Source organism: Halichoerus grypus, chromosome 14, assembly GCF_964656455.1.
Source record: "Halichoerus grypus chromosome 14, mHalGry1.hap1.1, whole genome shotgun sequence".
Classification (NCBI taxonomy): domain Eukaryota; kingdom Metazoa; phylum Chordata; class Mammalia; order Carnivora; family Phocidae; genus Halichoerus; species Halichoerus grypus.
In genome coordinates, this window is record NC_135725.1 from 29,996,883 (window position 1) to 30,141,061 (window position 144,179).

General features: G+C 37.3%; 1 protein-coding gene and 1 pseudogene across 1 annotated transcript; one reads left to right on the forward strand and one right to left on the reverse strand.

The window, feature by feature from the left end:
• Positions 1–27,680: 27,680 nt before the first annotated feature.
• On the reverse strand, positions 27,681–91,255 carry ZNF782 (zinc finger protein 782). The gene is made up of 5 exons (XM_036115815.2): positions 91,144–91,255; positions 88,903–88,958; positions 84,185–84,311; positions 37,438–37,533; positions 27,681–31,444 (listed from the first exon to the last, which is right to left on the reverse strand). Exons 1-5 carry the CDS (start codon positions 91,154–91,156, stop codon positions 29,571–29,573), a joined length of 2,166 nt encoding a protein of 721 aa, XP_035971708.1. The 5' UTR covers positions 91,157–91,255; the 3' UTR covers positions 27,681–29,570.
• Positions 91,256–95,395: 4,140 nt separating this feature from the next.
• LOC118550608 (large ribosomal subunit protein eL32 pseudogene) lies at positions 95,396–95,867 on the forward strand (annotated as a pseudogene).
• The last annotated feature ends 48,312 nt before the right edge of the window (positions 95,868–144,179 follow it).

The following is a 144,179-nucleotide window of genomic DNA, read 5'->3' on the forward strand; positions in this document are numbered from 1 at the left end:
GCAGTTGGAAGTTTTGTAATATGAAGTTTATAAAGGGGAAATTTTGAACTGTTTTTTCAAAAAGTGTGCCTTTTAACTCAGAGCTGCCAAAAGAAGATAAAATATGTGTCAAATAAAACTAAAACAGTAACAAGTTTGATGGCCTTTACTCAAGGGAAAACAAATCATAGAGCACTCTTCTGAGGGATTTTGGACAAGAGCATATTTTATTACTAGAGATTTCCTTATAAGGCAAAGTAAAAGTTTCCTTATAAAGGTAAAGTCAGCTAGCTAAAGCTGAATTGTGATTGGCATATGTTAGGTGTCTTTGACAATGAGAAGGGTACCATTAGATCAGGCTGACTTAGATTTGTGACTTGGGCCCCCATTTTGTGGGTACCAATATACAATTAACTTTAACCACATGTAAACAGCTTTTGTGAATAAAACTGTAAAATATAACAAATAACAGGAAATGGAGCCTATCATTAACATAAAAGAGTAATATCTGTGATCCTCAGAGTTTATCTTTAGGAAAAAAAGAAAAAGTAAGTTGTTGAATCTTCCATAAGTAATACCTGAAAGTACACACCACTCAATAAAAAAACAATTATCATGCAAATTATGCATCTCCTAAGGACAAACTTATATTTGCACACTTCTGAAATTAGGAACCTCCACACATTTTGACTGTCTTTGTGTATATGTGTTTATACATACAAAACGTACATACACTTATATATAAATACACTTTTCTTGGTTGTTATTTTGTAACATAGATTATTTTATATGGCAGTGATAAAAAGAGAGTTTTGACTAGCAAGTAAAAAGAAAGATTAACGTTTCCAGTAAGTTATTGCAGCTTATGTGAATCAAGGTATAAACTTTATTCTGTTGACACTTAAGAAACTTCAATAAATACCAGTTTTCTAGATGGAAAGAATAATTAATTAAAGTTCCAATCAGAGTTCTAAAAAAGTTTTCTATGTGTGTTTTTTCTCTTTGATATTTATATATTTTGTTTTTTAAACATTAAGGAACCATTCCAACTTTTATGCTAATAAAAACTTTTAGTAATGATCAAAAGAAAACTGAAAATGCATAGCAATGTATCTCTATTAACATGTATGCTGTTGCTAAAATATTTAAAAACTGATCCTGGTGCAAGAAAAGTTCAAGTCCAAGAAGAAAAGAAAGTAAGAAGGTAGTATGTATTAGAGATGTGGTTTAAAGCAGTGGAAAGAGAACATTCAATAATTTTGTTAGAACAATGAGGTAGGTGCTGGAACATAGCAAGGCCATATCCATGGAATTCATATTACAATAAATAACTTTCATAGTGATTCAAGTATAAGCAATTAAAAGACAATTTCTAGAGTTTTAAAAGTTAAATTTCTAAAGTTCCTAAGTTCTTTTTTTCTTTTTAAAGATTTTATTTATTTATTTGACAGAGAGAGACAAAGCGAGAGAAGGAACACAAGCAGGGGAAGTGGGAGAGGGAGAAGCAGGCCTCCCACTGAGCAGGGAGCCCAATGCGGGGCTCGATGCGGGGCTCGATGTGGGGCTTGATCCCAGGACCCCGGGATCATGACCTGAGCCGAAGGCAGACGCTTAACAACTGAGCCACCCAGGCACCCCAAAAGTTCCTAAGTTCTTAAAGAATACAAATGTTTTAAAAATATAAGGCCTCTCAGCTCCTTTCTAGGAAGCCCTACCTCTTCACTCCTATCCCATGCCTGAGACCCTGCTCCACACCTGAGAAAACCTGGCCTGGGTGTGCTGAGATGGGCCACAGACCCATCCTCCCCTACCCCGCCCTGAATCCAGTGCTGTCAATGTAGATGCAGCACCAGGACAGTTACTAATAAATATTTGCAGAGGGATACTTTGAAGCTATAAAACATACTGTTTCTCCTTAAAGTATCATTCACCAGTTTAGCATTCATTTGTGGATCTTGTCTGATTCAGTTATTACTCTGGTGTTCTAATGGTGATTTTTAATTTCCCTCGTTAGTCTAAGAAAGCATAAAGCAGCCTGTGATGTCTGGGAGCTGGTCTGACACTTAGAGAGAGCCTGGCTGTAAGTAAAACTGTCTGGGACTCATAGCTAAACAGTGGTGTTTTCTTGCTGGACCTAAACAGTCTCACTGAACACAAGCAGATGAGGTCATTTTGTGACCATTGTGATGTAACACAAACAAGATCACTGTTTTGCAAGAGTAAAGACAAAAACAAGGCTGCTCTGCCACTCTCAAAATACCAAGCATCCCCCTGTCAGCTGTTACAAGTGACTGTTGCTTTTTTTTTTTTTTAAACAACACCCAATGCTGAACAAACTCAGTGGCTTTGGAACCAATGCAAAATGAACGAACTAAAGCTCAAATCCTATAACTTCTTTCTAACACTCTCTTACTGAAACCCTTTATCATTCCCATGTAATGTGTGCTCTATCTCATTTCACTGACTATTAAAATCTAAATTGTTCAATTTGCATGTGTGTTCTGATGGTATTTGGCTAAATTACATTGACATCTTCTATAGTTATTGATTGGAATTCTGCAAGGAAGATTTGTCCCTTCTCCCCTATGTACTTATTTATTCAATCACTTGTTTTTATCCGTATGGACACATGGAGATTTATTTCACTCTTTGGGCTACAATCCATTACTATATTTTTTATTTTGCTGAATATGTGCCATCTTTGGCCATTGGGAGCTCTTTCAGGCTGGTTCTGTGTCTTTTTTTTTTTTTTTTCTTTAAATAGGCATTACTTTGTACAACAGTTTTAGGTTCACAGCAAAATTCTGCAGAAAATACAGAGTTCCTGTATACTTCCTGCCTCCATATATGTACGGCCTTCCCCACTATAAACATCCTGCACCAGAGTGTGGTTCATTTATTACACTTGATGAACCTACATTGATATATCATTATCATCCCAAATCCACAGTTGACATTAGGATTCACTCTTGATATTATACATTCTATAAGTTTTGACAAATGTATCCACCATTAAAGCATCATACAGAATAGTTTCATTGCTTTAGAATCCTCTGTGCTCTTCCTGTTCATCCTTGCCTCCCCTCCAACTCTTGCTAACCACTGATTTTTTCCTGTCTCCATAGTTTTCCTTTCTCAGAATGTCATTATATTTGAAATCATATGGTATAAAGCCTTTTCAGATTGGCTTCTTTGACTTAGTAAGGTGCATTTAAAGTTCCTCCATGTCTTTCCATGGTTTGACAGCTCCTTTCTCTTTAGCACTGAATAATCTATTATTGTCTAGATGTACCACAGTTTATTTATTCATTCACCTACTGAAGGACATCTTGCTTATTTCCAAGTATTAAAAATTATGAATAAAGCAGTTCTAAATATCCATGTGCAAGCTTCTGCATGGATTTAAGTTTTCAACTCATTTGGGTGAACACCAAGGAGCATGAATGCTGGATCAGATGGAATGAGTGTGCATAGTTTGTAAGAAATTGCCAAATTGTCTCCCAAAATGGCTGAACCATTTCGCATTCTCACCAGCAATAAATGAGAGTTCCTGTTGCTACTCATCCTCACCAGCATTTGGTGTTGTCAGTGTTTTGGATTTGGTCATTCTAATAGTTATGTAGTGGTGTTTATTGTTGTTTTAATTTGCAACTGCCTAATAACATAGGATGTTGAGCATCTTTCTTTTTTTAAGATTTATTTATTTATTTGAGAGAAAGAGAGAGAGCACGAGCCTGTGAGCAGGGGGAAGGGCAGAGGAACAGGGAGAGAGAATCTCAAGAAGACTCCCCGCTGAGCGTTGAGTCCCACACGGGGCACAATCCCAGGATGAGATCATGACCTGAGCCCAAATCAAGAGCTTAACTGACTGAGCCACCCTGGTGTCCCTTGAATACCTTTTCTTATACTTGTCATCTCTATATTTTCTTTGGTGAGGTGTCTATTCAGATATTTTGCCCATTGTTTCATCAAGTTGTTGGTTTTCTTATTGTTGAGTTTTAACAATTTTTTCTATATTTTATTTTTTTCCATATTTATTTATTTTATTTTTTTATTATGTTCAATTAGCCAACATATAGTACATCATTAGATTTTGATGTAGTGTTCAATGATTAATTAGCTGAATATAACACCCAGTGCTCATCACCACACATGCCCTCCTTAATATCCATCACCCGGTTACCCCCTCCCCCTAACCCCCTCCCTTCTGTAACCCTCAGTTTGGTTCCTGGAGTCCTGAGACTCTCATGGTTTGTCTCCCTCTCTGATTTTTTCCCATTCAGTTTTCCCTCCTTCCCCTGTGATCCTCCACATTATTCCTTGTGTTCCACATATGAGTGAAACCATATGATAATTGTCTTTCTCTGATTGACTTATTTCACTTAGCATAATACCTTCAGTTCCATCCATGTCGATGCAAATGGTGGGTCTTCATCCTTTCTGATGGCTGAATAATATTCCATTGCATATATATTTTTTATTTTTATTTTTTTATTATGTTATGTTAATCACGATACATTATATCATTAGTTTTTGATGTAGTGTTCCATGATTCATTGTTTGCGAATAACACCCAGTGCTCCATTCAGTATGTGCCCTCTTTAATACCCATCACCAGGCTACCCCTTTCCCCCACCCCCCTCCCCTCTAGAACCCTCAGTTTGTTTCTCAGAGTCCATAGTCTCTCATGGTTCATCTCCCCCTCCGATTTCCCCCCCTTCATTTTTCCCTTCCTGCTATCTTCTTCTTCTTCTTCTTTTTTTTTTTTTTTTTAACATATAATGTATTATTTGTTTCAGAGGTACAGGTCTGTAATGCAATAGTCTTGCACATTCACAGCGCTCACCATAGCACATACCCTACCCAGTGTCTATCACCCAGCCACCCCATCCCTCCCACCCCCCACCACTCCAGCAACCCTCAGTTTCTTTCCTGAGATTAAGAATTCCTCATATCAGTGAGGTCATATGATACAAGTCTTTTTCTGATTGACTTATTTTGCTCAGCATAATACCCCCCAGTTCCATCCACGTCGTTGCAAATTACAAGATTTCATTCCTTTTGATGGCTGTAGAATATTCCATTGTATATATAGACCACATCATCCTTTTTTTTATTATTATGTTGTGTTAATCACCATATATAACATCATTAGTTTTTGATGTAGTGTTCCATGATTCATTGTTTGCGTATAACACCCAGTGCTCCATGCAGAATGTGCCCTCTTTAATACCCATCACCAGGCTAACCCATTTTCCCACCCCCCTCCCCTCTAGAACCCTCAGTTTGTTTTTCAGAGTCCATCATCTCTCATGGTTCATCTCCCCCTCCGATTTCCGCCCCTTCATTCTTCCCCTCCTGCTATCTTCTTCTTCTTCTTTTTTTTTAAACATATAATGTATTATTTCTTTCAGAGGTACAGATCTGTGATTCAACAGTCTTGCACAATTCACAGCACTCACCATAGCACAGAGCCTCCCCAATGTCTATAACCCAGCCACCCCATCCCTCCCACCCCCCACCACTCCAGCAACCCTCAGTTTCTTTCCTGAGATTAAGAATTCCTCATATCAGTGAGGTCATATGATACATATCTTTCTCTGATTGACTTATTTCGCTCAGCATAATAACCTCCAGTTCAATCCATGTCGTTGCAAATGGCAAGATTTCATTCTTTTTGATGGCTGTATAATATTCCATTGTACATATATACCACGTCTTCTTTATCCATTCATCTGTCAATGGACATCTTGGCTCTTTCCACAGTTTGGCTATTGTGGACATTGCCGCTATAAACATCGGGGTGCACGTACCCCTTCGGATCCCCACATTTGTATCTCTGGGGTAAATACCCAGTAGAGCATTGCTGGGTCGCCTGGTAGCTCTATTTTAAACGTTTTGAGGAACGTCCGTACTGTTTTCCAGAGTGGTGGCTGCACCAGCTTGCATTCCCACCAACATTGTAGGAGGGTTCCTCTTTCTCACATCCCCGCCAACATCTGTCATTTCCTGACTTGTTAATTTTAACCATTCTGACTGGTGTGAGGGGGTATCTCACTGAGGTTTTGATTTGGATTGCCCTGATGCCGAGTGATGTTGAACACTTTTTCATGTGTCTGTTGGCCATTTGGATGTCTTCTTTGGAAAAATGTCTGTTCATGTCTTCTGCCCATTTCTTGATTGGATCATTTGATCTTTGGGTGTTGAGTTTAAGGAGTTCTTTATAGATTTTGGATACTAGCCCTTTATCTGATATGTCATTTGCAAATATTTTCTCCCATTCTGTCGGTTGTCTTTTGGTTTTGTTGACTGTTTCTTTTGCTGTGCAAAAGCTTTTTATCTGATGAAGTCCCAATAGTTCACTTTTGCCCTTGCTTCCCTTGCCTTTGGCGATGTTTCTAGGAAGAAGTTGCTGTGGCTGAGGTCGAAGAGGTTGCTGCCTGTGTTCTCCTTTAGGACTTTGATGGACTCCTGTCTCACATTGAGGTCTTTCAACCATTTGGAGTCTATTTTTGTGTGTGGTGTAAGGAAATGGTCCAGTTTCATTCTTCTGCATGTGGCTGTCCAATTTTCCCAACACCATTTGTTGAAGAGACTGTCTTTTTTCCATTGGACATTCTTTCCTGATTTGATAAAGATTGCTCGAGTTGAGGGTCCATTTCTCCGCTCTCTATTCTGTTCCATTGATCTATGTGTCTGTTTTTGTGCCAGTACCATACTGTCTTGATGATGACAGCTTTGTAATAGAGCTTGAAGTCCGGAATTGTGATGCCACCGGCTTTGCTTTTCTTTTTCAACACTCCTCTGGCTATTCGGGGTCTTTTTTAGTTCCATACAAATTTTAGGATTATTTGTTCCACTTCTTTGAAAAACGTGGACGGTATTTTGACAGGAATTGCAATGAATGTGTAGATTGCTCTAGGCAGCATTTACATCTTCACAATATTTGTTCTTCCAATCCATGAGCATGGAATATTTTTCCATTTCTTTGTGTCTTCCTCAATTTCTTTCATGAGTATTTTATAGTTTTCTGAGTACAGATCCTAGCCTCTTTGGTTAGATTTATTCCTAGGTATCTTCGGTTTTGGGTGCAATTGTAAATGGGATTCACTCCTTAATTTCTCTTTCTTCTGTCTTGTTGTTGGTGTATAGGAATGCCACTGATTTCTGTGCATTGATTTTATATCCTGCCACTTTACTGAATTCCTGTATGAGTTCTAGCAGTTTTGGGGTGGAGTCTTTTGGGTTTTCCACATGAAGTATCATATCATCTGCAAAGAGTGAGAGTTTGACTTCTTTGCTGATTCGGATGCCTTTTATTTCTTTTTGTTGTCTGTTTGCTGTGGCTAGGACTTCTAATACTATGTTGAATAGCAGTGTTGATAGTGGACATCCCTGCTGTGTTCCTGACCTTAGGGGTAAAGCTCTCAGTTTTTCCCCATTGAGAATGATATTTGGTGTGGGTTTTTCATAGACAGCTTTTATGATATTGATGTATGTACCCTCTATTGCTATACTCTGAAAAGATTTGATCAAGAAAGGATGCTGTACTTTGTGAAATGCTTTTTCTGCATCTATTGAGAGGATCATATGATTCTTGTTCTTTCTTTTGTTAATGTATTGTATCACATTGATTGATTTGCAGATGTTGAACCAACCTTGCAGCCCAGGGATAAATCCCACTTGGTCCTGGTCCTTTTTATGTACTGTTGGATCCTATTGGGTAGTATTTTGGTGAGAATTTGGGCATCCATGTTCATCAAGGATATTGGTCTGTAATTCTCCTTTTTGATGGGGTCTTTGTCTGGTTTGACGATCAAGAGAATGGTGGCCTCATAAAACGAGTTTGCAAGTTTTCCTTCCATTTCTATTTTTTGGAACAGTTTCAGAAGAATAGGTATTAATTCTTCTTTAAACGTTTGGTAGAATTCCCCTGGGAAGCCATCTGGCCCTAGGGTTTTGTTTGTTGGGAGATTTTTGATGACTGCTTCAATCCTTAGTGGTTATGGGTCTGTTCAGGTTTTCTGTTTCTTCCTGGTTCAGTTTTGGTAGTTGATACATCTCTAGGAATGCATCCATTTCTTCCAGATTATCTAACTTCCTGGCATAGAGTTGCTCATAATATGTTCTTATAATTGTATTTCTTTGGTGTTGGTTGTGATCTCTCCTCTTTCATTCATGATTTTATTTATTTGGGTCATTTCTCTTTTCTTTTTGATAAGTCTGGCCAGGGGTTTATCAATCTTGTTAATTCTTTCAAAGAACCAGCTCTGTTCTACTGTTCTTTTGGTTTCCATTTCATGGATTTCTGCTCTGTTCTTTATTATTTCTCTTCTCCTGCTGGGTTTAGTCTTTATTTGCTGTTCTTTCTCCAGCTCCTTTAGGTGTAGGGTTAGGTTGTGTATTTGAGACCTTTCTTGTGTCTTGAGAAAGGCTTGTATTGCTATATACTTTCCTCTTAGGACTGCCTTTGCTGCATCCCAAAGATTTTGAGCAGTTGTGTTTTCATTTTCATTTGTTTCCATGAATTTTTTAAATTCTTCTTTAATTTCCTGGTTAACCCGTTCATTCTTTAGTAGGATGCTCTTTAGCCTCCATGTGCTTGAGTTCTTTCCGACTTTCCTCTTGTGATTGAGTTCTAGTTTCAAAGCATTGTGGTCTGAAAATATGCAGGGAATGATCCCAATCTTTTGGTACAGGTTGAGACCTGATTTGTGACCTAGGATGTGATCTATTCTGGAAAATGTTCCATGTGCACTAGAGAAGAATGTGTATTCTGTTGCTTTGAGATGGAATGTTCTGAATATATCTGTGAAGTCCATTTGGTCCAGTGTGTCATTCAAAGTCTTTATTTCTTTGTTGATCTTTTGCTTAGATGATCTGTCCATTTCGGTGAGAGGGGTGTTAAAGTCTCCTACTATTATTGTGTTGTTGTCGATGTGTTTCTTTGCTTTTGTTATTAATTGGCTTATATGATTGGCTGCTCCCATGTTAGAGGCATAGATATTTACAATTGTTAGATCTTCTTGTTGGATAGACCCTTTAAGTAGGATATAGTGTCCTTCCTCATCTCTTATTACAGTCTTTGGTTTAAAATCTAATTTGTCTGATATAAGGATTGCCACCCCAGCTTTCTTTTGGTGTCCATTAGCATGGTAAATGGTTTTCCACCCCCTCACTTTCAATTTGGGGGTGTCTTTGGGTCTAAAATGAGTCTCTTGCAGACAGCATATCGATGGGTCTTCTGTTTTTATCCAATCTGATAGCCTGTATCTTTTGATTGGGGCATTTAGTCCATTTACATTCAGAGTAACTATTGAAAGATAGGAATTTAGTGCCATTGTATTGCCTGTAAGGTGACCATTACTGTATATTGTCTGTGTTCCTTTCTGGTCTATGTTGCTTTTAGGCTCTCTCTTTGCTTAGAGGACCCCTTTCAATATTTCTTGTAGGGCTGGTTTCGTGTTTGCAAAGTCCTTTAGTTTTTGTTTGTCCTGGAAGCTTTTTATCTCTTCTTCTACTTTCAATGATAGCCTAGCTGGGTATAAAATTCTTGGCTGCATATTTTTGTCATGTAGTGCTCTGAATATATCATGCCAGTCCTTCCTGGCCTGCCAGGTCTCTGTGGATATGTCTGTTGCCAATCTAATGTTTCTACCATTGTAGGTTACATATCTCTTCTCCCGAGCTGCTTTCAGGATTTTCTCTTTGTCTCTGAGACTCGTAAGTTTTACTATTAGATGTCAGGGTGTTGACCTATTTTTATTGATTTTGAGAGGGGTTCTCTGTGCCTCCTGGATTTTGATGCCTGTTTCCTTCCCCAGATTAGGGAAGTTCTCTGCTATAATTTGCTCCAATATACCTTCTGCCCCTCTCTCTCTTTCTTCTTCTTCTGGGATCCCAATTATTCTAATATTGTTTCATCTTATGGTATCACTTATCTCTTGAATTCTGGCCTCGTGATCCAGTAGTTGTTTCTCTCTCTTTTTCTCAGCTTCTTTATTTTCCATCATTTGGTCTTCTATATCACTAATTCTCTCTTCTGCCTCATTTATCCAAGCAGTTAGAGCCTCCATTTTTGATTGCACCTCATTAATAGCCTTTTTGATTTCGACTTGGTTAGATTTTAGTTCTTTTATATCTCCAGAAAAAGTTTCTCTAATATCTCCCATGCTTTTTTCCATCCCAGCTAGTATCTTTAAAATCGTCATTCTGAGCTCTAGTTCTGACATCTTACTAATGTCTGTATTGATTAGGTCCCTGGCAGTCGGTACTACCTCTTGTTCCTTTTTTTGAGGTGATTTTTCTGTCTTGTCTATTTGTCCAGAGGAGAATAGATGATTGAGAGAACAAATGCTAACAGGCTAACAATGATCCCAGAAAAATATACACTAAACAAATTAGATGAGACCTGAAACCAGGGGAAAAGAAAGGGAATGAAAAAAAAAAGAAGACAAAAGAAAAAGAAGACAAAAACAAACAAACAAACCCAGAATATGATCAAATATGATCAGGCTGGTGCATAGATCAGTGCCACACACTAGATTTTGGGCGTATTTTGGTCCCTTAGAAGAACATGCCTCCCAAAATTTTAAGGAAAGAAAAACTTATATATGTACAACAATAAGGGTTAATACGATGAAGGGGTGCAATATGAATGTAAAGATGATAATTATAAAAGATTTTATAATAGGAATTGACAAGATAAGAAGTTGGTTGAAAGAAGAAAGAAGAGGATTTAAAAAAAAAGAGGGAGAGAATGTGATCAGGCAGGAGATTAGAACAAAGCCATACACCCGAGATTTAGGGTATATTTTGGTCTGTTAGAAGAAACTATATCCCAAAATTTTAAAGAGAGAACAACTTATATATATGTACCAAAAATAGGGTTAACTACTATGAAGGGATAGAATACGACTCTAAAAATGAAAACTAAAAAAGGTATTTTAAAAAAGGGATTGATAAGATATTGGTTGAGAAAGGGAAAAAGAAAAATTCAAAAAAGAAAAAAGAAAAAGACCGTTTAAAAACATTAACTTTGGGGGCGCCTGGGTGGCTCAGTCGTTAAGCGTCTGCCTTCGGCTCAGGTCATGATCCAGGGTCCTGGGATCGAGCCCCGCATCGGGCTCCCTGCTCAGCGGGAAGCCTGCTTCTCCCTCTCCCGCTCCCCCTGCTTCTGTTCCCTCTCTCGCTGTGTCTCTCTCTGTCAAATAAATAAATAAAATCTTTAAAAAAAATAAAAAATAAAAAAAAAATAAAATAAAAACATTAACTTTGAAAGACTAAAGAATCATGGGAAAAAAGCCATGAATTCTATGTGCAGTATTCCCCTAGCGCTGGAGTTCTGCCATTCTCATTGATCGGTGAACTTGATCTCGGCTGGTGGTTCTTGCTGATCTTCTGGGGGAGGGGCCTGTTGCTGTGGCTCCCAAATGTCTTTGCCGGAGGTGACATTGCCCCGCCCTTGCCCGGTCCAGGCTAAGTAATCTGCTAGCGTTTGCTCTCTGGAGCTTTTGTTCCCTGCAAGCTTTACGTTTGGCCTTGGATGATGAGAGTGAGAATGGCGGCCTCCCAATCTCTGCCTCGGAGGAGCAGAGAACTCGGGGTCCCACTCCTCAGTGCGCCCCCAGAGAAAAGCAGTCAATCACGCCCATTTCCCCGGTCTCCGGCCGCACTCCGTGCTCACCCGGCCTGTGACCGAGCATTTCTATCTCTGGCACACGACCCCGTGTGGAGTCTCCAAACCCAGCAGATCCCTGCAGTGCGCTCCCGCGCCACTCCTCCCGGTGGAGGAAGAGGAGTCTCCCCGGATCTGCCACTTGTTGGGTCCCTGCTGGAGGAGCAGTGGCCCGACTGTGCCACGGATCATGGTTTATGGCAACCCCGAGCTGAGAGCCTGCGCCTCGGCTCTGTCTCTGTAGCCAGCTTCCCCGCTCTGATACCTGGGAGTTCTGCCACACTCAGGCAACACTGGTCTTTCTCTGACCCCGATGGTCCTGAGACCACACTGTCCCAGTGAGGGTTCCACACCCCCCCCCCCGCTTTAGCCACTGGAGCGACGTCCCTCAGCGGAGCCGACTTCTAAAATTTCCAATTTTGTGCTCTGCTGCTCTATCACTTGCCAGTAGTGGCTGATGGAGGCCCCCTCCCCCGCCTTCTATCCTCCCAAATATCGCCTAGGATTCACTTCTCCGCATGTCCTACCTTCCAGAAAGTGGTCGCTTTTCTGTTCAGAGAGTTGCTGCTATTCTTTTCTTCGATCTCCTGTTGAATTCATAGGTGTTCAGAATGGTTTGATCCATATCTAGCTGAATTCCTCGGACCAGAAAAAATTTAGGTCTCCTACTCTTCCGCCATCTTGCTCCTCCACCTCCATTGTATATATGAACCACATCATCTTTATCCATTCATCTGTTGAAGGACAATTTGGCTCCTTCCACAGTTTGGCTATTGTGGACATTGCTGCTATAAACATTGGGGTGCAGGTACCCCTTCTTTTCACTACATCTGTAACTTTGGGGTAAATACCTAGTGGTGCAATGGCTGGGTCATAGGGTAGCTCTATTTTTAACGTCTTGAGGCTCCTCCATACTGTTTTCCAGAATGGCTATACCAGCATGCATTCTCACTAGCAGTGTAAGAGGGTTTCCCTTTCTCTACATCCTCACCGAATATTTGGTGTTTCCTCTCTTGTTAATTTTTGCCATTGTAACTGGTGTAAGGTGGTATCTCATTGTGGTTTTGATTTGTATTTCCCTGATGCAAAGTGATGTTGAACATTTATTCGTGTGTCTGTTAGACATTTTTTAAAAAAATTTTATTATGTTATGTTACTCACCATACATCATTAGTTTTTGATGTGGTGATCCACCGTCCATTGTTTTCGTATAACACCCAGCGCTCCATGCAGTATGTGCCCTCCTTTATACCCATCACTGGGCTAACCAATCCCCCCTCCCCATTCCCCTCTAAAACCCTGTTTGTTTCTCAGAGTCCATGGTCTCTCATGGTTCATCTCTCCCTCCAATTCCACCCCTTCATTTTTCCCTTCCTTCTCCTAGTGTCCTCCATGCTATTCCTTATGTTCCACAAATAAGTAAAACCATATGATAATTGACTTTCTCTGCTTGACTTATTTCACTTAGCATAATCTCCTCCAGTCCCATCCATGTTGATGTAAAAGTTGGGTATTCATCTTTTCTGATGGCTGAGTAATATTCCATTGTAGATATGGACCACATCTTCTTTATCCATTCATCTGTTGAATGGCATCTCGGCTCTTTCCAAGTTTGGCTATTGCAGACATTGCTGCTATGAACATTGGGGTGCATATGGCCCTTCTTTTCACTACATCTGTGTCTTTGGGGTAAATACCCAGGAGTACAATTGCTGGGTCATAGGGTAGCTCTATTTTTAAATTTTTGAGGCACCTCCACACTGTTTTCCAAAGTGGCTGTACCAATTTGCATTCCCACCAACAGTGTAAGAGGGTTCCCCTTTCTCCACAACCTCTCTAACATTTGTTGTTCCTTTCCCTGTCCATTTTTGCCATTCTAACTGGTGTAAGGTGGTATCTCAATGTGGTTTTGATTTGGATTTCCCTGATGCTAATGATGATGAACATTTTTTCATGTGTCTGTTAGCCATTTGTATGTCTTCTTCAGAGAAGTGTCTTTTCATCTCTTCTGCCCACTTTTTGACTTGATTATTTGTTTTTTGGGTGTTGAGTTTGAGAAGTTCTTTATAGATCTTGGATACCAGCCCTTTATCTGTAGTGTCATTTGCAAATCTCTTCTCCCATTCTGTGGGTTGCCTCTTTGTTTTGTTGACTGTTTCCTTTGCTGTGCAGAAGCTTTTTATCTTGATGAAGTCCCAAAAGTTCATTTTTGCTTTTGTTTCACTAGCTTTTGGAGATGTATCTTGAAAGAAGTTGCCGTGGCCGATGTCAAAGAGGTTACTGCCTATGTTCTCCTCTAGGATTTTGATGGATTCCTGTCTCACATTGAGGTCTTTCATCCATTTTGAGTTTATCTTTGTGAATGGTGTTAGACAATGGTCAAGTTTCATTCTTCTGCATGTGGCTGTCCAATTTTCCCAGCACCATTTATTGAAGAGACTGTCTTTTTTCCATTGTATATTTTTTCCTGCTTTGTCAAAGATTATTTGACCATAGAGTTGAGGGTCCATATTCTGTTCCATTGATCTATATGTCTGTTTTTGTGCCAGTACCATGCTGTCTTGGTGATCACAGCTTTGTAATATAGCTTGAAATCGGGCAACGTGATGCCTCCAGCTTTGTTTTTCTTTTTCAACATTTCCTTAGCGATTCGGGGCCTTTTCTGGTTCCATACATTTTTAGGATTGTTTGTTCCAGCACTTTGAAAAATGTCATTGGAATTTTGATCGGGATGACATTGAAGGTATAGATTGCTTGCAGCATAGACATTTTAACAATGTTTACTCCTCTGATCCATGAGCATGGAATGTTTTTCCATCTTTTTGTGTGTTGTAGTTCCTAGAGTATAGATCCTGTACCTCTTTGGTTAGGTTTATTCCGAGGTATCTTATGGTTTTTTGTGCTATTGTAAATGGAATTGTTTCTCTAATTTCTCTTTCTACAGTTGCATTGTTAGTGTATAAGAAAGCAACTAATTTCTGTACATTGATTTTGTATCCTGCCACATTACTGAATTGCTGTATGAGGTCTAGTAATTTGGGGGTGGAGTATTTTGTGTTTTCCGCATAAAGTATCATGTCATCTGCGAAAAGAGAGAGTTTGACTTCTTCTTTGCCAATTTGAATACCTTTTATTTCTTTTTGTTGTCTGATTGCGGTTGCTAGGACTTCTAGTACTATGTTGAACAATAGTGACGAGAGTGGGCATCCTTGACATGTTCCTGATCTTAAGGGAAAGGCTCTCAGCTTTTCCCCATTGAGGATGATATTCGCTGTGGGTTTTTCATAGATGGATTTTATGAACTTGAGGAATGTTCCCTCTATCCCTATACTCTGAAGAGTTTTAATCAGGAAAGGATGCTGTAATTTGTCAAATGCTTTTTCTGCATCAATTGAGAGGACCCTATGGTTCTTCTCTCTCCTCTTATTAATGTGTTCTATCACATTGATTGATTTGCGAATGTTGAACCACCCTTGCATCCTGGGGATAAATCCCACTTGGTCAAGGTGGATGATCCTTTTAATGTATTGTTGGATCCTATTAGCTAGGATTTTGTTGAGGATTTTGGAATCCATATTCATCAGGGATATTGGTCTGAAATTCTCCTTTTTGATGGGGTCTTTGCCTGGTTTGGGGATTAAGGTAATGCTGGCCTCACAGAATGAGTTTGGAAGTTTTCCTTCTCTTTCTATTTTTTGAAACAGCTTCAGTAGAATAGGTATTATTTCTTCTTTGAATGTTTTGGTAGAATTCCCCAGGGTATCCAAAAGGCCCTGGACTCTTGTTTTTTGGGAGGTTTTTGATCACTGCTTCAATCTCGTTCCTGGTTATTGGCCTATTCAGGTTGTCAATTTCTTCCTGTTTCAGTCTTGGCAGCTTATAGGTTTCCAGGAAGGCCTCCATTTCATCCAGATTGCTCAGTTTATTGGCATATAGTTGTTGATAATAATTTCTAATAATTGTTTCTATTTCCTTGGTGTTAGTCGTGATCTCTCCTCTTTCATTCATAATTTTATTAATTTGGGTCCTTTCTCTTTTCTTTTGGATAAGTCTGGCCAGTGGTTTATCGATCTTATTAATTCTTTCAAAGAACCAGCTTCTAGTTTCATTGATCTGATCTACTGTGTTTCTGGTTTCTAATTCATTGATTTCTGCTCTAATTTTAATTATTTCTCTTCTAATGCATGGCTTAGGCATTGTTTGTTGCTTTTTCTCTAGTTCTTTAAGGTGTAGAGTTAGTTGGTGAGTTCGGGATTTTTCTATTTTTTTGAGTGAGACTTGGATGGCTATGTATTTTCCCCTTAGGACCACCTTTGCAGTATCCCATAGGTTTTGGACTGATGTGTTTTCATTCTCATTCATTTCCATGAATTGTTTAAGTTCTTCTTTGATTTCCTGGTTGACCCAAACATTCTTCAGCAGAGTGGTCTTTAGCTTCCAAGTGTTTGAATTTCTGCCAAATTTTTTCTTGTGATTGAGTTCCAGTTTTAAAGCATTATGGTCTGAGAATATGCAGGGAATAATCTCAAACTTTTGGTATCAGTTGAGACCTGATTTGTGACCCAGTATGTGGTCTATTCTGGAGAAAGTTGCAGAAGTGTGTGCTCGAGAAGACTGAGTATTCTGTTGTTTTAGGGTGGAATGTTCTGTCAATATCTATGAGGTCCATCTGGTCCAATGTATCATTCAAAGCTCTTGTTTCCTTGTTGATTTTCTGCTTAGATGATCTGTCCATTGCTGAGAGTGGAGCATTGAGGTCTCCTACAATTAACGTATTGTTATCAATATGACTCTTTATTTTGGTTAACAGTTGGCTTATGTAGATGGCTGCTCCCATGTTGGGGACATAGATATTTACAATTGTTAGATCTTCTTGTTGGATTGACCCTTTAAGAATTATATAGTGTCCTTCTGTGTCTCTTATTACAGACTTTAGTTTAAAATCTAATTTGTCTGATATAAGAATTGCTACCCCAGCTTTCTTTTGAGGTCCGCTGGCATGGAAGATGGATCTCCATCCCTTCACTTGCAGTCTGGATGTATCTTTAGGTTCAAAATGAGTCTCTTGTAGACAGCATATGGATGGGTCCTGTCTTTTTATCCAATCTGCAACCCTGTGCCGTTTTATGGGAGCCTTTAGGCCATTCACGTTGAGAGTGATTATTGAAAGATATGAATTAATTGTCATCATGTTGCCTGTGAAGACGTTGTTTTTATAGATTGTCCCTGTAAATTTCTGTTGTAGATCACTGTTGGGGTCTTTCTCCTTTTATAGGACCCCCCTTAATATTTCTGGCAGGACCAGCTTAGTGGTCACATATTCTTTCAGTTTCTGCTGGTCATGGAAGCTCTCCATCTCTCCATCCATTCTAAATGAAAGCCTTGCCGGATAAAGTATTCTTGGCTGCATGTTCTTCTCGTTTAGTACCCTGAATATGTCTTGCCAGGCTTTTCTGGCTTGCCAGGTCTCTGTGGATAGGTCTGACGTTATTCTGATGTTCCTCCCTCTGTACATAAGGAGTCTCTTCTCCCTAACTGCCCTTAAGATGGTTTCCTTGGTTGTAAGATTTGCAAGTTTTACTATTACATGCTGGGGTGTTGGCCTGTTTTCCTTGATCTTAGGAGGGGTCCTCTCTGCCTCTAGGACGCAAATGCTTGTTTCATTCCCCAGATTAGGGAAGTTCTCAGCTACGATTTGCTCAAATACATCTTCTAGTCCTCTCTCTCTCTCCACTCCCTCCGGCATTCCAATAATTCTGACAGTGGAACGCTTCATGGTGTCACTTATTTCTCTGATTCTATTTTCATGGATTCTGAGTTGTTTTTCCCTGGCCTCCTCTTTTCCCTTTTTTATCTATTATATTGTCTTCCAGGTCGCTTATTTGTTCTTCTGCTCACTTACCCTAGCTGTTAGATTATCTAGATTGGATTGGATCTCATTGATAGCATTTTTAAGTTCTGCCAATTCAGCTTTCATTTCTGCCCTTAGAGACTCCATGTTGCCATTAATTGATTTCTCCATTCTAGCCATTGTCTTCACAATTGCTAGCCTGAATTCCATCTCCAACATCTTGGTTATATCTGCATCCATTTGTAAATCTGCAGCATAAGTCATAATCTCTGAGTCTTTTCTATTTTGGGGGTTCCTCCTCCTAGTCATTCTGTTGATGGGTGTTTGAGGGAATGTATAGAGTCCAAATTATTGACCAGAACCCAAGTAAGATGCACCTGTTTTCTTGGGACTTTAGAGTTGCTGGCCTCTTGTTTTCCCAGCCTGTCTTCTGGGGGAGGGGCCTGCCACGCTGTTACTCAGGCAACCCTGTTTGGGCGGAGTTGCCCTGCCCCCCTGTGGTGAGGATGGGCTCAGTGGGAATCAGTTTTCCGGGCTTTTGTTCTCTGGCAGCTTTCCCTGGAGGCTTTCCGCGTCTCTTCCGCGAGTCAGAGCAGAAGAGACCATTTCCAACCCTCTGCCTCAGAGCAGAGAGACCGCAGTCTGTTCTTCAGTGAGCTCTCCAGGCCACACCATCTCCGTTTTTGTCCGTGCTGCTATAAACTGCAGCATCCTGAGTTGTGTGCCCTTCCGCAGTGCTCCCAGTCCTGCCTCCAGGTTGGGGCACGTCTCTGCCCTTTGTGCTTCTAAAACCGCCAGCTGCTCCCAGTTCACGCGCGCGACCCTGCCACTCCCAGTTTCCACCCCAGGGGCTGCCCTAAAGTCCTTTCCCCACCGCTACTGGTCTGTGAGTCTGTGCCCCATCTCCAGCGCGCGAGGCTGTCGCTCACCAGCGGTGTAGGATCCCCACGGCCAGGCACCCTCCCGCTGCCATTTATCCTCCGATATCTGCCGGTGGAATCACGGCTCCCCGCTTCGTACATCAAAACCAACCGCCTGCGATATTCTGTTTGTAGAGATCCAGATCTTCTTACATCTCAGGCTGGTTTCGTGGGTGGTCAGAGTGGTCTGGTAGATATCCAGCTGAATTCCAGGGGTCAGTTGAAATAGGGTCCCCTACTCCTCCGCCATCTTTACCCCCTCCCTCTGTTACATTTGTATGTCTTCTTTGGAGAAGTGTCTGTTTATGTCTTCTGCCCATTTCTTGACTTGATTATTTGTTTTTTGGGTGTTGAGTTTGAGAAGTTCTTTATAGATCTTGGATATCAGCCTTTTATCTGTAAGTCATTTGCAAATATCTTTTCCCATTCTGTGGGTTGCCTCTTAGTTTTGTTGACTATTTCCTTTGCTGTGCAAAAGCTTCTTATCTTGATAAACTTCCAAAAGTTCATTTTAGCTTTTGTTTCCCTTGCCTTTAGAGACATGTCTTGAAAGAAGTCCCTGTGGCCGAAGTCAAAGAGGTTACAGCCTATGTTCTCCTCTAGGATTTTGGTGGATTCCTGTCTCACATTTAGGTCTTTCATCCATTTTGAGTTTATCTTTGTGTATGGTGTAAGAGAATGGGCCAGTCTCATTCTTCTGCATGTGGTTGTCCAATTTTCCCAGCACCATTTATTGAAGAGACTGTCTTTTTTCCATTGGATATTCTTTCCTGATTTGTCAAAGATTAGTTGACCATAGAGTTGAGGGTCCATTTCCGAGGTGTCTATTCTGTTCCATTGATCTATATGTCTGTTTTTGTGCCAGTACCATGCTGTCTTGATGATCACAGCTTTGTAATATAGCTTGAAGTCAGGCATTGTGATGCCCCCAGTGTTGGTTTTCTTTTTCAAATTCCCCTGGTTATTTGGGGTCTTTTCTGGTTCCATACAAATTTTAGGATTGTTTGTTCCAGCTCTGTGAAAAATGTTGATGGTATTTTGATAGTGATTGCATTGAAAGTGTAGATTGCTCTGGGCAACATAGATATTTTCACAATGTTTATTCTTTCAATCCTAGAGGATGGAATGTTTTTCCATCTCTTTGTGTCTTCCTCAATTTCTTTCATAAGTGTTTTGTAGTTTCTAGAAAATAGGTCCTTTACCTCTTTGGTTAGGTTTATTCCTAGGTATCTTAGGATTTTTGGTGCTATTTTAAATGGAATTGATTCCTTAATTTCTCTTTTTTCAGTCACATTGTTAGTGTATAGAAATGCAACTGATATCTGTTCACTGATTTTGTATCCTGCCACGTTGCCGAATTGCTGTATGAGTTCTAGTACTTTGGGGGTGCTTTGTATATTTTAGATAGCAGTCCTTTATCAGATATGTCTCTTGTAAATTTTTTCTCTCAGTGTGACTTGTCTCCTCATCCTGTTGACAGTGTCTTTTGCAAAGCAGAAAATTTTAATTTTAATGAAGTTCAGTTTATCAATTCTTTCTTTTATGAATCATGATGTCTTTGGTGTTATACCCAAAAAGTCATTGCCAAACCCAAGATCATCTAGATTTTCTCTTATGTTATCTTTGCACTTTACATTTAGGTTTATGATCCATTTCAAGTTAATATTTGTAAAGGATGTAAAGTCCTGGTACTTCTTTTTGATGTGGGCATTCAGTTGTTTCAACACCATTTTTTGAAAAATCTGTCATTCTCCATTGTGTTACTTTGTTCTTTTTTCAAATATCATTTGACTATATTTGTGTGGGTCTATTTCTGGGCTTTCTATTCTGTTCCATTGATCTATTAGTCTTTTCTTTCACCATTCTTTCTGCCCCATTGTCTTGATTACTTTAGCTCTATAGTAAGTCTTGAAGTTGATAGTGTCAGTCCTCTGACTTTGGTTTTCTCTTTCAATATTATGTTGGCTAGTCTGGGTCTTTTGCCTCTCTATATTACATTTAGAATCAGTTTGTATCCATAAAAATGGGATTACATTTAATCCATTGAATCTATACATCAAATTGGGAAGAACTGACATCCTGGCAATACTGAGTTTTCCTATTCATAAACATGGAATGCCTCTCCATTTGTCTAGTTATTCTTTTATTTCTTTCATCTGAGTTTTGTAGTTTTCCTCATATAGATCTTGTACATTTTTTGTTAGAATTATATTTAAGTTTTTCATTTTGGGGCAGTGCTAATGTAAATAGTATTGTTTTTAATTTCAAATTCCACTTGTTTATTGCTGGCATATAGGAAAATGATTGGCATTTGTATATATCCTGTAGCCTGCAACCTTGTTATAATTGCTTATTAGTTCCAGTTTTCTTGTTCATTCTTTCAGATTTTCTACATAGGCAATCACATCATCTGCGAACAAAGATGGCTTTCTTTCTTTTTTCCCAATCAGTAAGTTTTATTTCCTTTTCTTGTCTTAATGTAAGACTTCCAGTATTGTTGATTTAATTTCTTTGTTTTTTTTATTTTTTTAAAGATTTTATTTATTTATTTGAGAGAGAGAGCGAGAGAGAGAAAGAGCACAAGAGGGGGGAGCGGGAGAGGGAGAAGCAGACTCCCCGCTGAGCAGGTAGCCCGATGCGGGACTCGATCCCGGGACTCCAGGATCATGACCTGAGCCGAAGGCAGTCGCTTAACCAACTGAGCCACCCAGGCGCCCGATTTAATTTCTTTGTTGATTTAATTTCTTTAATAGATATAGTCCTATTCAGATTGTCTATTTTTTCTTTTCTGTTTAAGATTTTATTTATTTGAGATAGAGAAAGAGAATGAGCAGGGACGAGGGGCAGAGGGAGAAGCACACTCCCTGCTGAGCAGGGAGCCCAATGTGGGGTTCAATTCCCAGACCCTGGGCTCATGACCTAAGCTGAGGCAGACACTTAACTGACTGAGCCACCCAGGTGCCCCTAGATTGTCTATTTTTTCTTGTGTGGGTTTTGGTACATTCTGTCTTTTGAGGAATTGGTTCATTTCATCTAGGTTATCACATTTGTGGCCATAGAGTTATTTATAGTATTCCTTTATCATCTTTTTAATGTCCACAGCATCTGTAGTGATGTCCTTTCATTTCTGATATTAGTTACTTGTGTCTTTTTTTCTTTGGACTGGGTAGAGGTTAATCAGTTTTATTTTTAAAAGAATCAGCTTTTGGTTTCATTGTTTTTCTCTATTGGCTTCTGTTTTCAATTTCATTGATTTCTGCCCTAGTTAACACTTTTCTTTTGTTTACTTTGGATTTGTTCTTTCTTTTCTGGTTTTCTAAGGTGGAATCTTAGACGATTGATTTTAGAGCTTTCTTCTACAAGGCTACAGAGTTCCCTCAAAACAGTGTTTTCACTGCACCCCCCAAAATTTGATAAGTTGTATTTTCATTTAGTTCAAAATATTTTAAATTTTCTATTGAGAGTTCTTTGACTCACATGTAATTTAGAAATGTATTGCTTAATCTCCAAATATTTGGGCATTTCCTAGCCTTCTTTCTATATTGATTTCTAGTTTAATTCCATTGTGGTCTTAGAGCATAGATTGTGTAATTTTTGTTCTTTTAAATTTATTAATGTGTGTTTTAGATGTAGAATGTGGTCTATCTTACTGAATGTTCCATGTGAGCTTGAGAAGAATGTGTATTCTGCTATCGTTAGATGAAAGAGTCTGTAGGTGTTAATTATATCAGTTAATTTATGGTGCTGTTGAGTTCAACTATGTCTTCACTTGTTTAATGCCTGCTGGATCTGTCTATTTCTGATAGAGGGTTGTTGAAGTCTCCAACTGTAATAGTGGATTCATGTATTTCTTCTAGCAGTCCTATCAGTTTTTGCCTCATGTATTTTAATTCCATGTTGTTAGGCACATAGACATTAAAGATTGTTGTGATTTTTAGGAGCAGAGAGTCTCTCCTGTGCTCGCTGACCACAACCAATTTCCCCGCTCCACTGCTTGGGCACTCTATTGGTTCAGGCACCCCCGTTGGTTCTGTGTCTCCTGGGATTCTAAGACCACAATGACCCACCTAGAATTCTGCCCTTTTCATCCCCTGAGTCCTTTTCAGAAAGGGATGTCTCCCACTGGAGCAGATTTCTAAGGGTTCCGATTTTGCACTCTGGTGTTATATTACTTTCCAGTAGCCAGTTTGTGGAGGCCCCCTCCCCCCTCTATTTTCTTCTGACATTTCCTCTCAGATTCATTTCTCCACACCTCCTACCTTGCAAAAAGCAGTCGCTTTTCTGCTTGTAGAGTTCCAGATATATTTTCTTACATCTCAGGCTGATTTTGTGGGTGTTCAGAATGGTTTGGTAGATATCCAGCTAAATTCAAGGGACCAGATGAAACAAGGTCCCCTACTCTTCTGCCATGAGACTTACTTTAGATCCAAAGACAAATTGGTTGATATTGAAAGGATAGAAAAGATATTCTATGCAAACAGTAACCAAAAGAGTGCAGGGATACCTGTATTATCAGACAATATAGTCTTTAAATAAATAAAGGTTATTATGCTAAGTGAAATAAGTCAATCAGAGAAAGACAATTATCCTATGAGTTCACTCATGTGGAATTGAAGAAACAAAACAGAGGATCATGGGGGAGGGAGGGAAAAATAAAATAAGATGAAATCAGAGATGGAGACAAACCGTAAAAGGCTCTGAACTATAGGAAACTGAGGGTTGCTGGAGGGGAGGTGGGTGGGGTGATGGGGTAACTGAGTGATGGGCATTAAGGAAGGCACAAGATGTAATGAGCACTGGGTGTTATATGCAAATGATGAATAACCGAACTCTACCTCTGAAACTAATGATACACTATATGTTAATTAATTGAATTTAAATAAAATTTTTAAAAGGTTATTAAAAATTATATGTTAATAAAAGGTTCAATACAGCAAGCTATAACAACTATAAATAATTACACATATAATAAGATCAAAATAAGAAGCAAAAATAGGCAGAATCAAGGGAGAAACAGATATTTCTATAATAACAAGGAGATTTCAATCTCACTATCAATAATGATTGTACAACCAGACAGAAGATAAGGAAACAGAAGACTTGTGCAACGAAATAAAAAAACTAGATCTAACAAACATTTATAGAACACCGTACTAAACAACAGAATACACATTTGTGTCAAGTGCACATGGGGCATTCTTCAGGAGAGACCAAACATTAGGGCACAAATTAAGTCTCAATAGATTGCAAAAGAAAGGTATTATACAAAATCTCTTCTATGACCATAGCAGGATGAAGTTAAAAATCAGTAACAGAAGGAAAACTGGAAAATTCAAATTTGTGGAAATTATAAACAACACTCTTAAACAAACAATAGACCAAATTAGAAATCACAAGGGAAATGAGAAAATACTTAGAGACAATGAAAAGGAAAAGACAATATATCAAAATCACTGGATTCAATAAAAACAGTGTTGGGGGTGAAATGCATAGCTAAATAATATAAAAACATTGGAAAAATATGCCAAAGAGCAGGCTAAGCCACACTTACTTTAAAACATTGCATTTTCTTCCACAAAAATATAGAATAATATGAAAACAAATTACTAGTGTGTTTGATTGTTAGAAGCATCATTCAAGCACTCCTTTCTTTGGTAAACCTCTATTAAGCAGGGTGCTGTGCCCAGGCTTAACAAAGTGTACACTTAAATGTGGTCCAGAGCTAAAGTCATACCAAATGTTATCTGTAGCTGCTTTGCCCTCCTTCAGGTGCAGAGGCCACTCTTGCTCTCAAAGACCACACAGAAAAGAAGGCAAATGTGTGGGAAGTGTTGCTCAGCAGTCTCAGTGGTGCAACACGCCAACCATTACAGCTGTTATGATCCCCAGGACCCTGAAAGTGCCCAGCACTATAGCAGGCATCAAGAGCAGGCATCAATCTCTGCTGGTGTCACATGGTTACCAACCCAGACTTTCCCCTTCCATGAAATCAGGCAGTACCAGAAATCGCAGACATATGGATCCTCAACAGTCTTTTACAAACAGTCTGAGAAGTTGCTCAAACCTTGCAGCCTGACCTGTACTTCCAGAGTAGGTCCATTAGGGCTTTATAGGAAGCCCCCAAAGCCCACATGGTTGGCCTGTTTGAAGACACCAAGCTCTATAGCTATCTATTCCAGAAGGCATAGGTCTTGTCAGGTCCTACAGTTGCAGTGGGGCTTCTATGGGACAAGCACCTGGTCTGTGGGCCCATGATAAGAGGTTTATCCTCTTATGGGGATACAGATGTTGGATTTTGCTTTTCCCAAGGATGTTACTAAAACAAATAATGCAAATGAAAAAATTAAGGACTGAAACACTGGCCCTCATAATATTTGGATATAAGGCATTTATGCAAGGAATAAGGTTTAGCAATTAAAACTGATGTCAACTTAATGATTTCTGTTGCAGACTTATGTTCAGTGGACACCATCCTTTCACTATAATCTTGTATGCTGTTTTCCTATATCTTGTGAATACTGTCTTCTGCTCTGTTCCAATAATTTTGACATAAAATAAATTATGCTATCAAGCAAAAGACTGCTTTTGGGCTCATCATGCCATTTGATTTCGCCTCCTCTGGCTGCTAAAACATTTACAGGTAGGGTCATGCCCACACCACTGATGAGAATAACTTTTTCTTAGGAATATGGAAGGGCCTCTGAAAATTGAGCTCAATGTCTCCTCAAGTCCTTGTTAAAATTTTCCTTCAACCCAGAAGATGAGTTCTCAAACTGTGGCCCAAGTCATGCCCCCATGAACTCCATACACTGGCAGGGGATCTTCTACTACTTGAAATGGTGTTTTTTTCAGGTCCTGACACACCTGTGATGAAGAATGTGAAACCTCATGGCTTTTGCCCGTGATTAGAGCCAAGTCAGGGGCAGATCTCTGAGTCCTTTTTTTTTTTTATGGCAGTCACCATGTGATTCCATTATGCAAAAGAACTCAGGATGTAGTTCCTGTGTTAAAAGGCATTATTGGTCACACATGAAATCACTTTCAATACAACAGGGAAACAACTTAGGGCAGTGGTGGTATCATATGCTGAAAGCATTTAGAATGTGTGTATGTGTGTGTTTGTGTTATTAGTACTATCCTCAAGTGTGGCTTCTTTCTAGAATGTTTATACATCTTGTGTATATGCCTGCTACCCTGGACTGTAGCACAGAACCCAAGTGACAATACTTCTTAGTTCTGGCTTCTAAAAACTTCTATCAGAGAGAATCTTAGGGGGAAAGGGGGAGATGTAGACTCATTGGGGGTAGGGGCTTTTTATGTCTTTGTTCAAAAACAATTTCCTGGGAACTAGACACTTAATGTTTTGGGCTTAGTCATGTCAGCAAGTTAGCAGAGCCCAAGGTTTCAAGCACTTTAGGGATGGTGTCACCAAATAGAGTTAGAAAAATTGATGCCACCATAATGTGAGGAACTCCCATCCAATCAAGGCTAAGTCTCCTTTAGGTCTAATTTATCCTTTTGTTTTACTATGAACTATAATCTTGCTTTAAGCTTTTTTAAAGAACACATTCACTTTGATTTTTAGCATTAGTAAAATAATGATGAGAGTTATTATTTATTGCCCATTTACTCTGTGCCAGGTTTGGTTTTAAGTGATTGACACAGATGAATTCAGAAAATGCTCCCAAAATGGATTGTAGGTAATTACTATCATTACGCACCTTTCACAAATGAGGAAACTGAGGAACATAAAGAACTGACTTGTCCCAGGTCACAAAGCCAAACAGGAGGGGGAAGGGAATAAATACCCAAGTAGTAAAGTCAATAAGCCCCTTGGCACATGCTGGGTCTCATAATATACATAATAAAGTTCACTTTTATGATTTTTAAAATCAACTGTACTAACACATAATTTATGTAAAATAAAGTGTATGCATTTTTTGTACATTTTGATGAGTGGCACTTATTCAGCTTTGTAAACACTATCATAACCTAAATATAGAACATTCCATCACACTAAAACATTCCCTTGTTCCTCTATCCAGTGAATCCCAAACCCCACTCCTAGGCAACCAATGATGTGCTTCCTATCCCTCTATATTAGATGTCTTTTCTAGAATTTCATAGAAATGGGATCATACAGGTTCTTGTGCTTGGCTTCTTTTCCCAGACTAACCTTATTGAGATTTATCAATGTTGATACATCCATTAGTAGTACTTTCTATGCTGAGTGTTATTCCATTGTAAGGTAATATCACTATTTACACAATTTATCTGTTGATGGACATTTTGGCTCTAATTTGGCGCTACTGTGAATAAAAACTCTTTGAACATCTTAATAAAATTCTTTAAAAAAACTTAAAAAAAATTTTTGGTACAGTTTATGTTTCTTTGGGGGCAAATATCTAGAACTAAAATTGTTGTTTGTAGGTATGATACCGTTAACTTTATAAGGAACTATCAAAGGGATTTGTAATACTATCACATTACAATTTTAATTTGCATTCCTCGATGACTAAAGCTTTGGACATCTTTTCTAGTATTTATTGGCTATCTATATATCTTCTTTTCTGAAATGCCTGTTTTAATCTTCTGTTTTGCCCATTTTAACTAGGTTGTTTGTATTACTATTGCATTATAATTTTTAAATCTGTATTAGTCTCAGAGGAAGAACTTAGTGATTCATCAGTTGCATACAATACCCAGTGCACAGTACTTCAAGTACCCTCCTTAATGCCCATCATCCAGTTGCTCCATCCCCCCACCCACTTCCCTTCCAGCAACTCTGTTTGTTCCCTATATAGGGTTAAGAGTCCCTTATGGTTTGCCTCCCTCTTTGTTTTCTTATTTTACCTTACCTTCTGCTATGTTCATTTCTTAAATTCCACATGCGTGAAATCATACAGTATTTGGCTTTCTCTGACTGATTTATTTAGCTTAGTATAATATCCTCTGGTTCCATCCACATTGCCACAAATGGCAAGATTTCATTCTTTTTGATGGCCGAGTAATATTCCATTGGGTATGTATGTGTATGTGTGTCTGTGTGTGAATACCACATCTTTATCCATTCATCTGTTGATAGACATCTAGGCTCTTTCCATATTTTGGCATATGTTTTAAATGTATTGGTGACCCTGAGATAATATAAAAGTACACACAAAACATTGTTTGGCTTCTTTGAAAAGAAACTGTTTAGTAACAATAGTCTTTCCTATACGCACATGTCAGAAAGAAAGAAGGAGAAATGGAATGTAGTATGGGATTCTGACTTTTCAGCTATTTCCTGTAAAAGGTTTATTTGTTATTAATCTACATGTGGTAAAATGTAGCTGATGTCAGAACAGTTACTGAGCAAGGGGTACATAATTCTATTATAATGATGTTGAGTTCCAGTACACACATAAATACCTGGTAAGTGGCAGGCATGTATACAAACTCACATAGATAAAAAATAGAGAACTCAGAAAATATTCACATACATTCCATGCTGTTCAGTTTATGCAATTTATTTCTTATTCTTCTAAAGCATCTTATTCTAGTGAATGTCTAGGTTATCAATATTGTTATGTTTGTTTTCATAATGAATATGAAACAATAGTCTTATGGAACAATTTCTAAGCAGACGCTATTACTTACCTTTCTCAAATTGATAGATTCTCCCCGTAACACATTCTGAGAAAGATTAAAGTTTGATAACTTGCTGAAAACTTTCATACATTTACAATTCAATTATCAGATATTTAATGAAATATTATTTTTTTGGTAAAATATTTCCTACGTATGTTGAAATGTTGAATTTCTTCCACTGATATTTACCTGACCGATGAGGAGTTGTTGTGGATAAAAACTATGGTCATTCAGGATATTGTCAGGGGTTTCTCCTGTGTCAGGTTTCTGATATATGCTGAGTTCAGATATCCACAGAAATCATATTCATAGGCTTTATTAGTTGAGGGTTGGTGAGTATATGTTAGTATAAAGTATACCCAAGCCTGTAGAAACTCAGTAGAGAACAAGTTTATTTCCTCGCTGCAAAAAGGCGGTGTACATGGAGGAGAAAACTCCATTCCAGTCACTCTTTACCCTGTTTCCTTGCATCTTGTATTCTCCCATCTTCAGTGCATGAGCCCCATGGTTTCACTGGGAGTAATCTCCACTCCATTCTGATAAGGGACAGGAGAAAAACTGAGAATTTGAGGAATGTATTAAATGAGACTGGTCATTGACACCCACATCCACATCCTACTAGCCAGAGGTTATTAATATGACCCCATTCAGATGATACTGGTTGAGAAATTTGGACTAGGTGTGGCATGAGGGAAAAGAGTAAATGGTTATTGGTGAACAATTAATAGTCATTATATGGGGCACCTGGGTGGCTCAGTTGGTTAAGCGACTGCCTTCGGCTCAGGTCATGATCCTGGAGTCCTGGGATCGAGCCCCGCATCGGGCTCCCTGCTCAGCAGGGAGTTTGCTTCTCCCTCTGACCCTCCCCCTCACATGCTCTCTCTCTCTCAAATAAATAAATAAAATCTTTAAAAAAAAAAAAAAGTCATTATATGGCATATGGGGATTACTTCTATGTAAGTCAAATTGAGGGTTGATTTGTAATAGAAGAATTCCCCACATCCATTATTTCATTTTTTTGTCTGTGTTGAAATACTGTGAGTTCTCTAACCTTTATGTATTTTCTGTTGTACTGAGAAAGCTGGCTTTTGGCTAAAGGTTATCAAACACTTATTACATTCTCAGTTTTCTCATTGTATCATTTCTCTGATGATGAGTAAATTTTGATAACTGACACAAAGTTTTCACATTTTTATTACATTCCCAGACCTTTTCTGCAGTGTGAGTTTTCTGAGGATTGAGTACAGAGTATTTCTCACATTATCTTTGTAATTTCTTTGCTGGGTGAGTTCTCTGATCCATAATGAGGACTGCACTCTGGATGCAAGACTGCCCATATAAAATATATTCCAAGAATTTCTCTCCTGTGTAAGTTCTCTGATGTTTGTGAAGGTATGTATCTTGCAGAGGAACTTGCACTTGTTTATTCTATCCATAGGGTTCTCTTTCTTTTTTATATTGTGAGATTTGATTTCTGGCTCAAAGTTTTTCCATATTCTTTACATTCATATAGTTAACTCCCTGTGTGAGCTTTCTGATGTTCTCTAAGGCTTGATTTCTGGCTGAAAGTTTTCTCACATTTATCACATTTATAGGGTTTCTCCCCTGTGTGAGTTCTCTGATGTACTCTGAGGTTTGACTTCTGGCTGAAAGCTTCTCCACAGTGATTACAATTATAGGGCTTCTCTCCTGTGTGAGTTCTCTGATGTTTTCTTAAGACTGACTTTTCACTGAAAGCTTTTCCACATTCATTACATTCATAGGGTTTCTCCCCTGTGTGAGTTCTCTGATGTCCTCTGAGATTTGATTTCTGCCTGAAAGTTTTTCCACACTCATCACATTTATAGGGCTTCTCCCCAGTGTGGGTTCTGTGATGCACTCTGAGGTTTGATTTCTGGCTAAAAGCTTCCCCACAATGATTACATTTATAGGGTTTCTCCCCTGTGTGAATTCTATGATGTCCTCTAAGTTGTGATTTCTGACCAAAAGCTTTCCCACATTGATTGCATTTATAGGGCTTCTCCCCTGTGTGAGTTCTATGATGTTTTCTTAGACCCGACTTCAGTTTGAAAGCTTTCCCACATTCATCACATTTATATGGTCTTTCCCCTGTGTGAGTCCTCCGATGATTTCTTAGGCCTGACATGTGGCTGAAAGATTTTCCACATTCATTACATTCAAAGGGTTTCTCCCCTGTGTGAGTTCTCTGATGTACTATGAGGATTGACTTATAGTTGAAAGATTTCCCACATTCATTACATTCATAGGGTTTCTCCCCTGTGTGAGTTCTCTGATGTATTCTTAGACCTGACTTTGCACTGAAAGCCTTCTCACAACCATCACATTTATAGGGTTTCTCTCCTGTGTGAGTTCTCTGATGTTTTCTTAGGCGTGACTTCTCACTGAAAGCTTTCCCACATGCATGACATTTGTAGGTTTTCTCCCCTGTGTGACTTTCCAGAGGCTGAATCAGGAATGAATTCATAGTACAGGATTTTCCACATTCATTACATTCATAGGGTTTCACTGTTATGTGAGTTCTCTGATGTATGTTGAAAGCTGACTGGCAACCTAATGTCTCTGTACATGTGTCATAGTCAGAGGATCTGTCTGTTGTGTGAGTTCTCTGATGCACTGGGAGGGCTGGATTATGGCTGAAATTCTTTCCATATTCAAAGGGTTTCACTCTTACATGAATTTTCTGATGTTCTCTAATGTGTGATTTTTGGCTGAAAGGTTTCCCTTCTGTGTCAGTTCTTTGAGTGATCCTACTGAAATTATTTCTGTTTTCAGTACATTGATATTCATTAAATTCATAATGACTCTTCTCCTCTGGATTACTGCTATGAGAGACTATAAGAGTTGATTTATCACATTGTTTTCCCCCAAATTTACTGAATTTATAAGATTTCACTTTGGGGTGGGTACTCCCAGATGTAATGAGGGCAGTCTTTTCAAGGAAAGCTTTTCCACATTCATTGTACTCAGAAGCTTGCTGCAAAGTCTGAATTGCCTGATGCTGAATGACTTTCTCTTTATGACTGAATGATTTCACATTTTTACTATAGACAAATGATTTCTCTCCAGTATTAGTTCTGCCCTCCTTAATACTGAGGAGCCATTTCTCACATACAGTAAGCTCATGAGCCTTCTTTCTTGAATACTGACAGTGTGGAGTCAATGAGCTGAGACGCAGGTAAGTAGGCTCTGTAGTGTCAAATTTATAGGGCATTGTTCTTGCAGGTAAAATGTTTATGTCCAGATTACATGGTTTTTCTGAAATCTCTTCTGCTGTAGTCAATGATTTGTTGGTGAATAAAACTTGCCACAAATATTTGCCTTGGTTTTCTAGGCTCTTCTCTGAGAGTTGATTAGGTTGGGAGTCTTCTAGAAATGAGAAAATTAAAAATACTTTAAGATATTTAACACACTTCTCATGGAATGGGACTTATAGATATATGCCCTATTATGTATTTGATGCCTCAGTTTCCCAACAATAAATTAATTCCAAGTATATAGACTCTTTTTGTTAAAAAAAAAAAAAAAAAGCTTTTTGTAGTAGCAAGAGAAGAAACTAGAAAAAAATATACATACATATTTGGCATCTTAAAGTATAGTTTTCAGAATTGGTTAAAGAAGAAGATATAAAGGAAAGGAACAATTGAGAATGGAGAATATATTCAAGAGAGTTAGATCTTGGGAACAGAAAAGACAGGAAAAAAGTAGTGAATGGGATGAATTCAACAAAGATTATGGAACTAAGTAGATTAAAAGGCTTCCAATGGATTTATTGGAGATAGAATTTGCATTGGGGAAAAATACAAGTCTAAATTCTTAGTCAAATATATAGATTAAAATGGTAGCATAATCATTAAGACTATATGATTACAGTTGGAGCTCCATTTTTTCCAGTCTACACAAAACACTAAAACTAATTTATAATGGTACCAACTAACTCATGGTGAAAGAAAAAAAGTTTGCCATGCTTTAATTCTCTCTGTGGTATCATTCACAGAAACATAAGTGTATCAGTAGAAGTAAAAAAAAAAAAATGATGGGAGTTAAAGTAATTTTTCCACCTATATTGGAGTCACTGCTCTATCCTGGTTCTGGTACCTTGGTATTATTGTTCAATAGTGAATATCTCTTGGTCATCAAACTTTAACTTTTCTCTTTTCAACTTGCTCATAATTTTCCCCAAACTAGTCTTGCTTACCCAATCTTTGATTCTGTTTTTCAACATATCTAGTTTTTTTTTTTTTTTTTTTTGACTGTGAGAACCTTAAGGATCATGTTTTCAAACTGGCCCTAAAAACTACAAATATCCTTTATATTTATTCACCATAAGTTTCTTATGCATAGGGGTGCCTGGGTGGCTCAGTCATTAAGTGTCTGCCTTCGGCTCAGGTCATGATCTCAGGATCCTGGGATCGAGCCCCGCATTGGGCTCCCTGCTCAGTAGGAAGCCTGCTTCTCCCTCTCCCACTCCCCCTGCTTGTGTTCCCTCTCTCGCTGTGTCTCTCTGTGTCAAATAAATAAATAAAATCTTAAAAAAAAAAGAAAGAAAGCTTTAAAAAAAAAAAGTTTCTTATGCATATTTGACTGTTATTGCCCTGCTACTACCCACACTCCTAGCAAAGATGTCAGGCCTATGCTAAAAATATTTGAAAGCCTTGAATACACTGCCCTAGGTGCCAAGAGATGAAAGATTTAAGTGATTCAGGGCAAATTTCACACTAACATGTTCATTTTGTGTTCTAGGTACCATTCCACCAGTCCATAGTATTTTCTGCTCTAATCTTGCTATCAGTCCCCATTAAATAGTTCTTTTCCAGCAGTAACTTTATACTCACACTCTTTCCCTAAATTGCCCTCCATTCTAGTCTTAGGACTATATAAAATCTAGATGCCCTTCAGGTACAGCAAAGCTATCTTCATTAAACTTAACAACAGAAAGGCTTCTAATATCTTCTCACAAATTTAAGCAACATTTATTTTAAAATCTGAAAGAAGTATCATTCTGCCTGTATCATTCATTTCAACAAGGGATATATAGAGAGCGCCCATATTTGTGACTCATGATTTTTAAAGTAAATATCATAACCCAAATCAGGAGGCATCTTAAAATTGATGGCAAGCCAATAGTTAAATGGGCAGCATTTTCTCTTTCTTGGTTGTACTTAAAATACTGGTTCATCTTTTAATCAACAGTACCTATATTATATGAAATATATTTTATGCAGGTTTGCTCACTTTTCCAAAATGAAACTCTCACTGTGATATTCTTTGCATCCTTCCGTAATACGTCAGTGGTCCATAAAAAGCAGTGTGCTTCAGAATTACCTAGAGAGCTCTGCACACACAAGGGCTCAGATCGATTGCTGATCTACACCTGAGGATTCAAAAATCCTAAAAATTTGACTTGGGCATTAATTTATGAATAGTGTCTTCTGAATTAATCAATATGAAATAATTATCTCCATCTCATTTTGGAATCAACCCACAATGTTATTAAAAATATTTACCATATAATACATACCAAAGTAGAAGAATGAAACAGACCATTCTTTTGGGGGGAATGATAATCCAGGTGAGAAAAGGAGCTCATCTCATTCAATAACCGTATCTAGCACAATAACTGTATCTGGCACAGATATTGTACTATCTTTTGACACATCCATCAAATGATTTAAGAGTTTACAGAAGAGATAAAATAGGCTAAAATATTCCAAGATTATATTACAGAAGTAGGAACCTGTCCCCAAACTTATAATGAGTAATAGTGCTTTCTTTCCTTTTTCTGGCTGAGGTTAGCTATTTTTTTTTAATTAATTAATTTATTTGAGAGAGCGAGAATGAGAGAGAGAGAGAGAGAGAGAACATGAGAGGGGGGAGGGTTAGAGGGAGAAGCAGGCTCCTCGCTGAGCAGGGAGCTTGATGTGGGACTCGATCCAGGGACTCCAGGATCATGACCTGAGCCGAAGGCAGTCGCTTAACCAACTGAGCCACCCAGGCGCCCCAGAGGTTAGCTATTTTATTTACTTTTATTTCAAGGACTACCTTTTGCCTTATAATTTATACCATTATAGTTTTATTTCATCTTTTATTTTTTATTATATGTATATAATAATATAAGTATTATTTACTTTATTTTTATTACATCTTCCTTGCTTGTTAAAAAAAGTACACTTGATCCGTGTTTTTCAAAGGTCAACTGGTCAAGGGGTGCTGACCACCCCCATGCAGTTGGAAATCTGTGTATAACTTCTGACTCCCCAAAAACTTAACTACTAATAGCCTACTGTTGACCAGAAGCCTTACAATAAGATAAACAGTTGATTAACACATATTTTGTAATTTACATGTATTATATATACTGTATTTTTACAATAAAATAAGCTAGTGAAAAGAAAATGTTATTAAGAAAATAAAATACATCTACAGTACTTTATTGTATTTATTGAAAAAATTCCGTGTATAAGTAGATCTGTTCAGTTCAAACCTGTGCTGTTCAAGGGTCAACTGTATATGAGATTAAAAATTCTGCACTGCTTTATCTACAGTCCAAAGGTTCTAATAGACATGTTTTTCAATAAAAACTTTTTCTGGATATTGTATAATTTTGATTTACCTTTTGATAAAATAGGTTTTTGAAAGATATATATTCATCATTGATTTTAAGAGAGAGGGATTTTAACTTTTCTCATATTGCTTGCAATTTACAGTGTTATTGAATAATAGTATCTCTACTTGTGGAATTTACTGTTATCCAAAATACTTTTACATTTTCTCAGTGTTCCAAGGACATTTAAAAGGAGGTTTATTCTTTGTTTTCAGAATAGAGTTTTGAAAGACACTTAATAGATTCATTTTATATTTATAATATCTAGACCAGAGGTTGGGAAACTCTCTGTAAAAGGCCACAGAGTAAATGTTTTGGGCTTTGCTGGTCATGCAGTCTCTGCTGCAATTATAGTTGACCCTTGAACAATGTGGGGATTAGGGGTGCCAACCCCCAACGCAATTGAAAATATGCATGATAATTTTTTAATCACCAAAAACTTAACTATTAATAGCCTGCTGTTGAATGGAAACTATACCAATAACATAAAGTTGATGAACACATTTTGTATATTACATGTATTATATACTGTATTCTTATGATAAAGTTAGCTACAGAAAAGAAAATCATAAGAAAGAGAAAATACATTTACAGTACTGTACTGTATTTATTTGAAAAAAATCCACATAGAAGAGAACCTGAGCAGTTAAAGCCTATGTTGTTTGCATAGTTCAAACCAATGTTACTCAACTCTGCCTTGTAGTGTGAATACATAAACAAATGGACATGGCTGTGTGTTCCAATAAATGTTTCTTTACCAAAAAAAGCAGCAGGCAGGATTTGACCTGGGGCTAGTTTTCTGAGCCTTATTCTAGACTCCACTGAGTCTGGTATGAAATCAGAGGGGCATATTAAGGTCTACTATATTTAATGTATACCTACTTCTCCTTATATCTCTTGCCAGTTTTTGTTTTATGATAATTTTGTTGTGATAGTTTTGTTGATAATTTATTTGGTACACTAATATTCAAAACTTTTATATGTCCTTTAAAAACTTTTTTAGCTTTATCAAAATGTCCTTTTTTTTAAAATCTGTTTTTGACATGAACTGATTCTTAAGTATTAGGTAATTAAATTTGAGTTTTAAAATGCCTTTGGCTTAACAATTCATGACCATATTTCAAACTTTATATATTACTTTTTAGGCATATCTCTTTGATACAATCTGATAGCATGTTTTCTTAATAGGTGAATTTAATTCATTTACATTAGTTGATATGGCAGGTATGCTTACCTTACCGTATATTATGTGGTGTGTTTGCATAGCTTTCATGCAAAATGTTTAACACAGCAGGCCTGAGACTGTTACCCTTAGATGGCTGACTTGCAAGATTAGCCCTTGGCTGGCATCTGTGAACTTAGATTTTGAGATGGTTCCCAAGAACCTAGTCTCTAATGAACTTTCCAGGTAGACAAAATTCACTGCTGGGGGTCTTAGAAGCTCACACCTGGTTTCCTCTGGACTTTGTCCCTTTTCTCTTTTCTGATTTTGCTTTGTACCAATCATTTCACGTTATAAATCTTAGCTATGAGTATGACTATATGCTGAGTAACAAAGAATCAATGAATGTGGTATGTGGTAGTTATCCTGGGGACTCACTCTTTTTTTTTTTTTTATTTGAAGTATAGTTGACACATAATATTATTGGGGACTCTACACAACTTTCTAAGACACTTTTCTAGTAACAGGTCTGTTATCTTTGCTCTATCACACATATTTAACTTCTAATAATTAGGAAGGCTGCAGTTCACTCCAGTAGTTATCCTTTCTAATTATATTATGTAATTGCTTAATCATCTATACATTTAGATGACATCTAGTAACTCATTATTATATAATGAAAAATTATGGTTCCTTTCTCTTTTCTAATTTGCCTATTCTCAATTTTAGTAGCTTTATTAATTTTTCTTACTTTTTATCTTTTTACTGTTAAGAATATGGAATTCATTATTTAACTTTTCAGCTTCAAACGGAATACTTAGTTCCCATCTTTGCAGCAATGTCTGCAATAGCCAAACTGTGGAAAGAGCCGAGATGCCCTTCAACAGATGAATGGATAAAGAAGATGTGGTCCATATATACAATGGAATACTACTCAGCCATCACAAAGGATGAATACCCAACTTTTACATCAACATGGATGGGACTGGAGGAGATTATGCTAAGTGAAATAAGTCAAGCAGAGAAAGTCAATTATCATATGGTTTCACTTATTTGTGGATCATAAGGAATAGCATGGAGGACATTTGGAGAAGGAAGGGAAAAATGAAGGGGGGGAAATCAGAGGGGGAGATTCACCACGAGAGACTACGGACTCCGAGAAACAAACTGAGGGTTTTAGAGGGGAGGGGGGGTGGGGGGATGGGTTAGCCTGGTGATGGGTATTAAGGAGGGCACGTACTGCATGGAGTACTGGGTGCTATACGAAAACAATGGATCGTGGATCACTACATCAAAAACCAATGATGATGTATGGTGACTAACATAACACAATAAAATTAAATTAAATTAAAAAAAAAGATGAGAATATGCTCATGCTTACAAGCTACTCCTTGTGTAAGCTGGCCCCTTTCACATTTTATTAGATCTATTATTTTTATAATTTAAAATGTAAAAGCCTCTAAAAGGACAGTGCTGAAAAACATTTTAAACTGCTCACTTCCAGCTGATCGCTTTGTTTTTGTTTTTGTTTTTTTTTTAGCTGATCACTTTGGATCTAATTTTTTGGATGCCTTCTGCCAGTATTCAATAACTCACCTGGGGAGCTTTTTCTTAGAAATTCTTTCTTTAATAACCATGGATCTTCTCCTTGTTCCAGTGTGAAGATCAGTTCTGGTTTTGTAAAGCAGTACCCTGTAAATGGGAAATAATTTAGCACTTGAGTTAGCTGCATACATTTCACTGTTTCTGAATATGAAGGAAGGTATAGTTTCAAAAATGGCACATTCAGGGTGCTCACTACAACTTTTCTGGGAGGAGAGTGATCACAAAAAATATTTTCTAATGCTTATAAAGGATCAATCTTATTAAACCCCCCAAATCACAAGCCTAAGTAATATTAAATTCTAAAATGCTCAATGTCTGTGTTTTAAAGAAGAGATTTCAGAAGGAGTTTCCAAACTGGCCATAATAGAGTAAAAGGAACTGATTTACTTCTCCATATCACACATCTAAAAAAGTGTACAAACTATATAAAATGGTTATTAGACTTTAGACACCAGGCAGTGCAGACAGGAATACCTGACAATAGGAAATCAAATGAGGTGAGCCCTATGACTATCACGTGTTGATACAAAATGAACATAAACTTTAAAAAATTTTAAAGAGAAAGGAAGAGTTTTATTTGAGCCCAAGTTAGGACAACTGCCAGGGATACACAATCTTCACAAGCAAGAGAGTACTCCAGAGAAGGAACATTTAGTGCAGGGTTATATATGTTCTTGACACAATCATCAAGATGAAGGACATTCCAGAAAGTTACAGACTTTATCTTATGTTTTTATTATATGCTAGGCTGTATGACTTTAATCTTATGGGAACCAGGGAGAGTTTTTTTGGTTTTGTTTTTCTTATCTTTTGTTTGGAATGCTCCTTTTTTTTTTAATTGAAGCAGATGTACAATGTGTGCTCGGGGCAGAAACAGAGCCAATGCTTTGAGGTTTTGTCGAGTCATTTTAGTCTTAGTAAATGTTAAAGTATAGCTTCTCTGGGAGCCCAGGAGCAGGGCCCACAAACATTAAAAGCTGAAAGTTTCCCTTATCACACAACTTACTGCCAAGAAGAGTTTAACTCACAGAACAAAAGAACCAAGAAAGCCTAGCTGACTCAGTAAGTTGAAGTAACATAACTGAATTTTTTTTTTAAAGATTTTATTTATTTATTTGACAGAGAGAGACACAGCGAAAGAGGGAACACAAGCAGAGGGAGTGGGAGAGGGAGAAGCAGGCTTCCCACAGAGCAGGGAGCCCGATGCAGGGCTCGATCCCAGGACCCTGGGATCATGACCTGAGCCGAAGGCAGACGCTTAACGACTGAGCCACTCAGGCGCCCCTAACATAACTGAATTTTAAGGAAGCCATGACAACTAGAATTGTTAAGGATGAAATACTAGAGAAGAAAAAGCTATACTGATATGGAGTCTTAGAGATTTGCAGAAGAGTCTCCTCTAAGTACTAACTTATGCAAGTATGTAAGAAAACTACTCAAGGAAGAGGAAAGACGAGTGAAAAAGAGTAGGCTGAAAAAATTATCAAAGCATACACAGATGTAGGAAGCTTCTGTTGCCACCAGACAGGATAGAAAAATTTCGTACTTCATGGCCAACTGGGAAGAATACCAGAAGGATGTTTATTGCTTAATATAAGAGTCAAATTAGTCCTAAAGCAAGCTCTGAATCTAACATAACACAGCTTAAAGCAATCCTTGAAATAATCAAATTAATTCCAAATAACTTAACTACGTACCAGAAAAGGCCTCAAAAGATTTAAAATACAACAAAACTAGTAGCTAACAATGTATTATCAGTATTATCACTGCTCAATAAGATAAATGTACTTTTGATCCCCTTTATCAATTTCATCCTTCCCCTCACCCACCTCCACTCTGGCAACCACTAGTTTGTTTTCTGCATTTAAGAGTTTGTTCTTTTTGTTTGCTCTCTTGTTTTTTGTCTGTTCATTTGTTTTGTTTCTTAAATTCCAATATGAGTGAAATCATATGGTAATTGTCTTTTTCTGATTGACTTATTTCACTTAACATTATACCCTCTAGGTCCATCCATGTAATTGCAAATGGCAAGATCTCATTCGATGAAGAGAAAATCTTAAGTAGCTAGAAAAAGGTATAAAATGTATAGAGGAACAAAGAATGCCTCCTACTTGTCAGAAATTATATAAGCCACAAGACAATGAAGTGACAATTTTAAAGTACTGGAAGAAAAAAGTCAACCTATAGTTCTATATTTAGCAAATATAAGACATTTTCAGACAAACAAAAGCTGAATTTATCACCAACTGACATACATTACAGAAGAAGCTAAAAACATTCTTCAGACAGAAAAAAAAATGCTATTGGGTGGAAATTTAGATTCATACATAGAAATACAGAGCACCACAACCTGCAAATATGATATAAATATAAAATATACTTTTCTCATTTTTAGAACTTTTAAAAAATGGTAAATTATCTTTTAAAATAACAACCACCATACACTGTAAGGTTTGTAACATATATATTATATATATGTATGCATATGTAAAATATATGATGACAACAGCACAAAAGATGGAAGGTAAAAAATGGACAATTACAAAATTCTCATAAATGTAGTAAAAAAAAATATTTGAAGGCAGATTGTGTTAAGTTAAAGATGTATGCTGTAAATGCTAAAGTAACCACATAACCACATAAGACAGGCACAGCTATAAACCACTTACATAGATGTAATGAAATCATTAAACATAGAGTTAATCCAAAGAAAGCAGCAAAAGTAGAAAAATGGGAAAAAACAGACTGCAAAAATAGTACACGGCCATATATAGTTCATTTAACGTTAAATGTAAATTGCAATTAAAAGGCAGAGATTGACAGATTGGATATAAAAGCCAGATCCAAATACATGATGTCTACAAGAAATCCACATTAAAGACACAGGTAAGTTATAAGTAAAAAGAACAAAAAAATGCCAAGCAAACATAATTAATAGAAAGTCTGAGTGACTTTGTTAATATCAAAGTAAAATTCAAAAGAAAGGAATATTACCTGGGATAAAGAGAAATACTGCACAATGATGAAGGGAATAATTCATCAAGAGGACAAAACAATCCTAAATATTTTTTCATCTTATGAAACTACTTCAAAGTATATAAAGCATATCCTGTTAAAACTAGAAGAATAACCAAATCCACAATTACAGCTGGGCAGTAACAGCATTTGTCTTAATAACTGATAAAACAAGTAGATGAAAAGTAACTAAGGACAAAGAAAAATTGAACAATATTATTAACATGACCTAATTCCCATCTATAGAAGACTGGTCCATGGTTAAAAAGTGACTCAACTATATCCTGCCCACAGTAAGTTCATTTCATAAATATTGTTTAAATGGTTTTCCCTTATATAAAGGTAAAGTTTTTCTCTTGTTGCCTTTAAGATCTTTTGTCTTTAGTTTTCTTAAGTTTGAAAGTCATGGGGGGCACCTGGGTGGCTCAGTTAGGCATCTGACTCTTGATTTTAGCTCAGGTCATGAAGTCAGAGATGTGGGATCAAGTTCCGTGTCAGGATCCACACTCAGAGTGGAGTCTGCTGTTCCTCTCCCTCTGTTTCTCCCCCTGTGCTCCCACTCTCTCTTTTTTTCTCTCTCAAATAAATAAATAAAATCTTAAAAAAAGAAAAAAAAATTCATGGAGTTCATGGCATGGATTCCTTTGGTTTTAGTCTGTGTGGAGTTTGCCCAGCTTCTTCAATGTAGGCTTATGCCTTTTGCCAAATTTGGGAAATCTTCAGCCATTATTTCTTTGAATACTTTTCCACCTTTCCTTATGGGACTCCAAAGACAAAAATGTTAAGAAATTTTGTTGCAGATCCATAGTCCCTGAGATTCTGTTCATTTTTGTTATCTATTTTATTTTCTGTAATAATGGGCCATTATTGTTCTATATAAAGTTATATGATTTTTTCTCTGTCCTCTCCATTCTGCTGCCGTGCATATGCACTGAATTTTTAAAAAATAAATTTTTTATTTTAGAATATCTTTAAATTCACAGGAAAACTGCAAGGATAGGAAGGAAAATTTCTAAATATGCTGTACCCAATTTACCCTCCTGTTAACATTACTAGAAGTTTTGTCACAATAAATAATATAATGTTGACAATTATTAAATAAAATCCATACTTTGATATTCACATTTTTCCCTTAATCTCATTTCTCTGTTCCACAATTCCATCCAGGATACCACATTACATTTAGTTATCATGTCTCCTTAGACTCCTCTAGATTATGAGTGACTTGCCTTGGTTTTGATAACCTTGACATTTAGAAGATACTGCAGAAAAGTCCTTCAGTGTGGGCTACTTATCTGATGTGTTTTTGGGATAAAAATGGAGTTTGTGTTTTGGGGATAAAGACTATAGAGGCAAAGACTGCTATCCTTATCCCATCTTATGCTATCAGCATGACATCATTTTCTTTTCATTTAACTTTAAATTCTAGTTAGTTAACATACAGTGCAATACTGCTTTCAGGAGTAGAATTCAGTGGTTCGTCACTTACATACAACATCCAGTGTTCATCATAACAAGTGCCCAGCTTAATACCCATCACCCATTTAGCCCATCCCCCACACATCTCCATCAACCCTCAGTTTGATCTCATATGTTATTTATATAACAAATATGTTATTTTGTCTTTCTCTGACTGACTTATTTCACTTAGCATAATGTACTTCAGCTCCATCCACGGCATTGCAAATAGCAAGATTTTTTTGTGTGTGGCTGAGTAATATTCCATTGTACATATATACCACATCTTCTTTATCCACTCATCAGTTGATAAACATCTGGACTCTTTCCATAGTTTGGCTACTGTTGATAATGCTGCTATAAACAGCTTGATGCATGTGCCCTGGCAAATCACTATTTTGTATCCTTTGGGTAAATACATAGTAGTGCAATTGCTGGATGGTAGGGAGTTCTGTTTTTATTTATTTATTTATTTATTTATTTATTTATTTGGAGTGAGAGAGCAAGAGAGAGAGAGAGAGAGCACAGCAGGGGGAGGGGCAGAGGGAGAGAGAGAAGCAGATACCCTGCTAAGCAGGAACCCTGACATGGGGCTCAATCCCAGAACCCTGGGATCATGACCTGAGCTGAAGGCAGACGCTTAACTGACTGAGCCACCCAGGTGCCCCTAATTTTAACTTTTTGAGGAACCTCCATACTGTTTTCCAGAGTGACTGCACCAGTTTGCATTCCTACCAACAGTCCAAGAGAGTTCCCCTTTCTCTGCATCCTCACCAACACCTGTTGTTTCTGGTGTTGTTAATTTCAGCCATTCTGACTGGTGTGAGGTGGCATCTCATCCTGGTTTTGATTTGTATTTCCCTGATGGTGAGTGATGTTGAGCATTTTTTCATGTGTCTGTTAGCCATCTGGACGTCTTCTTCAGAAAACTGTCTATTCATGTCTTCTGCCCATCTGTTAACTAGATTATTTGTTTTTTGGGTGTTGAATTTGGTAAGTTCTTTATAGATTTTGGATACCAACCCTTTATCAATATGTTGTTTGCAAATATTTTCTCCCATTCTGTAGGATGCCTTTTAGTGTCTTGATTGTTTCCTTTGCTGTGCAGAAGCTTTTTATCTTGATGAATCCCAATAGTTTGTTTTTGCTTTCGTTTCCCTTGCCTCTAGCACCATGTTTAGTAAGAAGTTGCTCCAGCTGAGGTCAAAGTGGTAGCTGCCTGTGTTCTCCTCTAAGATTTTGATGGTTTCCTGTCTCACATTTAGGTCCTTCATCCATCTTGAATTTATTTTTGTGTATGGTGTAAGAAAGTGGTCCGGGTTCATTATTCTCCATCAATATGACTTATCACTAATAATAACCTGGACAACCTGGTTGAGGTAGTATATGCCAGGGTTCTCCACTGTAAAGTTACCCCCCCAACCCCATGTATATTGCACTCTTTAGAAGGAAGTCACTAGGCACAGCCTGCTAAAGGGATAGGGAATTCTGCTCCACCTCCTTGAAGGTGGAGTAATCACATAATTTATTAGGAGTTCTGCTTGAAGATTTTTCTATTCTCTCTCATTTACTTATTCACTTACTCATATCAGGATGGACTAATGGGTATTTCATACTTTGGGTTATACATTAAGTTATATTAATGCCTAAATTGTGGCAGTTTTGGCTACAGGGAGCTTTTTCAGTTTGGCTCCTCTGTTCTTGATATACCCCCATCATTCAGGTTTTTGAGCATTTCCTTCTGTTCCTCTGCACTTACCTTGTATGCTTCATGCCTCATCCTTAGAATCAGCCATTTCTCCAAGGAACTTGGGTTCCTTTTATTGGAGAATGGTAGTAAAAACTACTAATACATCTATTTCAATTTCCAATTTCTGTATAATTTAGTTTTGGAAGATTATGTGTTTCTATGAATTTGTCCCTTTCATCAATTTGTTGGCATACAATTGCTCATAGTGTTCTCTTATAATTATTTTTATTCCTGTAAAATTGGTAGTACTGTCTCCACTTTCATTTCTAATTTAGTAATTTGAGTCCTTTCTTTTTTTCTGAATCTAGCTATGGCTTGGGAATTCTGTTGATCTTTTCAAAGAATCAATTTTGGTTTCATTGGTTTTCTCTTCTGTTTCTCTATTCTTTATCATTTCTATTGTCTCATTCCATCTGTTAGCTTTTAGTTTGCCCTCTTTTTCTGTAGCTCCTTAAGGTGTAAAGTGAGGTTCTATTGATGTGGGCTTTTTTTTCTTTTAAAGATTTTATTTGAGAGAGAGAGAGAGCACAAGAGCATGAGCAGGGGAAGGGGCAGAGGGAGAGGGAGAAGCAGACTCCCACTGAGCAGAGAGCCCGATGTAGGGCTAGATCCCAGGATCCCCAGATCATGACCTGAGCCGAAGGCAGATGCTTAACTGACAGTCACCCAGTTGCCCCTCTTTTTTCTTGTTATATATACCTTTTCTTGTTTAAGGTATAAGGTTCATAGCTCAACTTCCCATCTTAGTGTTACTGTTACCGTATCCCGTAAGTTTTTGTGTGCTGTGTCTTCATTTTCATTCTGTCAAGGTATTTTCTAATTTCCCTTGTGATTTTTTCTTTGACTCATTGGTTGTTTAAAAGTATGATGTTTATTTTCCATTTATTCATGACATTCATTTTCCTTCTGTTATTGATTCTTTAGTTTCATTAATTGTGATTGGAACAGTTACTGCATATGATTTCAATCTTCTAAAATGTATTAAGACTTGTTTTGGTCTAACCTGGAGAACAAACCATGTGCATATGAAAAATATGTAGTGTACTATAGTTGACTGGAGTCTTCTATACAATTGTTAGGTTCAATTGGCTTATGGTGTTTTTCAAGTCCCTTTTTTCTTTGGTTGGTCAATCCATTGTTGGAAGTGGAGTATTATTGCCATATAACTGTGTGTTTCTCCCTTCAATTATGTTCATGTTTGCATATATAATTTTGGGCTCTGATGTTAGGTGCATATATGTTCACAGACATTATGCCTTCTTGGTGAACTGACACTTTTAGCAATATATAATGTTCTTTTTCATCTCTTTTAACAGTTTCTTACTTAAAGTCTAGATATTAGTATAGCCTCACCTCTTTTGGTTATTATTTGCATAGTATATCTTTTTCCATCTTTCATTTTCAATTTATTTATGTCTTTAGCTCTAAATTGTCTCCTGTAGAGAGCACAGTTTGATCATTTGTAAAAAATTCATTCTGCCAATCTCTTACCTTTTTTTCATTTAAATACTAGTTAACATATAATGTATTATTAGTTTCAGGGGTAGAATTTAGTGATTCATCACTTTCATATAACACCCAGTGCTCATTACAAGTGCCCTCTTTTTTTTTTTTTTTTTTTTTAAGATCTTATTTATTTATTTGTCAAAGGGATAGAGATAAATAGAGAGAGCGAGCACAAGTAGGGGGAGTGGCAGGCAGAGGGAGAAGCAGGCTTCCTGCTGAGCAAGGAGCCCGATGCAGAACTCGATCCCAGGACCCTGGGACCATGATCTGAGCCGAAGGCAGATGCTTAACTGACTGAGCCACCCAGGCGTCCCATCAAGTGCCCTCTTTAATGCCCATCACCAATTACCCTATTCCCCCACCCACATCTCCACCAGCAACTCTGTTTATTCCCTACAGTTAAGAGTCTCTTATAGTTTGCTTCTGTTTTTATTTTATTTTTCCTTCCCTTCTCCATATGTTCATCTATTTTGTTTCTTAAATTCCACATGAGTGAAATCATATGGTATTTGTCTTTCTCTAATTGACTTATTTTGCTTGGCATAACATGTAATAGTTCCATCCATGTCATTGCAAATGGCAAGATTTCATTGTTTTTGATGGCTGAGTAATATTCCAACACACACACACACACACACACACACACACACACACATCTTCTTTATCATCTGTCAATGGACATCTGGGCTCTTTCCATATTTTGGCTATTGTGCACATTGCTACAATAAACACTGGGGTGCATGTGCCCCTTTGAATCACTATGTTTGTATCCTTTGGGTAAATACCTAGTACTGCAATTGCCGAGTCATAGGGTCGTTCTATTTTTAACTTTCTGAGGACCCTCCATACTGTTTTCCAGATAGGCTGGACCAGTTTGCATTCCCACCAGTGCAAGAGGGTGTCCCTTTCTCCATATCCTCACCAGCACCCATTCTTTCCTGAGTTGTTAATTTTAGCCATTCTAACTGGTGTGAGATGGTATCTCATTGTGGTTTTGAATTGTATTTCTCTGATGATGAGTGATGTTGACCTTTTTTCTCATGTGTCTGTTAGCTATTTGCATGTCTTCTTGGAGAAATGTCTATTCATGTCTTCTTCCCAGTTTTTGACTGGATTTTTAATTTTTTGGGTATTGAGTTTGCTAAGTTCTTTATAGATTTTGGATACTAGCTGGTATGTCATTTGCAAATATCTTCTCCCATTCCATAGGTTGCCTTTTAGTTTCTTTGTTTCCTTTGTTGTGCAGAAGCTTTTTGTCTTGATGAACTCCCAGTAGTTCATTTTTGCTTTTGTTGTCCTTGCCTCTAGAGACATGTCTAGCAAGAACTTGGTGTGGCTGAGGCCAAGGAGGTTGATGCTTGTGCTCTCCTCTAGGATTTTGATGGATTCCTGTTTCACATTTAGGTCTTTCATCCACTTTGAATTTATTTTTGTGTATGGTGTAAGAAAGTGGTCCAGTTTCATTCTTCTGCATGTATTTGTCCATTTTTCCCAATAACCATTTGTTGACAAGACTGTCTTTTTCCCATTGGATATTCTTGCCTCCTTTGTTGAACATTAACATTGTTTGACCATGTAGTTGCAGACTCATTTCTGGGTTCGCTGTCTGTTCTATTGATCTATGTGTCTATTTTTTTTGTCTGCCTGTACCATACTGTTTTGATTACTACAGCTTTGTGTAATATAACATGAAATTTGGAACTGTTATACCTCCAGTTTTGTTCTGCTTTTTCAACATCGCATTGGCTATTTGAGGGCTTTTGTGGTTCCATATAAATTTTAGAATTGTTTCTTCCAGGTCTGTGAAAAATGCTGGTGTTATTTTGATAGGCATTGCATTGAATGTGTGTAGGTAGCATAGACATTTTAACAATATTTGGTCTTCCAATCCATGAGCATGGAACGTTTTTCCATTTTTTTGTGTCTTTCTCAATTTCTCTCATAAGGATTCTGTAGTTTTCAGAGTATACTTCTTTATTAATAGGTACCTTATGATTTTTGGTACATTGTAAATGGGATTGATTCCTTGACTTCCCTTTCTGCTGCTTCATTGTTGGTGTATAGAAATGCAACAGATTTCTGTGTGTTGATTCTATAGACTGCGACTTTGCTGAATTCCTGTATGAGTTTTAGCAATTTTTTGGTGGAGTCTTTTGGGTTTTTTACAGAGTATCATGATGTCTGCAAAGAGTGAAAGTTTGACTTCTGTGCTGATCTGAATGCTTTTTATTTCTTTTTGTTGTCTGATTGCTGAGGCTAGGACTTCTAGTACTATGTTGAACAAAAGTGGCGAGAGTGGACATCCGAGTTTTGTTCCTGACCTTAGGGAAAAAGCTCCCAGTTTTTCTCCATTGAGGATGATATTAGTTGTAAGTCTTTTGTATATGGTCTTTATAATGCTGAGGTATGTTCCCTCTATCCCTATTTTGTTGAGAGTTTTTATCAAAAAGGATGCTGTATTTTGTCAAATGCCTTTCTGAACTGAGAGGATCATGTGGTTCTTATCCTTTATTAATGTGGTGTACCATGTTAATTGATTTGTGGATGTTGAACCACCCTTGTAGCCCAGGAATAAATCTCACTTGGTCTTGGTGAATAATCCTATTAATATACTATTGGATCCTATTGGCTGGTATCTTGTGGAGAATGTCGGCATCCATGTTCATCAGGGATATTGGTCTATAATTCTCCTTTTTAGTGAGGTTTTTGTCTGGTTTTGGGATCAGGGTAATGCTGGCCTCATAGATTAAGTTTGGAAGTTTTCCTTTCATATCTATTTTTCTGGAAAAGTTTCAGAAAAATAGGTATTAATTCTTCTTTAAATGTTTGGTGGAATTCCCTGGGAAGCCATCCAGCCCTGGACACTTGTTTGTTGGGAGATTTCTGATTACTGCTTTAATTTCCTTGCTGGTTATGTGCCTGTTCAGGTTTTCTATTTCTTCCTGTTTTAGTTTTGGTAGTTTATATATTTCTAGGAATGCATCTGTTTCTTCCAGATTGCCTAATTTGTTGGCATATAATTGCTCATAATATTCTCTTATTTCTTTGGTGTTGGTTGTGATCTCTCCTCTTTCATTCATGATTTTATTTATTTGGGTCATTTCTCTTTTCTTTTTGATATATCTGGCTAGGGATTTATCAATTTCTGTTAATTCTTTCAAAGAACCAGCTCCTTGTTTCACTGATCTGTTCTACTGTTGTTTTTTTTTTAATTTCTGTATCACTGATTTCTGCTCTAATCTTTATTATTTCCCTTCTTCTGCTGGATTTAGGCTTTATTTGCTCTTATTTCTCCAGCACCTTTAGATGTAAGGTTAGGTCATGTATTTGAGATTTTTCTTGCTTCTTGAGGAAGGCCTGTATTGCTATATACTTCCCTCTTCAGACTGCCTTTGATATATCTCAAAGAGTTTGGACTATTGTGTTTTCATTTTCATTTGCTTCCATGTATTTGTTAATTCTTCTTTAATTTCCTGGTTGACCTATTCATTCTTTAGTAGGATGTTCTTTAACTTCTCTGTATTTGTGGTCCTTCCAAGTTTTTTTCTTGTGGTTGACCTCAAGTTTCATAGCACTGTGGTCCAAAAATGTGCATGGTATGCTCTCAATCTTTGTACCAGTTGAATCCTGATTTGGGACCCAGTATGTGATCTATTCTGGAGAATGTTCCATGTTCACTGGAAAAGAATGTGTATTCTATTGCTTTAGGATGAAATGCTCTGAATATATCTGTTAAGTCCATCTGGTCCAGTGTGTCATTCAAAGCCCTTGTTTCCTTGTTGATCTTCTGCTTAGATGATCTGTCCCTGGCTATGAGTGGGGTGTTAAGGTCCCCTAGTATTATTGCATTATTCCCAATGAGTTTAAGTTTGTTATTAATTGATCTATATGTTTGGCTGTTCCCATGTTAGGGGCATAAATATTTACAATTGTTAGATATTCTTGTTCAATAGACCCCTTTATTATGATATAGTGTCCTCCTTCATCTCTTATTACAGTCTTTGGTTTAAAATCTAGTTTGTCTGATATAAAGATGGCTACTCCAGCATTGTTTCCATGTCCATTAGCATAATAAACGATTCTCCACCCCCTCACTTTCAATCTGGAGGTGTCTTTCCATCTAAAATGAGTCTCTTATAGACAGCATATTGATGGGTCTTTTTTTAAATCCATTCTGATAGCCTGTGTCTTGATTGGAGCATTCAGCCTATTTACATTCAGAAAATTTTTGAAAGAGATGAATTTAGTGCCATTGTATTACCTGTGAAGTTGCTGTTCCTGTAGATTGTCTCTTTCTTTCCAGTCTTTGTTACTTTTGGTCTCTCTTTCTGCTTAAAGGGTCCCCTTTAATATTTCTTGCAGGGCTGGTTTAGTACTGATGAACTCCTTTAGTTTTTGTTTGTCTTGGAAACTCTTTATCTCTCCTTCTAGTCTTAATGACAGACTTGCTGGATAAAGTATTCTTGGCTGCATATTTTCCCCATTTATCTGCTCTAAATTTTATTATTTCCTTCCTTCTGGGCTCAGGTCTTGTTTTTCCAGTTCCCAGAGACATAAAGTTGTTTATTTGATGTTTTTTATTTTCTAATGTAGGTATTATTGCTATAAACTTCCCTCTTAGTATTGCTCTTGCTGCATCTTATAACTTTTAGCATCAACAGTTTTTGCTTTTGCTTGATTCAAGATAGTTTTTACATTCCTTTTTCATTTCTTTTTGAACCAATATTTATTTAACTCTGTGTTTAGTTTCCACATCTTTTTAATTTTCCTATTTTCTTGCTGTTGATTTACAGTTCAGAATGAATTCAGTCTTCTAAAATTTGTTAAGATTTAGTTTTTTACCTAACATGATTATCCTGGAAAATAATGTGTGTGCTTGAGAAAATTATGTTTGCCTCTGATGGATAGAAGGTTCTATATATGTCTGTTATATCCAATTGGTCTATCATGTTGTTCAAATCAGCTGTTTATTAATTTTTATGTCTAGATTTCTTTCCATTATTGTAAGTTTGCTGTTAGCTTCTCTGTTTAGATCTATTTAGGTATAGCTTGGAGATATTGCAAGTTCAGCTCCAGGTTATCACAATAAAATGAATACTGTATTACAGCAAGTCAAATGAATTTTTTGGTTTCACAATGCATATGTTATGCTTACATTATACTGTAGTCTATTAAGTGTGCAATAGCATTATGCTAAAGAAACAATGTACATACATATAAAAGAACATTGCAGCTACAAAATTCTAACCATCATCTGAGCTTTCAGAAAGTTGTAATCACAACAGTTTACCTTTAGCAAATATTATAATAATGAAAAGTTTTTAAAATTTTAATTCCTGTACAGTTAATACACAGGGTTATATTAATTTCAGGAGTACAATATAATGTTTCACCAATCCGTCCATTGCTTAATGTTCATCAAGACAAGTGTACTCTATTCCCCTTCACCTATTTCACCTATATCCCTACCCACCACCCCTCTCTCTCCTAACCATCACTTTGTTCTCTATAGTTGAGAGTCTGCTTTTTTGTTTCTCTTATTTTGTTGTTCATTTATTTTTTTTCCTTCAATTCCACATATTAGTGATATCTGTATTTGTCCTTTTCTTTTTTTTAAAAAAGATTTTATTTATTTGACAGAGAGAGACACAGCAAGAGAGAGAACACAAGCAGGGGGAGTGGGAGAGGGAGAAGCAGGCTTCCCACCGAGCAGGGAGCCCGATGCGGGGCTCGATCCCAGGACCCTGGGATCATGATCTGAGCTCAAGGCAGACGCTTAATGACTGAGCCACCCAGGCACCCAGTATTTGTCATTTTCTGACTTATTTCTCTTATTAGCATCATACTCCAGTTCCATCTGTATGTTGCAAATGGCACGATTTCATTCTTTTTTACGGCCAAGTAATATTCCACTGTATGTATATACCACAACTTCTTCTATTTATGGACACTTAGAGTGCTTCTATATCTGGGTTATTGTAAATAATGCTTCACTAAACATAGGGGTGCATGTATCCCTTTGAATTAGTGTTTTTATATTTGATGGGTAAATATCCAGTAGTTTGATTACTGGATCATAGGGTGGTTCTATTTTTAACTTTGTAAGAAACCTCCATACTGTTTTCCACAGTGGCTGTACCAGTTTGCATTCCCACCCATAGTGCACGAATATTTCTTTTTCTCCATATCCTTGCCAACACTTGTTGTATCCTGTGTTTTGGATTTTAGCCATTCTGACATCTCATTGTGGTTTTGATTTGCATTTCCCTGATGATCAGTCATGTTGAGCATCTTTTCATGTATCTGTTGGCTATCTGGATGTCTTCTTTGGAGAAATGTCTGTTCATGTCTTCTGCCCATTTTTAATTGGAATATTTGTTTTTTGGGGTGTTGAGTTTTATAAGTTCTTTATAGATTTTGGAGACTAACCCTTTATCAGATCTATCATTTGCAAATACCTTCTCCCATTCAGTAGGTTGCCTTTTAGTTTTGTTGATTGTTTCCTTTGCTGTGCAGAACTTTTTATTTTGATGTAGTCCCAATAGTTTATTTTTGCTTTTATTTTCCTTGTCTCAAGAGACCTATCTGGAAAGATGTTGCTATGGCCGATGTCAAAGAAATTACTGCCTATGTTCTCTTCCAGGATTTTTATGGTTTCAGGTCTCACATTTAGGTCCTTAATCCATCTTGAGTATTATTGTGTATGGTGAAAGTGGTCCAGTTTCATTCTTTTGCACATTGCTGTCTAGTTTTCTCAGCACCATTTGTTGAAGAGACTGTCTTTTTCCCATTGCATGTTCTTGCCTTCATTGAACATTAATTGACCATGTAGTTGTGGGTTCATTTCTGGGCTCAATGTTCACTTCTATTGATCTATGTGTCTATTTTTGTGCCTGTACCATACTGTTTTGATTACTACAGCATCGTGTAATATAACTTGAAATCTGGAATTGTGATATCTCCAGTTTTGTTCTACTTTTTCAAAACTGCTTTGGCTATTTGGGGTCTTTTGTGATTCCACACAAACTTTAGGATAATTCTAGTTCTGTGAAAAATGCCTGGTATTTTGGTAGGGATAACATTAAATCTGTAGATTGCTTTGGGTAGTATGTATATTTTAACAGTATTTTTTTCTTTCAATCCATGAGCATGGAGTATCTTTGCATTTGTTTGTGTTGTCTTCAATTTCCTTCATAAATGTTTTATAGTTTTCATAGTACAGGTCTTTTCATGTCCATGGTTAAGTTTATGCCTAGGTATTTTATTCTTTTTGGTGCAATTGTAAATGGGACTGTTTTCTTAATTTCTCTTTCTGCTACTTCATTATTAGGGTATAGAAATGCTGATTTAGTATCCTGCCAACTTGCCATATTCATTTATCAGTTTTAGTAGTTGTTTGGTTGGAGTCTTTTGGGTTTTCTATATATATAGAGCCAGGTAATCTGCAAATAGTGAAAGTTTTACTTCTTCCTTACCTATTTGGATGCCTCTTACTCCTTTTTCTTGCTTGATGCTGTGGCTAAGAGTTCCAGTAGTATGCTGAATAAAAGCAGTGAGAGTGGACATTCTTGTCTTGTTCCTAACCTTGAGAGAAAAGCTCTTGGTTTTTCCCCATTGAGAATGATGTTAGCTGTGGGTGTTGCATATATGGCCTTTATTATTTTGAGGTATGTTCCCTCTAAATCTACTTTGTTAAGAGTTTTTATCACGAATGGATGTTGTACTTTGTCAAACGCTCTTTCTGCATCTATTGAAATGATCCTATAGTTTTTGTCCTTTCTCTTATTGATGTGATGTATCACACTGATTTGTGAATACTGAACCACCCTTGAAACCCAGGAATAAATCCCACTTGATTGTGGTGGATGATTTTTTTAAATGTATTATTTGATGTGGCTTGCTAATATTTTGTTGAGGTTTTTTTGTATCTATATCCTTCAGATCTTAATCTCTCTTTTTTTTGTGGAGTCTTTATCTGGTTTTGGTATCAGGGCAAATGCTGGACTCTTGGAATGAATTTGGAAGTTTTCCTTCCACTTCTATTTTTTTTGGGGGGGGGGGATAGTTTGAAAATAATAGGTATTAACTCTTATTTAAATGTTTGGTAGAATTCACCTGTGAAGCCATCTGGTCCTGGACTTTTGTTTTTTGGGAATTTTTGATTACTGACTCAATTTCATTGCTTGATAATAGGTCTGCCCAAATTTCGTGTTTCTTCCTGCTTAAGTTTTGGGAGGTTATATGTTTCTAGGAATTTATCCATTTCTTCTAGGTTGTGCAATTTGTTGGCATATAATTTTCCTAATCTCTATAATCCTTTGTATTTCTGTGGTGTTGGTTGTATTTCTCCTCTTTCATGTCTGATTTTATTTGAGTTCTCTCTCTCTCTTTTGATGAGTCTGTCTAAAGTTAATCTTTTCAAAGAACCAGCTCTGGGTTTTATTGATCTGTTCTGTTTTTTTAGTTTCTATTAAGTTTATTTCTGTGTTAATATTTATGATTTCCTTCCTTTTATTGGTTTGGGGTTTCATTTGTTCTTTTTCTAGCTCCTTTAGATGTAAGGGTAGTTTTTTGAGATTTTTCTTGCTTCTTGAGGTGGGCCTGTATTGTTATAAACTTACCTCTCAGAACCACTTTTGCTGCATCCTGAAGATTTTGGACCGTTGTATTTTCATTTTCGTTTGTCTCCATGTATTTTTTTTTTCCTCCTTGATTTCTTGGTTGACACACTCATTGTTTAGTAGCATGTCACTTAACTTCCATGTATTTTTGCTCTTTCCAGATTCTTCTGTTTGATTTTCATAGCATTATGATCAGAAAAGATGCATGGTATGACTTCAGTCTTTTTTAATTTGTTGAGACTTGTTTTACGTCCTAATATGTGATCTATTCTGGAGAATGTTGAAAAGAATGTGTATTCTGCTGTTTTAGGGTGGAATGTCCTGAATATATCTATAAGATCTATCTGGCTAATGTGTCATTCAAAGCCACTTGTTGATTTTCTGTTTGATCTAGCCATTGATGTAACTGGGGTGTTAAAGTCCCCTAATATTGCTGTATTACTACACCAATTATTTTCTTTATGTTTATTATTATGTGCTTTATGTATTTGGGTGCTTCTGTGTTGGATTCATAAATACTGTTATATCTTTTTTTTTTTTTTTTTTTAAAGATTTTATTTATTTATTTAAGACAGAGAATGAGAGAGAGCACATGAGAGGGGTTAGGGTCAGAGGAAGAAGCAGACTCCCTGCCGAGCAGGGAGCCCGATGCAGGACTCGATCCAGGGACTCCAGGATCATGACCTGAGCCGAAGGCAGTTGCTTAACCAACTGAGCCACCCAGGCGCCCTATCGTTATATCTTCTAATTGGGTTGTTCCCTTTATAATTATATAACATCCTTCTTTGTGTCCTGTTATAGTCTTTGTTTTAAAATCTCTTTTGTCAGGACACCTGGGTGGCTCAGTCAGTTAAGCGTTTGCCTTTGGCTCAAGTCATGATCCCAGGGTCCTGGGACCAAGTCCTGCATTGGGCTCCTTGCTCAGCGGGGAGCCTGCTTCCTCCTCTGCCTGCTGCTCCCCTGTGTGTTCTTTCTCTCTCTCTCCGACAAGTAAATAAAATCTTAAAAAAAAAAAAAATCTCTTTTGTCACTGGTTACCAGAATGGATGTGGGTGGAGGGATGGGTTAAATAGGTGATGGGGTTTAGGGAGTGCACTTGTTGTGATGAGCACCAGGTGTTGTATGGAAGTGCTAAATCACTATATTGTACACCTGAAACTAATATTCTGTATATTAACTAACTGGAATTTAAATAAAAGCTAAAAAAATAAAATAGTATATATTGACTATCCATGTATTAAGTAAATAAACCTATTTTGTCCACATAAGTATTGCTACCTCAGTTTTCTTTTCATATCTGTTTGCATGATAAATACTTCTCCATACCTTCACTTTCAATCTACACGTGTCTTTAGTTCTTTTCTTCTTAAAGATTTTATTTGACAGAGAGAGAGAGAGTGTGAGGGAGCGTGAATGCACAAGCAGTGGGAGTGGCAGGCAGAGGGAGAGGGAGAAGCGGGCTCCCTGCGGGGAGCCCGATGCAGGGCTCAATCCCAGGACCCTGGGATCATGACCTGAGCCAAAGGTAGCCACCCAAGTGCCCCCTGTCTTTAGTTCTGAAATAAGTCTCTTGTAGGCAGCATATAGATGGGTCTTGCTTTTTTTTTTTTTGCCTTCTGTCAACCTATATCTTTGATTGGAGCATTTAGTCCATTTACATTCAGTGTAATTATTGAGAAGTATGTATTTATTGCCATTTTGTTGCTTGTTTTATGGTTGTTTTTGTTGTTCTCTGTTCCTTCCTTCTCTTGCTCTCTTCTCTCACTGCTTGTCAGCTTTCTTTAGTGCTATATTGGGATTCCTTGCTCTTTATTTTTTGCATATTTGTTACTGATTTCTGCTTTGTGGTTACCATTCAGTTCATATATAACATCCTTTGTATATAGCAGTCTATATTAAGTTGATGTTTACTTATGTTTGAACCCATTCTTTACTACCCCCCCCCATATTTTTTTAAATACTAATGTCTCTCTACTTGTGTGGGCAGGGTTTAGTTCCTGTACATGGTGTCATACTTTATCTCCTTTTATTTTGTGAGTCCCTTGACTAATGTTTTTAGATACACTTATTTTTATGGCTCTTGTGCTTCTTACTTTTCTTACTCCTACTTATGGTCTTTTTTTTCCTTTTTAAAGATTTTATTTATTCATTTGAGACACAGAGATACAGAGAGAGGGAGAGAGGCAGAGGGAGAGGGAGAGGCAGAAGCAGACTCCCCACTGAACCAGGAGCCCGATGCGGGGCTCAATTCCAGGACCCCAGGATCACGACCTGAGCCGAAGGCAGACGCTTAACCATCTGAGCCATCAGGTGCCCCTATGGTCTTTTTTTTTTTTCCCCATTCAAAGAATCTCTTTTAACATTTCTTGCAGCACTGGTTATTCATCATGAATTCTTTTAACTTTTGTTTGTTTTAGAAAGTCTCTATTTCTTCATCTATTCTGAATGATAGCCTTACTGATAGAGTATTCTTGGCTGCAGGTTTTTTCTTTTCAGCACTTTGAATATATCATGCCACTCCCTGTGGCCTATAAAATTTCTGCTGAAAACCCAGCTAATAGCCTTATGGGGTTTCCCTTGTATGTAACTGTTTTCTTTACTCTTACTGCTTTTAAAATTCTCTCCTTACCACTACTTTTTGCCACTTTAATTACTGTGTATCTTGGTGTGGACCTCCTTGGGTTGCTTTTGTTCAAGGCTCTCTGTGTCTCCGAGACCTGGATTTCTGTTTCCTTCCAAGATTTGGGAAGTTTTTAGCTATTATTTCTTCAAAATTTCTGCCTCCTTTTCTCTCTTCTCCTTCTGGGATCCATATAATGGGAGTGTTAGTATGCTTCAAGGTGTTGCTAAGTTCCCTAAATCTATTTTCATTTTGTGTTAGTTTTTTCTCTCAGCTGTTCAGCTTTATTGCCTTCCTCCAGGTTGCTGATCCATTCTTCTGCCTCTTCTAGTCTACTATTCATTCCATCTAGTGATTTTTAATTTCATTTATTGAGTTCTTTGATTGGTTCTTTTGTATATTTTCTATCTCTTTGTTAGGGTAGCCCTTAGGTGCTCCATTCTTTTATCAAATCTTTTGAGTAATTTTATGAACATTAATTTCTCTATCAGGCATACTAATTATCTTCATTTTGCTTATGTCTCTTGCTGTGCTTTTGTCCTCATTTAGGACATATGCCTCTATGTCCTCATTTTGCCTTTCTGTGTCTGTTTCTATGTGTTAGGAAAGTCAGCTGCATTTCCTGCCCTTAAAAGTAGTTGCCTTATGAAGAAGCGATTCTGTAGTGCCCTGCAGTGAAGTGTCCCCTGGTCACCAGAGCTCCAGAGGTGTCTCCTACCTGTCTTGCTTGTGCTTTCTTTTGTGGCTGAGGCACTTTTTCCTTCAGTACAGTTGTCTTCAAAGTCTCTCTACTTGTTGTGGGCAGGGTTTAGTTCCTGTGATGATAGTGGTCACTTTGGGGCTGCCTTGGGCTTGATGAGTCAGACCAGGTATTTTCCAGATGCAGTAGCACTGAAGTGCAGGGCACTTTCCCTGTTTTGTTCCCTGAAAAGTTTTCCTTGGTGGGTGGGACCTGCAGTCAGACCAGGTGTCTGCCCCCAGCCCATTGCTGGGACCATTGTTTGACTGTAGTGTGTGGTTATCTTTCTCTCTCCCTGTTGCTGTCCCTTGTTGTGGCTGCTTGCACTCTGCCAGCCTTGTCACAGTGCTTTGGATGGGCTCTGGCCAAGTATATTGGAGGGGGTGGATCCACAGAAGCACAGAGGGTGAAGGTTGAAGGTGGGATGCACAGTGTTAACAAAAGGTTTGGGAGGGTCCTCTGTGGGAAGAGAGCTGGTGCTGAGGCCTCGCTGGAGGTGGCATGTCCATAGGGGAACGGGAGTAAGGTGGGCACTGTTAGCAAGTTAGGTAGCGAGTACTGGCACTGTGCTGATTCCCGCAGGTTGCAATGCTGAGGGGTGGGGGTGGGGGAGGGAAACGGTGCCTGCCAACTCCTTTATTCCTGGAGAAGTCTGAATGATCCCTGTCCCACCAGCATAGGATCTAAGATTAGTAAACAAATCTCCATCTGATATTCCCTAGGCCATTTTCAAACCTCTACTCCTATGCTATATTACTGCAGGGCTGTTGAGGGGGGGAGGGACTCAGTTTCCTCTCATCCCCCTGCTCTCCCAGAGGTTAGGCCATTGATTTTTAATGTTTCAGGTGTTAAGTCCCACTGATTGTAAGAACTCAGGAAATTTGGCCCCTCTGGTTTTCAAAGCCAAATGTTACAGGGATATATTTTTCCTGTCTGGCCTCCCCACTGTGAGAGTCTGTTTCTCTCCACACTCTTGGAGAGAGGCATCCTTCTCTTCCCATAGGCAGTCCCATGGGCCATTTAGTTCCCGACTGTATCTTTGGCCTTCTTCACTCTTTGATATGGCCTCTTCTCCACCTTTAGTTGTGGAGTTTGTTCTGCCAGTCTTCAGCTTGTTTTCTGGGTTATTTACACTGATGTGAGCATCATCTCGTATCCATGGGCTGAGGTGAACTTAGGGTGTTGGGATTAATGTAGAGTATGAAATCACCCATAATACCTGGCTTGCTAAAATGCAACATGGAGGCCACTGGGGGCGATGGAAGGTTTCAGAGAAGGGCATAGGCCTTTGGAATGCCGAGGCCTGCACAACCACTCCGCCGTAGGAATGCTGCAGGGAGTTGCTTTCCCCGAAGCTTTCTTAGCGCAAACAGCTGCCCTGTGATCTAAGAAATGTATGCATTGTCTCCTAAAGCTATGTTTAGCAGAACTCGTAGAACAAGTGATCAGCACATTGTATCTTTATTGTAATCAGACTCTTCTATTTTCTGTAAGACCCCTTGCCACACATCACTTGCTTGAGAAACAGTAATAAAGATTTATGATTATCCTGAAGCACGAGTAAAGGTGAGAGCAAAGAAGAGCAAAGGGTCTTCGTCTCTGAGTGTTGACCCCCTTGCCTTCTCCTCTCTTTCACAGCAAAGTCTGGAGTAATCTCTCATCCATCACTGGCCATTCCTGGCATTAGGGTCCCCCTACTCTGCCATCTTCCTGGGAAGTCCTAATGAAAACGTTTGAAATATTTTGGGAATTACCAAAATTTGATACAGACAGAAAGTGAGCAAATGCTGTTGAAAAAATGGCACCAACAGACTTGCTCAGTGTGGGTTTGCCACCAGTCTTCAATTTATGCAAGAAGTAATATATGTAAAGTGCAATAAAGCAAAGTACAATAAAATGAGGTATGCCTATATATGCGTATGTATGTGTATATATACACACACGCTCTGATGTTAGGTGTGTATATAATTGTTATATCTTCCTGTAGAATTGATCCTTTTATCATTATATAATGACCTTTGTTTCTATAGAGTTTACTTTATGTCCATTTTGTTGATATTAAGTATAGCCACTGTGCTTTCTTTTGGTTACTATTTACATTAAATATCTTTTTCCATCCATTCTCTTTCAGTCTATATGTGTCTTTATTTTATATTTTTTAAAAGATTTTATTTGACAGAGAGCGAGACAGCAAGAGAGAGAGAGAGCACATGCACACAAGCAGGGGGAGTAGGAGAGGGAGAAGCAGGACTCAATCCCAGGACCCTGAGATCATGACCTAAGCCGAAGGCAGACGCTTTATTGACTGAGCCACCCAGGCACCCGGTCTCTATGTGTCTTTAAATCTAAAATGAGTTGCTTGTAGACAACATATCTCAAATTATCAAAAGTCAACAGGATCTTGTTTTTTTAATTCATTCAGGTATCCTATGCCTTTTAAATTTAATCTGCTTACATTTATTTTTGGTAGGTGAGGACTTATGCCATGCTATTAATCATTTTCTATTTTGCAGTTTTTTGTCTTTTTCTTCCTGTCTTAACATCTTTATTATTTAAAGATTTTTTTATGTTAATTTGCTTTGATTCTATCTTTGGTGTATCTATTAGTGTTTTGTTTGAAGTTACCTTGGCTATTGCAGAAAATGTCTTATAGTTATAACCATCTATTTTAAGTTAGTAACAGCTTAATCTCAGTTGCACATAAAAATTCTGTAGTTTTACTCTTTTCCTCACTATTTTATATTCTTGTAGTCAGAATTCTTTTTATATTATCTATTAACAATTTTTTGTATTAGTTAAAAGTAATTTACATACCACTATTACAGTGTTACATTATTCTATGTTGCCTATTTATTTTTATTAATGAGATTTATGCTGTCATATACTTTTGTGTTTTCATTTTGATTTGAAGAACTCCTCTGGTTAAGCATTTCTTGTAAGGCAGGTCTAGCTAGATGGTAACAAACTCCCTTGGTTTTTGTTTGTGTGGGAAAGACTTTACCTCTTCTTCATTTGTAAAGGATAATTTTGTCCGGTATAGTATTCTTTTGAAAGGCTTTTTCTTTTAGTGTTTTGAATATATCATCCCAGTGTTTCCTATCCTGCAAGGTTCCTGCTGAGAAATCGAATAGTCTAATGTGGGTTACCTTCTATTTGATGAGTCACTTTTCGCTTGCTACTTTCAAAAATCTGTGACTTTTGATAATTTGATAATGATGTGCCTTGGTGTGCTCTTATTTAAGCTGATCTTATTTAAGTCCTTGGTGTTTCATGAATCTGGATGTCCATTTCCCTCCCTAGATTTGAGAACTTTTTAGCCATGATTTCTTTAAATAAACTTTATGTTCTTTTCTCTCTTTTCCTGAGACTCTGAGAATGTGTGTACTGGTTCTTTTGGTGGTGTCCCATAACTCTAGGTGTTCTTCATTCTTTTTCATTGCTTTTTCTCCTCTGACTAGATAATTTCAAATGACCTACCTTCAGATTTACAGATTATTTCTTCTTGATGAAATCTGCTGTTGACACTCTCTATTACATTCATTGTGTTCTTCAGCCCCAGAATTTTTGTTTTAGTATTTTTATGATTTCTATCCCTTTGTTGAACTTATTTTGTTCATGAAATGTTTTCCAGGTTTCACTGAGCTTTCTGTGTTCTTTTGTACCTTACTGATCTTCCTTAAAACAATTATTTTTAGTTCCTTGATAGACAATTTGTAGATCTCCATATCTTTGGTGTCAGTTACTGTAAATTTATTCTTTTCCTTTGGTAGTATCATGTTTTCTTATTTTTTTTTTCCTGTTCCTTGTAGTTTGGTGCTGATGTCCTTTGTAGGAGCATTCACTTCTTTTAAACTTTACAGACTGGATTCAGTAAAGCCCTTCACCTAAGGGTGGGTATGAGGGGGCTAGGTGGGTCTGGTGTGGCAGTTCCAACCCTGTAGGGGCAGCATGGTGTGGACTTCAGGCAGCTCCAACAGCTGAAGTCAGCATTGGGGGTTGTTGGCAGTGAAGGCTGCAGGTGTCTACAGCAGCAGCAAAGGCTGCTGGGGTCCTTGGTGGCAAAGGCTGCTGGACTTTCCCTGGTCTCCTCTGCCCCAGAGATGGATGTGATAGCCAAGAGGTTCTCTTTTGGTGCCAGGGTGCAGGCACACAGAATAGCAGCACTGAAGTCCAGGACTCAAGCATGTTCACGGTGTTGCCAGGGTACCATGGCTCCAGCCCCAAAGGGAACACAGTAGTGTCTCCTGCTCCAGAGGGTCACAGTAGCATGGCCTCCAGGCAGCTCTATCAGCTAGGGTAACCATAGGCAAAGACTATAGGTGTCCTCATTAGAAAAAGTTGCAAGATGTCTTGTGACAGTGAGGACTGTTAGGGTCCTTGGTAACAAAGGCTGCAGGGGTCCTTTGGCTCTTCTTTTCTCCCAACAAAGGAATATAGCTGAGGGAATTCCTCTTGGCACTTTTTTCTATGATTACATTCTCATGACTTATTTATTTTATAAATGGAAGTTTGTACCCTTTAACTCCCATCACATATTTTAAGCTACTAGCAACCACCAATCTGTTCTCTGTATCTATGAGCTTGGTTTTTGTTTGTTTTTAGATTCCACATACAAGTGAGATCATACGCTGTTTGTCTTTCTCTGTCTGTTACTTAGCATAACGCCCTCAAGGTCATGTTGTCACAAATGGCAAGATTTCATTCTTTTTTAGGGCTGAATAATACTCCATGGTAAACAAGTAAATAAATACAAATAAACATAAATGTAAATACATTTTTTTAATCCATTCACCTGTCAATGGACACTTGGGTTATTTCCATTATCTTGGCTATTATAAAGCTACAGTGAACATGGGGGTGAATATATCTCTTTGAATTAGTATTTTCATTTTCTTCAGATAAATACTCAGAAGTGGAACTGCTGGATCATATGGTAGTTCTATTTTTAATTTTAATACTGTTTTCCATAGTGATTGTAGCAATTTCCATTCCCACCAATAGTGCAGAAGGATTTTCTTTTCTTCACATCCTCACCAACATTGTTATTTCCTGTTCTTTTGATAATAGCCATTCTAACAAGTGTGAGGTGATATCTCACTGTAGTTTTGATTTAAATTTCCTCAATGATTAATAGATGTTGAGTACCTTTTCATGTACTTGTTGGCCATCCAAATGTCCTCTTTGGAAAAATATCTATTCAGATGTTCTGCCCATATTTTAAATGAACTGTTTGGTTTTTCCTGTTGAGTTATAGTTCTTTATAGATATATGGTTTTTCAAGTATTTTCTCCCGTTCAGTAGGTTGCTTTTTTTTTTCATTTTGTCGATGGTTTCTTTGTTCTCCAGAAGCTTATGTTTTATGTAGTCCTACTTGATTTTTGCTTTTGTTGCTTGTGCTTTTGATGTAGAATCTAAAAAAATCATCACCAAGACCAATGTCAAAGAGCTTGCTGCCTTTGTTTTCTTCTAGGAGTTTTATGGTTTCAGGTCTTACACTGACATTTTTAATGCATTTTGAGTTAATTTTTGTGTATGGAATAAGATAATGGTCGTTTCATTCTTTTGCACATGGCTGTCCAGTTTTCCTGACACCTATTTAAGAGACTGTCCTTTCTCTATTGTATTCTTGGCTCCTCTGTCATAAGTTAATTGACCATATATGCATGGGTTTATTTCTGGGCTATTTCATTGATCTGTGTGTCTGTTTTTATGCCAATACCATATTACTGTGATTACCACAGCTTGGTAATATAGTTTGAAATCAGGGGGTGCAATGCCTCCAGCTTTGTTCTTTCTCAAGATTGCTTTGGGTATTTGGGGTCTTTTGTGGTTCCATACAAATTTTAGAATTGTTTCTTTTGTTACTTGATAGTGACTGCACTGAATCTACAGACTACTTTGGGTAGTATGGGCTATTTAACAATATTAATTCTTCCACTCCATGAGCACAGAATATCTTTCCGTTTATTTCTCTTCAATTTTTTCATCAATGTCTTATTGTTGTCAGTGTACGTGTGTCTTTCACCTCCTTGGTTAAATTTATTCCAGGTAGTTTATTCTTTTTTTTTTTTTTATTGTAACTGGGATTTTTTTTTTCTTCTGATAGTTGATTTGTGTATAGAAACACAACAGATTTCTATATAGTGATTTTTATATTCTACAGCTTTATTGAACTGATGTACTAGTTTTTTCCATAGAGTCTGTAGGCTTTTCTATGTGTAGTTTCATGTCATCTGCAAATAGTGACAGTTTTACTTCTTCCTTACCAATTTGGATGCTTTTTATCTCTTCTTCTTCTAGCCTAATTGTTGTGGCTAGGACTTCCAATAGGATGTTAAATAAAAATGGTGAGAGTGAGCATCCTTATTCCTAATCTTAGAGGAAAAACTTTCAGCTTTTTACCATTCAGTATGATGTTAGCTGTGGACTTGTCATATGTGGCCTTCATTATGTTTAGATACATTCCCTCTGTACCCATTTTGTTGAGAACTTTTATTATAAGTGGATGTCGAATTTTGTCAGATGCTTTTTCTGCATACTAATATAATCACATGATTTTTATCCTTTATTTTGTTAATGTGGTATATCGTATTGATTGATTTGCAGATGTTGAACCATCTCCATCCTTGCATCTCTGGAATAAACTCCACTTGATCATGCTATGTGATTTTTCACTGTATTGTTGAATTCAGTTTGCTAACATTTTGTTGAGGACTTTGCATATATTTCATCAAGGATATTGGCCTCTAATTTTCCTTCTTGTGGTGTTCTTGTATGGTTTTGGTATTAGAGTAATGCTGGTCTCATAAAATGAGTTTGCAAGTGTTCCCCCCACTCTTCCTTCACATTGTTTAATTGGATTTTTTTTTACCATTGAATTTTATGAGTTTATAATGAGTTCTTTGCCAAATGTATGATTTGCACATTTTCATACTAATCTGTGACTTGTCTTCTCATCCTCTGTATAAGGTTTTTTGCTGAGTCTACATTTTTAATTTTGAAGTCCAATTTATCAGTTTTGTTGTTATATCTAAGAATGCTTCATCAAGTTTTTGGTCCAAAGGTTTTCTCCAAATTTTAATTTAAATTTATGGAGCATTTTGAGTTAATTTCTGTAGAGTGAAGTTTGAGTTTTTCTTTTTCTTTTTCTTTTTTCTTTTTGCTGTGGATATCCATTTGCTCTGTACCATTATCTTTCTTCCACTGAATTGTCTTTTCCTTTGTCAAAAATCAGTTGGCTGTATTTTCAAGGGTCAATTTCTGCGTTCTTTAAAAATCAGGTAGTGATGCTTCCCACATTATACTTCTTGTTGAACACTGTTTTATCTGTTCTAGTTACGTTGGCTTCACATATAAATTTGGAATAATGCTGTTTTTTTTTAAATCTTGCTTGGTCTAACATTTACATTTAATGTATCAGTTACAAATTTTGTAAGAGTTAATATCCTTACTGTGTTGCAATCCAGAAACAAACTATACACGCTTATTTAGAACTTTGATTTTTTTCATCAGGGTTTTGTAGTTTTCAGCATAAAAGTCCTGTTCAAGTTTTGTTCAATTAAACCTTAGTATTTCATTATTTTGAGTGATGGTAAATGGCATTGTATTTTACTTTGCTTTCTCATCAGTTGCTAGTTTGCAGAGTATTTTTATATGTTCTTTTATGCGGAGACCTTGATGAACTTTCTTGGGAGTGGCGAAAGCAGACATATTTGCCTTGTTTCCAATCTTAGAGAGAAAGCATCCAGTCTTTCACCAGATGATATTATTTAGCAGGAAGTCTTTTACAGACATTCTTCATCAGCTTGAGGAAGCTCTCCTCTATTTCTAGTTTTCATAGAGTACTTCTTATGAATGGATGTTGAATTTTGTCATAAACATTTTTTGTATCTACTGCTGTAATTCTGTGGTTCTTCTTTACCCATTAATGTGGTAGACAACATTGACTGATTTTTGAACACTGACTCAGCCTTGCATACTTGGAATAAACCTTACTTGGTCATGTCACATAATCCTTTTTATTTATTTACTGCTAAAGTCCATTTGCTAATATTTTAAAAGTAGTTTTAGATACCTGTTCATGAGAGAAATTGGTCTGCAGTTTTGTACTGTCTTTGTCTTAGTATTCACATCAGGATAATGCTGACCTCATAAAATTAGTTTGAAATTGTTCTCTCCTTTTCTATTTTCTGGAAGAGATTGTGTGGAAATTGTGTTTAATTTTCTTTAAATGTTTGGTAGAATTCTCTAGCAAAAATATCCTGTTCTGGAGATTTCTTTTCTGTGTGTTTAAATTACAAAATCAATTTCTTTATTGGTTATAGGACTATTTAAATTATCATTGTTGGGTTCATTGTGGTATTTTTGCTTTCCTACCAATTAGTCCATTTTATCTCACTTGTCAGATTTAGGTGTATAGAATTCTCTACAATATTCTCTTATTATCATTTTGGTGTCTGTGGGTGCTGTGTTTTTTATATCCTTGTTTTATTTGTCATATTGATCATTTGTCTTCTCTTCTCTCATTCACTGTTACTAGAGGTTTGTCAGTTTTACTGTTCTTTTCATCCAGCCTCTTCTATCACTGGTTTTTCTTTATTGTTTTTCTGTTTCCAATTTCATTGATTTCCACTGAGTTTTCCTTCTGCTGAAGTTGGGTTTATTGTGCTCTTTTATACTTTCTTAATGTGAGATTATATACACTACTGATTTGAGACATTTTCTCTTTTCTAATGTAAACATTTAGTGCTACAAATTTCTCTCAGCACTCCTTTAGCTTGTACAAATTATGTATCAAGTCACTAAAACAAATCCTTAATTTGTATCTTCTAGTGTATCTCCTTCTTTGATAGATTACAGTATGTGATCTTAAAGAAATATAATTAAAACATAACTATTTACTTAATACTCACTATTTGGTAGACACCTATGCAATTCTCCAACTATTAAATAGCATAGTCTTTGATTTTCCTAGGATAGTATGAACACTCAGCCAAGTACTCGACTAAGTACTAGAAAAGTAATTATGAACAAAATACAGAATGTCTACTTTCAGGAAACTCAGCATTCTTGGGGCAAATTTAAATTAAATTACAGAAACAAATGTAGCTCTGCAAATTTGATAAGCATCAGGAAGCAAAAACATACAATGTAATATTTCTAACAGTAGTACTTGACTTCAGGGAGCTCAATAAAACCTTTCCATAAAAAAATGTGTGCTATTTGTTGAAGCTGGGTGGGGAGGGGTTCGCTGGATTATTTACTATTTTTATAAAAGTTTTCAAACTCAAAGAAAAAGAAATGTTAAGATAAAATGAGGCTTGAGGAAATCTTTAAGAAAAGTGTAGGAATAACTGAAATAAGGAAATATGAGCATTCCAAACAGAGAAAAGAACAAGTACCAAGATCCTTGTAAGAAAAGAAGACAGTGAGCACCAGGTCCTAAAAACAGATAGTAAGGCTGCAACAAAAAAAGCAAGAGGGCACATGGTACAAGATGTGGCAGAGAATCAGAATATATTTTCTTGAAGCCATATTCTTAAGTTTTTAAGCAATCAATAGCCAGTGAGTGTTCTAAGTAAAATAGTAATACAATCTCATCTATTTTTAAGAAATATAAATTTGGGGCACTATAATATTTTCAGATGCATTAGCTTTTACTCAACAATCTCATCTCTAGGAATTTATCTTAAAGCTATATTTGCACAGGTACAAAATAATATATGCACAAGATTATTCATTACAGCATTGCCAGTAATAACAGTAAAATATAAAAACCCAAATGTTCATCACTGACTAGTTAATAAACTTGGGTTGCATCTACCCACAGTGAAGACCATGCATCCATAATACAAATAAGAGCTTACACACAGGTAATGAGTAATCAGTATAATATTAAAAAGAGAGAAGCAGAATAGTGTGTACAGAAAGCTCTCTTTTGAGTAAGAAAGGAAGAGAGACAGAAATTATGCAATTACTTATATTTGCAAAAAGGAAACACGAAGAAAAATCAGAAAGCAATAAAAGTAGGACAGGAGGGAAATGAATGGAGGGGACAAGAATGGAAATGAGACTTTGAATATACCTTTTAATATAGTTTGGGTTTTTGAACTACATAAATATTTCCTGTATTTAAAAAATCACACTAAATTTAAAAGCAATTCTTAAGTGTGAAAATTTCTGCGGCTGATGGTTCCAGATAAGATTAGTTAGACATATTTCACTCTGTCCCTCCCCTTAAATCCATCTAAAATCCTAGACATCATATATAAAGCAAACATACGAAGACAGTACTACTGTCTACTTTGGACAGTAGAACAAAGGAAAGAGATTGGCTAATGATCTCAGAACTCAAGAAAGAACAGCCAGTTTCCTGAGTTTTATATTGCCTAACACATTTAAATTCAATACTGGATAAAACCAACATAGACAATCCAATCTGTGCAAGCCAATGTGCACAGAAAAAAAAAAATCTCAGTAAAGACTGCTTTCTCTAGACAAGTAAAAGGAAAGGGGCAATCTAGAGAGAAAATTTTAGACAACTGCTTTACTTCAGCTGTATCCATGAAAAAAACTGATGTCTGCCTCTATCAGTAAAGATTGACTTCTGCCACCATTCTGCAGTAACAAAGTACCCCTCCACCTTTCCAGTAGGGTGATGTCAGAGGAGGACTAGTAGAGAGTCAAGACTTCACCACTGATGAGCAGCAACTGGCCCCAATCCCTAACTCATGGTGTCGACAGAGGCTAAGTGGAAAGCGTGGACTCCAAACCTCACCCAGCAGTATTCTTCTCTCTTCAGCTGCCATGATGTCAGAGGAAGTGTACTAAAACTGAAGGCTAAAAAGATCCAGAATCTCATAATGCCTAGAATGTCCAGGATAAAATTAAAATAATGATAACAATAACAATCTTTGAGGTTATATATATATATGAGATTATTTTTTTTTAAAGATTTTATTTACTTATTTGACAGAAAGACAGTGAGAGAGGGAACACAAGCAGGGGGAGTGGGAGAGAAAGAAATAGGCTTCCCGCTGAGCAGGGAGCCCGATGCAGGGCTCGATCCGAGGACCCTGAGATCATGACCTGAGCTGAAGGCAGACGCCCAACTGACTGAGCCACCCAGGCACCCCATGAGATTATTATAGCACATGAATAAGGTAATGACAGCGTTAGCAGAAGGGATGGCAAGGGCCACAGGAATACTCTGTTATAAGATATGTACACTATATGTTAAGTGGTATGGTTATGGAATTGTAGAACGGACACAGATTACTTAAAAATATATAATGTCAATAGCAAGCAACCACTGAAAAGATTTTAGAAGTATAAATAATACATCAAGAGAAGGAATAAAATGGATTCATATAAAATGTTCTTGGAAGCAAAGAAGGCAAAAAGAAAAAAGGAATTGGTGGGGAAACCAAAGGACAAATTCAATGAATAGAAAGTTACAAAAATTTAATCTAACTACATCAATTAGTCACCAAACTATTTGGTGTAAAAACACCAAATAAAAGAGATTGTCAGATATGATAAAAAAAAAGGTAGGAGGAAACTCTATGCTGACTATAAGAAACACACTTTATATGCAAAGACTCAGAAAGGTTAAAAAGTAAGAGATGTAGAAAAATATACCATGCTAATACTTACCAAAGAAAAAAAATTGAACTGTATTAACTTCAGAGAAAGTACACTTCAAAACATGGAAGATTACCCAACATCACACACATTACCAGGACATTACCTACTGATAAAGGGGTCTACTCTCTAAGAGGACATAACAATTCTAAGTATTTATTCACCTAAAAACAGAGCTTGAAAATGTATGAGGCAAAAAACTGATAAAACCGAGAAAAGAAATAGACAAAACTCACTGTTAGATTTGGAGCCTTAAACTCTACTCTCTCAGCATTGATAGATCAGGAAGGCAGATAGTTACTAAGGATATAGATGGCTTGAACATCACTAGCAACCAACTTGGATCTATTCACATATATTAAAGCTATTCCAACAACAGAAATATACACATTTGCCTGAAGTATACATGAAACATTCACCAAAATAGAACACATTCCAGGTCAAAAACCATATTTTAACAAATTTAAATGTGTAGACATTTAAAAAAATATGTACTCACATTACAGCAGAAGTAGATAAGAAATCAAGTACAGAAAGATAGCCAGAGTATTCCCAAATATTTGGAAATTAATCAACATACTTCTAAATAATGCATCAAATAAGTCACAAGAGAAATTCTGAAAATATTTTTAAATGAAAATAAATTTATGTAATGCAGTTAAGCAGTACACAGAGAACACTTTATAGCATTAAGTGCATGTAATAGAAAAGAAGAAAGATCTTAAATTAGTAACCTAAGATTTCTTTCTTTCTTCTTTTTTTTTGGAGCAGGTTCCTTTTTTCTTTTCATTTTCTTCCCCCTCTCTTTTTGGAATAAGGCTTATAGTTTTTCTCACTGTCTGCCTGGGTTTTTTGGTTGGTGTTATTGTTCCATTTACTTTTCTCTTTTTTAGAACCAGGATTTTTTTTTTACTCTCTCTTTTCCTTCTTTCTTTTTTTTTTCGGGTTTTTTTCAACAAACAAATCAAAGCACATCTAGATAAAGGTCCAAACACTCCCCACTGCAAGCAGAAGAAACTCTGCAGGGGATGGGCCAGTGAGAAAGAACAGCCAAAATACAACAGCAGAGTGCACACAGCATACACCAGAAACACTTCCCGAAGTGCCAGGCCCTAGACAGTGTATGATCTCTTCTTAATATAGCATTACTCTGAGATGCAGGAAACATAACAAGCTTTCATAACATGTACAAGATAAAACTTAGCCAAAATGACAAGATGGAGGAATTCTCCCCAAAAGAAAGGTCAGGAAGACATCACAGCCAGGGACTTGCTCAAAGCAGATATAAGCAATATATCTGAACAAGTATTTAGATCAACAGTCATAAGACTACTAGCTGGACTTGAAAAAAGCATAGAAGACACCAGAGAAACCCTTACTGCAGAGATAAAAGACCTAAAAACTAGCCAAGCAGAAATAAAAGATGCTATAACTGAGATGCAAAACAGACTGGATAAAATCACTACAAGGACTGACATATCAGAGGAGGAAATAGGTGATAAAGAAGATAAAATTATGGAAATAATGAAGCTGAAAAGAAGAGGGAAAGAAAACTATTAGATCATGAAGGAAGACACAGAATTAAGAGATTCCATAAAGCGAAATAATATCTGTATCATAGGAGTCCCAGAGGAAGAAAGCGGGGAAAAAGGGTCAGACGGTTTATTTGAACAAATTATAGCTGACAAGTTCCCTAATCTAGGGATGGAAACAGGCATTCAAATCCAAGAGGCACAGGGAACCCCCCCCAAATCAACAAAAACAGGTCAACACCACGACATATCATAGTGAAATTTGCAAAATACAAAGATAAAGAGAGACTCCTGAAAGACACTCAGGACAAAAAGTCCTTAACCTACAAGGGTAGACACAAAGGCTGGCAGCGGACCAATCCACAGAGACCTGGCAGGCCAGAAAGTAGTGGCATGATATATCCAACGTGCTAAATGGGAACAATATGCAGCCAAGAATATATCCAGTAAGGCTGTCATTCAGAATAGAAGGAGAGATAAAGTTTCCAGGACAAACAAAAACTAAAGGAGTTCATCAACACTAAACCAGCCCTGCAAGAAATATTAAAGGGGACACTTCGAGCAGAAAAAGAGACCAAAAGCAACAAAGACTAGAAAGGAACAGAAACAGTCTACAGGAACAGCGACTTTACAGGTAGTACAATGGCACTAAATTCATCTCTTTCAATAATTTCTCTGAATGTAAATGGGCCGAAAACGCCAATCAAAAGACAAAGGGTACCAGAATGGAGGAAAAAAAAAAAAAAAAAAAGACCCATCGATATGCTGTCTACAAGAGACTCATTTTGGACCCAAAGACACCTGCACATTGAAAGTGAGGGGGTGGAGAATCATTTATCATGCTAATGGACACGGAAACAATGCTGGAGTAGCCATCTTTATATCAGACAAACTAGATTTTAAACCAAAGACTGTAATAAGAGATGAAGGAGGACACTATATCATAATAAAGGGGTCTATCAAACAAGAATATCTAACAATTGTAAATATTTATGCCCCTAACATGGGAACAGCCAAACATATAGATCAATTAATAACAAACTTAAAGAAACTCATTGAGAATAATGCAATAATACTAGAGGACCTTAACACCCCACTCATAGCCAGGGACAGATCATCTAAGCAGAAGATCAACAAGGAAACAGCGGCTTTGAATGACACACTGGACCAGATGGACTTATCAGATATATTCAGAGCATTTCATCCTAAAGCAACAGAATACACATTCTTTTCCAGTGAACATGGAACATTCTCCAGAATAGATCACATACTGGGTCACAAATCAGGATTCAAGTGGTACAAAAAGATTGAGAGCATAACATGCACATTTTTGGACCACAGTGCTATAAAACTTAAGGTCAACCACAAGAAAAAACTTGGAAGGACCACAAATACACAGAGATTAAGGAACATTCTACTAAAGAATGAATGGGTCAACCAGGAAATTAAAGAAGAATTTAAAAAATACATGGAAGGAAATGAAAATGAAAATACACACTCCAAACCCATTGGGATGCAGCAAAGGTGGTCCAAAGAGGGAAGTATATAGCAATACAGGCCTTCCTCAAGAAGCAAGAAAAGTCGCAAATACATGATCTAACCTTACACCTAAAGGTGCTGGAAAAATAAGAGCAAATAAAGCCTAAATCCAGCAGGAGAAGGGAAATAATAAAGATTAGAGCAGAAATCAATGATACAGAAATAAGAAAAAAACAGTAGAACAGATCAATGAAACAAGGAGCTGGTTCTTTGAAAGAACTAACAAAAATTGATAAACCCCTAGCCAGACTTACCAAAAAGAAAAGAGACCCAAATAGATAAAATCATGAATGAAAGAGGAGAGATCACAACCAACAGCAATGAAATATTATAAGAGAAAATTATGAGCAATTATATGCCAACAAATTAGGTAATCTGGAAGAAATGGATACATTCCTAGAAACATATAAACTATCAAAACTGAAACAGGAAGAAATAGAAAATCTGAACAGACACATAACCATGAAGGAAACTGAAGCAGTAATCAAAAATCTCAACAAACAAATGTCCAGAGCTGAATGGCTACCCAGGGAAATTCTGCCAACATTTAAAGAAGAATTAATACCTATTCTTCTGAAACTGTTCCAAAAAATAGCAATGGAAGGAAAAGGTCCAAACAACCTCTATGAGGACAGCATTACATTGATCCCAAAACCAGACAAAGACCCACTAAAAACAAGAATTACAGACTGATATCCCTGGTGAATGCAAAAATTCTCCACAAGATACTAGCTAATCAGATCTAACAGTACATTAAAAGGATTATTCACCATGACCAAGTGGGATTTATTCCTGGGCTACAAGGGTGGCTCAACATCTGCAAATCAATCAATGTGATACACCACATTAATAAAAGAAAGGATAAGAACCATATGATCTTCTCAATAGATGCAGAAAACGGCATTTGACAAAATATTGCATCCTTTCTTGATAAAAACTCTCAACAAAGTAGGGACAGAAGGAACATATGTCAACATCATAAAGGCCATTATACACAAGAGGGAAAAAACTAAGAGCTTTTCTCCTAAGGTCAGGAACATGAAAGGGATGTCCACCATTGCCACTGTTGTTCAACATAGTACTGGAAGTCCTAGCCTCAGCAATCAGGCAGCAAAAAGAAATAAAGGCATCCAAATCGACAAAGGAGTCAAATTTTCACTCTTCACAGATGACATGACACTATGTAGTAAAGCCAAAAGACTCCACCAAAAAACTGCTAGAACTGAGAGGAATTCAACAAAGTTGCAGGATATAAAATCAATGTACATAAGTCTGTTGTATTTCTACACATCAATAATGAAGCAGTAGGAAGAGAAATCAAGGAATTGATCCCATTTACAATTGCATCAAAAACCATAAGATACCCAGGAATAAACCTAACCAGAGAGATAAAAGATCCATACTCTGAAAACGACAGAATACTTATGACAGAAATTGAGGAAGACACAAAGAAATGGAAAAACATTCCATGCTCATGGACTGGAAGACCAAATGTTAAGATGTCTATGCTACCCAAAGTAATCTACACAGTCGATGCAATCCCTATCAAAAGAACACCAGCATTTTTCATAGAGCTAGAACAAACAATTCTGAAATTTATATGGAACCACAAAAGACCTCCGATAGCCTAAGCAATGTTGATAAAGTAGAACAAAACAGGAGGCATCACAATTCCAAACTTCAAGCTGTATTATAAATCTGTGATCATCAAGACAGTATGGTACTGACAGAAAAACAGACACATAGATCAATGGAACAGAAGAGAGAACCCAGAAATGGGCCCTCAACTCCATGGTCAACTAATCTTTTACAAAGCAGGAAAGAATATCCAATGGAAAAAAAGACAGTCTCCTCAACAAATGGTGTTGGGAAAACTGGACAGCAACATGCAGAAGAATGAAACTGGACCACTTTCTTACACCATATACAAAAATAAATTCAAAATGAATGAAAGACCCAAATGTGAGATAGGAATCTATCAAAATCCTAAAGGGGAACACAGGCAGCAACCTCTTTGACCTCAGCACCAGACACTGCTTGCTAGACACATTTCCAGAAGAAGGGAAACAAAAGCAAAAATGAACTATTGGGATTTCATCAAGATAAAAAGCTTCTGCACAGCAAAGAAAACAGTCGACAAAACTAAAAGGCAACCTACGGAATGGGAGAAGATATCTGCAAAGGTCTTATGAAATAAAGGGCTAGTATCCAAAACCTACAAAGAACTTATCAAACTCAACACCCAAAAACCAAAATATCCCGTCAAGAATTGGGCAGAGGATATGAACAGACATTTCCCCAAGGAAGACATATAAATGGTAACAGACACATGAAAAAATGCTCAACATCACTTGGCATCAGGGTAATACAAACCAAAACCACAATGTGATACCTCCTCACACTGGTCAGAATGGCTAAAAATAACAACTCAGGAAACAACAGATGTTGGTGAGGATGCAGAGAAAGGGGAACCCTCTTCCACTGTTGGTGGAAATGCAAACTGGTGCAGCCAATCTGGAAAACAGTATGAAGGTTCCTCAGTTAAAAACAGAGCTATCCTATGACCCGGCAATTGCACTACTAGGTATTTATCATAAAGATACAAAAATAGTGATTCGAAGGGGCACATGCACCCTAATGTTTATAGCAGCAATGTCCACAAAATATGAAAGAGCCCAGATATCCACCAACTGATGAATGGATAAAGAAGATGTGGCATATATATACAATGGAATATTACTTAGCCATCAAAAAGAAAGAAATCTTGCCATTTGTCATGATATGGATGGCACCAGAGTGTATTTTGCTAAGTGAAATAAGTCAGTTAGAGAAAGACAAATACTATATGATTTCACTCACATGTGGAATTTAAGAAACAAAACAGATGAACATTAAGGGAAGGACAGGAAAAATAAAATAAGACAAAAACACAGAGGGAGATAAACCATAAGAGACTCTTAACTCTAGGGAACAAACTGAGGGTTGCTAGAGGGGGGAGGGTGTGGGGGTAATTGGGTAATGGGCATTAAGGAGGGCACTTGATATAATGAGCACTGGTTGTCATATGAACTGATGAATCACTAAATTCTACCCCTGAAACTAAACTAGAATAAACTAAGATAAAGTAAAATGAAATAAAATAATATTTTTACAATAAAAAAAAATTAAGGCTAGAGCAGAAATAAATGTCATGGAGAAGATAATAGAAAAAGAGCAAAACTAACATTTGGTATTTTGAAAAAATAAAGCAAACAAACCCTTGGGCTAGACTAAAAAAGAAACAACTCAAGTAAAATAAAAAATGAAAAGAGGAGATATTATAACAGATTCCTTAGAAATAAAAAGGATCCAAAAAAAGAAATAATAAGGATCATGAAGGACTAATATGAACTATGTAAACAAACTGATTAATGTAGAAGAAACGGATGAATTCCTAGAAATATACAGCCTATTACACCTGAATCAAGATGAAAGAAAAAGCCTAAACAGACCTATGACAAATAAGGAGATTGAATCATTACTCAAAAATCTGACAAAGAAAAGCCCAGGGTCCAGAAGGCTAAGCTGCAGAATTCTACCACACATTTAAATATCAATCTTTCTTCAAGTCTTTCAAATAATGGAACAAAGAACATTTCCAAACTCATTTTATGAGGTCACCATTGCCTTGATTCTAAAATCAGAGGACGACATCACAAGAAAAGAAAACTATAAGCTAATATCCCTGATGAACATAGATTAAAAAATTCTCAAAAGACTAGCAAACTGAATTTAGCAGCAGATTTAAAAGGATCATTATATCATGAATAAGTAGGATTTATCCCTGGATGCAAGGTTGTTTATATGCAAATCAATCTGTGATACACCACATAAAGAAATGAAAGAAATAAAAACACGTGGTCATATCAAAAGAAAGAGAAAAATCATTTCACAAAGCTCAACATTCAGGCATAATTAAAATTCTCAACAAAATAGATCTAGAAGTACACTTCCTCAATACAATAAAGGCATATATGAGAAGCCCACAGTAAACATCATCATCAATGGGGGAATACTGAAGCCTCTAAGATCCAGACAAGGCAATGATACCCATTCTCACCAATTCTCTTCAACACATTATTGGAAATCCTACCAAGTGCAATTAGACAAGAAAAAGAAATAAAATGCACCTAAACCTGAAGGGAAGAAGTAAAATTATCTCTTTGCAGATCACACGATTCTCTATGTAGAAAACCCTAGACAATAAAAAAATCTGTTAAAACTAATAAATTTAGTAAAGTTGGAGGATACAAAATCAACATGGTTTCTATATACTAACAATGAATTATCTGAAAAGAAAATTTAAAACCACTTAGGAATAATAAACTTAACCATGGAGCTGAAAGACTTGTATACTAAATATTATAAAACATTGACAAAAAATTAAAGAAGATACAGATGAATGGAAAGACATTCCATGTTCATGGATTGAGGAATTAATAGTTTAAAATGTCCACACTACCCAAAGTGATCTACAGATTCAATGCAATTCCTATCCAAATCCCAATGGTATTATTTACAGAAGTAGAAAAAAAAAATCCTAAAATTCATATGTAACCACAAAAGACCCTGGATAGCCAAAGCAATCTTGAGAAAGAACAATGCTAGAGGCATCACACTTCTGGACTTCAAAATATATTACAAAAAGCTATAGTAATGAAAACAGTATGGTATTGGCATAAAAACAGTCATATAGACCAACGGATTAGTACAGAGGCCCAGAAATATATCCATACATCTATAGTTAACTGGACTTAAACAATGGTGCCAAGAATACACAATGGAAATAGAACAGTTTCTTCAATAACTAGTATTGGGAATACTGCATATCCACATACAGAAGAATGAAATTGGACTGTTATCTCAAACTACACACAAAAATAAACTCAAAATGGATTAAAGACTTAAACGTAAGATCTGAAAATCATAAAACTCCTAGAAGGAAACATAGACAGAAAGCTCCTTAACATCAGTGTTGGTAATTGTCTATTGGATATGATACCAAAAGCACAAGCAACAAAAGCAAAATTAGACAACTGAGACTACATCAAACTAAAAAGCCTCTAGAGAGCAAAGGAAACTTTTAAAAGAGTGCAAAGGCAACCTATGGGAGAAAATATTCAAAAATTATAATAAGGAGTAAATACCCAAAATATATAAAGAAGTCACACAGCTCAATAGCAAAAAAGCAAATAATCAGATTAAAATAATGGGCAAAGGACCTGACATATCTCAAAAGAAGCCATACAAATAAACAAGTATATGAAAGTGTGTTCCACATCACTAAACATTAGGGAAATGCAAATCAAAACCAATGAGGTATCACCTCACACCTGTTGGAAAATGGTGATTATCAAAAAGACAAAAGATAACACATGTTGGATGTGGAGAAAACATAACCCTTGGGCACTACTGGTGGGGATGTAAAGTGGGGCAGCCATTATGGAAGACAGTATGGTACTTCCTCAAAAAAGCTAAAAATAGAACTACCCTGGGGCGCCTGGCTGGCTCAGTCAGAGAGCATGTGACTCTTGATTTTGGGGCTGTAAATTCAAGTCCCACGTTGGGTGTAGAGATTACTTAAAAATAAAATCGTAAAACAAAAATCGAACTACCCTATAATTCAGCAATTCCATTTCTGGGTGTATGTCCAAAGAAAATGAAAACCAGGATCTCAAAGAGATATCTGCACTCCCATGTTCTTTGCTGCTTTATTCACAATAGCCAAGACACAATCTAACTGTCTGTTGATGGATAAATGATTAAAGATGTGTACACACACACACACACACACACACACACACAGGAACATTACTCACCCAAAAAAGGGGAAGAAAATCCTGACATCTGCCCCAACACGAATAAACCTTGATGGCATTATGCTAAATGAAATAAACCAGATACAGAAAGACAAATATTGATCTCAGTGGATCTAAAACAGTCAAACTCATAGAAAAAAAATAGAATGGTGTTTGCCAGGGGCCGGGAAGATGGGGAATGGGGAGATGTTGGTCAAGGGGTACAAAGTTCAGTTATGCGAGTGAGATACCTAGGGAGAGAAAAGATGGCAGAGGAGTAGGGGACCCTATTCCAACTGGTCCCCGGAACTGAGCTGGATATCTACCAGACCACTCTGAGCACCCACGATATCAGCCTGAGATGTAAGAAGATCTGGATCTCTAAAAACAGAATATCGCGGGCGGTTGGTTTAGAGGTACAAAGCATGGAGCCGTGATTCTGCGAGCAGATATCGGAGGATAAACGGCAGCAGGAGAGAGCCTGGCCATGGGAATCCTGCACCGCCGGTGAGCGACAGCCTCACGCACTGGGGATGGGGCACAGACTCGCAGACCGGTAGCGGCAAGAAAAGGACTTTAGGGCAGCCCCCCAGGAGGGAAACCCAGAGCGGTGGGGTCACGCGTGCAAACTGGGAATGGCTGGCGGTTTTAGAAGCACAAAGGGCAGAGACGTGCCCCAACCTGTAGGCAGGACTGGGAGCGCTGCGAGGGGTGCACAACCCAGGATGCTGCAGTTTATAGCAGCACAGACAGAAATGGAGATAGTGTGGCCTGGAGAGCCCACTGAAGAACAGACTGTGATCTCTCTGCTCTGAGACAGAGGGTTGGAAACGGTCTCTTCTGCTCTGACTCTCGGAAGAGACCCGGAAAACCGCCAGGGAAAGCCGCCAGAGAACAAAAGCCCCAAAAAACTGGTTCCCACTGAGCCCATCCCCCGCCACAGGGGGGCAGGGCAACTCCGCCCAAACAGGGTTGCCTGAGTAACAGCGTGGTAGGCCCCTCCCCCAGAAGACAGGCTGGGAAAACAAGAGGTCAGCAACCCTAAGGTCCCTAGAAAACAGGTGCATCTTGCTTGGGTTCTGGTCAATAATTTGGACTCTATACATTCCCTCAACCACCTGTCAATAGAATGACTAGGAGGAGGAACCCCCCAAATAGAAAAGACTCAGAGATTGTGACTTATGCTGCAGATTTACAAATGGATGCAGATATAACCAAGATGTCGGGAGATGGAATTCAGGCTAGCAATTGTGAAGACAATAGCTAGAATGGAGAAATCAATTAATGGCAACATAGAATTCACCAACTAACTCTACACCTTAAAGAACTAGAGAAAAAGCAACAAACAATGCCTAAGCCATGCATTAGAAGAGAAATAATTAAAATTAGAGCAGAAATCAATGAATTAGAAACCAGAAACACAGTAGATCAGATCAATGAAACTAGAAGCTGGTTCTTTGAAAGAATTAATAAGATCGATAAACCACTGGCCAGACTTATCCAAAAGAAAAGAGAAAGGACCCAAATTAATAAAATTATGAATGAAAGAGGAGAGATCACGACTAACACCAAGGAAATAGAAACAATTATTAGAAATTATTATCAACAACTATATGCCAATAAACTGAGCAATCTGGATGAAATGGAGGCCTTCCTGGAAACCTATAAGCTGCCAAGACTGAAACAGGAAGAAATTGACAACCTGAATAGGCCAATAACCAGGAACGAGATTGAAGCAGTGATCAAAAACCTCCCAAAAAACAAGAGTCCAGGGCCTTTTGGATACCCTGGGGAATTCTACCAAAACATTCAAAGAAGAAATAATACCTATTCTACTGAAGCTGTTTCAAAAAATAGAAAGAGAAGGAAAACTTCCAAACTCATTCTGTGAGGCCAGCATTACCTTAATCCCCAAACCAGGCAAAGACCCCATCAAAAAGGAGAATTTCAGACCGATATCCCTGATGAATATGGATTCCAAAATCCTCAACAAAATCCTAGCTAATAGGATCCAACAATACATTAAAAGGATCATCCACCACGACCAAGTGGGATTTATCCCCAGGATGCAAGTGTGGTTCAACATTTGCAAATCAATCAATGTAACAGAACACATTAATAAGAGGAGAGAGAAGAACCATAGGGTCCTCTCAATTGATGCAGAAAAAGCATTTGACAAATTACAGCATCCTTTCCTGATTAAAACTCTTCAGAGTATAGGGATAGAGGGAACATTCCTCAAGTTCATAAAATCCATCTATGAAAAACCCACAGCGAATATCATCCTCAATGGGGAAAAGCTGAGAGCCTTTCCCTTAAGATCAGGAACACGTCAAGGATGCCCACTCTCGTCACTATTGTTCAACATAGTACTAGAAGTCCTAGCAACCGCAATCAGACAACAAAAAGAAATAAAAGGTATTCAAATTGGCAAAGAAGAAGTCCAACTCTCTCTTTTCGCAGATGACATGATACTTTATGCGGAAAACACAAAACACTCCACCCCCAAATTACTAGACCTCATACAGCAATTCAGTAATGTGGCAGGATACAAAATCAATGTACAGAAATTAGTTGCTTTCTTATACACTAACAATGCAACTGTAGAAAGAGAAATTAGAGAAACAATTCCATTTACAATAGCACAAAAAACCATAAGATACCTCGGAATAAACCTAACTAAAGAGGTAAAGGATCTATACTCTAGGAACTACAACACACAAAAAGATGGAAAAACATTCCATGCTCATGGATCGGAAGAGTAAACATTGTTAAAATGTCTATGCTGCAAGCAATCTATACCTTCAATGTCATCCCGATCAAAATTCCAATGACATTTTTCAAAGTGCTGGAACAAACAATCCTAAAAATGTATGGAACCAGAAAAGACCCTGAATCGCTAAGGAAATGCTGAAAAAGAAAAACAAAGCTGGAGGCATCATGTTGCCCGATTTCAAGCTATATTACAAAGCTGTGATCACCAAGACAGCATGGTACTGGCACAAAAACAGACATATAGACCATTGGAACAGAATAGAGAGCCCAGATATGGACCCTCAACTCTATGGTCAAATAATCTTTGACAAAGCTGGAAAAAATATAAAATGGAAAAAAGTCTCTTCAATAAATGGTGCTGGGGGAATTGGACAGCCACATGCAGAAGAATGAAACTCGACCATTCTCTAACACCATTCACAAAGATAAACTCAAAATGGATGAAAGACCTCAATGTGAGACAGGAATCCATCAAAATCCTAGAGGAGAACATAGACAATAACCTCTTTGACATCGGCCACAGCAACTTCTTTCAAGATACATCTCCAAAAGCTAGTGAAACAAAAGCAAAAATGAACTTTTGGGACTTCATCAAGATAAAAAGCTTCTGCACAGCAAAGGAAACAGTCAACAAAACAAAGAGGCAACCCACAGAATGGGAGAAGAGATTTGCAAATGACACTACAGATAAAGGGCTGGTATCCAAGATCTATAAAGAGCTTCTCAAACTCAACACCCAAAAAAAGAAATAATCAAGTTAAAAAATGTGCAGAATATATGAAAAGACACTTCTCTGAAGAAGACATACAAATGGCTAACAGACACATGAAAAGATGTTCATCATCATTAGCCATCAGGGAAATTCAAATCAAAATCACACTGAGATACCTACCACCTTACACCAGTTAGAATGGCAAAAATGGGCAGGGAAAGAAACAACAAATGTTGGAGAGGTTGTGGAGAAAGGGGAACCCTCCTACACTGTTGGTGGGAATGCAAGTTGGTACAGCCACTTTGGAAAACAGTGTGGAGGTGCCTCAAAAATTTAAAAATAGAGCTACCCTATGACCCAGCAATTGTACTCCTGGGTATTTACCCCAAAGACACAGATGTAGTGAAAAGAAGGGCCATATGCACCCCAATATTCATAGCAGCAATGTCCGCAATAGCCAAACTGTGGAAAGAGCCGAGATGCCCTTCAACAGATGAATGGATAAAGAAGATGTGGTCCATATCTACAATGGAATATTACTCAGCCATCAGAAAGGATGAATACCCATCTTTTACATCAACATGGATGGGACTGGAGGAGATTATGCTAAGTGAAATAAGTCAAGCAGAGAAAGTCAATTATCATATGGTTTCACTTATTTGTGGAACATAAGGAATAGCATGGGGGACATTAGAAGGAAGGGAAAAATGAAGGGGGGGGACATCGGAGGGAGAGATGAACCATGAGAGACTATGGACTCTGAGAAACAAACAGGGTTTTAGAGGGGAGTGGGGAGGGGGGATTGGTTAGCCCAGTGATGGGTTTTAAGGATGGCACGTACTGCATGGAGCACTGGGTGTTATATGAAAAGAATGGATCGTGGATCACTACATCAAAAACTAATGATGTATGGTATGGTGACTAACAAAACATAATAAAATTAAAAAAAAAGTTCAGTTATGCAAGAGGAGTAAGTTATGAAGATCTGAGTATAGTCAATAATACTGTATTGTTTACTAGAAATTTGCCAAGAGGCAAATTTTAAGTGTTCTCACCACAAAGAAAACAAAGGTAACTAGGTCAGGTCATGCATATGTTAATTAGCTTGATTGTGGCAATTGACTCACAATGTGCACATATATCAAAATATCAAGTTGTACAGCTAAAATATATAATTTTAATTTGTCATTATATATCAGTAAAGATGGAAAAAATGCACAGAAGCCATAAACAGACACTTTCCTAAGGATACATACATGGCACACGGGAGCATTAGAAATATTTAACATCACTAGCTATTAAGGAAATGCAAATTAAGACCATGATGAGCCACCACTATATACCCATTACAACCACTATTACAAAAAATAGTTACGATACCAAACACTAGGAAAAATAGGGAGTAACTGGATTTCTCATACACTGCTGGTGCAAATGGAAAATGGTGCAGCCATTCTGAAAAATAGTTTGGCAGTTTCTTAAAGAGTGAAACGTATACTTACCATACAACCCCAATCATACTCCTAGGCATTTATCCCAGAGAATAATAATTTATGTTCATACAAAAACTCTGACATCAATGTTCATAGCAGCTTTATTTATAATAGCCCCTAATAAGAAACAACCAAAATGTCTTTCAACAGGTGAATGGCCAAATAAATGTTATATTCACACTGTGGAATACTAGGTAGATGAAGAGTGGATTAGTAGTTGGTAGAGATTAGGGATAGTGTGGGAGAGGGGATGGGTATGATTATAAAGAGGTAGCATGAAAGAAATCTTTGGGGCAATAAGACAGTTTTATATCTTAATTGTTGTGGTGATTACACAAATCTCCACATGAGATAAAATGGTGTAGAGCTATTCATACACACTGTACCAATGTCTATTTACTGGCATTGATATATTATAGTTATGCAAGATATAAGCATTGGGGAAAACTTTTGAAGAATAAAACTGTGCCAATTACCATCATTAAAAAGTTTCTTCCAAAGTATATGTAAAATAACAATAATTGGAAAACATTTTCTTCTTAAAAAGGCAAGACAAAGATAGAGGAAAAAAGCTTGCAAAATATATATTAGACAAAGGTCTGAACTTCTGAGAAGATGGAAAACCCCAAAAAACTAAACTAAAAAAATGGAGCTGAAAATGTGATCACTCCATTAAAGGAGATTATTACTGGTAAAAAAAAGCCCATGAAAAGAGGTTCCAAATTGTTAATCATCAGGGAAATACAAATTAAAACACCATAAGATATAACTAGATCCTAACTAGAATGGTTAAAAATAATAAGACTTATCAAACCAAATGCTGGTAACCAGAGAGCAATGAGAACCCTCAGACATTGCTCACAGGCATGAAAAACAGTAGAGCCAACTTAGAAACATTTGGCAGTTTCTTATCAAGTTACATATAAACTTACCACTCCTAGGTATTTACACAAGGGAAATGAAAACATGTTGATACAAAGACTTGTATAAACGTTCATAGCAGTTTTATTCATAATAGCCCCGAACTGGAAGAAAGCCCATGGATCTATCAACTGAAAGGATGACACACACACACATCCATGAGTCTCAAAAGCATTTATGCTAAGTGAAAGAAGCCAGACAAAAGAGAGTATATACTTTATGGTTCTATTTATACAAAATTTGAGAAAAGGCAAAGTGCTTGCATTAGAAAGCATATCAGTGAGATAGAGAGTTAGGGATGGAGGTACAAGAGGGGGTACAAGAGGGGGTTAGGGATGGAGGTACCCGCAAAGGGGTACAAGAATCTTTTAGGGGTGATGGAAACATTCCAAATTACAAGTTTGATGATGAAAATCTACTACGTAATTTTTCACAACTCATTGACTTATATACTGAAAAGTCCTGAGTTTTATTTTCTGTTAAACACACCCCAACAAAAGTGATTAACATTTTAAAAAGAAAAAAGAAAAACCAGAATATGCAGTCAAAAGGGAGTCACGTGGTAAGGTGTGCTCACCCACTGAGACGAGGTGGCTGTAGTTCTCTAGCATCACATCTCGGTACAGAGTCCTCTGAGCAGAGTCCATCTGCCGCCACTCCTCCTGGGTGAACTCCACAGTCACATCCTTGAATGACACTGACGCCTGCAACAGGACATTTCTGATCAATCTGAGGCCAGAATCAGGGACATGGAAACAATTTTTGGAAACTAAGTCTTACTATGTTTACCTTAGAGTTTAAAACAAAATGCTATAAAGGATGACTATCATGGCCCTAACTCTGTCTTATACTTTGGGGATATGCACACAGTTAGTTTAAAAAAAAAAAAAAATTCTCATGCTCTGATTTATTTATTTATTTTTAATTTATACACATATATTGTCAATATAATGAGAAAACTTAGTGCCTTATTTTTTAAGGTAAAGTTATTATAAACAGGATTCCTGTATACATTTCCCATACACCAACAGATTATGCTGAGCACTTGGTACAGTATACACATATCAATCTGGAGATCTCTGCTGGGGTAATAGAGAACTAACGAAGAGACACATGTAAGACTGGGAAAGTATTTACACACCACCAGATTCATACTTGAGGAGCAATGCTTTAGAACAGGATTTCTTCAACTTGGCACTGCTAACACTGTGGGACAGATAATGCTATTTCTGTGAAAGACTGTCCTGTGTATTTTATTTTATTTTATTTTATTTATTTATTTATTATTTATTTATTTATTTGACAGAGAGAGACACAGCGAGAGAGGGAACACAAACGGGGGGAGCTGCAGAGGGAGAAGCAGGCTCCCCGCTGAGCAGGGAGCCCGATGCGGGGCTCGATCCCAGGACCCTGAGATCATGACCTGAGCCGAAGGCAGACGCTTAACGACTGAGCCACCCAGGCGCCCCTGTCCTGTGTATTTTAGAATATATATCAATATCTCTCTCTTCTACTGATTAGATGCCAGCAACATCCCAGTTGTGACCATCAAAAATATCTCCAAACATTGCCAAATGTCTCCTGGGGAGCAAAATCATCTCCAGTTAGGAACCATTGCTCTGTACAATATCTTAAGCAGCAAAACAAAATACCCAATTTAAGAGATGGCTTATACTAAAGCAAAGTTAAAGAATGGGAAATTAATTCTTATAGAAAACAAAATCTTCTCATTATTTTCCTGTGCACCTATATACAGAGATGCTGCATAAGCAACTGGGTAAATACGGATGCCATATGCAGAGATTAGAAGAATTAAGTACAAGTCAGAGGTTGGGTCATTGTGAGGCGGATGTTCTTCGTTTGCACTCAAAACACCTGTAGAAAATATAGATGGAATTATTTATTTCATTGTTGGTTGCATGACTTTGGAACAGACAGAGGTCTAAAATGAAAATAAGGAATTAGGAGATATCAGTCATTAAGATGGCTAACTGAAGTCATCAGAAAAAAAGGGATGGCTCAAAAAGGACAGAGAAACAGGAGAGAAAAGGACCAAGTAGAGAATTCAAGGGAATAGCAAAATTTCAGGCAGGTAGAAAAAGAAAGGCCATGAAGACTGAGAAAGAATTCTGAAATGGCAGAAAGAAAAATTGGAAAGATTAGAGTACTGGAAATTAAAAGGAAGAAGAATTAAAGGCATGATTCCTCTAGTTCAAGGGAATAGATTGAGCATACACATTTACCTCCCTGCCTTTAAAAACACACTCAGGTAAAATACGAGACCTACTATAAAATATGACAAAAGAGGAATACAGAGAAACGTCCCAGCAGAAGGCCCCAAAATTTGAACAAATTCTGGAAGATAGAGGGTAAGACAGTATTAGATAAGCAAAACATGAGAATGTTGGCCACACTTTAATACAAACATAGACGTGGGCAGAAGGAGCAGGGAAGTGATGAAAGTCTAAAAAGACATCCAACCTTAAACTGAACAGGACCTAGAACCACGTGTGTAATAGGAAGAATGAGTAACACAGTAAATTTCCTATTTGAATACAAGTGACATCATTCAAATGCGTGAGAAAAGTCTGGACCCAAAAATGTCACAGGGTAACTAGATGGCCACCTGGGAAAAGACTGTTTCTTGTACCACAGAGCAGGATAAAAATTAAAATGTATTCAAAATCTAACTGTAAAAAATAAAATCAAATTTCAGAAGACTACACAGAACAATTATTTTATATTGGAGTGGGAAATGCCCAATTATGACTGAAAATCCAGGAACATTAATGAAAAAACTCCTAGATTTGACATAAAAATCAAATGCTTTGGGGTGCCTGGGTGGCTCAGTCAGTTAAGTGTCTGTCTTCGGCTCAGGTCATGATCCCAGGATCTTGGGATCGAGCCCGCACTGGGCTCCCTGCTCAGTGGGGAGCCTGCTTTTCCCTCTCCCTCTGCCCCTCCCTGCTGCTCGTGCACACTTGCTCTCTCACTCTCTCACACATGCTGTCTCTCTCTCTCAAATAAATAAAGAAAATCTTTAAAAAAAATCAAATGCCTTTATGACAAAAAAAAAAAAAATCACGAGCAAGGCAAAATTACAAAAACCTTTAGGGAAATTGTGCAATGTATATCACAGAGAAAGGGCTAGAATGTTATAGTGGATACAGTAATTAAAATCAGTACATCAATAGGAAAACAAGTAAGGGATGAACAGTTCAACAAAAAAAGAAATCTAGATTAATTACAAACAAAAAAGAATGTTCCACACCTCACTCATGAGAAAAGCTTATAAAACTAAACTGAGATTATTTTAATCACATTGGTAAAAATTCAAAATTTGACAGCATGCTCTATTTGCAAGATTGTAGAAAAGAAACACACACTCCCAGATTGTTGGCTCTACCTTAAATTACATCCAGAGTTTGACCACTTCAAAGCAACTAACACCATTATGATCATAATTTCTTGCTAGGATTATAGAAACAGACTCCTACATTGTTCCTGCTTCTAGTCTAGGGTCTATCTTCAGACAGTAGACAGTGTTATTCTTGAAAACTGTAGTCAAAACTATCCTTTTGTGTCAAACCCCAAATCCTCAAAACCCTCCATATCACCTAAGTGAATGGAAAGAGATACTGTGTTCATTAATTGGAAGACTCATTATGATCAAGATGTTAATTCTTCCCAAGTTGATCTCTACACTATAGATTCTGTGGATTCAGTGCAATCAAAATCAAAATCTCAGCAGGCTCTTTTGAGACAGAGAGGAAGATTTTCAAAACTTTCTATAAAGAAGCAAAGGACCTAGAATATCCAAAACAATTTAAAAAAAGAACAAAGTTGGAAGACTCACATTATCTGATTTCAAGAGTTACTGTAAAGAGACACTCATCAAGATAGGTCTGGTATTAGCAAACGGATTAACACCAGTCATCAGAAGTGAACAGAGTCCAGAAACAGACCCTACATGCATTACTAATTGGTTTCCCACGAACATGCCAACGCAATTAATGGACAAAGTATATTTTTGTCAACAAATGGTGCTGACAGGTGGGTAGGTAAAGGTAGAGAGCACAAATATGACAAGTATATGTCCCTCAATTCCCAATATTTAGAGTCCACTGCCTGCACAGAATATTAAGACCCTCAGACCCTGAAATTCTAGGTTTCAGATTGGGCCAACTAGAACATATTTTGTCCTTTTCTGATTAGCAGCCTTTATGCTAAAATAAAATTTAAAAGCTGATCAAAAAAGGAATTACTGTTATAACAGATAAAGACTTTGAAATCCTAAGACAATGCTATTAACAAATTCATGAAAATACATTTAAAAACGTAAATAAAACGAACAATTTTCTATGAAAATGTAATATCAAAAGTTATATTAAGAAAAATATAGGGGTGCCTGGGTGGCTCAGTCAGTTAAGAATCTGAGTCTTGATTTCGGCTCAGGTTATGATCTCAGTGTCATGTGATCAAGCTCTGCAACGAGCTCTGTGCTCAGCAGGTACTCTGCTTGAGATTCTCTCTCTCCCTCTCCATTTGCCCCTCCCCCCATGCTTTTTCTCTCTCTCTGTCAAATAAATAAATCTGAAAATAAAAGAAAAAAATACAAATCCAATATAGGCTTATGACTAATAAGTTAACAACCAGAGTCTTCACGCTAAAGTCTTCTAAAGGTCTAAATCTATATGTAAATTTCACAAAAATCCACATGTAATACAATTTTCTCATCTTTTGCTAGAAAAGGAGCAGAAAAGTTCTCCATTTACTTTCATAAAACTATGACCATGATACCATACTTGGACAGAGAAACAAGAAAGTATAGTCTAATCCAACTTGTGGATACAGAAATATAAGCCCTGAATATAGTATTAGCAAAAGGCCTGAGGAAAATATGTAAGAAGCAACTTACCACACTTATTAGCAACTAGGGTGTATACAGGAATTCAAGTTAATATTAGAAAATATGTTACACTGTTTACAGTATTCAGATGAAAGGAAATAAGCTCTAGTTTTATTCCAATCCATACACAAGAGACAATCAATAATTCAATGCACATTCATGACTAACATGAAATCTTAGCAACCTGGTACATGGAGGGAACCTAACCCTACTCTAAGAAAAGTTACCTACTAAAAGCTGAAAGAAAACATCACAGCTGATAGTCAAACTGTATATTTTTGCTCAAGATTGATGTTTCTAGTTGTTCTTTTCCATTTAATGCATGGATCCTTCTAAACCTCATAAATCCATTACAATACTAAGCGGGGAATAAATGAAGAGCTCACCTGAGGTGTGTTCATTTTCTGTGGCTCTTGGGAGAGTGTAGAGAACTGTGGTTCAGCTGAGGGGACAGAAAGAAGACAGGGGTCATGAGATCTGGCCTATCTTACAGCTCCTACACTCACCTTCCCAAATCTCAGCACCCCAGTGGAGGATCATCCATCCTCCTCACAGGCACGGGACCCTCTGGACCTTGAAAAGGAATGAGAAGGAGCATGTACAGGCAGCACCACCTGTCTGGTGTGACTCTGAAATGATCATGGGCTTAAATCTGCAGTTTTTTACTGAGTGAACATAAAATTTTCTTGACTGATTTAACAATAATGCATGTGTTCTTGTGACTAACACAAAGCAACACGTTAGTTGAATTAGAGTACGCCAAAGGATGAGACACTATTCTTTCAGTCAAATTACCTTAGCAGACAAACGCTCAGCAATCATCATTTACATATTTTTCTCAGTAATATTATTTACCCCCTGGTATAGAAATCCATGGCAAGCCTACTAAAAGAGATGGGATGCTTCAAGACAGGAATTTTTAATTGTTTTAGCGGTGGTGATGTATTTTTCAAAAGGCCCCTTTGATAAGATGCTTTTGGTAACTTACCTGGAAGAGAGTAAGCTCCACTCTTTTCCTCCTAACTCTCTCACAAACTGGGTTTTCCCAAACAAGTCATTGAACCTTTCTGGTTCACTGAAGCTTTCAAAAGAGAAGTAGATGAGCTCGGAAAACACTTCCCTTATCAGCATTCTGGAATCCTGTGAGGTCAGGATAATGTCACTAGTGTCACATGTGGGGATGGACAGGTGGGACAGCAGTGCAACATCTATAGAGTGAGGGCCATTTAAGGGCAGTGGAGACAGAATTTCCTCCCTCTGCCTGGTTATCCCCTACCCCCAAACCTTGCTGTCACAAGCCCTCCAAGAAGTGGCCTTTCCTGAGCAGCCTGCCCCTGGACCACCCCAGCTCACTTCACTCTTCTCAAGGCTGGCCCCAACCCTCCTGTCACACAGTGTGGTTTATCACTAAGTCTAGCTTATTCTGGGTAAGGGGATCAGGAACTGCTTCTGACCTTGCAAATCTAGGATCTGCTCCTTTCTGGCCCTTCTGTCTCTTCACTAAAGCTCTGGAGAGAGGTCTAAGGTCAGAGGGGTGCTCTCTTCCAGGTAAGACTCCTATTCACAGAGGTCCCCTGCTTCCTACCCCACAGGGGTTTACTTTGTTTCAAGGCAATTGGGACATGGACCTAAAAACTCATTTTAGGGGCAAAACCAAGAGTCTTGGAATTTATTATAATATCACACTTAAAAGACAGCCTGACAACACAGAAGGGGCCAGGAACCTCTGTCTGACCCAAGGGACCTGAAGACACACTAAAAATACCAGAGTAAATTTGATATATGGTCGGATTCCATCAACATTCACCTTCCCTTATATCCTTGGGGATCTGGGGACAGGCCACTTTGCTAAGTGCTGTGAACGCTGCAATGCTGGTTTCAGGCAGGGGTGATATTTAGACAATGCCTGAGATTGGAAGTAAAGCACACTTGCCCTTGAATCCGAACTCCCTCACTGCTAGCTTGAGACCTGGGCACATCATTCCACCAAGCTGAACCTGGGTTGTTTTTTAATTTTTGTTTGTTTTTTATTTGTTTTAAGTGGTTGTGAGGTTATGTTAAACCATCCAATGAAAACAACAGTGTCTTCTAACTATAAGAGCAGCTGTCATTTACGCAGGGCATAATACGCGGCACTTGTCTAAATACTTTACAAGTGATGACTTAGATCTAAGTTTCAAAACAACCCCATGGAACAGTCATATTAATATAATTTTGAGATGAGAAACCCGTCTCTTACCCAGGTTCCTTCTATCGCCTCTGCTGGAATTTACCCGGGCCTTTTCTGGCTCCCGAGCTCAGGCTCTCACCGCACTCACAGTCACCATCAGCGTTTTAAACGCACCTTGCCCCCCGCCGCCACTAAGTCGGGCTGCAGGCGTGTCCAACCACACTGTCCCTACACACCCAGGACCGCACCGAGCCCCTACTCAAGACCAGGCTCAGCCCCACCTGCGCGCCCGGCGCGGGAGGGCCAGGGTTCTCCCCCTACCTCCCCACACACCCCCACCGGCCTTCTGTCGGTCGAGGGCTGGCCGGGGCGCCTACCAGGGTATCCCCAAAACTTCCCGCTCCCGGCCCTAGACACAAGCGCGCCCCTCCCATAGAGAGCTCCCCTGCACTCTCACCCCAGGTGCGCATCCTTTACTTTCGAGTAGAGTAGAGCCGAGGGCTCTCAAACAGCTCTCCTGCAGTCCAGAGAAGACGAATGAGGAGGCGGAGCTACGGCTGCCCTTGCGCAAAAGGAGCCCCGAATTCTCTTCCCAGAGTGCCACGCGGCGAACTAAGAATACAGGACTACATTTCCCGTAGACCTCCGCGGCCACTTTTCATGTTGCTCTTTTGGCATTTCCGTGTTTTAGAAAGCTAGAGGCTGCTGGTTTTTGTTTTGTTTTGGTTTATGTTTTTAAGATGTTTTATTTATTTATTTGACACAGAGAGAGCGAGAGCGAGAGACAGAGAGCAAGCACCAGCAGGGGGAATGGCAGGCAGCGGAGAAGCAGGCTCTCTGCTGAGCAAGGAGCCCCATGCGGAACTCAATCCCAGGACCCCGGGATTATGACCTGAGCCAAAGGCAGCCGCTTAACCGACTGAGCCATCCAGGCGCCCTAGAGGCTGCTGTTTTTAAAACTTTCACGCCCAGGTTCTCTCCAAGCTGGAAGAGATTAAGGGTGAAATTTGAACTCTCCTGCCAAATGCAAAGGGTGCTCCTCTATTGGCTCTCTATTGAAATAGCATTTCCCCTCTTTGGTTATTTGGAGACAATGGGAAAACTTGAATATGGATCGGATATTGAAAATACTAAAATTACGGTTACTTAGGTAAAGTGTGAAAAAAAATTGAAGTTATGCAGGAAAAATGATTTTGTAAAAAAAAAAAAGGCATGACGACTGAGGTATTTAGGATTGAAATGATAAAGCTATAAAATTATAATCATAATTTTTCAGCCTGAGACTTCCACCCTGTCCCTTTACAGCCACCGGACCCACCGACCCCTGAGCTCCCACCTGGTGCCCTTGGAGCCCAGTGTGGAGCTTCTACTGGGGGTCAAGACAGGTGCTGTAGGTGTGGATGTATATAGGATGTTTTTTGATGAATTATCTTTTTCAATAAATTTTTATATTAGTTATCTTGGATTTCCATGTGCATACCAACAAGTTTGCTTGTTTTTTGCTGACATTTATAATTCTTTGTCATTCTCTAAGGAATTACAAGTAAAAGCACAAAATGGGTCAAACTATATTAAATCAATCATAATTGACTTTAACATAAAGATCACTAATGGAGGAAAAGTAGTCATTACATATGTTCATTTAAGAAACATTTATTGAAAACCTGCTGTGCAAGAGACATTCTAGATGCTGGGATAGAAATATCAGATAAAAGATCAAATTCCCTATCCCCGTGGACTTTATGATCAGAGTTGTTTTGTGGACCTATTAGGATCCCCTCAAGAAACAGGTGTCAATTGTCAAGAAACAATAGGACCCTGAGGAGAGTCTAATAAACAGGGCTCTAAAAACATGGGTAGGGTTGGTAAATCATCCTATAACTCGTGATGATAAGGAGGCATTATCACCACCAGGCTCATAGTGAATATAGGTAATGTTACCAGAACCTGGCAGAAAAGGCTACCCTTATAAGAGCAGTGGCCTTAGGAAGAGAAACATAATGGCCATTAATTACATGGCTCAGCACAAAGAGCCGAAGGAATAAATACCCAAACCTCACTTGTACTCCTCCCTCTAATGTCCTATCCTCAGTCAAGCATTTATAAACCTCATTTAATACCTATTCTTAGAATTCCATCCACATATATCTCCTCTAGACCTTTTTGTCATCAAATTTCCAGTCTTATTCTTGTCTATCCCCCTACTACTCAACAACTCATTGAGCTATTGGACATGAATCAACACAAAATTCAAGACATGTCTCTTCTTCACAAAGTGAACAATTAAATAAAACTCCTCAAAACTCTGCCCACTGGGAGGATTTCTTTTCCACACATTTCAGAACCACCCCTAAGTGAGACTGCAATTGCAGCAGCCATAACTTCCCATGATGACACTATACACTGAAGATTCGAGTTGAAGGAGATTTGACTGGCTTCCTTGGAGACTTTTGGGGAATGATTAATTGTATATACTGATGACTGAGTGTGAGGAATTTTGTCAAAGGGACCCAGTCTGCCCTTCAGTCAAAGCCTCCTGTCTTTAAAGTAGGATATATCAAGGACTGGAAAAAGGATCTGAAGCCCTGTTATAATGATTTTTGTTAATTTTCTGTCCATGAGACCCAGAATTTCATATATAGATATATATCTTAAGAAGTATTGTAGGACGGTGTCCATCTACTTCATTTTGATGGACTTCATGATCAAAGAGCCACCACTGCAGATCCCTTCAGGTCACTAAAAAAGATGAGTGCACATGAGAATGACTCAGAATTTTAAAAAAATATTTGTCGGGATCCCATTAGAGAAACACAAGCATATCTCAAATATATAGTGGGATGGGTTCCAGACTACCACAATAAAGTGGATATTGCACTAAAGTGAATCAAATGAAATTTTTTGGTTCCCCAATGCATATAATAGTTATGCTTATGCTATATTGTTGTTTACTAAGTGTGCAATAGCATCATGTGTTAAAAACAATGTCATGTCTTAATTAAAAATACTTTATTGATAAAAGATTTGTCCTCTGAGCTTTTAGCAACTCATAATCACTGATCACAGATCACCATAACAAATATAATAATAAAGTTTGAAATATTGTGAAAATTACTGAAAGGTGACCCAGAAACATGAAGTGAGCAGGTGATGTCAGAAAAATGGTGTCAATAGACTTGCTTGATTGTGCTTTTGCACTTTTTACAATTTGAAACCTTCAATTTGTAAACCGATTTATGACAAATTAAAACCTTCAATTTGTGAAGAAAAAAACCCACCACAATATCTGCAAAGCAAAATAAAATGAAGTGCAATACAATGAGTTATGTCTATATATATTTCATTGGTGTGAAATGCACCATGGGCTGCTCCTGAGCCCACAGTGAGTATACTTGTATTGATAAATTTGGCCCTGTCCAAACATAATTCATCCTTCTTGGCCTAATATTCTAAGGATCCACCCACATATATGCTATTTAGTTTCAGCTTGTACTATTGAGCAAGATCCTGAGTTCCTTGTGTGTGTGTTTTAATTTCTGGATTAGCCTTGCAATTTCCCTTCTGAGCATAGCTGGTTTTTTATTCCCATTATGGGCTTTGAGTCAGCAAGGGAAGCTGTATAGGGAAAGCCTGGACAGTGTGCATTCTTTTTGAGTGATAAGTTGTATTAAGATCATCCTTTAGGATTTAGAGAGAAATAGAGGACAGCCACTGTCAGAAGTAAGTTAACCCTCACTTCTTTTTCTCAGCTCCTCCCAAGCAGTGGTTTTTAGTATACCTTAAAAGTCTTACAGTTGCAGAGAGTGTGCCAATTACAATGAAACCTGAACTGCCTTGTAAGCCTCAAAGGTCTAATATACCTTTAATGCCTAGTTGTACACCAAAGGCAAAGTGCACAGAACAGAAAATAGCTATTCTGACCAACTGCTAGTAGATGTTTGACCATATCCTTCTTTTCTGATAATAATTTTGGGCTTCTTGGATGCTTGGTAAATCCATGTAAGTGAAGGAATATCATTTCCTCACCTTGATCTTGACCTCACTCAAAGTCCATTCTAGCAGGGATTGGGGGAGAAGTTGTACTTACCTGGTGTCGATCCTCATATGGGTAGTGATAATTTTATAGAATATTTAGGACCGTACTGTCTCTCTTGAAGGTATTCTTGTATTCAAACCTTATCTGAATGAGTACTTAACATAAATTCCATCTATTGAGAGCCCAAATATATTAGATCATTTTTTAAACTTTTCAGACACGCCCATCTGGGAACTCTCCCTCTTGATTTCTGTAACTATAGATTTGTTTTGTCTTCTCTAGAGTTTCATGCAAAAGGAATCACACAGTGATACTCTTTTGTGGTGGCTTTTTTAAAATTCAGGATAATAATTTAGAAATTCGTCTTACAGTTGAATTCTAGCAATGCAGAAACAGAGACACACAGGGAGAAACAACTGCTTATGAGATCAAGGGGTACTCAAGGTGCCCAAAGGTTCAGGCTATATCTGAATCCAAGTACATGTACTCATTCCAGTTTTCTGGTTCCTAGACTTTCCCAATAAATGTCTCACATCTCATCTAATATACTTTCTCAAATTGTGGGTCCAATAGTTATCATAATTTTTTGAAGAAATAGTGGCCCCAAACTCCCCAAATTTGTTAAAAATATTAATTTACAACTCTCTTCCTCGGCGCTGCCTGCAGAGGTGGCAGCCATCTGTTACTGGGTATCATGGCTACCCTCAGACCTCTGGTGAAGCCCAAGATAGTTAAAAAGAGGACCAAGAAGTTCATCCAGCACCAGTCAGACCGCTATGTCAAAATTAAGCACAACTGGCGGAAACCCAGAGGCACTGACAATAGGGTGCACAGAAGATTCAAGGGCCAGAACTTGATGCCCAACATTGGTTACGGCAACAACAAGAAAACAAAGCACATGTTGCCCAGTGGCTTCCAGAAGTTCCTAGTCCACAACGTCAAGGAGCTTGAAGTGCTGCTAATGTGCAACAAATCTTACTGTGCAGAGATTGCTCACAGTGTCTCCTCCAAGAACCACAAAGCTATTGTGGAAAGAGCAGCCCAGCTGGCAATCACAGTCACCAATCCCAACGCCAGGCTGCGCAGCAAAGAAAATGAATAGACAGCTTGTTGTGCATGTCATATTTGTGTTAATAAAACCATAAAACTACCATAAAAATATTAATTTACACATCTAGAGAAGCTTAATGAACCACAAGTAGGATAAATTCAAAGAGATTTATACTTAGACACATCATAGTTGAAGTGTTAAAAGCCACACGCAAAGAGAAAATCTTGAAAGAAGCAAGAGAAAAACAATTTTTTAAAAAGATTTTCTTTATTATTTGAGAGAAAGCATGAGCAGGGGGAGGTGCAGAGTGAGAGGGAGAAGCATGCTCCCCACTGAGTGGGGAGCCAGATACGGGTCTCAATCCCAGGACCCTGAAATCATGATCTGAGCCGAAGGCAGATGCTTAACTGACTGAGCAACCCAGACACCCTGAGAAAAATAATTTAATATGTACAAGAGAGCATCAATATAAATAATGTCTAACTTCCCACCAGAGAAAATGGACCCTAAAAGGCAGTGGAATGATATATTCAAAATGCTGAAAGAAAAAACGGCTAATGAAAAATTTTTTATCCAGTGAAACTATCTACCAGTTATAAAGGTAAAATAAAGACATTCCAAAATTTAAAAAGATTGAGAGGACTCCTTGATATCAGAACTGATTTATCACAAATACTAAAGAAAATTCTTTGGAATCTGGAAAGGAATCACACCAGATGGTAGCTCAAATTAACTGGAAAAAATATAGAGTGTAGAAGTAATAAATATCCATGTTAAAAATAAAAGAATCTAAATACATTTTCATGTTTCTTCTGTTAAATTCTTTAAAAAACATAACTTTGTGTAAAGAAATAATTATAACACTGTAACATTGATTTGTAATATACAGATGTAATATATATGAAAATAATAGCTCAAGAGGGGAAAAGAATGGAGTTATGTTAGAGAAAACATTTTATATTTCATGGGAATCAAGTTAACATTAATTTGAAATAAACTGTGGTGAGTTAAGATGCATATTGGAATTTCTAGAGCAGACACTAGGAAATTGATTTACAAATATAGTAAAAAATAATCAAAAAAGGAATTAAAATGATATACTAAAAGATTTATTTAACACAAAAGAAGTTAGTAAAGGAAGAACAGAGGAACAAAGAAGGCTAAAGACAGAAAACAAAATAGCAAAATGGCAATTGTAACTCTGAACCTGTTAATAACTGCATTAAATACGTATGGTCCAGAAAACCTAATTAGAAAGCAGGGAATGGCAAAATATATAATAAAGCAAGATCCAAATGTAACAATCTACAGAGGACACACCTTGGATTCAAAGACAAATAGGTTGAAATCAGAAGAATGCAAAAGAGGAGAGGAGGGGAGATGACAGAAGAATAGGAGACCCTCATTTCACCTGGACCCTTGAATTCAGCTAGATATCTATCAAATCATCCTGAACACCTGCGAATTCAACCTTAGATCTTTTTTTTTTAAAGATATAGATCCATCTCTACCTCTACATCTATTCACACACACTTTTACTAAAGTAGAATAATGTGGTATATGCTCTTCTGTGTGCATTTTCTTTCTTTCTTTTTAAATTAACATATAATGTATTATTTGCTTCAGGGGTACAGGTTCAACCCTAGATCTAAAAAAAGAATTGCTGCAATTCTACAAATAGAAAAGCAACCACTTTGTGCAAGTGGCATGGAAAGCCTTTAGGGAACAAGAGCCACATAGAGCAACCCGAAGCAGCTTACACTGAGCCTGGGCCCCTGGCAAGGGGTGGTGCAACTCCACCCAGGCAAAGACACCTGAGAATCAGTGCAACAGGCCCTTCCCCCAAAAGACTGGCAGGAATGTCAGGCTAATACCAAATTTATGGATCACACAGAACTGAAAAACTCCTGCACTAGGGGAAAAGAGTATATAGAATACAATCAAGGTTTTTTCTCATGATTCTTTAGTCTTTCATTTTAAAATTTTTTTCTTTTTTTTCTTCCTTTTCAACTAGTTTCTTATTTTATCAACTCCTTATTTAAAGTCTTTTTTGTATTTTCTTTTTTACATTTATATTTTATAGATATATTCTTCATTTTTGGATTCCTTTCACTATATTCAAATTTATTTTTGTATATCTATAAGTTTTTCTTTCTTTACAATTTTCGGATTTAGTGTCCTCTAACAAACAGACCAAAATACACCCAGGACCAAGTCGATCACACTGTTTTGTCCACCTGGGAGATTATATTCTCTCCCCCTGCCCTTTTTTCCTTTTCTTTTTTGGTTTCTGATCTCTTCAGATTATTCTAGGGTGTATTTTGCTGGGGTCGTGGTTGATATTTTTTATTTTGTTCTCTCATTCATTTATTTTTCTCTAGACAAAGTTACTAAAAGGAGAAATTCACAAAAAAGAAAGAGCCATAGGTAATACTTTCTGCCATAGATTTAGTCAATATGCATATAAGTAAAATGTCAGGCATAGATTTCAGAATAATGATTATAAAGATACTAGCTGGGCTTGAAAAAAGCATAAAAGACACTAGAGAATGCCTTAATGTAGGAATGATATCTAATCAGGCCAAATTAAAAATGCTCTGAGATGCGGTCTATATTGGATGTTCTAACAGCTAGGATAAATGAGGCAGAGAGAGAGTAAATGACACAGGAGACAAATTGATGGAAAGGAAGGAAGCTGAAGAAAAGAGAGAAAAACAACTAACAGACCATGAGGGGAAGCTTTGAGAAATCAACAATACCATAAAGTGAAACAATATTAGAATAACTGGAGTCCCAGAGGAAGAAGAAAGAGAGAGGGACAGAAGGTATATTTGAGCAAATCATAGCTGATAACTTCTCTACTATGGGGAAGGACACAGGCATTTAAGTCCAGGAGGCCCAGAGGACCCCCCTCAAAAATCAATAAAAATAGATCAACACCTGACATATAATAGTGAAACTTGCAGATTTCAGAGATAAAGAGAAAATTCTGAAAGAGATCCTTAACCTACAAGGGTAGGAACATTAGGGTAGCAGCAGACCTATCCACAGACACCTGGTAGGCCAAAAGGGCTGGCATGATATATTCAGGGTACTAAATGAGAAAAACATGCAGCCAACAATACTTTATCCAGCAGGGCTGTCACTCAGAACAGAAGGAGAGATAAAGAGCTTCCAAGACATATAGAAACTAAAAGAATTTGTGATCACCAAACTAGCCCTGAAAGAAATTTTAAGGGGGATACTGTAAGCGAAGGGAGACCCCAAGAGTAACAGACCAGAAAAACACAGAGACAATATACAGAAACAGGGACTGTACAGACAATACAATGACACTAAACTCATATCTTTCAATAGATATGCTGGGAGAGAGGAGCAAGATGGTGGAGGAGTAGGAGACCTGGATTTCGTCTGGTCCCAGGAATTCAGCTGGATAGGGATCAAAACATTCTGAACACCTACAAACTCAACAGGAGATCGAAGAAAAGAAGAGCAACAACTCTCTGAACAGAAAAGCGACCACTTTCTGGAAGGTAGGACGTGCAGAGAAGTGAATCCCGGGTGATATTCGGGAGGATAGATGGCAGGGGAGGGGGCCTCCCTTGGCCGCTTCTGGCAAGTGATAGAGCCCTGGAGCACAAAATCGGAACTTTTAGAAGTCGGCTCCGCTGAGGGAGGTCGCTCCAGTGGCTAAGCAGGGGGTGGAACTCTCCTGGGATAGTGTGGTCTCAGGACCCTAGGGGTCACAGAAAGACTGGGGGTGCCTGAGTGCGGCAGAGCTCCCAGGTATCGGAGCAGGGAAGCTGGCTGCAGAGACGGAGCAGGGGAGTGGGCTCTCAGCTCAGGGTTGTCATAAACCGTGATCCACGGCACAGTTGGGCCACTGCTCCTCCAGCAGGGACCCAACAAGCGGCAGATCCGGGAAGACTCACCTTCCTCCCCCGGGAGGACCGGCGCGGGAGCGCACCACAGGGATCTGCTGGGTTTGGAGACTCCACACGGGGTCGGGTGCCAGAGATAGAAATGCTCGGTCACAGGCCGGGCGAGCACGGAGTGCAGCCGGAGACCGGGGAGACGGGAGTGACTGACTGCTTTTCTCTGGGGGCGCCCTGAGGAGGGGGGCCCCGAGTTCTCGGCTCCTCCGGGGCGGAGATTGGGAGGCCGCCATTTGCACTCTCGGCCTCCAAAGCTGTACGGAAAGCTTGCAGGGAACAAAAGCTCCCGAGAGCAAACCCGAGCAGATTACTTAGCCCGGACCGGGCAAGGGCGGGGCAATTCCGCCTCTGGCAAAGACATTTGGGAACCACGGCAAAAGGCCCCTCCCCCAGAAGATCAGCAAGAACAGCCAGCCAAGACGAAGTTTACCGATCAATGAGAACGGCAGAACTCCAGCGCTAGGGGAATACAGCACATAGAACTCATGGGTTTTTTTCCATGATTCTTTAGTCTTTCAAAGTTAATTTTTTTAAACTTTTTTTTTGAATTTTTTTTTCCCCTTTTCAACCAACATCTTATCAATCCCTTGTTAAAAAAAAAAATCTTTTTTATTTTTCATTTTTAGAGTCATATTCTATCCCTTTATAGTAGTTACCCTTATTTTTGGTATATATATATATATAAGTTGTTCTCTCTTTGGGATAGTTTCTTCTAACAGACCAAAATATACCCTAAATCTCTAGCGAATGGCTTTGTTCTAGTCTCATGCCTGATCACATTCTCTCCTTTTTTTTTTTTAGTCTTCTTCTTTCTTTTTTCAACCAACTTCTTATCAATTCCTTTTATAATATCTTTTATAATTTTCATCTTTACAGTCATATTCCATCCCTTCATCGTATTAACCCTTATTTTTGTACATATATAAGTTTTTCTTTCTTTAAAATTTTGGGAGGCACTTTTTTCTAACAGACCAAAATACACCCAAAATGTAGTGTGTGGCACTGATCTATGCACCAGCCTGATCATATTTGATCATATTCTGTTTTTTTCCTTTTGTTTTGTTTCTGTTTGTTTTGATCTTTTTCTTTTCCTTTTTTTTTTTTTTCCTTTTCTTTCTTTCCCTTTCTTTTCCCGCAGTTTCAGGTCTTTTCTGATTTGTTTAGTGTATATTTTCTGGGGATGTTGTTACCCTGTTAGCATTTTGTTCTTTCATTCATCTATTCTCCTCTGGACAAAATGACAAGACAGAAAAAATCACCTCAACAAAAAGAACAAGAGGCAGTACTGACTGCCAGGGACCTAATCAATACAGACATTAGTAAGATGTCAGAACTAGAGTTCAGAATGATGATTTTAAAGAAACTAGCTGGGCTTGAAAAAAGCATGGAAGTTATTAGAGAAACCCTTTCTGGAGAAATAAAAGAACTAAAATCTAACCAAGTCGAAATCAAAAAGGCTATTAATGAGGTGCAATCAAAAACGGAGACTCCAACTGCTAGGCTAAATGAGGCAGAAGAGAGAATTAGTGATATAGAAGACCAAATGATGGAAAATAAAGAAGCTGAGAAAAAGAGAAACAACTACTGGATCACGAGGGCAGAATTCAAGAGATAAGCGATACCAAAAGACAAAACAACATTAGAATAATTGGGATCCCAGAAGAAGAAGAAAGAGAGAGAGGGGCAGAAGGTATATTGGAGCAAATTATACCAGAGAACTTCCCTAATTTGAGGAAGGAAACAGGCATCAAAATCCAGGAGGCACAGAGAACCCCTCTCAAAATCAATAAAAATAGGTCAACACCCCGACATCTAAGAGTAAAACTTACAAGTCTCAGAGACAAAGAGAAAATCCTGAAAGCAGCTCAGGAGAAGGGATCTGAAACCTACAATGAGAGAAACATTGGATTAGCAACAGACCTATCCACAGAGACCTGGCAGGCCAGAAAGGACTGGCATGATATATTCAGAGCACTACATGAGAAAAATATGCAGCCAAGAATACTATATCCAGCTAGGCTGTCATTGAAAATAGAAGGAGAGTTAAAAAGCTTCCAGAACAAACAAAAATTAAAGGAATTTGCAAACACAAAACCAGCCCTACAAGAAATATTGAAAGGGGTCCTCTAAGCAAAGAGAGAGCCTAAAGGCAACATAGACCAGAAAGGAACACAGACAATATATAGTAACAGACACCTTACAGGCAATACAATGGCATTAATTCATATCTTTCAATAGTTACCCTGAATGTAAATGGGCTAGATACCCCAATCAAAAGACACAGGCTATCAGATTGGATTAAAAAACAAGACCCATCGATATGCTGTCTTCAAGAGACTCATTATAGACCCAAAGACACCCCCAGATTGAAAGTGAGGGGGTGGAAACTATTTACCATGCTAATGGACACCAGAAGAAAGCTGGGGTGGCAATCCTTATATCAGACAAATTAGATTTTAAACCAAAGACTGTAATAAGAGATGAGGAAGGACACTATATCCTACTTAAAGGGTCTATCCAACAAGAAGATCTAACAATTGTAAATATCTATGCCCCTAACATGGGAGCAGCCAATTATATAAGCCAATTAATAACAAAAGCAACGAAACACATCGACAACAATACAATAATAGTGGGGGACTTTAACACCCCCCTCACTGAAATGGACAGATCATCTAAGCAAAAGATCAACAAAGAAATAAAGACTTTAAGTGACACACTGGACCAAATGGACTTCACAGATATATTCAGAACATTCCATCCCAAAGCAACAGAATACACATTCTTCTCTAGTGCACATGGAACATTCTCCAGAATACATCACATCCTAGGTCACAAATCAGGTCTCAACCGGTACCAAAAGATTGGGATCATTCCCTGCATATTTTCAGACCACAATGCTTTGAAACTAGAACTCAATCACAAGAGGAAAGTTGGAAAGAACTCAAATATATGGAGGCTAAAGAGCATCCTCCTAAGGAATGAATGGGTCAACCAGGAAATTAAAGAAGAATTTAAAAAATTCATGGAAACAAATGAAAATGAAAACACACTGTTCAAAATCTTTGGGATGCAGCAAAGGCAGTCCTAAGAAGAAAGTATATAGCAATACAAGCCTTTCTCAAGAAACAAGAAAGGTCTCAAACACACAACCTAACCCTACACCTAAAGGAGCTGGAGAAAGAACAGCAAATAAAGCCGAAACCCAACAGGAGAAGAGAAATAATAAAGATCAGAGCAGAAATCAATGAAATAGAAACCAAAAAACAGAACATTTCAATGAAACAAGGAGCTGGTTCTTTGAAAGAATTAATAAAATTGAGAAACCCCTGGCCAGACTTATCAAAAAGAAAAGTGAGATGACCCAAAAAAATAAAATCATGAATGAAAGAGGAGAGATCATAACCAACCCCAAAGAATTACAAACAATTATAAGAACATATTGCAACTATATGCCAGCAAATTAGTTAATCTGGAAGAAATGGATGCATTCCTAGAAATGTATCAACTACCAAAACTGAACCAGGAAGAAATAGAAAACCTGAGCAGACCTATAACCACTAAGGAAATTGAAGCAGTCATCAAAAATCTCCCAATAAACAAAAGCCCACGGCCTGATGGCTTCCCAGAGGAATTCTACCAAACATTTAAAGAAGAATTAATACCTATTCTTCTGAAACTGTTCCAAAAAATAGAAATGGAAGGAAAACTTCCAAACTTGTTTTATGAGGCCACCATTACCTTGACCCCAAAACCAGACAAAGACCCCATCAAAAAGGAGAATTACAGACCAATATCCTTGATGAACACGGATGCAAAAATTCTCACCAAAATACTTGCCAATAGGATCCAACCGTACATTAAAAGGATTATTCATCACGACAAAGTGAGATTTATCCCTGGGGTGCAAGATTGGTTCAACATCCACAAATCAATCAACGTGATACAATACATTAATAAAAGAAAGAACAAGAACCATATGAACCTCTCAATAGATGCAGAAAAAGCATTTCACAAAGGACAGCATCCTTTCTTGATCAAAACTCTTCAGAGTATAGGGATAGAGGGTACATACCTCGATATCATAAAAGCCATCTATGAAAAACCCACAGCAAATTTCATTCTCAATGGGGAAAAACTGAGAGCTTTCCCCCTAAGGTCAGGGGTAAAGGATGTCCACTATCACCACTGCTATTCAACATAGTATTAGAAGTCCTAGCCACAGCAATCAGTCAACAAAAAGAAATAAAAGGCAACCAAATCATCAAAGAAGAAGTCAAACTCTCACTCTTTGCAGATGATATGATACTTTATGTGGAAAACCCAAAAGACTCCACCCCAAAACTGCTAGAACTCATACCGGAATTCAGTAAAGTGGCAGGATATAAAATCAATGCACAGAAATCAGTGGCATTCCTATACACCAACAACAAGACAGAAGAAAGAGAAATTGAGGAGTCAACCCCATTTACAATTGCACCCGAAACCATAAGATACCTAGGAATAAATCTAACCAAAGAGGCAAAGAATCTGTGCTCAGAAAACTATAAAATACTCAGGAAAGAAATTGAGATTGAGAAAGACACAAGAAATGGAAAAACATTCCATGCTCACGGATTGGAAGACAAATATTGTGAAGATGTCAATGCTACCTAGAGCAATCTACACATTCAATGCAATCCCCATCAAAGTACCATCCACTTTTTTCAAAGAAATGGAACAAATAATCCTAAAATTTGTATGGAACCAGAAAAGACCCCGAATAGCCAGAGGAATGTTGAAAAAGAAAAGCAAAGCTGGCGGCATTACAATTCCGGACTTGAAGCTCTATTACAAAGCCGTCATCATCAAGACAGTATGGTACTGGCACAAAAACAGACACATAGATCAATGGAACAGAATAGAGAGCCCAGAAATGGACCCTCAAATCTATGGTCAACTAATCTTTGATAAAGCAGGAAAGAATGTACAATGGAAAAAAGTCTCTTCAACAAATGGTGTTGGGAAAATTGGATAGCCACATGCAGAAGAATGAAACTGGACCATTACACCACACACAAAAATAGACTCAAAATGACAAAAGACCTAAATGTGAGACAGGAGTCCATCAAAATCCTAAAGGAGAACACAGGCAGCAACCTCTTCGACCTCAGCCACAGCAACTTCTTCCTAGAAACATCGCCAAAGGCAAGGGAAGCAAGGGCAAAAATGAACTATTGGGACTTCATCAAGATAAAAAGCTTTTGCACAGCAAAAGAAAGTCAACAAAACCAAAAGACAACCGACAGAATGGGAGAAGATATTTGCAAATGACATAGCAGATAAAGGGCTAGTATCCAAAATCTATAAAGAACTTATCAAACTCAACACCCAAAGAACAAATGATCCAATCAAGAAATGGGAAGAAGACATGAACAGACATTTTTCCAAAGAAGACATCCAAATGGCCAACAGACACATGAAAAAGTGCTCAACATCGCTCGGCATCAGGGAAATCCAAATCAAAACCTCAATGAGATATCACCTCACACCAGTCAGAATGGCTACAATTAACAAGTCAGGAAATGACAGATGTTGGCGGGGATGCGGAGAAAGGGGAAACCTCCTGCACTGTTGGTGGCAATGCAAACTGGTGCAGCCACTCTGGAAAACAGTATAGAGGTTCCTCAAAAACCTGAAAATAGAGCTACCATATGATCCAACAATTGCACTACTGGGTATTTACCCCAAAGATACAAATGTAGGGATCTGAAGGGGTCGTGCACCCCAATGTTTATAGCAGCAATGTCCACAATAGCCAAACTATGGAAAGAGCCAAGATGTCAATCAACAGATGAATGGATAAAGAAGATGTGGTATATAAATACATTGGAATATTATGCAGCCATCAAAAGGTATGAAATATTGCCATTTGCAATGATGTGGATGGAACTGGAGGGTGTTATGCTGAGCGAAATAAGTCAATCAGAGAAAGACATGTATCATATGACCTCATTGATATGAGGAATTCTTAATATCAGGAAACAAACTGAGGGTTGCTGGGGTAGTGGGGGGGGTGGGAGGGATGGGGTGGCTGGGTGATAGACATTGAGGAGGGTATGTGTTATGGTGAGCGCTGTGAATTGTGCAAGACTGTTGAATCATAGATTTGTTCTGATACATTATCTTAAAAAAAAAAAGAAGATAGCAGGAGGGGGAGAATGAAGGGGGGGAAATCGGAGGGGGAGACGAACCATGAGAGATGATGGACTCTGAAAAACAAACTAGGGTTTGTTGGGAGTGGGGTGGGAGGATGGGTTAGCCTGGTGTTGGGTATTAAAGAGGACATGTTCTGCATGGAGCACTGGGTGTTATACGCAAAGAATGAATCATGGAACACTACATCAAAAACTAATGATGTAATATATGGTGATTAGCATAACATAATAAAAAAAAAGAAAAAAAATAGATACACTGAATGTAAGTGGGCTAAATGATCCAGTCAAAAGACACAGCATATCAGATTGATAAAAAAGCAGGACCCTGGGGCGCCTGGGTGGCTCAGTCAGTTAAGCATCTGCCTCTGGCTCAGGTCAGGATCCCAGGGTCCTGGGATCGAGCTCCGCATTGGGCTCCTTGCTCAGCGGGAAGTCTGCTTCTCCCTCTCCCTCTGCTGCTCCCCTGCTTGTGCTCTCTCTCTCTCTGTCAAATAAATAAATAAAATCTTAAAAAAAAAAAAAGCAGGACCCATTCATATGGTGTGTACAAGAGACTCATTTTGAACCTAAAGACACCTCCAAATTGATAGTGAGGGGATGGAGAACCATTATCATGCTAATGGAGCTCAAGAGAAAGCTGGGGTAGCAATCCTCATATCAGACAAATTAGATTTTGAACCAAAGACTGTAGTAAGAGATGTAGAGGAACACTATATCCTACTTAAAGGGTCTATCCAACAAGAAGATCTAACAATTGTAAATATCTATGCTCCCAGTGTGGGAGCAGCCAATTATATAAACCAGTTAACCAAAATAAAGAAACATACTGAGAATAACACATTAATGGTAGGAGACTTCAACAACCCACTCACAGCAATGGAAAGATCATCTAAGCAGAAGATCAACAAAGAAACAAGAGATTTGAATGACACATTGGACTAGATAGACTTCATAGGTATATACAGAACATTCCATCCTAAAACAACAGAATACTCATTCTTCTCAAGTGCACATGAAACTTTCTCAAGATCACAAAATGGGTCACAAATCAGGTCTCAACTGATACAAAAGATTGAGATTATTCCCTGCATATTTCCAGACCACAATGCTTTGAAACTGGAACTCAAACACTTGGAGGTTAAAGAGCATCCTGCTGAAGAATGAATGGGTCAAACAGGAAATTAAAGAAGCACTTAAACAATTTATGCAAATGAATGAAAATGAAAACAAATCGGTTCAAAACATATGGGATACTGCAAAGTCTGTCCTAAGAGGGGGGTACATAGCCATTGAAGCCTCTCTCAAAAAATTAGAAAAGTCCCCAATGCACAAGCTAACCTTACACCTAAAGGACGTGGAGAAAGAACAGCAAATAAAACCTAAACCAAGCAGGAGAAGAGAAATAATAAATATTAGAGTAGAAATCAATGAAATAGAAACCAGAAAAACAGTAGAACAGATCAATGAAACTAGAAGCTGTTTCTTTGAAAGAATTAATAGTATTGATAAACCTCTGGCCAGACTTATCCAAAAGAAAAGAGAAAGGACCAAAATTAATAAAATCATGAGTGAAAGGGGATAGATCATGACTAATAAGGAAATAGAGACAATTATTAGAACTTATTATCAACAGCTATATGCCAACAAATTAGGCAATCTGGAAGAAATGGATGCATTCCTGGAAACTTATAAACTACCAAGACTGAAACAAGAAGAAATAGACAATCTGAATAGACCAATAAGCAGCAGGGAAATTGAAGCAGTAAACAAAAACCTCCCCCCCCCCAAAAAAAAGCCCAAGAATCCAGGGCCTGAGGGCTTCCCAGGGTAATTCTACCAAACTTTTAAAGAAGAAATCATACCTATTCTACTGAAGCTGTTTTGAAAAATAGAAATGGAAGGAAAACTTCAAATTTGTTCTGTGAGGCCAGGATTACCCTGATCCCAAAACCAGACAAAGACCCCATCAATACAGAGAATTACAGACCAATATTCCTGATGAACGTGAATGCCAAAATACTCACCAAGATCCTAGCCAATAGGATCCAACAGTATATTGAAAGGTTTATCCAACATGGCCAGGTGAGATTTATTCCTGGGATGCAAGGGTGGTTCAACATTCACAAATCAATCAATGTGAGAGAACACATTAATAAAAGAAGAGGCAAGAACCATATGATCCCCTCAACTGATGCAGAAAAAGCATTTGACAAAATACAGCATCATTTCTTGATTAAAACTCTTCAAAGTATAGGGATAGAGGGAACATACCTCAATATCATAAAAGCCATCTATGGAAAGCCCACAGCAAATATCATTCTCAATGGAGAAAAACTGAGAGCTTTTCCCTTAAGGTCAGGAACACAACAGGGATGTCCACTCTCACCACTGTTGTTCAACATGGTACTAGAAGTCCTAGCCTCAGCCATCAGACAACAAAAAGAAATAAAAGGCATTCAAATTGGCAAAGAAGAGGTCAAACTCTCTCTCTTCGCAGATGACACGATACTTTATGTGGAAAACCCAAAAGACTCCACCTTAAAATTACTAGAACTCATACAAATTGAGTAACATGCAGGATATAAAATCAATGCACAGAAATCAGTTGCATTTCTATACACTAACAGTATGACTGAAAAAAGAGAAATTAAGGAATAGATCCCATTTACAATTGCACCCAAACCCCTAAGATACCTAGGAATAAACCTAACCAAGGAGGTAAAGGACCTATACTCTAGAAACTACAGAACACTTATGAAAGAAATTGACGAAGACACAAAGAGATGGAAAAACATTTCCTACTCATGGATTGGGAGAATAAACATTGTTAAAATGTCTAGCTGTCCAGAGCAATCTACACTTTCAATGCAATCCCTATCAAAATACCTTCGACATTTATCACAGAGCTGGAACAAACAATCCTAAAATTTGTATGGAACTAGAAAAGATCCCAAATTGCCACAGGATTGTTGAAAGAGAAAACTAAAGCTGGGGGCATCACAATGCCTGACTTCAAGCTCTATTACAAAGCTGTCATAATCAAGACAGTATGGTACTGGCATAAAAACAGACACATAGATCAATGGAACAGAGTAGAGACCCCAGAAATGGAGCCTCAACTCTATGGTCAACTAAACTTTGACAAAGCAGGAAAGACTATCCAATGGAAAAAAGACAGTCTCTTCAATAAATGGTGCTGGGAAAATTGGACAGCCACATGCAGAAGAATGAAACTGGACCATTCTCTTACAGCATACACAAAGATAAACTCAAAATGGATGAGACTTCAATGTGAGACAGGACTCCATCAAAATCCTAGAGAACACAGGCAATAACTTCTTTGACATCGGCCACATCAACTTCTTTCAAGACACATCTCTAAAAGCATGGGAAACAAAAGGAAAAATGAACTATTGGGACTTCATCAAGATAAAAACTAAAAAACAAACAAACAAGATAAAAGCTTCTGTAAAGCAAAGGAAACCCTCAACAAAACTAAAAGTCAACCCATGGAATTGGAGGAGATATTTGCAAATGTCTTATCAGATAAAGGGCTAGTATCCACGAAGTATAATGAACTTTCCAGACTTCATACCCAAAAAGAAATAATCCATTCAAGAAATGGGCAGAAGACATGAACAGAAAGTTCTCCAAAGAAGACATACAAATGGTCAACAGACACATACAAAACTGTTCCACATCACTTGGCATCAGGGAAATACAAATCAAAACCACAATGAGTTACCACTTCACATGAGTCAGAATAGCTAAAACTAACAAGACAGGAAAAAACAAATGTTGGCGAGGATGTGGAGAAAGGGGATTGCTTTTCCACTGTTGGTGGGAATGCAAGCTGGTACAGCCACTCTGGAAAACAGTATAGAAGTTCCTCAAGAAGTTAAAAATAGAGCTACCCTATGACCCAGCAATTGCACTACTAGGTATTTACCCCAGATATAAAAATGTAATGATCCAAAGGGGCACATGCACCCCAATGTTTATAGCAGCAATGTCCACAATAGCTAAACTATGGAAAGAGCCCAGATGTCCATCAATAGATGAATGGATAAAGATGTGCTACATATATACAATGGAAAATTACTAGGTCATCAGAAGCGTTGAATACTTACCATTTACATCAACATGGATGGAACTGGAGGTTATTATGCTAAGTGAAATAAGTCAATCAGAGAAAGACAATTATTGTATGGTTTCACTCATATGTGGAATATAAGAAACATCTCATTGGATCATAGGGGAAGGGAGGGAAAACTGAATGGGAAGTAATCAGAGAGGGAGACAAACCATGTGAGACTCTGAAGTATAGGAAACAAACTGAGGGTTGCTGGAAGGGAGGTGGGTGAGGGGATTGGGTAACTGGGTGATGGGCATTAAGGAGGGCACGTGATATGATGATCACTGGGTGTTATATGCAACTGAGGAATTATTGAACTCTACATCTGAAACTAACTATGTAATATATATTGGCTAATTGAATTTAAATGAAAAAAGAAGAATGCAAAAGATACATCATGCAAATAATAACCAAAAGACTGATGGAGAGATTGTATTAATACTGGAGGATGTAGTTTCTTTTTTAAAGGTTTTATTTAAACTCTAATTAGTTAACATACAGTGTAATATTAGTTTCAGGTGTGAAATATAATGATTCAACACTTCCGTACAACTCCCAGTGCTCATAATGATAAGTGCACTCCCTAATCCACATCACCTATTTAACCCATCCTCCCACCAACCCACCCTCTGATAAAGATTAGTTTGTTCTCTAAAGTTAGAGTCTGTTTCTTGGTTTGCCTCTCTCTCTCTTCTTCCCCCTCCTTTGCTCATTTGTTTTGTTTCTTACGTTCCATCTATGAGTGAAATCACATGGTATTTATCTTTCTCTGACTGACTTATTTCTCTTAGCATAATGCTCTCTAGCTACATTCTTGTCATTGCAAATGGCAAGATTTCATTCTTTTTATGGCTGAGAAATATTCCATTGCATATGTATACTACAGCCTCTTTATCCATTCTTTTGTTGATGGACATTTGGGCTGTCTCCATAGCTTGGCTATTGTAGATAATACTGCTACAGACATAAAGGCAAATGTATCCCTGTGAATCAGTATTTTTGTAATTCTTTGGGTAAATAGTAGTGCAATTGCTGGATCATAGGGTAGTTCTATTTTCAACTTTTTGAGGAATCTCCATACTGTTTTCCAGAGTGGCTGCACTAATTTGCATTCCCACCAACAGTGCAAGAGGGTTCTTGTTTTCTCCACATCCTCACCAACACCTGTTTCTTGTGGTTTTGATTTTAGTCATTCTGACGGATGTGAGGTGATATCTCGTTGTAGTTTTGATTTGTATTTCTCTGGTGATAAGTGATGTTGATCATCTTTTCATGTGTCTGTTGGCCATCTGTACATCTTCCTTGGGGAAATGACTGTTCATGTCTTCTGCCCATTTTTTAACTGAATTATTTGTTTTTTGGGTGTAAGAACTGTATAAGTTCTTTATACAGTTTGGATACTAACCTTTCTTGAATATGTCATTTGTAAATATCTTCTCCCATTCCATAGGTTGCCTTTTAGTTTTGTTGATTGTTTCCTTTGCTGTGCAGAAAATTTTTATTTTTATTTATTTATTTTTTCTTTTCAATGTTTTATTTGAATTCTAGTTAGTTAAAATATAGTGTTATATTGGTTTCAGAAGTAGAATTTAGTGATTCATCACTTACATTTAACACCCAGTGCTTATCATAAGAAGTGCCCTCTTTAATACAAATCACCCATTTAGGCCATCCCCTTCCCACCTCCCTCCATCAACTCTCTGTTCTCTATCATTCAGAGTCTTTTATGGTGTCTCTCTTTCTCTCTCTCTGTCTTCCCCCTTACCATATGTTCATCTGGTTTGTTTCATTAATTCCACATATGAGTGAAATCATATGATATTTGCCTTTCTCTGATTGACTTATTTCACTTAGCATAATACACTCTACTTCCATCCATGTTGTTCTAGATAGCAAGATTTCTGTTCTTGTTGATGCTAAGTAATATTCCTATATATATATATATATATATATACCACATCTTCTTTATCCATTCATTTACTGATGGACATCTGGGTTCTTTCCATACTTTGGCTATAGTTGATAATGTTGCTATAAACATCAGGGTACATGCTTCCCCTTGAATCCATATTTTTGTATTGTCTGGGCAAATACCTAGTGGTACAATTGCTGGGTCATAGGTTAGTTCTATTTTTAACTTTTTGCAGAAACTTCATACTGTTTTCCAGAGTGGCTGCACCAGTTTGCATTCCCACCAATAGTGTAAGAGTGTTCCCCTTTTTCTGCATCTTCACCAACGCCTGTTGTTTCTTGTGTGGTTAATTTAGCCATTCTTTTTTTTTTTTTTTTTAAAGATTTTATTTATTTATTTGAGAGAGAGAGAATGAGAGACAGAGAGCATGAGAGGGAGGAGGGTCAGAGGGAGAAGCAGACTCTCTGCTGAGCAGGGAGCCCGGTGCGGGACTCGATCCCGGGACTCCAGGATCACGACCTGAGCTGAAGGCAGTCGCTTAACCAACTGAGCCACCCAGGCGCCCTAATTTAGCCATTCTGACAGGGGTGAGGTGGTATCTCATTATGCTTTTGATTTGTATTTTTCTGATCCTGAGGGATGTTGAGCATGTTTTTATGTGTCTGTTAGTCATCTGGATGTCTTCCTTGGAGAACTGTCTATTCATGCCTTCTACCCATTTCTTAACTGGAAAATTTGTGTTTTGGGTTTTGAGTTTGATAAGTTCTTTATTTATTTTGGATACTGATCCTTTGTCAGATATGTCATTTATAAGTATCTTCTTCCATTCAATAGGCTGTCTTTTAGTTTTATTGATTGTTTCCTTCACTGTGCAGAAGCTTTTTATCTTGATGAAGTCCCAGTAGTTTATTTTTCTTTTGTTTCAATTGCCTCTGGTGACGTGTCTAGTAAGAAGTTTGGATAGCAGAGGTCAAAGAGATTGTTGTTTGTGTTCCACTCTAGGATTTTGATGGTTTCCTGTCTCACATTTAGGTCTTTCATCCATTTTTAATTTATTTTTTTGTATGGTGCAAGAAAATCCAGTTTCATTCTGCATATTGATGTCCAGTTTTCCCAACACCATTTGTTGAAGAGACTGTCTTTTTTTCCATTGGATATTATTTCCTGCTTTGTTGAAGATTAGTTGACCATATAGTTGTTGGGTCCAATTCTGGGTTCTCTATTCTGTTCCATTATCTGTTTTTGTGCCAGTACCATACTGTCTTGATGACTACAGCTTTGTACTATAACTTGAAATCCAGAATTGGATGCCTCCAGTTTTGTTTTTATTTTTCATCCGTTTGTATTTTATTTTATATTTTATTTTATTTAGATTTATTTAGATTTTATTTATTTATTTGAGAGAGAGAGAGAGAAAGAGAGAGGACAGGGGCAGGGACAGGAGGAGAGGGAGAAGGAGACTCCCCACTGAGCAGGGAGCCCAACATGGACTCAATCCCAGGGCCCTGAGATCATGACCTGAGTTGAAGGCAGACAATTAACCCCACTGAGCCACACAGACACCCTGATTTTGAATTTATTTTTGTGTATGATGTAAGGAAGTGGTCCAGTTTCATTCTTCTGCATGTGGCTGTCCAGTTTTCCCAACACCATTTGTTGAAGAGACTTTTTTTTCCCCCATTGGATATTCTTTCCTGCTTTCTCAAAGATTAGTTGACCATATAGTTGTGGTTCCAATTCTGGGTTCCCTATTCTGTTCCATTGATCTATGTGTCTGTGCCAGTAGCATACTCTCTTGATGATTACAGCTTTGTAATATAGCTTGAAGTCTGGAATCATGATACCTCAAGCTTTGCTTTTCTTTTTCAAGATTGGTTTGGCTATTCAGGATCTTTTGTGGTTCCCTGAAAATTTTAGAATTGTTTTTTCTAGCTCTATGAAAAATGCTGGTGGTATTTTGATAGGGATTGCATTAAATGTGTAGATTGTTTTGTGTTGTATGGACATTTTAACAATGTTTGTTCTTCCAATCCATGAAAATAGAATGATTTTCCGTTTCTTTGTGTCCTCTTCACTTTCTTTCATAAGTATTTTATACTTTTCAGAGTACAAATCTTTTACTTCTTTAGTTAGATTTATTCTTAGGTACCTTATTGGTTTTCATCCAATAGTAAATGGGTTCCATTCCTTGATTTCTTTTTCTGCTCCTTTGTTATTGGTTCATAGAAATGCAACAGATTTCTGTACATGGGTTTTATATCCTACTACTTTGCTGATTCATCTATAAGTTCTAACAAATATTTTGGTGGAATCTTTCGGGTTTTCTACATAGAATATCATGTCATCTGCAAATAGTGAAAGTTTTACTTCTTCCTTGCCAATTTGAATGCCTTTTATTTCTTTTTGTTGTCTGATTGCTGAGGATAAGACTTCTAGTACTATGGTAAATAACAATGGTTAGAGTGGACATCCCTGTCTTGTTCCTGACCTTAGAGGAAAAGATCTCAGGATTTCCCCATTGAGGATGATATTTTGTTGTGGGTCTTTCATATATGGCCTTTATAATGTTGATATATGTTCCATCTATCCCTACTTTGTTGCGGGTTTTTATCAGGAAAGGATGTTGTATTTTGTCAAATGCTTTATATTCATCTATGGAGAAGATCGTATAGTTCTTATTCTTTCTTTTATTGATGTGCTGTATCATGTTGATTTATTTGTGAATATTGAACCAGCCCTGCAGCCTAGGAATAAATCCCCCTGATCAAGGGGAACAGTTCTTTTAAAGTACTGTTGGATTTAACTTGGTAGTATTTTATTGAGAATTTTATGATTTCACTCATATGTGGAACTTAATAAACCAAATAAATGAATATGGTGGGGAGAAAAAAGAGAGGCAAACCAAGAAACAGACTCTTGACCAAAGAGAACAAACTGAGGATTACCAGAAGGGAGGCTTGGTGGAGGGGAAGGGTTAAATAGGTAATGGGGATTAAGGAGTATACTCCTGTGATGAGCACAGAGTGATGTATGGAAGTGATGAATCACTATATTGTACACTTGAAACTAATATTACCCAGTATGTTAGCTAACTGGAATTTAAATAAAAACTTTTTTAAAAGAAGAAGATGAAAGATATATATGTGTATAATGGAATATTACTCAGCCATAAAAAGGAATGAAATCTTGTCATTTGCAACAACATGGGTGAGTGAAATACATTTTTATCTCATATTGAAAATGCAGCTTTTATGTGGGTGAAGGATTGCAGGATTGCTGTAAGGCATACCTACAGACTGTAATTTGATTCAAGAAAAAAATATATGACAACTTAAAAAAAAAGGAAGATGAAGGCTCTAAAGCTGGAGAGTTTAAAGCCAACAAAGACAGTTTGGTACTTTTTGAAAGAAGTTCAGCTTCAAAAATATCAGGATAACAGGAGAAGCACCTCTGCTGACCAAGAGACAACAGATGAGTTCCTAGATGCCATTAAGAAAAACATTGAGGAAAATGGATATCTGCCTGAACAGTTTTTTAATGCAGATGAAGGTGCCCTATTCTGGGGGGAATATGCCACAAAAGACATTTATTATTAAGGAAGAGATGTGAGCACCAGGATTTAAGGCAGGACGGGATAGGTTAACTCTACTGTTTTGTGTAAATATAGTCATGTTAATAATCAGGACTACCCCAAGCCTTGAAGACAAAAGATAAATATCAGTTGCTACTCTTAATTACACAAGAAGAAGGCTTGAAGTTTTGTGGATTGGTTCCATCAATGCTTTTGTCCCTGAAGTGAGGAAGTACCTTGCCAGTAAGAGACTGGCTTTAAAATTTTTTTTATATTGGACAATGTCCCTGGCCACCCAGAACCCCATGAGTTTAAAACCAATGGTTTGCCTCCAAACACAATGTGTCTATTTCAGCCTCTAGAGCAGGGGATCGTAAGGACTTTTCAGTCTCAGTACACATGGTATTCTATGGAAAGGATTATCAATGCTACAGAAGAGAACCCCAATTGAGAGAGCATTATGAAAGTCTAGAAAGGATTATACCATTTAAGATGCCACTGTTGTTATAGAAAAAGCCATGAAAACCTGAAACAATAAATTCCTGCTGGAGAAAACTGTGTCCAGATGTTGTGCATGATTCACAAGATTTACAACAGAGCTAATCAGGGAAATTATGAAAGAGATTGTGGATATGGCAATAAAAGGTGGGGGTGCAGGGTTTTAAAATATGAATCTTGGAGAAATTCAAAAGCTTGTCTAGTGTTAGTGATATGTATAACGTCTACAGTGTTTTGTATCATATAAGACAATATTGATGTAGGTATTGACAGGTGATTCATCTTGTAAAGAGATGACATAAACTCAGGGTATTGGGAAATACAGTACAGTACTATAAATGTATTTTCTTTTCCTTATCATTTTCTCAATAACATTTTTACTTCTCTAGCTTAGTTTACTGTAAGAATATAGAATATATTACATATAACATACAAATATGTGTAATTACCTCTATATTATTGGTAAGTTTTCTGGTCAACAGGAGGCTATTAGTAGTTAAATTTTAGTAGTTAGGCTTCTGAAGAGTCAAAAGTTATATATGGATTTTCAACTGCATGGGGAGTCAGCACCTTTAACCCCTATGTTGTTCAATGGTCAACTGTAAATACATGTAAACTGAGTCCTCAAAATAAAATACAGAGATAATAATACTGGCTTACAAAGCAAAATCTGCACACACAGTCTCTTAAACATATATATTTAAATATATACCCAGTTATGTTAAAATATAAAGGGGTGGAAAAAAAGAAGTACCATGCAAATACTAGGCATAAGAAAGTTAGTGGGGCTATTTTAAATTCAAGTAAAATTTAGATTGACATAGAAAAGGAGAAACATTTTATAATCATAAAACTCATTTAATTGAAATCATAGAAATTCTGTGTATTTATCTATAACAAATTTCCATAATAAGTAAAATCTGTATCTGTCAGAACTAAATGGAAAATATACCAATACAAATCACAGTTGGGTGTGTCAATGCCATTCTATTAGTAATTAATGAAATAATAAAAAATCAGTAAGTATATAGAACAGCTGGCTAATACTATAACTCAATTTGACTTTATTGATATTAATAGAATGTTACACCACAAAATGGCAGAATACATTTAAATACAAATGAAATGTTCATCATGTTAGTTCTTAGGCTGAAGCATAAAGACAAACTCCAGTATATTTTAAAAGATAAAAACCATTCAAATGTCTGAGCATAAAATTAAAAATCAACAACAATCAGATGCTAAGAAAATCACCAAATATTAAAATTTAAGCCACACACTTCCAAATAATCCATGGGTACTAGAAGATATCACAATGTAAAGTCAAAAGCATATTGAAGTAAATGATAATGAAAACAGACAATAAAAAAATGTTGAGATCTACCTAAGGAAATAGTGAGTGAAAAATGCTTAAAGAACAAAGTGTTAAACTCATTGATCCATATAAGATGCTAGAAAAAGAAAAGGAAATTAACCTAAGGTAAATAGATGTAATTAAATAATAATGATATGAGTAGAAGTCAATTCAATAATTTAACCCTGTATCTTCCATATATTTACTATTTCATCTCTTTTTAATAATGATTTATTATGCATGAGGAATTTTTTTAAATGATTTAAATTTAATCCATTTATTTTTCTTGTTTCCTATTTTATGTGCTTATGATAGCCTAAGGCCTCTGTAAAAAATACAGAATTTCATAAAGAATGAAAAACTAGTGAAGCTGAAATTAAAAATGCTATAACTGAGCTGCAAATCTGACTGGATGCCATGACAATGCGGATGGATGAATCAGAAGAACAAATCAGTGATGTCGAAGATAAAATTATAGCAAATAATGAAGCTGAAAAGAGGAGGGAAAGAAAGGTAATGGATCATGAAGGTAGACTTAAGGAACTCAGTGACTCCTTAGCATAATAACATTTGTACCATAGGAGTCCCAGAAAAACAGAGAGAAAAGGGGGCAGAAAGTTCATTTGAGCTGAAAATTTCCCAAATTTGGGGAATGAAACAGACATCAAAATTCAAGAACCACAGAAAACTTCCATTAAATTCAACAAAAGCCGGCCATCACCAAGACATATCATAGCCAAATTCACAAAAAAACACAGACAAGAAAGGATCCTTAACCTACAAGGGAAAACAAATTAGGATCAAAGCAGATATGTCCTGCCAAGTTTCCCACTTAATGTGCTGGATAGGAAAAATATATAGTCAAGAACACTTTATCCAGCAAGGCTGTCATTTAGAATAGAAGGAGAGAAACAAACTTTCCTGGACAAACAAAAAGCAAAGGAGTTTGTGACCACTAAAAGAAATATTAAAAGATCCCTGCAAGAAATATTAAAGGAGACTCTGACTGGGGGGAATGGGGGAAGACCAAAAACAACAAAGACTAGAAAGGAACAGAGAACATTACCAGAAACACCAACTCTACAGGTAACACAATGGCACTAAATTCACATCTTTCAATAATTAATCTGAATGTAAATGAACTAAATGCTTCAATCAAAAGACATAAGATATCAGAATGGATAAGAAAAAAAAGACCCATCTATATGCTGCCTACAAGAGACCCATTTTAGATCTAATGACACCTACAGATTGAAAGTGAGGAGATGGAGAACCATCTATCATGCTAATGGATGTCAAAAGAAAGCCAGAGTAGACATACTTATATCAGACAAACTAGATTTTAAACCAAAAACTGTAACAAGAGATGAAGAAGGGCATTATATTATAATGAAGGGGTCTATCCATCAAGAAGATCTAACAATTGTAAGTACTTATGCCCCTAACTTGGGAGCATCCAAATATATCAATCAAATTATAACAAACAGGGCGCCTGGGTGGCTCAGTCGTTAAGTGTCTGCCTTCGGCTCAGGTCATGATCCCAGGGTCCTGGGATCGAGTCCCACATTGGGCTCCCTGCTCGGCGGGAAGCCTGCTTCTCCCTCTCCCATTCCCCCTGCTTGTGTTCCTGCTCTCCCTATCTCTCTCTGTCAAATAAATAAATAAAATCTTTAAAAAAAAAATTATAACAAACATAAAGAATCTCATTGATAATAATACAGTAACAGTATTACAATAACAGTAAGTACTGGGACTTTAACACTCCACTTACAGCAATGGACAAATCATCTAGGCAGAAAATCAACAAGGAAACAATGGCTTTGAATGATACATTGGAAGATATATGAAGAACATTTCATCCTAAATCAGCAGAATACACATTTTTCTTGAGTGTGCATGGAATATTTCCAGAATAAATCATATAGTGGGTCACAAATCAGCCCTCAACAAGTAAAAAAATATTGAGATCATACTATGAATATTTTGAGACCACAATGCTATGAAACTTAAAGTCAACCACAAGAAAAACTTGGAATGACCACAAATAACATGGAGGTTAAAGAACATCCTAGTAAAAAATGAATGGGTTAAACAGGAAATTAAAGAGGAATTTAAAAAATACATGGAAGCAAATGAAAATGAAAGCTAGACAGCCCAAAACCTTGGGGTGCAGCAAAGGAAGTCCTAAGAGGGAGGTATATTGCAATACAGGCCTACCTCAAGAAACAAGAAAAATCTCAAATACACAACATAACCTTACACCTAAAGAAGCTAGAAAAGAAACAGCAAATAAAGCCTAAAGCCAGCAGAAGGAGGGAATTAATAAAGATTAGACCAGGAAAAAATGATACACAAACAAACAAAAAACTGAGTAGAACTGATCAATAAAACTAAGAACTGGTACTTGGAAAGAATTAATAAAATTAATAACCCCCTAGGCAGACTTATCAGAAAGAAAAGAAAAAGGACCCAAATAGATAAAATCACAAATGAAAGAGGAGAAATCACAACCAACCCCACAGAAATATAAACAATTATAAGAGAATCTTATGAAACATTGAATGTCAACAAACTGGGCAACCTGGAAGAAATGGACAAATTCCTAGGAACATACAAACAACAAAACTGAAACAGAAAGAAATAGAAAATTTGAACAGCAAAGAAATTGGATCAGTAGTCAAAAATCTCCCAACAAACAAAAGTCCAGGGCCAGATGGCTTCACAGGGGAATTCTACCAGACATTTATTTATTTATGTATTTATTTATTATTATGTTATGTTAATCACCATATATTATATCATTAGTTTTTGATGTAGTGTTCCATGATTCATTGTTTGCGTATAACACCCAGGGCTCCGGGGCACCTGGGTGGCTCAGTCGTTAAGCGTCTGCCTTCGGCTCAGGTCATGATCCCAGGGTCCTGGGATCGAGCCCCACATTGGGCTCCCTGCTTGGCGGGAAGCCTGCTTCTCCCTCTCCCTCTCCCCCTGCTTGTGTTCCCTCTCTCGCTGTGTCTCTCTCTGTCAAATAAATAAATAAAATCTTTAAAAAAAAAAATAACACCCAGGGCTCCATGCAGAACGTACCCTCTTTAATACCCATCACCGGGCTAACCCATCCCCCCACCCCCTCCCCTCTAGAACCCCCAGTTTGTTTCTCAGAGTCCACAGTCTCTCATGGTTCGTCTCCCCCTCTGATTTCCCCCGCTTCATTCTCCCCCTCCTGCTATCTTCTTCTTCTTTATTTTTTTAACATACAATGTATTATTATTTTTTTTAATTTTTAAATTTTATTATGTTATGTTAGTCACCATACAATACATCATTAGTTTTTGATGTGGTGATCCCCGATCCATTCTTTTCGTATAACACCCAGTGCTCCATGCAGTACGTGCCCTCCTTAATACCCATCACTGGGCTAACCAATCCCCCCTCCCCATTCCCCTCTAAAACCTTGTTTCTCAGAGTCCATAGTCTCTCATGGTTCATCTCTCCCTCTGATTCCCCCCCCTTCATTTTTCCCTTCCTTCTCCTAATGTCCTCCATGCTATTCCTTATGTTCCACAAATAAGTGAAACCATATGATAATTGACTTTCTCTGCTTGACTTATTTCACTTAGCATAATCTCCTCCAGTCCCATCCATGTTGATGTAAAAGTTGGGTATTCATCTTTTCTGATGGCTGAGTAATATTCCATTGTAGATATGGACCACATCTTCTTTATCCATTCATCTGTTGAAGGGCATCTTGGCTCTTTCCACAGTTTGGCGATTGCAGACATTGCTGCTATGAACATTGGGATGCATATGGCCCTTCTTTTCACTACATCTGTGTCTTTGGGGTAAATACCCAGGAGTGCAATTGCTGGGTCATAGGGTAGCTCTATTTTTAAATTTTTGAGGCACCTCCACATTGTTTTCCAAAGTGGCTGTACCAACTTGCATTCCCACCAACAGTGTAAGAGGGTTCCCCTTTCTCCACAACCTCTCCAACATTGTTGTTTCTGGCCTAGTCAGTTTTTGTCATTCTAACTGGTGTAAGGTGGTATCTCAGTGTGGTTTTGATTTGAATTTCCCTGATGGCTAATGATGATGAACATTTTTTCATGTGTCTGTTAGCCATTTGTATGTCTTCTTTGGATAAGTGTCTGTTCATGTCTTCTGCCCATTTATTGACTTAATTATTTGTTTTTTGGTTGTTGAGTTTGAGAAGTTCTTTATAGATCTTAGATACCAGCCCTTTATCTGTAGTATCATTTGCAAATCCCATTCTGTGGGTTGCCTCTTTGTTTTGTTGACTGTTTCCTTTGCTGTGCAGAAACATTCCATGCTCATGGATTGGAAGAATAAACATTGCTAAAATGTCTATGCTACCCAGAGCAATCTATACGTTCAATGCCAACTCGATCAAAATTCCAATGACATTTTTCAAAGTGCTGGAACAAACAATCCTAAAATTTGTATGGAATCAGAAAAGACCCTGAATTGCCAAGGAAATGTTGAAAAAGAAAAACAAAGCTGGGAGCATCACGTTGCCTGATTTCAAGCTATATTACAAAGCAGTGATCACCAAGACAACATGGTACTGGCACAAAAACAGACATATAGACCAATGGAACAGAATAGAGAACCCAGATATGGACCCTCAACTCTATGGTCAAATAATCTTTGACAAAGCAGGAAAAAATATGCAATGGGAAAAAGACAGTCTCTTCAATAAATGGTGCTGGGAAAATTGGACAGCTATATACAGAAGAATGAAACTCGACCATTCTCTAACACCATACACAAAGATAAACTCAAAATGGATGAAAGACCTCAGTGTGAGACAGGAATCCATCAAAATCATAGAGGAGAACATAGGCAGTAACCTCTTTGACATCGGCCACAGCAACTTCTTTCAAGATATATCTCCAAAGGCTAGCGAAACAAAAGCAAAAATGAACTTTTGGGACTTCATCAAGTATTTGTCTTTTTATTTCATTTAGTATAACATTTTCAGGGTTCATCTATGTTGTAGCATGTATGAGAATTTCATTCCTTTTAAGGCTGAATAATCCATTGTATGCATGTACCAGATTTTCTTTACTCATTTATGTGTTAGTGGATATTTGAATTCTTTCCACCTTTTGGCTACTGTAAATAATGCTGCTATTAACTTGGGTGTACAAGTAACAATTTGAGTCCCTTACAATTCTTTTGGGTATCTATCTAGGAGTGGAATGCAGGATTATAAGATAATTCTGTTTTACTGAGGAACCACCTAACTGTCTTCCACAGCAGCTGTACCATTTTTCATTCCCACCAACAATATGCAAGGGCTCCAATTTCTCTACATCCTTGACAACAATTGTTATTTTCCATTTTTTGTTTTGTTTTCTTTTTATTTTATTTTTTATTTTTTATTTTTAAAGTAGGCTCCATGCCCAGCATGGAGCCCAGTGCAGGGTTCAAACTCATGACTGTGAGACCAAGACCCGAATGGAGATCAAGAGTTGGACACATAACCAACTGAGCCACCCAGACACCCCTCTTTTTTCTTTTAATAAGACCCATCCTAGTGGATGTGAAGTCATATCTCATTGTGTTCTCAATTTGCATTTTTCTAATGTTAAGTGATGTTGAACATCTTTCCACATGCTTAATTTCTATTTGTTTATGTTCTTTGGAGAAATGTCTATTCAAGTTTTTTGTTCATTTTATAATAGGTTATGTTGTTGTTGCATTTTAGAAGTCCCCTATACATTCTGGATAATAATCTCTTATCAGATATATGATTTGCAAATATTTTGTCCATTCTGTGAGTAGCTTTTTCACTCTATTGATTATGTCCTATTATGTACAAAAGTTTTAAATTTTGAAGTCCAATTTACCTGTTTTCTTTTGTTGTTTGTGCTTTTGGTGTCATGTCCAAAAAAAAAAAATCATTGCCAAATTTAATGTCATGAAGATTTCACCCTATATTGTCTTCTAAGAGTTTTATAGTTTTAGATCTTAGATTTAGTTCTGCAATCTATTTTGAGTTAATTTTTGTATGTGGTGTAAGATAAGGGTCCAACTTTGTTCTTTTGCATATAGTTTTCTCCATACCATTTGTTGACTTCCCTTTCCCTATTGAATGGTTTTGGTTCCTCTGTCAAAAATAACTTGACTGGGGCGCCTAAGTGGCTCAGTCAGTGAAGTGTCTGCCTTCGGCTCAGTCAGTGAAGTGTCTTCCAGGGTTCTGGGATCAAGCCAGGTGTGGGGCTCCCTGTTTGGCAGGGAGTCTGCTTATCCCTCTCCTTTTGCCCCTCCCCCTCTGCTCATGCTCTATCTCTCACCCTCTCTCTCAAATAAAGTCTTTAAAAAATGACCATATGTGTAAGAATTTATTTCAAGACTCTTAATTCTATTCTCTATGTGTCCTTATGCCAGTACCACAGTGTTGTAATTCCTGGAGCTTTATAATAAGTTTTAAATTAGAAGGTGTTAAGTACTCCAACTTTTTATCTTCTTTTTCAAGATTATTTTGGCTATTTGGGTCCTTTGAGATTCCATATGAACTTTAGGATGTGTTTTTCCATTTCTGCAAAAAAAAAAAAAAAAAGTGCTGCTGGGATTTTGATAGTTTGCATTGAATCTGTCATTTTGGGTAGTATTGTCATCTTAATAATATTAGATTTTCCAGTCCATGAACACATGTCTTTCCACTTATTTTTGTCTTTTTAAATTTTTTTCAGCAATGTTTTGCAGTTTTCAGTGTACAAGTCTTTTGCCTCCTTGGTTAAATTTATTCCTAAGTGTTTTATCTATTTATTTTCTGATGCTGTGCAAATGGAATTGTTTTTTTAGTTTCTTTTTTGGATTTTTCATTGTTCTAGTGTATATAAGTGCAACTGATTTTTGGATCTTAATTTGGATCCTGAAACGTTCCTGAATTGATTTATTAGCAACTTTCCTGAATTAGTTGCATTTTTGTGTGCATGTGTAATCTTTGGGGTTTTCTACATATAAGATCATATAATCTGCAAAGACGATTTTACTTCCAATACCACCTGGATGCCTTTTAAAAATTCTTTTCCTTGCCTAATTGCTCTGTAATAGAAATTCCAATACTATATTGAAAGAAGTGGTGAAAGGAGCCACCTTTGTCTTGTTCCTGATCCTGGGGGAAAATTTTTAAATCTAACCATTGAGAATATTATTTGTGGATTTTTCATTTATGCCTTTTATCATGTTGAAGAAGATGCCTATGATTCCTAGTGCATTGAATGTTTTTATCATGAAACTTCATTGAATTTTTTCAAATGCCTTTTCTGCATTATATGAGATGATCATATGTTCCCCCCTTATTCTATAAATTTTTTAAAGGTTTTATTTATTTATTTGAGAGAGAGAGAGCACAGCAGGGGAAGGGGCAGAGGGAGAAGGAGAAGCAGGCTCCCCACTGAGCAGGGAGCCCATGGGCGACTTGATCCCAGGACTCCATCCCAAGAACCCTAGGATCATGACCTGAGTCAAAGGCAGACGCTTAATGGCCTGAGCCACACAGGTGCCCCCCCATTCTATTAATGTGCTGTATTACATTGATCAACTTTTATGTATTGAATCATCCATGCAATCCAGGAATAAAACTCACTTGGTCATGGTGTATAATTTTTTTTTATTATGTATTTTTTTTATTATGTTATGTTAATCACCATACATTACATCATTAGTTTTTGATGTAGTGTTTCATGATTCATTGTTTGTGTATAACACCCAGTGCTCCATTCAGTATGTGCCCTCTTTAATACCCAACCAGGCTAACCCATCCCCCCACCCCCCTCCCCTCTAGAACCCTCAGTTTGTTTCTCAGAGTCCATAATCTTTTTAATATGGTGTTGGGTTGGGTTTGCTAGTATTTGTTGAGGATTTTTGCATCTATATTCATAGGGAACATTGGTTTGTTGTTTATTTTTTCTTATAGTATCTTTATCTGACTTTTGTATCAGGACAAATTGGCCACATAGGATGGAGTTAGGAAGTGTTCCCTCTTCTTCAAATTTTTGGGAAGAGTTTGAGAAGGACTAGTGTTAATTGTTTTAAAAATGTTTTTTTAACCAGTGAAGGTATCTGGTCCTGGGCTTTTCATTGTTGGTAGATTTTGATGACTTATTCAATCTCCTTACTAGTTACAGGTATATTTAGATTTTCTATCTCTTCATGAATCAGTTTTGGTAGATTTTGTATTTCTAGGAATTTGTCTACTTTTTTCTAAGTTATCCAATTTGTGGGTGTAGAATTGTTCATTGTTCCCTCAGTCATTCTAGCTTAAGGTCTGTCAATTTTGTTGATTTTTCAAAGAACAACTATTGGTTTTGTTGATTATCTCTATTGTTTTTCTATTCTCTATTTTATCTATCTCTGTTTTAATATTTATTATTTCCTTCCTTCTTCTAGCTTTGGGTTTCATTTGTTTCCCTTTTTTTTTTTTTTTGGTGTGGTTCCTTCACATGCAATGTTAACTTATTGATTTGAGATCTGTATTCCTTTCTAATGTATGCATTTACAACTATAACTTTTTAAAAATTCCAGTATAGTTAACATACTTCAGGAATACAACATCCTGATTCAACAATTCTATACATTACTCAGTGCTCACTGAGATGATTGTAGTCTTAATCCCCTTCATCTCTTTCACCCATCCCCCCACCTACCTCCCCTCTGCTAACCATCAGTTTGTTCTCTATAGTTAAGAGTTCAGCTTTTTAGTTTTTTTTTTTATTATTGCTGATTTGTTTTGTTTCTTAAATTCTGCATATGAGTGAAATCATATGGTATTTGTTTTTTCTGACTGGCTTATTGTGCTTAGCATTATATTCTTTAGCTCCATCCATGTTGTTGCAAATGGCAAAATTTTATTCTTTTTATGGCTGAGTAATGTTCATTTTATATATATATATATTTTTCACATCTTCTTTATCTATTCATGTATCAGGGGAAAGTTGGGCTGCTTCCATACTTTGGCTATTGTAAATAATGCTGCAATAAACACAGGGGTGTATATATCTTTTCAAATTAGTATTTTTGTATTCTTGGGTAAATACCCACAGTGTGATTACTGGATCGTAGAGTAGTTCTATTTTTAATTTTTTGAGGACCTCCATACTGTTTTCCACAGTGGCAGCATCAGTTGCAATTCCCACCAACAGTGTACGAGGGTTCCTTTTTCTCCATATCCACACCAACATTTGATGTTTCTTGTGTTGTCAATTTTAGCCATTCTGACAGGTGTGAGGTAGTATCTCACTGTAGTTTTGATTTGCATTTCCCTGATGATGAGTGATATTGAGCATCTTTTCATATGTCTGTTGGTCATCTGGATGTCTTCTTCAGAAAAATGTCTGTTTATATCTTCTGCCCATTTTATTTTATTTATTTATTTTTTTAAAGATTTTATTTATTTGAGAGAGAGAGAATGAGAGAGAGCGAGCACATGAGAGGGGGGAGGGTCAGAGGGAGAAGCAGACTCCCTGCCAAGCAGGGAGCCCGATGCGGCACTCGATCCAGGGACTCCAGGATCATGACCTGAGCCAAAGGCAGTCGCTAAACCAACTGAGCCACCCAGGCGCCCTCTTCTGCCCATTTTAAAATAAGATTATTTTGGGGGGTGTTGAGTTGTATAAGTTCTTTATATATTTTGAATACTAACCCTTTATCAGATATGTCATTTGCAAATATCTTCTCCCACTTAATAGGTTGTCTTTTAGTTTTGTTGACTGTTTTCTTTGCTGTGCAGAAGGTTTTTTTATTTTTATTTTTTATTGTTATGTTAATCACATACATTACATCATTAGTTTTAGATGTAGTGTTCCATGATTCATTGTTTGTGCATAACACCCAGTGCTCCATGCAGAACGTGCCCTCCTCAATACCCATCACCAGGCTAACCCATCCTCCCACCACCCTCCCCTCTAGAACCCTCAGTTTGTTTTTCAGAGTCCATCGTCTCTCATGGTTCATCTCCCCCTCCGATTCCCCCCCTTCATTCTTCCCCTCCTGCTATCTTCTTCTTCTGTTTTTTTTCTTAACATATATTACATTATTTGTTTCAGAGGTGTAGATCTGAGATTCAACAGTCTTGCACAATTCACAGCGCTTACCAGATGTTCAGAAGGTTTTTATTTTGATGTAGTCCCAACAGTTTATTTTTGCTTTTATTTCCTTTGCCTGGGGAGACATATCTAAAAAAATGTTGTTATGGCAGATGTCAGAGAAAACACTGCCTGTGCTCTCTCCTAGAATTTTTATGGTTTCAGGCTTGTGTATGATGTAAGAAAGTGGTACGTTTTCTTTTTTTTTTTTTTGATGATAACTGTCCAGTTTTTTCAACACCATTTGTTGAAGAGACTCTTTTTTCCATTGCATAGTCTTATCTCTTTTGTCAAAGATTAATTGACCATATAGTTGTGTATTTATTTCTGAGCTCTTTATTTTGTTCTATGGATCTATGTGTTTATTTCTTTCTTTCTTTCTTTTTTTTTTTTTAAGATTTTATTTGACAGAGACACAGCGAGAGAGGAAACACAAGCGGGGGGAGTGGGAGAGGGAGAAGCAGGCTTCCCGCTGGGCGGGGAGCCCAATGTGGGGCTCGATTCCAGGACCCTGGGATCATGGCCTGAGCCGAAGGCAGACGCTTAACGACTGAGCCACCCAGGCGCCCCTCTATGTGTTTATTTTTATGCCAGTACATTTTTGTGTTTCGATTACTATAGCTTTGTAGTATAACTTGAAATCTGGGATTGTGATATCTCCAATTTTCTTCTTTTTCAAGAGTTCCTTGGCTATTCAGAGTCTTTTCTGGTTCCATACAGATTTTAGGATTATTTGTTCTGGTTCTGGAAAAAATGTTGCTGTATTTTGATAGAGATTGCATTAAATCCAAAGATTGTATTGAGTAGTATGGCATTGTAACAATATTTTTACTTCAAAACCGTGAGCATGGACTATCTTTCCATTTGTTTGTGTTATCTTTAGTTTCCTTCATCAATGTTTTATAGTTTTCAGAATACAGGGTTGTTTGTTTGTTTTTGCTTTTTTTTGTTACAAGTTTTTATTTAAATTCTAGTTAGTTAACATATAGTGTAATATTAGAGTCAGGAGTAGAATTTAGTGTTTCATCATTTACATATAATACCCAATATTCATCACAACAAGTGCCCTCCTTAATAGTCATCATCCATTTAGCCTATCCACCAGCCCATCTCCCTTCCAGCAACCCTCAGCTTGTTTTCTATTGTTAAGAGTCTCTTTTATGATTTTTCCTCCCTCTCTTTTTTTTTCTTCCCCTATGTTCATCTGTTTTGTTTCTTAAATTCCACGAGTGAAATCATATAGTATTTGTCTTTCTCTGACTTATTTTGCTTAACATAATACACTCTAGCTCCAACCATGTCATTGAAAATGGCAAGATTTCATTCTTTTGGATGGCTGAGTAATATTCCATTGTATATGCATACCACAACTTCTTTGTTCAACATTGATGTATGTACATTTGGGCTCTTTCCATAATTTGGCTATTATTGATAATGTTGTTATAAGTATCAGGGTGTGTGTGTCCCTTTGAATCAATGTTTTTGTATCTTTTGGATAAATACCTGGTAGTGAAATTGCTGGATCATATGGTAGTTCTATTTTTAACTTTTTGATGAACTGCCATACTGTTTTCCAGAGTGGCTGCACCAGTTTGCATTCCCACCAATAGTGTAAGAGGGTTCCTCTTTCCCCACATCTTCCCCACACCTGTTATTTCCTGTGTTGTTAATTTTAGCTATTCTGACAGGTGAAATGAAAATGAAAACATGACAGTCCAAAACCTGTGGGACACAGCAAAAGTGGTCACAAGAGGGAAGTATATAGCAATGCAGACTTACCTCAAGAAGCAAGAAAAATTTCAAATACACAACCTAACCTTACACCTAAAGGAGCTAGAAAAATACCCCAACAAATGAAACCTAAAACCAGTAGAAGAAGGTAAACAATAAAGACTAGGGAGAAATAAAAGATATATAAACAAACAAACAAACAAACAGTAGAAGAGATCAATGAAACCTAGGAGCTGGTTCTCTGAAAGAATTAATAAAATTGATAAACCCCTGGCCAGACTTATCAAAAAGAAAAGAGAAAGGACCCAAATAAATAAAATCATGAATGAGAGAGGAGAGATCACAGCCAACATCACAGAAATACAAATAATCATAAGAGAATGTCATGAAAAATTATATGCCAACAAACTGGGCAATCTGTAAGAACTGGATAAATTCCTAGAAACATAGAAACTATCAAAACTGCAACAGGAAGAAATAGAAAATTTGAAGAGACCCATAATCAGTAAAGAAATTGAATCAGTAGACAAAAATCTCCCAACAAAAGTCTAGAGCCAGATGACTTCACAGGGGAATTCTACCAGACATTTAAAGAAGAGTTAATACCCATTCTTCTTAAACTATTTCAAAAAATAGAAATGGAAGAAAAACTTCCAAACTCATTCTACAAGACCAGCATTACCTTGATCCCCAAACCAGGCAAAGACCCTAGTAAAAAGGAGAATTATAGGCCAATATCCTTGACTAACATGGATGCAAAAATTCTCAACAAAATACTAGCAAACCTCGGCCACAGCAACTTCTTGTTAGACGTGTCATCAAAGGCAAGGGAACAAAAGCAAAAATAAACTATTGGGACTTCATCAAGATAAAAAGTTTTTGCACAGTAAAGGAAACAGTCAACAAAACTAAAAGGTAACCTATGGAATGGGAGAAGATATTTGCAAATGACATGTCAGATATAGGGATGGTATCAAAGATGTATAAAGAACTTCTCAAACTCAACACCCAAAAAACAAATAATCCAGTCAAGAAATAGGCAGAAGACATGAACAGACACTTCTCCAAAGAAGACATACAAATGGCCAACAGACATATGAAAAAATGCTCAACATCACTCAGGATCAGAAAAATACAAATCAAAAGCACAATGAGATACCACCTCACACCAATCAGAATGGCTAAAATTAACAAGTCAGGAAATGACAGAGGTTGTTGAGGATGTGGAGAAAGGGGAACCCTCCTACACTATTGGTTGGGAATGCAAGCTGGTGCAGCCACTTTGAAAAACGGTATGGAGGTTCGTCAAAAAGTTCAAAATAGAGCTACCATACAATCCAGCAATTGCACTACTGCGTATTTACCCCAAAGATACAAATGTAGTGATCCGAAGGGGCACCTGCACCCCAATGTTTATAGCAGCAATGTCCACAATAGCCAAACTATGGAAAGGGCCCAGATGTCCGTCAACAGATGAATGGATGAAGAAGATGTGGTGTATATATATACAATGGAATATTACACAGCCATCCAAAAAAAGAAATCTTGCCATTTACAACGACATGGATGGAACTAGAGGGTATTATGCTAAATGAAATTAAGTGAATCAGAGAAAGACAATTATCATATGATCTCACTGTTATGTGGAATTTAAGAAACAAGGCAGAAGATTATAGGGGAAGAGAGGAAAAAGTGAAACAAGACAAAACCAGAGAGGGAGACAAACCATAAGAGACTCTTAATCATAGAAACAAACAGGGTTGCTGGAGGGGAAGGGGCTGGAGGGATGGGGTAACTGGGTGATGGACACTGGGGAGGGTATGTGTTGTATGGAGCACTGGGTATTATATAAGACTGATGAATTGCAGACCTGTACTCCTGAAACAAATAATACATTATATGTTAATTAATTGAATTTAAAAAAATGCTGCAATGTCTTGAGGGGGAAAGAATATAAAAAAAGAAGAGGTGGTATATATATACAATGGAATATTACTCAGCCATTAGAAAGAATGAAATCTTGCCATTTGCAATAATATGGATGGAACTACAGGGTATTATACTAAGTGAAATAAGTCAGAGAAAGATAAATACCATAAGATTTCATTCACATGTGGAATTTAAGGAACAAAACAAATGAACATAGGGGAAGGGAGGGAAAAATAAAATAAGACAAAAACAGGGAGGGAAACAAACCATAAGAGACTCTTAACTATAGGAAACAAACTGAGGGTGGCTGAAGGGGAAGTGAGTGGAGGGATGGGGTAACAAGATGATGGGCATTAAGGAGGTCACTTGATGTAGTGAGCCTGGGTGTTATATGTTACTGATGAATCACTAAATTCTACCTCTGAAACTTATAATATGCTATATGTTAATTAAATTGAATTTAAATAAAAAATTTAAAAATACTAGCAAATAGAATCCAACAGATCTTTCAACTTCTTGGTTAAGTTTATTCCCAAGTATTTTATTCTTTTGGTGCAATTGTAAATGGGAAATATTTTTTTTAAATTTCTGTTTCTGCTATCTCACTGTTAGTGTATAGAAATGCAAAAGATTTCTGTACATTGATATTGTGTCCTGCAAGAATACTGATAACTGAATTTATCAATTCTAGTTGTTTTTCTGGTGAGGTCTTCAGGGTTTCTATATATGGTCCCATGTCATCTGCAAATAGTGAAATTTTACTTCTTTACCATTTTGGATGACTTTTATTTCTTTTTCTTGTCTGGATGCCATGGCTAGGGCTTTCAGTACTATGTCGAATTAAAGTGATGAGAGTGGACATCCTTGTCTTGTTCCTGACCTCAGGGGAAAGCTATCAGTTTTTCCCCATTGCGTGATATTAGTTATGGGTTTTTCATATATGGCCTTTATTATATTGAGATATGTTTCCTCTAAACCTACTTTGTTGAGGGTTTTTATCATGAATGGATGTTGTACTTTCTCAAATACCTTTTCTGCATCTATTGAAATGATCATATGTTTTTTTTATCCTCTTGTTGATGTGATATCATTTTGATTGATTTGTGAATATTGAACCACACTTGCATCCTGGGAATAAATCCCACTTGATCATAGTGAATGATTTTTTAAAATGTATTGTTGGATTTGGTTTGTTAACATTTTGTTGGGGATTTTTGCATCTATGTTCCTCGGAGATATTAGCCTTTAGTACTTTTTTTTTTTTTTTTATGGTGTCTTTATCTCATTCTGGTATCAAAGGTAATGTTGGCTTCATAGAATGAATGCTTTCCTTCCACTTTTATTCTTTTGGAATAGTTTAAGAAGCTTGAAATTGAGAAGTTGAGAAGTTTTGAAATAGTTCTTCAAATGTGTTTTAGAATTTACCTGTGAAGTCATCTGGTTCTGGACTTCTGTTTGTTAGGAGTTTTCTGATTACTGAGTAAGTTTCACTGCTGATAATTGGTCTGTTAATATTTTTTATTTCTTCCTGCTTCAGTTTTGGGACATTATATATTTCTAGGAATTAGTCCATTTCTTCTAGGTTGTTCAATTTGTTGGCATAGAAATTTTCTTAAAGTTCTCTTATAATCCTTTGTATTTCTGTGGTGATTGATGTTACTTCTTTTATTTCTGATTTTGTTTATTTGAGTCCTTTCTATCTCTTTTTCTTTCTATCTCTTTTTGGATGAGTCTGGCTAAAGGTTTATCAATTTTGTCGATTTTTTCTAAGAACCAGCTCCCAATTTCATTATTCTGTTCTAGTGTTTGTTTGTTTTTAGTTTCTATTTCATATTTCTGATTTAATCTTTATTATTTCTTTCCTTCTATTGGTTTTTGGTTTTGTTTGTTCTTTTTCTAGCTCCTTTAGGTTTAAGGTTAGGTTGTTTGAGATTTTTCTTGCTTATGGAGGTAGGCCTGTATTGTAAAAATGTCCCTCTTAGAACTGCTTTTACTGCATCCCAGAGGCTTTTGACTGTTGTGTTTTCATTTGCATTTGTCTCCACGTATTTTTTTCCCCTTGATTTCTTTCTGACCCATTCATTGTTTAGTAGCATGTTATTCAATCTCCCTATATTTATACTCTTTCCAGGTTTTTTCTTGCAGTTGATTTCTAGTTTTATAGCATTATTATTAAAAAGACGCATGGTATAAGTTTGGTATTTTTGAATGTGCAGACTTGTTTTGTGGACTAATATGCAATCTATTCTTGAGAATGTTCCATGTGCACTTGAAAAGAATCTGTATTCTACTGTTTTAGGGTGGAATGTTCTGAATATATCTATTAGATCAATCTGGTCTAATGTATCATTCAATGCTAATATTTCCTTTTTTATTTTCTATTTGGTTGATCTATCCTTTGCTGTAAGTGGGGTGTTAATGTCCTCTACTATTGTTGTGTTACTATCAGTTACTTCCTTTATGTTTGCTTTTAACTGCTTTATGTATTTGGGTGCTCCCATTTGGTTGCATAAATATTTACAACTGTTGTATCCTTTTTTAAAATTTAATTTCATTTTATTATGTTATGTTAGTCACCATACAATACGTCATTAGTTTTTGATGTAGTGATCCATGATTCATTGTTTTCGTACAACTGTTATATCCTCTTGTTGGATTGTTCCCTTTATGGTTATATAATGTCATTCTTTGTTTCTTGTTACAGTTTTTGTTTAATATTCTATTTTGTCTGATATAAGTATTGCTACACAGACTTTATTTTGACATCCATTTGCACGATAAATGTTTCTCTATCCCTTCACTTTCAATCTGCATGTGTCTTTAGGTCTGAAATGAGTCTCTTATAGGCAGTAGTGATTTGAGAAGTAGTTACAGAAATTCTTGACATTGAGCCAGATTGGGAGAAAGGATTTTATCTGGATGTAGAAGATTATCTCATAGTAGTTCTAATTCTTGCCAGTGATTGTTGAAGCTGTCCACCAACAGTGTGATTACAGCTTTTGGCTTCTCAACCCGAAAAACAACTTCTTGAGGAAGTTCTATGACAGCTTGAAGTATGATGTGAAGAAAGTAAAAGAGGTGGTCTATAATCTCTCATTCTGGGGCTTCAGTAAGGAGACCACAATGGCTTGTGCAGAGAAATAGGAGACTCTCCTTGCACTTGGCCCTGCTGACCTCAGCAGTTGCTGGTGAGGGTGGGCACAGTGTCTCTCAAGGTAGTTAGGATTGCTAAACACTGTGCTTTATTTTCTTAACCAGTGTGTGGTGTAAGTATCAAAACTGAAACAACTTTTGGAGGGGGGAGGGGTAAAAAATAGCCTTCACAAGGACAGATTTTCTTTGTTTCAGTGAATTTGCTCTGTACTTCAGTTCTGTCAAAAAGTGTAAATGTCAGTCTGTTGGTAGAGTCCTTTTCTTGCTTATCCTGGTGCTGTTGATGTACTGAGAAGTTTAGTGTCTTATGTTTATTTTTTAAAAAGGGTGTGTAGCTTAATTTCCATATATTGGTGAATTTTAAAGTTTTCTTTCTCTTTTGTTTTCTAGTTTTGGGATGAGAAGGCATATTTTTATAATTTCAGTCTTTTAAAATTTATTAAGATTTGTTTTGTATTCTAACATATAATCTGCCCTGGAAGATGATCCATATGCACTTGAGAAAAATGTGTACTCTGCTATTATTTGGTGGTGTGTTCTGTATATATGTTAAGTCTAATTAGTTGTAGGTTGTTCAAATCACCTTTTTCCTTATTAATCTTTTGACTGGTTGCTCTATCCATTATTGATTGTGAGTATTGAAGTCTCCAACTATTATTGTAGAATTATTGATTTCTCCTTTCAATTCTGTCAATTTATGTTTCACAAATTTTGGGGTTCTGATATTCAGTGCATATATATTAGAATTGTTATACCTTTTTGATAATTAATTCTTTATTTTTTTTTTTAAAGATTTTATTTATTTATTTGAGAGAGAGAAAGCATGAGAGGGGGGAGGGTCAGAGGGAGAAGCAGACTCCCTGCCGAGCAGGGAGCCCGATGCGGGACTCGATCCTGGGACTCCAGGATCATGACCTGAGCTGAAGGCAGTCGCTTAACCAACTGAGCCACCCAGGCGCCCGATAAATTAATTCTTTAATCAGTAATATAATATCCTTTGTCTCTTGTAACAGTTTCTGACTCCACCCATTAAGATCCCCTTTTAGAAAGCCCTGGACAACCTAGATAAGTAACCACTTGAGTGTCCTCACTTTTCCTTTCCCATGCCTTAATTCCTGCTCTTATGTTTTAAATTCACAAATAGGAATGAAACTGCAAAACCCTAGGGACCCCACCTGCCACCCCAATAAAGGCAGAGCCCCAGGTTTGCACCTTCTCCCTTCTCTCTTTTTCTACCTATGACCTAGTGATGTGGCCCTCTAGCATGCCCTGTACTCTCCAGGACTTGTGAGTAATGAAACTTGAGTTTTTGAAGTTCCCTGACAGTTGTGTCTGAGGTGCAGCTTACAATCATATGTAGAGCCACAGGGGCTGGTCCAACTACAACATTGGTTCCAGTTGGGAAGTGTCTGTGGGGGTCACCACAAGCAGCACAGGACCAAGTGAGTGCCTCAGGCATCCCTAACTGATAACATCATCATTGATAGGCTGAGACTATCAGATGAAACAATAGTCATTTCTCTCTTGCTGCTTTGAAGATTCTCTTTGTCTTTTGATTTTTTTTGAATTTCATTAATATAGTTTATTTTTAAAATATACTATTATTTATATATTTTTATTTTTTATTATTTTTTTGAATTAATGCATTTTTCTTGTTTTTATTATGTTCAATTAGCCAACATATAATACATCATTAGTTTTTGATGTAGTGTTCAGCGATTAGTTGTGTATAACAAACACCCAGTGTCTTTTGATAGTTTGATTATACTGTGTCCCAGGGTGAGTTTCTTTGAATTTATCCAGCTTGGAGTTTGTTCACCTTGTAGAATCATATCTTTCAGTAAATTTGGGGAAATTTTTACCATTATTTCTTAAAATAATCTTTCTGTCCACGTCTCTCTCTTTTTCTGGGATTACTGTATTGTGTATGATTGTTTATTTGATGGTGTCTCACAAATCCCTTAGTGTCAACACACTTTTTTTCATTCTTTTTTCTTTCTGTCAATGATTTCAACCATCCTACCTTCCATATCATGGATTCTTTCTTCTGTCTGCTCATATTTGCTGTTGAATCCTTTAATGAATTTTTCATTTCAGTTATTACTTTACAGCTCCAGAATTTCTGTTTATAATTTCTCATTATTGATTCTCATTTGTTCTTCCATAATTTCCCTGATTTCCTTTAGTTTTTTGTCCATGCTTTCCTTTAGCTCTTTGGGAATATTTAAGACAGTTGTTTTAAAGTTTTGTCTAGTAAGTCCAATGTCTAAGCATCCCAGGGACAGTTTCTATCAATTTATTTTGTTCCTTTGAAGGGGCCATGCTTCCCTGACTCTTTGTATGCACTGTAATTGTTTTGTCAAAATTGTTTATTTGACTATTATAACATGGTAACTCTGGAATTCAGATCCTCCCCTTTTCTCAGGGTTTGGTGTTTATTTTTTGATTGTTGAAGACTGTGGTACTCTATTTTTTGAGACTTTTTTTTTTTTTTTTTTTGCAAAATCTGTTCTTTGCTGTGTGTGATCACTGAAGGCTCTATTCCTTTAGCTCAGGTTTAGCTAATTTTTAAAAAAATATTTATCTATTTATTTATTTTAGAGAGAGAAGGATAGAGAGAGGGAGAGAGTAGAGGGAGGGGCAGAGGGAGAGAATCTTCAAGCAGACTCCCTACCAAGTGTGGAGCCCTATGTGGGGCTTGATCCCACAATCCATGAGATCACGACCTGAGCTAAAACCAAGAGTTGGATGCTCACCAAACTGAGCCACACAGGTGCATCTGTTTAGATAATGTTTTAATGAAGATTTCCTTGAATACCATGAACTCCCCTAGGCTTGGCAAATTGGCTTTAAGTTAGAGCAGTCCTTCAACCCTTAGCTAAGTTTGCTCTGAGCCTAGGGATCAACCTAAGGTGAAAGCTTAAAGTTTTCATAGGTCTTTCTTGGCATGCATGTGGCTTTCTAAATTCCCTTGTATACATGGCTGCTTCTGAATGTCTTAATTTCTCAAATAGCTCACTTTAGCTTCTCTAGACCTTAAATGGCCTGTTATATATTTCCACTTGTAATCTCTTGCCCCAGACATCTGTGGGTCTTATAGCTATTAACAGCAGTGCCTACCACTTATCTGCCCAGGTTTCAAGTTATATGAAATAGACAAGTGCCCTGTATCTGCCTGGTTAAAACAGGTATGCACAATAACTTGCAACCAAGGTCTGCTTTGCTCCCTGGTTCAAGGAAAGGAACTGGAAACCGGGCTGCTGCTGCTTCAACACCAAAACCACGATCATGCCCCAAAGGGGTTAGGGAAAGGATGAGTAGAAATGTTACAAAACTTTCCTATTAGTTTGAAGATGATTTTTCTGTTCAGATGTTTCCGTGATTGCTATAAACCTTTGACTATTTTGGGGGTTGTCTGGGTGGCACAGTCAGTTGAATGTCTGACTTGGTTTTGGCTCAGGTAGTGATCTCAGGGTCATGAGATTGAGCCTGTGTTGGGCTGTGTGCTCAGTGTGGAGTCTGCTAAAATTTCTCTCTCCCTCTCCCTTTGCCTTTCCCCTCTACATGCTCACTCGCTCTCTAAAATAAATAAATAAATCTAAAAAAAATTCTAAAAAAACCAAAACAAAACCAAAAACCTTTGACTATTTTCTGCAGTTATGACAAAGTTGGTTCAGACAGTCTCTGCTTGTTTTTTGTTTTTGTTTTTGTTTTTTCTCAGTAGTTCTGTGGGGAAACAAGAGCTTGGATTTTCCTACTCCACAATTGTGCTTAAGTATCTGAATAAAGAGATTTTTAATTCAATTTAAAGGTTTTTAAATAATCAGTTTTGTTCACATTATTTTCAATTTCTAGTTTTATTGAACTGAGATATTTCTACTTTGTGGAATTTATTGAAATTTTTTTTTGGTTCCAATGTACTTTTATATTTTCTGAATGTATCACCAGCATTGGTTTATTCTTTATTTTTAGAGTACACAGTTTGAAAGACATATCTAGATACTTATTAGATTCACTTTTTAAATATCCTATATATATATTTTAGAGTAGATTTTCTTAAATTTGTCACTATTAACATTTAGGACCAGATGACTCTTGGTTGGTGTGTGCATATGAGGTAATGGAGGTTGTCCTGTGCATTATAGGATATTTAGCAGCATCACTAGCTTCTACATGAAATAGTAGTAGTATCATCTCTCAGTTGTGACAACCAAAAATGTCTCCAGACATTGCTAAATGTCTTGTGGTGGGCAAAATCACCCTCTGTTGAAAACCACTGTTCTAGAGTATGGATTAGCAAACTTTTTTTTTTTTTTTTGGTAGAAGACCAGATAATAAATATTTTAGACTTTGTAGGCAATATGGTCCTATCACTAGACAACTATACCTTTGTAGTGTAAAGGCAGTGGTTAACAATACATAAAAGAACTGAAGTGGCTGAGTTCCAAAAATCTTAATTTATAAAAACAGGTGTCAGGTTGGATTTGGCTCAAGGGCTATAGTTTGCCAAACTTTGTTCTAGAACTTCAGTTGCTCTCTACTATATTTGGTATAAACCCAGAGAGTATATTAAGGTTTACTATACATAATTTGTTTCCCTTTCTCCTTATATCTCTTACAATTTTTGTTTTATGGATCCTGATAATGTATTTGATACACAGATCTTTAAAACTTTTATTACTCCCTCAAAATTGTCTTTTAAAAACATCATTTGAGTGCTCTTTTGATTTTTTTTAAAGATCTTATTTATTTATCTGAGAGAGAGAGAGAATGAGAGAGAGAACACAAGCAGGGTGAGGGGCAGAGGGAGAAGCAGTCTCCCTGCTCAGCAAGGAGCCCGACAGGGGGCTCAATCCCAGGATCCCAGGATCATGACCTGAGCTGAAGGCCGATGCTGAACCAACTGAGTTACCCAGGCACTGATCTTTTTCTGATTTAATATTATTTTGCCTGAATTTACCCTGCAGCAGCTAGGTAAACCTGAATTATCTGTATTTTTATTGGCTTACGAATTTATTATTTTACATTTCAAAGTTTCTACATTATTTTGGGGCTATATCTCTTTTTTATAACCTAATAGCATTTAATAGGTAACTTTAACTTCTTTAACTTCTTGATGTAGCAGATATATTTGTTTTACTTTATGTTGAGTTATGCCATAAAAAAAGTAAAAGAAAATTTAGTAATAGTTCTGTTTTTATTGTTCCATTGATTTTTCTTTTACTAATTAAGAATGCTGTGTTTTTGCTTTACTAGGTAATTTGTAATTACAAACTTGTGTATTTTATCTTTATTTACTTAGTATCAAATAATTCCATATTACTGAACCAATGATAAAATTAATTTTTTTTCTCTCTTTCTAACCACCTTTAATCCCCAATTTTACTGCCTTTTAAAATATTTCTATTTTTATCATTTTACCATTAAATACAACCTATAACTTGATTTGTCAGTTGTAAATGATATACTGGGCTCCCAGCTTTTAAAGATCAGAAAATCAATATATTTACATTGCATTCGTTATGTTACACCTTCACCTTCCATATTATATTGGATCTATTCTTTGTAAATTTCCAAAGATAAAGGCCTTTAAAAATTCCCATCTGTAAATCACTTTGGATTTAATATCTCCTGGATACCTTCTGCTAGTACTCAATAACTCACCTGAGTGGCTCCCATTTAGAGATTCTTCCTCTAATAATCATGGATTTTCTCCTTCCTCCAATTTGAAGATCACATCTGGTTTTCTAACACAATACTCTATAAACAGAAAATAATTAGGATTTGGATCAGCTGCATGGGCTTCAGTAATTCTGAATGTAAAGGAAGGTGCAGCTTCAGGAGCTGCATATTGATGGTGTTCATCTGAGGTGCTCATTTTTGAGGAGGTGACAAAAGAATGAATCTCCTTAAATCCCTGAATCTCAGGACCAAATAATATCAAATTCTAAAAATGGCCCAGGTGTGTTGGGTTTTATAAAAGGGACCACATAGGAACTTCCACTTAACTTCCACATGTCAAAAAAAGTAGAAAACCATACAAAATTGGACAACACGAGTGCAAGACAGGAACTCTTAGGAAAAAGGAAACAAGTTGTGAACGCTCTTTTCGCCAGAGTTTGGGAAATTTCTATGCCACAGCATAGTAAAGGGAAACCAAAAAAAGCCTGGCAGCCTCAATAGGTTGAGGAGACAGTGTTAAGAGTTTAGAATGCTGAGGCAATTAGAATTTGCCAGACAGGGTGACTGGTGGCTCAGTCGGTTAAGCAACTGCCTTTGGCTCAGGTCATGATCCTGGAGTTCCAGGATTGAGTCCCCCATCGGGCTCCCTGCTCATTGGGGAGGCTGCTTCTCCCTCTGACCCTCCCCGCTCTCATTCTCTCTCTCTCTCAAATAAATAAATAAAATCTTAAAAAAAAATTTGCCAGACAAAATACTGGAGAGGAAAGAGTGGTACTAAGTGAGAGCCATGAGATCTGTAGAAAGGTCTCTGTGAGTCTTTGGCTGAATATGGACTTCTGAATGCATGTCAGAAAACTACTCAAGGTTGGGGAAAGAACTGCTGCTGGGAAGGAGTAGAGTGGAAAGTCACCAAAGTATACACAGAAAAGGGCAGTTTGTTATCCCACTGGCCAGAGTAGAAAGATCTCTTAATTCACAGATGATTCAGTATAATAACGTGAAAGATTCTACATTGGTACAGGAGCAAAATTAGCCCTAAACTAGATGCTCTAGGTGCTCTGAATACAACAAAACAAAGCTTAAAAGCAGACCTTGAAAAGATAAAACTAATTTCAAATAATTTTATTCCAAAGCCCCCAAATATTTATTTAATTAATTAATTAATTTATTTATTTATTTATTTATTTTTAAAGATTTATTCATTTGACAGAGAGAGACACAGCGAGAGAGCGAACACAAGCAGGGGGAGTGGGAGAGGGAGAAGCAGGCTTCCCACGTAGCAGGGAGCCGGATGCGGGGCTCGATCCCAGGACCCCGGGATCATGAGGCGAGCCGAAGGCAGACGCTTAACGACTGAGCCACCCAGGCGCCCCCCCAAATATTTTAAAATACCAAAATATATAGCACCCAACAATGTAAAATCCACAACAACTAGCATCCAATAAAAAATTACAAAGTATGCAAAGAAGCACATATGATCTTTTTAACCAAGAGAAAATCTAATCAATAGGAATAGAACAGGATATGACACATACGATAAGTGTAGCAATCATGAACAAACAGGACTGCATTCTGAGGCAGTGACATGGCCAGGTCTCCTCACCCACTGGGATGAAGTGGCTGTAGTTCTTTAAGATCACATGTCTGTGCAGAGTCCTCTGAGCAGGGCCCAGGGGCTTCCACTCCTCCCCAATGAACTCCACACTCACATCCTCGAGTGACAGCGCTCCCTGTAACAGAACATTTCTGATCAATCCTGTGTGTTTAGAAACTGGTGACATGGAAAATACCTTTGAAAACTCATATAATGTTTACTGTTGAGAGTTTAAAACAAAATATTATAAAATAATAAATAAAATATAAAATGTTATTAAAGCCCTAACTCTTATACTCTGGGGTATCATACAATTAGTACAAATATTATTCTTATGCCTTAATTCATTTGTATATATTTCTAAAATATGTAAATATGCTAAGAGTTAATATACTAGTGATAAAACTTGGTATCTTTTTAAAGATAAAGTCATTATAAATAGACTTCCTGTAATCATTTCCTGTATATCTGTGACTCATCATGAGCACCCTGTAGGATACACACACCCTCACCCCAAGTCCTCTGCTGGAGTAATGGGGAATCAATAAAGAGATACCTTTAAGGAGGTAGTACTCAGAATTTCACAAGCACATATTTATATTCATTTGCATTTCAGAAGCACATATTTATATTCAAATGATTCCCAACAGAGGTACCAAGGCAATTCAATGGAGAAACTATATACTTCTCAACAAATGGTGCTGTAACTTTCAAACATATATAAGGAGAAAAAAAGTGAAATGCTTGTGATCATATTAGCCAAATATTTCTTATATAAGACAAGAAAGTATAAGTCACTGTTATGGACTGAATTGTGTCCCCTATGTATGTCGAAACCCTAACCCTCAATGTGACTCTATTTGGAGGTAGGGACTATAAGAAGGTAATTAAGGGGGGGTGCGTGGGTGGCTTAGATAGTTAAGCGTCTGCCTTTGGCTCAGGTCATGATCCCAGGGTCCTGGGATCGAGCCCCGAATTGGGCTTCTGGCTCAGCCGGGAGTCTGCTTCTCCGTCTCCCTCTGCCTCTCCCCCTGCTCATGCTCTCTCTCTCTATCTATCTCTATCTCTGTGTCTCAAATGAATATATAAAATCTTTAAAAAAAGAAGGTAATTAAGGTTAAATGAAGTAACAAAGGTGGGGTCCTGATCTGATAGAACTGGTAGCCTTATAAGAACAGGAAGAGGCACAGGAGAACTCTGTTTCTGTGTGTACACAGAGGAAAGGCCATGTGAGGACACAGTGAGAAGGTGGCCCTCTGTAAGGCAGGAAGAGAAGTCACACCAGAAACCAACACTGATCATATCTTGCCCTTGGACTTCTGTTGTTTAACCTACCTGGTCTGTGGTATTTTGTTATGGCAGCCTGAGTAGACTAATATACTCATGAAAGAAAAATATTTTAAAGACTACAAAAACTGATAAATTTAATACCTCTGCTCTTTTTTTTCTTTAAGATTTTATTTAAATTCCAGTTAGTTAATATAGTGTAATATTAGTTTCAGGTGTACAAATTAGTGGTTCAACACTTACATACAACACCTGGTGCTCATCACAAGAACTGCACTCCTTAATCTCCATCATGTATTTCATCCATAGCCCCACCCACCTCCCCTCTGGTAACCATCAGTTTCTTTTCTATAGTTAAGAACCTGTTTCTTGGGGCACCTGGGTGGCTCAGTGGTTAAGCATCTGCCTTCGGCTCAGGTCATGGTTCCAGGATCCTGGGATCAAGCCCCGCATCGGGCTCTCTGCTCGGCAGGAAGCCTACTTCTTCCTCTCCCACTCCCCCTGCTTGTGTTCCCTCTCTCGCTGTGTCTCTCTCTGTCAAATAAATAAATAAATTTTTTTTAAAAAAAGAGTCTGTTTCTTGGTTTCCCTCTGTTTCTTTTTTCCCTATGGTCTTTTGTTTCTTAAATTCCACATATGAGGGAAATCATATGGTATTTGTCTTTCACTGACAGAATTATTTCACTTAGCATAATACTCTCCAGCTTCATCCATGTCATTGCAAATGGAAATATTTCATTCTTTTTTATGGCGGAGTAATATTTGTGTGTGTGTGTGTGTGTACCACAGCTTCTTTATCCATTCCTCTGTTGATGGACATTTAAGCTGTTTCCATAATTTGGTTATTGTTGATAATGCTGCTATAAACATCAGGGTGCATGTATCCCTTTAAGGTAGTATTTTTGTATTCTTTGGGGAAATACCTAGTAGTGCAGTTGTTGGATCTCAGGCTAGTTCTATTTTTAACTTTTTGAGGAATATCCATACTGTTTTCCAGAGTGGTTACCCCAGTTTGCATTCCCACCAATGGTGCAGGAGGTTTCCCCTTTCACCACATCTTCCCCAACACCTGTTGTTCTTGTGTTCTTGATTTTAGTTATTCTGGCAGGTGTGAGGTGATATCTCATTTTAATTTTGATTTGTATTTCCTAGATGATGAATATTGTTGAACATATTTTCATGTGTCTGTTGACCATCTGGATGTCTTCTTTGGAAAAATGTCTATTCATGTCTTCTGCCCATTTCTTAATTGGATTATTTGTTTTTTGGGCATTGAGTTGTATAAGTTCTTTATGTATTTTGGATGCTAACCT

Coding starts and splice junctions, on each gene's coding strand:
- ZNF782 (XM_036115815.2), bottom strand. Junction 37,534..84,184: donor CAGCCACCTCGTCTCAGTGG/GTGAGCACACCT, acceptor TCCCATTTACAG/GGTACTGCTTTACAAAACCA. Junction 31,445..37,437: donor TCTAAGAAAAAGCTCCCCAG/GTGAGTTATTGA, acceptor TCTCATTTCTAG/AAGACTCCCAACCTAATCAA.